Source organism: Trachurus trachurus (assembly GCF_905171665.1).
Source record: "Trachurus trachurus genome assembly, chromosome: 1".
In the NCBI taxonomy this organism is placed as follows: domain Eukaryota; kingdom Metazoa; phylum Chordata; class Actinopteri; order Carangiformes; family Carangidae; genus Trachurus; species Trachurus trachurus.
In genome coordinates this window covers 10340391-10442539 of record NC_139891.1, presented here as the reverse complement: position 1 = coordinate 10442539, position 102149 = coordinate 10340391, and the positions used below count along the sequence as shown (strand labels likewise).

The window sequence follows — 102149 nt, the reverse complement described above, 5'->3', positions numbered from 1 at the left end:
ATTTTTATTTAATTTTTCCTTTTAAGCCTTATTCATTTTTAATAATTGAAGGTGTGTTTTGAGTGACAGATACTCAAACACTCTGGATTAGCAGCGAGTTTCAGAGTGTGGCATTGCCAAGATAGCGACAGTGCAGCAGCTCACTCTGAGCTTCAAACCTGTTGGTGATGTTGAACTTAATTCACATAGTCCACACTTTAAAAAGACAACGTTCCTTCTTTTAGGGTCTTCTATGTCTTTGCTTTTGTCGAGTTTGGGGTTCATTGTCTGAAACATCATAGTTCCAATAAACTGGATCAGCCCAGATGCACCATAGTAGTGAGACTTCCTGCTGCAGCAAACTTGGTCAAATGTTTTATTGTGTTGGTTGCTATTTTCTCTCCTGAATAGACTGATTTACTTCGCCCTCTGTGGAGAACCTGAGGAATCCACCTGCTCACTTAATGTGTTATTGTGAGAGCACATCGAGAGGTAATTAGAGATTTCTATCCCCCAGTCCACACACAGTGCAATCAGTCAATATTGTGTTAGTGGAGACGCAGATTTGAATTATACTGACGAAAAACAACTAAAAGAAAAAAACACTCCAACTCCTCTACCATGGACGTTAGTATAAGAACATTATGTTTTGAAGCTTTCCATAATTAATGATTCCTTATTCTCTTCCTCGCCAAAGCGAATATTGATGCCTTGTGTGGTCGACACACTGCAGCTCCAAAATGGATCTGACCACATCATTCCTTCCTTTAGAATGCAATAACTTAGGCAACACTTAATTTTTCTCCCAAGGAAGACGAAGTATTGAAATATGCAAACTACATCCTACATAATGTAATCTTCACATTCTCTCTGGGTCATGCGGGTGATCCACAGTATTATGTCAGTGCTGACTGGACTTTTTATAGATTCATGAAAGAGCTTCTAGTATAATGAGGTCATTTTCAGTAAGCTACATTAGAGCTGTATTCATACATTGATTGCCCAGAAATAGTGGATCCAGCAGCTGAATATGATTCACTCACTACGTTCTCAATAAAAACCTCTTGATGGATACATGCTTTCTGTTTAACAATGACAAAGGATTAATATTGTGATGATGACGACAGGACTGTCTGATGTAACGCAACATTATCAACATTTAGATAAGATAAGAATTACTTTATTAATCCCCAAGGGGAAATTCATTTGTCTGTCAGCTCATCTACAGTACCAGCAGTATTAAAAAGCCTGATGGCTGTAGGTATAGATCTCCATCCTGCAGCAAAGAGAGAGGACTCGTCCATCACTGCTGTTTTATTGGTCCATCAAGGTGTTATGAACGACCTCGAACATCTTCAGTGTGCATCTCTGTCTCTCCACCACCTCCTCCAGTGTGTCCAACCTGGCTCCAATCACTGAGCCAGCTTTCTTAACTGATTTGTCCATTCTCCTTGTCTGATGCTGCCTCCCCAGCAGAACAACACACTCACCACCACAGACTGATAAAACATCTGCAGCATCTTACTGCAGATGTCAAAAGATCTGAGCTTCCTTAAAGCTTCCTTCCTGCAGAGTGTGTCTGTGTTTAGGGACTAGTCCAACTAATTATCCAGGTGCAGCCTACACCTGGATATTTACGTAAAGGGACAACAAGGAGTTTCTATTTGGTTATAAAAAAGTCTCACGTTAATGTGGATGAATCTACGTTACCCACACTTGTTAATGGCTCCATTTTCGATAACTATATAGTTCGTTTTGTCTCTATCATTATTTTGTTATTATTAGTGGTGGAAACGTTACTTTCGGTTTTGCAGACGCTGCCCAGTGGGTCATGGGAATAATGCCGCCGAGTTGCCGTTTATGGTCGGAACTACGACGGTATGTGATCGTCTTCGAACCTCTGACTTTAATTCTTGATGAATGAAAACATTCTTGACAAGACGTCCGTCTTGCGCCGGTCCAAGAATTTCACCGTGCGCATGAAAACACTTCGCTTTCCAAAACTCCTCGTTGTCCTTTTAAAGTGAGGCACCTCGATGTCCACTCCACAAGCACTGTAGGCCTATTCACAGGCTGGAGAGAGAGCTTGCCCATTAATGTCCAGAAACACAGTTCCCAAACCTAACAAACTGTGGCCTTCCTGTCAGGTAGTCTGTGATCCACAAAGGAAGGATCCGCTCCCGTCTCTGTGAGCTTGTCTTTGAGTATATTGGATTGAATAGTTGAATGTGCTTGAAAAAAAAAACCAAACAAAAAAAAAACGCATTCATTATTTCCACCGTTTCAAATCTGTCTGCAAAGGGGGTCAAAACTCATACTGGGTGACAGTCTCCCAATATCCAGGCAGTAGCTTATTATATATTTTATAGTGACCATGAGTTTTAGTGCAGCATCATTTGTTGTTGAAAAGATAAACAAGAAATCAACTTCAGTTTCAGTTTCATCAAAGCTCCTGCAGATAAATTTAACAAGTTTGGCAGCATGGAAAAATACTGTGTACAATATTTACAGAGCTCTCCAATACACATAATCCTGCACAATATGATGCCATGAAACATCAAAGGTAGATAGATAGATAGATAGATAGATAGATAGATAGATAGATAGATAGATAGATAGATAGATAGATAGATAGATAGATAGATAGATAGATAGAAAGAAAGAAAGAAAGAAAGAAAGAAAGAAAGAAAGAAAGAAAGAAAGAAAGAAAGAAAGAAAGGTTAAACTGTGTTGAAAAAAGGAAAAAATATAACTCAGGTCCGCTGATAAAATATAAAAGACATGAGGGGCAGTGGTCATTATGACTGTGTAATGAAGAGACAGTCAATAACTGAGCTTGAAATTCTTTTGACTGCACCTCTAGAGTTTACATTTTGAAGATTTCTGAATAATTGATAGATTTTACATTATGAATCAACTCACTCTATGATTCTGGGGCGGTGTTAGAAGAATTCAGCAGCAGTGCAGTGTTTGGTCCTAGAGGCATCAACAAAGTCTTCTGAACCCGAAGCCGTGATTCATTCCGACTGACTCCTTCATAGCAAAGACGTGATGAGGCTTATGGGTATTGTAGTTTTTAAAGCCACCAAAAGAAATGAAACAATACAAATCAGTAGTTTCCCGAACGACTTACTGCAACACGGCTCTTTAGTGTCATGGACACGATCAACTAATGCTGCCATCATAAGGGACATGGGTTCAAATGTGGCTCCGCCCACTTTGCTGCTCTCCTGTGACTGCTAATTGATTGGCACGCCTGGGTTGCCAATTATGAGAACATAATAGAGATGCTCAGTTATACTGTATGAGTGAATATTGTATGATGAATAGGAGACCTCCTATATATAGTGGATACAGCTGTAGCATGTAGTTGTCACCACACAAACATGTAGGTGGGGGAGAGAAAAAAAACTGAAATAGAAACAGGAGGAGGTCACGCAGCTGAGGAAAAGTCAACAGACACTTAAAGCAGTGGTTCCCGACCTTTTTTCCTTGAAGCCCCCTGCTTTTGTCAAAGACAAGCCAGAACGCCCCCCACCCCTACCCCCATCTACAACCCCTGTCTGCACAGACGCATCAAAAGAATAATGTGATAAAAAAATGTATTTACAAAAGTAAACTGTTAAAGGTGTACAGAAATGGCCGTTTGTCCTGTTTATCACGCCGAGTTGTCACGAGTTGCCGCACGAGTTTACCCGAGTAAGGAAAACGAATTTGATTGGTTGTTATCCAACGGGCGAGACTGAGCTTGGTGTGTGTGTGTCTCAGACATTTGATTGACGGATGATGGATTCAATATCAGTGGCTGATGAATCGTGAGCAGGCTGACGTATAATCCGTGCGCCTGCATTATCCAATGCGAGAAAAAAAAATACCACACTTTCATCCCAGATTAAATCAAAAATAGAATTTTGCACAAAGTTTGGGCCACATCGTCTGATAGATGAGTTATTACGCTAATGTCAGGACCCACAGTGGGCTCAAATTCAATTTTCTTTTCTGTACAGCTTTAAGGTGGAGCCCTGCCATGGGTGTGTAATTACACTCAGGAGCCCCATATACATTTTGAATCCATTCTGAATTATTAATCTATTTTGTTTTGTTTTATTTTATTTTCCTTTGTTGTGTCATAATTGTTCTCTTGTCCCTGAGGTTTTTGTTCCTATTGTCGGGGGGCCCAGACCCCAGGTTGGGAACCAATGACTTAAAGAACTATGGCACATGGACTCGACCCATTCCCATGGTGTTGACTTCTTGTGTAATCTTTAGTGCTGTAATGTTCAATTATAGCTGCAGAAAAACCTCATCATGTGATCATGTGACAGGAATAGATAAAGCCCCTTTCTGGGTCTCATAAATGTATATTCCTCATTACTTTTTAACCCATCTGCTCTGAAACACTTGCTTTTCAAACATCAGTAACATCCATTTTTAGCAGAGAAAATTCCCATGCAGCCTCTCTCCAGAAATAATCTCTTTCAGCTTTCCCCCTCTTTCTCCCTTCAAACTACGGAACAAAAACCACCCTTCACCTGTCACACCAGCACCCAGTTTAGTTCAGTCTATAAATACATTGAGATAAGACACCTACAAGGTGCTGTGAGCCTTCCTCACTATGCAGTTAAATGTGGATCGGAGGAGTATTGACGTCAGACTGACACGCACGCACACACATGCAAAGACGCACAAGTGAACACACACATATGGAGGTAGACCCCAGCACCACCCGGCACACTCAAACACACACACACACTCAAACACACACACACACGGACACTCAGGCAAACATGCGGCGACTCTTATTTCCAGTCCTGCTTCTGATGTCATTCTGTGGATTGGGACCGTCTCAGCAGCAGGACATGATGGGATGGCTTATAAGAGCTTAATGACTCCTTGAGGTACCACACTGCTAAATAATGGGTAGAGATAGAGAGAGAAAGACAGTGAGATAGAGAGAGAGAGCGAGAGATTGAACACACATCTTTACCCTTACTATACACCCACCTAGTCTTCTCCACATGTTTCTTCCTATCCCATGACTACACTTCTCACTCCATCTGGTAATTTACCACCTATCTACAGTATCTGATTGGCTGTTCAGACAGGTGGTCACTGCAAAAGTATCACATTCATTTGAAGCTGTGTGCTCACACCTTTATCAATGGAAAGAGTCTGTACAGACTGTAATTTAACTGGCAACAATATGAAGAGAATTTCTACAATATGGATGTTCCCAAGTTCAATAAAACCATCAGAGCTTCAGTATGTATGGAGAGCCAGATATGACTCATAACAAAAGAAAATGAAAGTGATGATGAGTGTTGTGCATTAACTCAGAACATCTCATTTAAAATCATGTAACATTTATGCAAACTGAGGAGAATAAAAAGGTGAGAACAAAAGAATAAAAATGAAGGAAAATATTATAATTGTATTCTGTTCACGCTATTGCAATATTTAATTAATTACCAGAATTTTAATTTTTTATGCATATTTAATCTCTTTAATTGCCAGTTTAATATTCATACCATTTGTCATTTCATTTGCAAAATGTTCTTTTATTTTATTTGCTTTATACCAGAATTATGTCCTTTTATTATCTCATTTATATATATACTGTATATATAAAATGAAAAACCATTGTTCAGTGCATACAAAATAGTTCATCAAAACATAACTAAAACCAGTTTAACAAACTACAGTGACCACATGTGTCATTATAGTGCCACACCAAAAGACACTGCCCCCTCCCATGATGCTGTTGGAACATGAGAGTGATGCAGTCCAGTTACAGTCTGAGTAAGCATTGGCACCTCCAGAAGGAACTGGTACCTCAAAGAAAGCCTCATTACAAACAACTAATATGGCAAAACTGAAAAAGAAAGCTGTACATTATATCAAACCACAATGTTTCTCTGTTAATAAAAAAGAAAGAAAGAAAGAAAGAAAGAAAGAAAGAAAGAAAGAAAGAAAGAAAGAAAGAAAGAAAGAAAGAAAGAAATTAAAAGAGTTGTTACCATGTAGCTGGCCACCACAGTGTATTTACCCATTAGCAAGTTTATCTTTTGTTTGGTCACGTCATATAGGCTATAGACTGCAGTCAGTATCCTCCTCCCATCAAAGTGCACTATAACTGCTTCTGAGCAAGCCTAATGAGTTTAGTCAGAGTAGCAGGCACCAAGCATATTATTCTCTGTATTGTTGATTGCTACAAGTGACAGAGTCCTTCCAGAAACTGAATGTGTCATTTGTACTAATTTTACTGTGATATGAACAATATAATCCTACATGGAGTCTCATTAATCATTGTAATTGGCAGTAATTTGGATGCTCCCATTGTTATGTGCAGGGATTATGATGTATAAGCTTGGAAACAGCCTGCACACGCATGTTGAGTAGGAGCAAACGGACAATTTTAGACTGATTGTCCAATCATGAGTAATAGTAACTCACTATATGTCAGAAGGAAAAAAAGGAGCATATTGGACCATATGGAGGAAAATCTTCTCTTTCCTCAAAGCTTTATGATTCTGTTGACGACTTCTGTCTTCTGTTTCCGTAATGCAGCCGCACAAATTAACCATGCACAAATACATTTGCACATATTTGCACTCGCACACATGTGCGAACACACACAAGCACATAAATACTTGGACCTGACAGTTGGTGTGCGTCACAGAGCGTTGATGCTTATTCAGTGCCTCTATGGAAAGTCTCAGACTGACTGATGAGTGATGTAAGATTGATATGTAACTCCTCTTCTTTCTGCTCAGACAAACAAGTGGGTGTGTGGAGCTTTCAGGAAGATAGATGGGGTAGAGAGGGAGAGGGAAAAAGTGGGAATAACACAATACTGATTGTGTTTTTTACTTTTTGACAGTCTATTCCACAGCAGGGGATGGAGAAATGTTAAAGGCAGGTGTTTAAATAGCGAGTGGCAGGTGATGATTTTTTTGGATAGTCTGCCTGTTTTGCTCTTGGTTAAATGTAAAATAAATAATAACATTTCTCTCTCTCTCTTTCTTTTTCTCTCTCCTCCCTCACCTCCAGGCTTTAACTTAATAAACCCCTTGTGTCTGTTTCCCTCTCTCAGTCTCTCTCTCTCTCTGCAGCCCAGGCCCTTTTCTCTACTCTGTTCGTATTACGCGTCCATCTGCGTCACGCATGAGGCATGTCTGAGGGTTAAAAATAATAGATGAAAGTAGAACAGACGGATGCAAGGAGAAAGGGAGAGGGGGGCTGATGACTAGGGGTGAAGCTGTGGAGGATAGAGGAAGCACGGAGGGGAGGAGTGGTCTCACAGGCAGCAGCCTGCAGGAGAAAAGTAATAAATCCATCCATTAATAGCTGTTTGCTCATGTTTCTCCGGTCCATTACCTGAAAATGTGGTGTTCTGAAGGTGTCACATGGCGATTGAATGCTTTCTGTCAGGTGCTCTGTGTGTCAGCAGTGGTCACAGATCCTAATGAAAGTCTGTGAATGCTGAGCGATCGGAGATAATGGCCAGCATCCACAATGAGTGGAAAAAATAGAAAGCGAGGAGTGTATCCAGGACAAGCCTGTGTATCTGCATTGCTGGGTTTCTATCTTTAGTGTGGCCAAGTGATGACAAGCTAGAAAGTTCATTCTGAGTCATTTCGCACAATCACATTTTTGGATCACAAGGAGCATATTTTGGGTTACATTTGGTTTGTATATGTATGTGAAGAATCAGTGCAATGATGGCTGGGACATTAAAATGAAAGTCCGGATCGACCAGGGTTATTTCAGTGTTTATTCTGAAAAACTGGCAGTCTGACAGTGATGTCTGTCCGGGCTTGTGGATGAGAAGGTTACACAGGTGTTGGTTTCCACTCTGACTGTCTCTCCTCATTCTTCACACATCTATTTCTGTTCCTTTTTGTATAACCAAGTGCCACACCATGAACGTCTTCCAGGAGCCCGAGAGCGTGTGTGCTGTTATCCCAGTTTGAACGGCAGCCATGTCTCTCTGTGATGGCCTGCTTTCAATCATGAAATATGTGCTGGTTCCAGATCTGCTGTGTGTTTCATTGAACACAAATTAGATTATGAAACACTTTCAAGCTAAATCTTAAAGGAATAGTTCACCAAAAAATGAAATTCAGTCATTAGTGACTCAGCCTCGTGCTGATGAATACTCTGGAGTAGTTTTTTTTTTTATCAAAGTGCACCTGGAGACCCGGGAGGCCGGTTCGTAGTCCAACAAAATCCTTATATGAGAGTCAATAGCAAAAACCTTGTAATATTCCTCCACACTGCTCGTCCACTGCAGTCCAAGTGTCCTAAAGGGATATAGTCTGACATTCACGCGCGTGAACGTCAGCGCACAATACAGGACCGTTGAGGCGGACGAGCGGTGTGGAGGAATATTACAAGGTTTTTGTGTAGTTTTATGGACCTTTTTGTGTCGGCCGCTATTGACTCTCATATAAGGATTTCGTTGGACTACGAACCGGCCTCCCGGGTCTCCAGATGCACTTTGAGAAATAAAAAACTACTCCTACTCAGCATGAGAGTGAGTCACTAATGACTGAATTTAATTTTTGGTGAACTATTCCTTTAAGTGATGATGGTGTTAAACTACATAAAAACATTTATGGATCTGTTATCTAAATTACATCATAAAGCAGGACCATCTTTGACACACTTTACTGTGTTGCACATTTAAACTTCAGAGGTGCACATTTCAGAAATGTCAATAAAATGTACACAAATCATTTGTCACCATGGAGGCACCATGCCCCCTCAGTCAGTTGGTCATCCAGCTTTGTGTAAAAGAAAGTTAATTTGAACAATTTAGACTTGACTTCAGCAAGGCTGTGGAAATCTGGTTTCTTGTTTCTCCACTACAGGCACAAACACCAGTTTCTCTGACAGCTGGGTTATGAATTCCTGTGTGTTTATATTTTTTGGCAGCCATGGAAATGTACAAGGTGTTGTGTTTTCAGATGACAGCTCTGTCAAGGACAAAAACCGAAGTACTTGGAAGTCGCTGCAGTGTCTCTGCAGCTTGTGGCAGTTACTCCAGTCATAGCTACTGTAGGTGTAGCAGTGAGAACATGACAACAGTTCATTCAGTTCAACAAGAGCATGAAACTGTTTATTTTCTGTGTTCAAAATGTGTAAACCTTTAAGGCTGGAAAGTCACAGTATCTGTCCGCAGGCTGCAGTTCTAGTTAAGCAACAATCGCAGGGTCTCAAAGTGCTTCATTACTCTGAGTGAGAGAAAGTGACCAAAGAGCAGGAAGAGAGAGAGAGAGAGAGAGAATATGGCTGTTGAAATAAAATGCATTTATAATTCAAACTAGATAATCGAAGCATTCACAATAATTACTCAAAATCAGCAGGAGCTGTGTAGAAACAGCTGTTTATAGCTTTCATCTGCTTACCCCCTTCCTTCTATCTCTCTATTGACAACATTGAAAAGCAGCAGGCGAGGAATCTGAACGACGTACTCCATCTGTCTCCTGCTCTCAGCTGCTGTTTAATCAGTGCACAGCATACAATGTACGCAAAAAAACAAAACATTCACAGCATCGCCATCTTTGCTGAACGTCATCACTCGTCACATAACAACCGTTGAGCTATTTAACGTTCCAGTGTTCACCACAACATCTGATATCGGCTAAAAATACAAGCTTGTTAGCATCTTCCAGGCTTGAATAACGTGATATATATCTCGGGTGTGCGTTGAGTTTACTGCTTTTCTATCTCACACATTAGCAAGGGTATCATATCAACATTCACGTTATTGTTAGCAGTTGCAGCTAACGCCGGCTAACGTAATTGTTTACCCACCCCGAGTGGTGATGTAAGGAAAGATGGCGACGCCGTGAATATGGTCAAATGGCCGCGTTTCCCAGATTTGATCGGCTCTTAAGAAGGGTTCGGCTAAGAAGGAGCGCTAAGATACGTGTTTCCCAGACGCGTTCTTAACTTAACTGCTTCTTAAGAAGCTCTTAACAGGAGCTGTCCACCACCGTGGCACTGAAACAAAATTAATCGATGTCAGGCAAATCGATTCTTATATCACCCACCACTTTATAAGCACATAAGTCATACACAGTGACAAGCGCAGCCCCTCCGACAAGCAATGAATACACCGAAAATGGGATTTCCATTTGCCAAACAGGGTTAGGGTTAACCCTAACCCTAACCCTGATGTGGCTGTAAAAAAAAAAAAAAAAACAAGTTGTGGGATGGGGCTGGCTGGTTTACGGCCAGTCAACTCTGAAAAGACAATGCATCAGCAACACTAAGTTGATCAAGGGTTGATTTTAGCACGGTGGATGTGTTTTTGATGTGCATGCAGATGTGGGATGTAGATGTGTAGATGTGAAAAATTATGATAAATGATAGTCATGATGATTAATTTTATTTGTGTGCCTGATGTGCAAAGCACATGTCATTCCTCATATCCTATTCTTGTTCTTATTTAAATTTTTTCTCTCTTTGTTTTTTATTTCGGCACATAACTAATATGTTTCAAACTTATACAATGCGTAATATCTTGCTTAGTGTGATCAAGATTTTTCCTCATCTGGTCTCGCTGACACCTCTGACCATCATGACAAGTCAATGAAACACCCCAAAATGGTTATGAAACTATCATTTGAAGGTAAAATAGTCACATTGTTTTGCTTCAAATTGTCAAATTGAAAGCAGAAATAAATCTGTTTACTCCCTGTCTTTCTGTTTTTATTGCCGATTCCCCCCTCCAAACAGAGGGTATTATGTAGGCTAGGGATTGTGAATACATAATATTGTAAATTCATCAGTCAGTCACATAGAATCGTGGATACAGCGCTAGACTGTGGCAGTAATGGGCTGTTGACACCTTATAATACGTGATAGTGAATCAGTGAGGAGCACTAAAAACATTTCATGTCCTGTTTATCCATTGAATTTTTCATCTTGATATCCCTGGTTCTGAGCCTTGTCACTGATGTCTACCGGACCTGCTCTTCACCCACTCTATTGTATTCTCAAGTCACTTATTGTGCTGGTGAAGGATTTTTAAAAAAAAATTCCCAGTCCAAGGTTTCCTTCCTTTTACAGGCCTGCTCTTGTAACCAAGTGTCTCTGCACTTGTTACCTCTACTTTGCAAACAAAATCATAGTGCAAACAATTTCCCCCCATTATTTCCCCCATTAACTACTGTATCTAATATTCAAATCATGCTGTTATTAAACCAGGTTAATTGACTTGCCTCCCCACTGTGGTGGTGTTTAACATGTGTTTTTGTTCTTGATGAGCAGCCAGCACAGAGGTGATTCAGTAGCATTGTTGCAGGAAAATCATGTTTAAAAGGCCGATTAGAATTACAGTAATTAAATGTGACAGAGTGAAAAACTCACAGCTTTGCAGAGAAGAGGAACAACCCCACCCCACGGGTCCAAAAAAGATCTTACACCTGCAGAGAAGTGTTAATAAGAAAATATATTTGTAGACTAGACACATACGCACTCACGAATGAAACATGCACTGATAACATATTTGGAGGGAATGATGACGTGAAAGATTCAAGAGTGTGAAGTGTGAGAGGTGAAGCTGAGAAAGAGAATACATTTGTGATCTTGGTCTAGTATTACAGTAACAGTGTGCAGAGCTAGGACGGTGCCAGTGAAGCTTGAGAGAGCTGGATCAAACATGAAAATGGACCAGGAGCATATCAAACACCGCAACACATCAGAGGAAAAACACAATTACTGTATGAGTCACTGTAGCGAACCTGACCTGGCAGATTATTTGGCCTCTGTGCAACATCCTGATCAAACAAGGGCTAAATGATCATCAGCTCCCTGGAGGTACTGTGTACAGGAAAAAGCTGTGTACTAGTGACATGCACATGTTAACTAGTAAGCAGATTTGTTGAACTAAGAAGAAGATGTCAACTAGTGTTAAGCCCGACATGTTGAAAAATGTCTCACTAGCTGTTGTTCACTAGTGCTTCACTAGTGCTGAGCAAGGCTCAGAGCAAATTTTTATAATGGCTTATAAGGTCAAGTATTATAATAGAGTTATAATGCTCTATAATCTGTTATGCTTATTGTTATAAAGTCTTATGATAATTTATGAGTGCCGCCCCCCTCCCCCAGTGCAAATTGTGTTCTTATGTTGTAAAGTGTGCTTACAGTATATGTGCCTATGTTGCTGAGGTTTTTTATATAGTCTGGGAGCTGCTTTTTTTCTCCTCCCCTCTCCTCTTGTTTCTCCCCTTTTTCCTCCCCCCTCTTATTGCCCAGTCATCCTGTTATGTCTGTCTTATTGTATATATTGTATGCTGTATATGTACAGACAGGTTGATTGCTGTATTTTCGCTGTACTATTTTTTATTTTATTTTATTTAAATTTTTCAAGGTAAAAGGGGTAGGGGTATATAAGCTTTGGCTTCAACCTACACCCTTTCGGTTATATAAGCTTGATATACCGAAATAAATAAATAAATAAATTCATTCATTCACTTCTGTATAGAGACAATAAAGACAGATTCTTCTTATAATGATAGTTATACACGTTTATAAGCCAATTATAACACATTATAACTATATTTATAATGCATTATTAGCGAGTTACTAACAATTATAATGTATTATAATACCTGACCTTATGAGTAATGATAAAATGCTTTATAGTGTGTTGAGATCATTGTTATAAAGCATTATGATAATTTATGTTTATAACTATAGTTATACAGTGCTATAACTGCATTATAACTCATTATAAGTATGGTTATAATGCGTTATAGAGATAGGCATCAAATGAAGTGTTACCTAATATTATATTTACTGGGTAATCAATATTCAGATGCAACTGAGAGTTCAAATTTCTCTAGTAAATCTTCAGATTTATCTTGCATAAATTATCGACTGATTATTATAACTATAAGAAATTATATCGTGCTATATTATAAGTCTATCTTATCTTATCTTATCGTATAATAAAGCATGATATAATTTCTTATAGTCTAAATAATCAGTCGATAAAACTCTCTCACACAAATCTGAAGATTCATTAGAAAAATTTGAACTCTCAGTTGCATCTAAATATTGATTACCCAGTATGAGGAATGTGAGGTTTCCTTCTTAATCACAGAACTAATCAACCAAAATAAAAAAGCCCTTTGGAAGGAAAAAACGATCACTCTGCTCTTCTGCTCCACTCTCTCACTTCCACATGTGCAAGAAGCATTACTAAAGTCAGGGTGTGCAGATTTATCAGTTTATGAGATGGGGCATTGACATTTTTCAGTGATGCATTGAAGAGGTTGCGACAAAGTTACGGTCATACTGGAGAATAAAGTTTACAGCTGCAAGTAAATGTCTGGGAATTGTATTACAGTATTATGCGTCTGTGAGTGAAAATTGGAACATTATACAAGTTCACTTTTTCCCCCTACGAGATCTCTTGTGTGTTTATTTATGTATAACTTCATGTGAATAACATGTGAATATGTAATGCAAGTAACTAAGACATTCAGATTTTTGTTCCACAAGTTTTCCCTACTGCTTAGAATGATCCACATCTTCTGGCATAACTGATTCTACTAGCAGATAGATAGATTGATAGATCGATCGATAGATTGATAGATCGATCGATCGATAGATAGATAGATAGATAGATAGATAGATAGATAGATAGATAGATAGATAGATAGATAGATAGATAGATAGATAGATAGATAGATAGATAGATAGATAGATAGATACTAGATGTGTGTTTCGGTTGTAGTAACAGGAAGCACTGAAGTGCACTGAGTGCAAGAGCGTATGAATGAGGGAGGGATGGAGGAGGAGGAGGAGAGTGGACAATATTGATCTGACCACATGCAAACATATATGGCTGAGTATTATACAATTGCTCTGCTGGAGTTAAAAGAGCAGGACAGGAAGCTGCATTGACCAAAGAAGGCTGAGTGCGACTGCTGAAAGGCCTGGTGAGAGGAAAGTATTGCTTCATGGCATGTTCAGGTTTATCAGGTTCATGATGACAACTCTTACCTATGTGCTGCACTGGCAACAGCGCCACAAGGAGGGTGGTTAGATGTGTGTGTCTGTCTGGGATTAGATTTATTAAATAAAATCACTTTGATTAAGACTGGTGAGAGATTTTCATATTGGTCAAATGTAAATAAACGTGTTAAGTTCAAAGTCTCTGTGACATTTTCTGTATCAAATTAAACCAAAATCAGCTTAGAAATATGTGTATTTTTCCTCATTAGAAACGTAAAAATACAGTCACAGTCATGCACAGTCACCCTGGACTGGTCACCAGTCAATTACAGAACTAACATATACAGACATATTGTATTGTGCTGAGTTGTGTTATGTCTTGATGTTTTTTGTGTAGGACCCCCTCGTAAACGAGTTGTCACAACTCAAGGGGCTTATCCTACTATAAATAAAGAACTTCAACACACACATTCAGACTCACATTCACACCTACGGGCAATTTAGAGTTGCCAATTAATCTAACCTGCATGTGTTTGGTCTGTGGGAGGAAGCCGGAGTGCTTGGAGAGAACCCACACATGCACGGGAAAAACATGCAACCTCCACACAAAAGGGCCCGGAGGGCTGGTGGGTTGGAACTCGGAACTCTCTGGTGACAGTGCTAACCACTGCACCACTGTGCCGCCTAAAGCCTAAACTTCAAGCAACCCTTATTTTCTCAAAGTTGACTAATTATCTCCTGACCCAGGGGCAGTAAATGATGGTAAAAAGTTGGACGATTCTAAGGCCCAGTGATTGACAGTGTGCCGTGAAAAATATTACTTCAATAGGTAATTTTATTCTAAATGATTACAGTAATAGGCTAACTATAGTAGGCCTACCTTCCCCCCAAATCCCTAGCGGCACCCTTATCCAGCCCTACATTAAAGGTATTCAGAAAAGAAAATTGATTTCGAGCCCACTATGGGTCTTAGTGTGTAAACACTCATCTATCAGACGATGTAATCCAAACTTTGTGCAAAATTCTATTTTCGAGTAAATCCGCGTTGAAAGTGGGGTAGTTTTTTTCCCGCATTGGATAATGCAGGCGCACAAATTATGCGTCACATTGCTCACGATTCATCAGCCAATGCTATTGGATCCGTCATCCGTCAATCAAACGTCTGAGAAGAAGAGCAAGGAGATTCGTCCACCACCACAAACTCTCTCCTCCGGATCCCTGCGGTCCATCACTTAGATTTGCTAGCTAAGTTAGCAAGATATAACGTAGCAAGCCTACTAGCTAACAGTTAGCTACGTTAGCTAAACACACTCGCACACACACACATACACACACCGAGCTCAGTCCTGCCCCAAATATTGAATATCCCGCCTGCTCAATAACAACAATAATTGTGCGGCAACTCGTGGAAGGAAGCGCGACAAACAGGACAAACTGCCATTTCTTAACACCTTTAAATACATTACTACACAAATGTTTCCCTGCAGTAGGTTACTCTTTTAAAACTAACAGACTAAACTTCTTGTGTAAAATTGGTCTAGTGGTCCTTTAACAGCAACAGAACACACACACAATGCACCAATATGAGCAATCAGAGCTCATGGATCAGTTTTGCCCCCCTATGCTCCAAAGCAGGTCAGTGTGACCCTGTGCAAATGCAATACAAACCTATGCAATACAGTAGGCTATAGCTTGTTCTAATAAAGACATGAGCATCAATTACATATTCTCCTAATTTTCTGAAATGAGTATAATTCCTGTAAAAAAAAGAAAAAGTTTTAAACTTCTGTTGAAGAGTTGCACACGTGTGTTATGAAAAAAACAAGAAAATTATGAAAAAAATGATGAGGATAATGGTGATGACGTTCTCCTAAACCGTCTGTCCATCATTCTAGACACTCAAAAAGTAGCTGCCTTATAAGTAGATGCCACTCCAGCGTCCATTGTGCTGCAGGCTGTGTGTGCCAGTGTGTGGAGAGAAAGCTGTAGTATATATGGTTAAACGGAAGTGGTGACGTCAAGGGACAGAACAAATGAAAGATACTGGCAAAAAAATAAAAAAGGGAGGGAGGGAGCATTGGCAGAGAGAGGAGCCATGTGAGTGAGGGGAGATGTGTGGAGAATGATGACACGAGCGTCTTTGTTGAAGTTGTTGCTGCCTCTATGAATCCATGTGTGTGAGACAGATAGGCAAAACCAGTGAGTGACAGTTTGCCACAAAAACAATCAGACGTGTTGAGTCACCTTTCACAAGCACATGTCCTGGTTTCTCTCTGTTGCTTGTTTAGATGCGTGACACCAACACTGGCTGTGCGCCGTGTTGTCTCGTCTGTGTCTCCAGGTCCCTGTGTCTGCATCAGCCTGTAGCTCAATGAACATCACACTGCTGCGACCGTTAGGGGGCATGTGTGCACATCCACATTGTGTCTCTCCTATGTGTCCCAATAGGAGTTCATTAAGAAAAAAGCCATCCTCCCTCATTCAGCATCCTCTTTAAGTCGATACCTCTTCTGGATGTTGATAAAGAAAACTAAATGAAGTGATTCCAAACTAAAGAGGCTGCAGTTCAATTGCAGTATACTCATCACAGGCCTGAGATGGTGTGTTGTTAAAGGGATAGTTCAACATTTTGGAAAATTGTCCCATTGCTATAATCCCTAGTCATAGCAGTAGGTTTGTTACCTTTAATTGTCGGTGCAAGCTATCTTAAGAACGGCGGAGCAGAGCCGCAAGCTGCTCAGCGCTACACTACAAACTCATCAAATCCACAGTCCAACAACTCCTCCTATGAGATAATAACAGAATGTTACGAGAAAGAGTTGTTTTCGAGGTAGATGCAGAGACTGCTTGCTGAAAAACTGCCCCCAACTGGAACGCGCATCAGCGGTTTTGCATGAATTTACCTCGAAAACAACTCTGTCTGGTAACACTCTGTTATTATCTCATAGCTTGGTTAATGTGCAGGTCACAACTTGTCCACCAGAGTGTTTTGGAGTTGTTGGATTGTGTATTTGATGAGTTTGATGAGGGAAACCAAGAAATCCCATGAGCCTCTGTAGTGTAGCTCTGAGCAGCTCGCGGCTCTGCTCCGCCGTTCTAAAAACAGCTTGCACTGACAATTAAAGGTAACAAACCTACAGTACTCCTAAAACTATAGGGATTATGGCAATGGAACAATTTGCCAAAATGTTGAACTATCCCTTTAACTTGGTGAAAGATACAATCTCTGTTGCAGTGTCCCATCACCCCTGACCCAACATCCTCCCTGCTCTGCTGTCAGTGTGACAGTGGTGACATCACATCTGCAAGAGGCTCATTTGGTGCAATCAGTTCATTTGTGACAGTCTCAGCAACACAACAAGCTGGTAGGTGTAGTGACGCACTCCTTAGCTGGTTACAAAGTGTTGCTCAAAGAGTGAATCAGGCGAGGTAGAGCGTGAGGGTACAGACGAAGACAGACAGACGGACAGACAGACACACAGGGATGCGCCGACAGATGTGCCTGGAGTGGGTCCGGGCCGGGGAAGCCTCGGTTAGGATCTATGTGGGGGTTACACAAACACGACGTAGGGACCAACACACTCATTGAGAAGACGGTGCCTACACAGTCCCGCAAACCTGCTGTGTGGGTGACTAAACACAACACTGACTGACTGACACGCCGCGCTGGCATGTAGACAATGTAGTGCCTCTGCAAACACACATGCACATTTAAACCCTGACAAACACACACATTTGCACAGCTGGCACTGTACTGTATGTGTGAAGGGGAAACCTGTGCGGTGCTTCGTCCCAGGTGGCCCGTGTGGGATCTAAAGCTCGTGTGCGTCGACATACCAGATAAGGACAAAGCAGGAGGTGTGAGGGAATAACAACACACACACCGTGTAACGGATCCCCTCAATTACTCATTTGTTTATCATTCCCGTGGCTCAGTTCGCCTTTACACGGTGTGTACACAAATGGTGTGTGTGTGTACTGTACTGTACACGTGTTGATGTGTGTGTGTGTGTGTGTGTGTGCGTGTGTGTGATGCATGCGTAAACCCTTCCATGTGACTACTTGGTGCCTCATAAGCTCATCTGTTGAGACGCCTGTGTGTTTCTATGAATGGATGCTCTTCTGTTGTCTGCCTCCTCGTAGCTCTCAGTCTCAGTCTCTCAGCAGAAGGCTCCATTAATAGTCAATGTCAGACATAAAAAATAAAAAAATCGTTCTCCAAGGTTGATTCTCACCTCGACTAACACTGATCTCACACCTGGAGCCTCACTAACATTACTCTGATGCTCATTTTCCTTTCAGTGTCTCTTTTGTGTAAACACTTTGCCACAAAACGTCAAGCATTATGTATATTTACACAGCTCTTTATGGCTCCTCATATACAGTAGCTCTTCATACACACACAACTGAAATGATTAGCTCTCCTTGATCAAACAATAATCACCAGTCATACATTAGAAAAAAAAAAAAAAAAAAGAAACCAAGAAGTGTGCTAGTTTGGAAAGCTGATGTCACCTTGAAATCATGTGTAAGTGCTTATTCTCAGAGCTCGTACTTTACAAGACTGCTGCTTAGTTGTTGTCATTTCATTTATTGGATCTACATTAGCACCATTACATTAGCATAGCTATTCTTCCTGGAGTCCAAACATTAAGTTGAAATTGTCTATTATATTCTTCCAAGTCCATCAAGGAAAAAGCAGAACAAAAACAACTAATACAGTCACAACACACCGATGCAATCATACAGTAGCCGCAGACATACGTATAACACAAAACACAATACACCACTTGTACAATACAATTCAGAATCAGTAAATATATACAGGTAATACTCAGAAAATTAGAATATCGTGAAAACGTTCATTCATTTAAGTAATTCAACTTAAAAGGTGAAATGAATATATTATTTAGACTCATAACAGGCATTGCAAGATATTTCAAGCTTTTATTTGTTAGAATTTTGATTATTATGGCTTACAGCTTATGAAAACCCCAAAATCAGAATCTCAAAAAATTTGAATATCGTGAAAAAGTTCAATGTTGTAGCTCAAATTGTCAGCCAACTAATCCAAAACACCTGCAAAGGGTTCCTGAGCCTTTAAAAGCTCTCTGTCTGGTTCAGTACAGTTCGCAATCATGGGGAAGTGAATGAACTTTTTCACGATATTCTAATTTTCTGAGTATTACCTGTACATACAAGGGGAAAGCAATATAGCAAAATATAATAACAATAATTATGTCGACTCCACTGATGTGAGAACAAACAATGCAAAAAATTTTGAGACTTATTTACAATAATATTCCTAAGGAAGTTCAACAAAATGTAAGAGCTATGATGGAAAAATATTAAGCTTTACAAGTGTTGTATAATCATGTTTGTAATTGAACTTCTTTTCACCTTGTGATATGTGGTACTTAGTTGATCCCTTTGATGATAGCAGTGTGAGATACAGCAGAAAGTCCACTCAGGACAGGTTAAAGGGATGTTGTGTTGTGTCCTGGTGGTGAGACTTTTTCTGTTGATCATTTTGATCCTAAAGTATAGAACTTCAAAAAAAATCTGGAAAGAACAACACAGTGTTCTTTCATCTTCCGTGGCTGCTATATGAACTTGTCCTTTACATAGCCACTGGATAATTAACGAGATGCAAGAAAGATGCATGAAACAGTGAAGTCATAATAACACTAATAACACAACAGCTTCAGTTGTTTATGTATTGACTCATCTTGAGCATGTACTTCTAGCTGCAGTTGTATTGAACTGCATGTAAAAAGTACTAATAATAATATCAGCATCAAAACGGCAGCGTCAACACGATCAAAAGTTAAGAAGTAAGAAGTATTGAGTACAGAGAGCAGAGGGCTCTGTTTTCTTGGTGACTAGAATTGGAAACTACACTTGGGTTGATCAAATTAAAAAGACAAATGACGTTTTTCTGACTCAGAGTGTATCTTGTCATAGTTAAGACCGTCTTTCTATCTTACAGCTGGTGGTCAAACCCAAGCAGAGACAGCTTGAGGCACAGACACACTGAAACAGACTTGAAATGGCATGCGTATTAAGGCATCTGTTGTCTGTTGCTGTCTCTCTGCCCCCTCCCCCCCATCTTATGAAGCTAATTAGCAACATTTGAAGTACTGCAATAAAAACAGAAATTTGGCACGAGTCCTGAAGGAAGGACACTTCCCCACTCCAATCCAAATGTAGTTGAAACTGATCCAAATGTAATTTGCTTCAGTTTCACTGATCCATGTCTTACATAGTCTTAGATAGGAATAGAAAATAAATCACAGTACTATGTGAGCACTGTAGCCTTGATTATTTAATATATGTCATGTCACATCTCCATCATCAGCAGAAGTGTGTCAGGAGCTATAATTATTATACAAACAGCCTGGCTGGAGCATGTCGTAGTTAACCTCCACAACAAATACTACTCAGCCTTGGTTGTTTTGAGTGACTCTCCTCTGGCACCGGCATTTTTTTCTGGTGGTTGAATCATAATTCGGGGGCATCCTCGTTTCCTAAGACAAAACCATCTAAGCCTTTCTCTGTATCTCTCTGTCTGGCTGCAACGCGCCGGAAGCAGACCATAACGGTCTCTAAGAGAACCAGCCAGGAAGGGAGCCGTGCGCTCTTCTCCTACCCATCCTCCGCTCCTCCACAGAACCCAGTCATCATTACCGGGCACTGTGCCTTGGCTCGCGCCCCTCCCTCTCCTCCCCCTCCCTTCACTGCTTCTACTTTCACTCTATTGCCCTCCCTCCCTGCTTTTCCTATGTGCGTCGAGAGTCTCCTCCTCTCACAGAGTCTGAGCGCACGTCTCCAACAAGCCTTTGCGCGCGTACAAGCTCTCCAAGAGAATCCCCTACGGTCGGCCCCTCCCCTTTCCGTTTCTTACCGCCCTCACTCATTCATGACCCCGTATCGGTGACGTAGGAGATTCCACGGTGCCTACTGCCGTAGGCAATAACGGGATGCTGGAGTATAAATGGGACACTGGTGGCCATCAACCGGCACACTCTCAGTCGCTCCGACTCGGGAACCAGGGCATCAGCGGAGATAGCAGGCTTAACTTCGTCCTATTAGGCTAACTCGCTTTGGGCTTTGGTTCAGGATGGAAACCTCTTCGATTTCTCGGAGCCGACGATGCTCTATCATGCGCAACTGCAAAAGTAAGTTTCTTCTCTTCTACAGTACTTTGGTTTTGGATGTCGCATGGAAACTACAGTACAGACATAGATCTGATTCTAATAGTCAAAAGAACTTGTGAAGCAGATTTTAAGTTTTTGTTGTATGTTGGAGAATACAAAATGGATACATGATTGGATGGATGATAGAAAATCAAGATGAGATTGTCAGAAAATTACTTAGGCTGCGTGATTTATTGCAGTCAAGCAGCATGGACTACTACTTGATATCTAGCTGAATGTGATTAGGACTTTTTGTTAACTCTTAAAAGATTTGGCCATGTTTAGACCGAGCGCTTTTGCAGTGATGCTGTGCGTAATGCTCGGTGCAAGTGTGGCGCTGAAGCACAAACTTTGTCTCAACTGTGAGAAGATAAGGCTGTACGATGACTATTCTACATGCATATTTAGTAAATGCAATATCTTCTCAAAAGTACCATGTATTACATGCAGTATAGAAGAAGCGACTCACGCTGCTGTTGTAAAGTGGAGGATGCTGATTTTGGCACCACGGACAGCTCCCGCTCACCGCTCTCTCTCTCTCTTTTTCTCTCTCTCTCCTCCAGGCGGTCTCTCCCTCTGGCTGGTGGTGTGGTTGGTCCTTGGCAAGCCAAGTCCGGCATCGGCGTGCCCGCACCTGTGCGTGTGCTACCCGACGCCCATGACTGTGAGCTGCCAGGCGCAGAACTTCACCGCCGTCCCGGTCGGAGTGCCCTATGAGTCGCAGCGTGTGTTTCTCCAGAACAACCGGATCACGGAGCTTAGAGTTGGCTCTTTTGGCTTCGGAACTCAGGTAAGAATGAACGTGTAAAACGGCATCTGTAGCGTAGAAGCAGTCTAAGCGGTACATTTCAGTTTTTAGGCATTTTCTGTACATTGAGGTCGAAAAAATACGCACAGGGGAGATTAATCAGCTTTGCATCTTTTGTCTTCTTACAACAGGTTCTGTGGCTGTTCTCCAACAACATCACGTGGATTGAGGGAGGGGCTTTCAGTGAGCTGAGGGACTTGGAGGAGTTGGACCTTGGGGACAACCCTAACCTTCACAGGCTGGAGGGAGGAGCCTTCCGCGGGCTAGAGAAACTCCAGAGCCTCCACATGCACCGCTGCCGGCTCACTGCACTGCCCCATGACATCTTCCACAAACTGTACAGCTTGCAGTTCCTCTATCTGCAGGTAGGGGCGCTGGAGAGACATGATAATCACTCTTGCAGCCACTCAACACGTGCATTCACACAGCATCACAAATGTCTAAAAGCAAATACTGCAGCTCTCTCAGTGTCTGTTCCTCTCATGCTAAACATTTTTTTCTTTTCTTCCTCAGGAGAATAATCTCCACTTTCTGCAGGATGACATCTTTTCTGACCTCATCAACCTGAGCCAGCTTTTCCTGCATGGCAACCGTATCCGCACGCTTTCAGAGAACGTGTTCCGTGGCTTGGTCAACCTCGACCGCCTTCTCCTCCATGACAACCGCGTCAGGCAGGTGAACCGCCGCGCCTTCCGCGACCTCGGCCGCCTGACCATGCTCTTCCTCTTCAACAACTCCCTGGCCGAGATACCCAGCCAGACCCTGAGGGACACCCAGGGCATCGAATTCCTCCGGCTCAACGCCAACCCCTGGGCCTGTGGCTGCGAGTCCCGCGCCCTGTGGGAGTGGTTCCGCGAGGCACGCGTCTCTTCGTCCGAGGTGATCTGCGCTTCCCCTTCCAACCGCCGTGGCCAGGACCTTCGCTTCCTTCGTGAGATGGACTTCGCCCTCTGCCCCCTGGCCGACCCCGGCTCCATCGCCGGCTCCACCACCACCACCTTCAGCACCAAGACCCGCTGGTGGTTCCACAAGAACAAGCCCCAGTCGTCCACAAAGGGCATCTTCGAGAAGGCCTCAGAGACCGTCAAGGCTGGTTTGTATGGGAAAGGCCCGTCCACGACCACCTCAGTGCTCAAATACGAGCTGGGGGAGGAAGAGCTGGCGCTGCCCAAACTTGACCCAGAAGAGTACTGGGCGAATTACGGCAACGAGGACTCAGGTGTCTCTGTGCGGTGCTTCGAGCTTGATTGTTCAAATGAATTCGACCTGAATCCAGCCTCTTCCTCTCCATCCAGCTCACCCTCTCTCTTCTCACTACTAGCCCTCTCTGTATTCACCCTCTGCCTCAACCTCCACCTACTATACGGCTGAATCAGACTCTTAGTACCACTCCCCATGTTCCTTTTGGCCTGTTTTAAAGGCTGTGAGGACCCCTGTTAGACTCTCTACACCCCCTTTGCCTGCATTGCTGTTAGCCTAATCCTCAAGGCTCAGCGTGGGAGATAGGGGGACGGTTAGATCCTGAATCTACCACCTACAGGGCTTAACTATTTTCAGGGCTGCTAAGAGTTCCTCAGCTATGCTCATATAAATCTACAATACTCTACAGGTGTGGCTTTCTGTGTCTCACCTGTATGATGTCACGATTCCCTGCAATCAGGGCTACGAGGGCTGAGTCCATCTCTAATATCAACGCAATTTGATAGCAGTTGTGAATGATGTTGTGAATTTCACCTCAACTTAGTTACCTGACTTGTGCTATTTAGAGCATCCAATTAACTGGCTGCTTGACTTATTACAATTACTGTTAGAATCAGTGCACAGTAATGACGATACTGTAACCACTTAAAGTGTCATGTAAATAGTTCTGTATTCTGTGATTGTTCGAACTGATTATCTGTGACTCCACCACCATCACTCTCATCTTTATCCAGGAAAACTGTGAAGGCTAGTGCCTCTACAGGACAGAGCACGACGCACAGCGAGGCTGAGTGTTTGCCAGGAGAGAGACAGGAGGACAATATACTGTGAAGATGGGAGGGAGTGAAAAGACAGGCAGAGAAAGAGAGAGAAATAGAGAGAGAGAGAGAGAGAGAGAGAAATAGAGAGAGAGAGTGAGAGAGATAGAAAACAATGCAGGGATGCCGAAGAAAAAGGAAGACTGACAAAGAAAATGACAGCACGAGGAGGGGAAGATAGATTTTTTTTAAGAAACAGGATTTGAAAGAGGAAGAGAAAAGGGTAGGAGAGGGGTAACACTGACGCAGCAATAAGAGAAGAATAGAGAGAGAACAGTGAGAAACTGTGAAAGACAGTGCTGGTCGTAGAAGCAGCAACCCGCAGGAGAAAAATAACAAATCCACTCATCAGTCATTGTTCCATCCATCATACCATTCACCACCTTCTTTGAATATGGTGTCGTTTGAGACAACCACAGGGAACGGATGCTTCTTGTCTGGAAGCCAGAGATTTTGGATGTTGGATGTCTTTTTGTGACATATTGATATAATGTGTAAAGATTGTTGACTTGGATGCAGATAAAGATCTAGATAAAAAGATATACTGAATATTTCCTGAATCATGTCTATCATGCTTTCCTTTCAGCCAAGTGTTTTACAGAGTGTGTTTTACAATAGTAAAATAGTCACTTTCTTTCTTAGAAGCAAAAGCAACAAACACAATGTGGGGCGAGTAAAGACAAAATGCCACGAAAAAGTAGCACATTGCCGGCAACTTAAAGCAAACTAGAAAGACCTGACCACATGGATTTGACGTCACAGCTAGAACCGCCGAGATTGGCTGTGGGTGCACGGGCGTTTTTTATGTACGTGGATAACGGAGGATGAATGGATTCACAAGCTGGCAACGCTACAAAAAGCAAATACGTCAGTAGGTTTGTTGCTCCATTGACTCATCGCTGGGCTATGCCAGATGGACAGACGAGGTGCAAATTGGCTGGTTTGTAAATACGCAATGAGAGCCATGGGAGAGTCTGGAACTATAGTGGGCACAGGATGATTTTTGGACTGACAGACTGACATGCCGACAGACTGACGGAGAGCCAGTAGAGAAGTGGGCTTCAAAGACAAGGCTTACAGGCTTTGTAAAAATGCTGAGGCTGCAAAAGCGAGAAGAAGAAATGGCCAGAGCAAACAGCGGAAGTAGCGTGAAAACAGGGAGATGGAGGAAGTTACCAAATATAGACATCCATTCTTCCTTCTCCAGCAGCGTTCATTAATCAACCCCTTTTCAAAACTAGTTTCCGCATTACCTCCTAGGTGAGCTGATGTATAGTAGTAAAAGCAGCGGCTGATTTTCTAAAGCTCTGAGCATCTCTCAAGGGCAGAGAGGAGAGGGTCTGCAGCTCCAACAGGGGGCAAGGCCAATATGTGGTGGGAGTGAATGAGTAGGAGGTGATTTTATACACACACACATACACCTACACCTAACCTTGCTTCAACAGAGCTGAGATTATAACAAGATTGCTTTTCTTTACCCAGTTGTCAGAGTGATTGAAATTGTCTTTTAGAGATTTTTTTTTTTTTTTCTTGTCAATGGAATTCCGGATGAAGAATTGTTCTGGGAAATATTCAGTGTCATCTTGCAGTTCAAGTCGTTTATTGAGTCTTGTTGAGGAGGTAGAACTGAGCCCGGGTGCTCTTCAGTGGCCATGACAGTGAGGTCACTGTCAGACGACCAAAGTGCCAGTTATGCCATTTACCCCTTGTTGAGTCTTTAAGTGTGCATGTCCTGTGTTTTGTATCTAAAACAGAGACAATAATTATATATGACAGATTGGATTTGTTTGTTATTTATTTTTACTGTAAAAGAAAAAAAAGATGGTCTTTGACAGATGCATCATAAAGAAAGAATAAATTCATACTTGTTTTACCGAAATGATTTCTTTCATATGAACGTTTCATTCTGTGTCTTGGCTCCTGTCCACCCAAAGCAATAGAGGCTCACATACACACCTACACACACATGCATGCGCACACACACACAAACACACACAGGCACAGTTGCCATTGTGTAAGTCCTCCAGGCTGTTGTCCAGCTTTCTCAGCTGTGAACTATTCAGCTGAGAAAGAAGCCGAAAGTAAAGACATGAAAACAAAACACGGACAGTTTTAACTTATCATTCACCACCATCTCTAACACCTGCATACACAACCTGCTCTTGCAATGTGCTGACAAACAGGAGACAACAAGAGCAATGGTCTAGTTATAGTGGATTGTAACTAAATAATAATGGTAATTAACACAGCAGTCTATCCCCTTTAGAAATAAGACCATTGTAAATAAAATAATTCAAACGCTAAAACAGGATCAGCTGCATTGTGGTGCTCAGCATGGAGATAATCCCCTAATGTTGTGGACATGTCCTTCCTATAAAGAGACATTTTAACAATGGCAACTAAAAGTAAAAAATATGTTCATGTTCTTTTATGCTAATCTCCTTCCCAGTCCAACACTCACTTGACTGTAAGTGAAAAATACTTTCTCTTGTTATTGCAAAACCAGGACACGATTTACAGGAAATGATACTGATGTGATTCCAGAAGTAACTATTACAAAATCTTGCCACATATATATACATACATATATAGTGGATGACATGGTCGTCATATTTATTCATCCAAGATATGTACTATCTTTCACCTCTCTCTCTCAATTCAATTCAATTCAATTCAAATTTGCTTTATTGGCATGACAGTTAAAAGAACTATGTTGCCAAAGCATTAGTAATCAATGACACAGTACAACTCATGAATATATACAACAATATACAAATAAATAAAAAATATACATAAAATGATTTACCCTATGCGTGTGTGAGAGCATGCATGTGTGTGCTTGGGCATCATTAGACTGTTGCAAGTTGTTATATACTATATAAAACATACACATATTGTTCTTAAGTGATGAGAGTAACAAATGATAATAATAATAAAAAAAAAAATGATAACAATATTAAGTGACATCAATAATGGTTCTGATAGTAACAAATGATAATAAAAAGCAACAACAATATTAAATGACATCAATAGTGGTTCTGATCAGCATTCGTGTACTTTTCTAGTATCGTGGCAGAATGTTACATATTGTGCAGCTAATTTAGCAAATTGTGGATCTTCTCCCAGAAATACTTTTAACAGATCGTCACCTGTTTTCCCTTGGTATGATGGATCTGCTGCAGTTATCTTTTGTATGAACACCTCTCTCTCACTTTGGTACAGAGGGCAGGAGAGGAGAAAATGGGCCTCAGTTTCTGTTTCTCCTGAAGAACAGTGTTTACATGTTCTTAGTTCTCTGGGCTTCCACTCTTTCTTATGCCGACCTTTTTCCACCTCTAGTTGATGGTCAGAGAGCCTGTACATTGCCAATGTGTGTTTTTGTTTGGGATTTTGTACACTTATTAGATATTGTGCTGGAGAGTATTCTCTATCCAGTGAGCGATAACATTCCAATTTGTTGATGGTTTTAATTTCATTTTTCCAATTGTTAATATAATTTATTTTGTTCTCTTTGTCGATTGATATTAGGTGAGTTTTGGAGAGATTTTGGAGGTCTTCGATTTTGAGGTGGTAGGTTTCTCTGGTGTTACTCAGGGGGTCTGTCTCTGGGCAGAGGCTGTTACAGAGAAAGGCTCTGTGGTTATAGGAGTCAGGATCAGCTTGTGCTAAGTGCACCTGAAACTTAATTGACCTTTTAATCATGTGTAGAGAGAGAGGGAAGTGTCCCAGCTCTGCTCTACATGCATGATTTGGACAGTTTCTATGGACCTTGAGGATTTCTTTGCAGAACTGAAGATTAAATTTCTCTGTGGGTGTTGTGTCCCACGAGGTGTGCCTCTGTGTCATTAGAGGGCCCCACACTTCACTTCCATACATAAGTATGGGTTTTATTATACTGTTAAATAATTTTAGCCAAATTGTAATTGGAGGATTGAATTTGTATAGTGAGCTTTTGATGCTATAGTAGGCTCTGCGTGCCTTATCTGTGAGGGAATTTATTGCTTTGTTAAAGCTACCGGATGCATTGATAATGATGCCGAGATAATTATATTCCATTGTATGCTGAAGTGTGGTCCCTCTTACCCTGAAAACGTGTTTGGATTCCTGCAGCCTGGCCTTTTTTTGGAATACCATGACTTTGGTTTTGTCAAGGTTGATATCTACAGCCCAGTTTTGACAGAACGTCTCCAGCAGAGAGAGGTTCTGCTGTAGACCATGTTCTGTTGGGGATAGTAGAACCAGGTCATCTGCATACATGAGGAATTTGATTTCTTTGCCTTGTAGATCTAATCCTGGGCTTGGGGACTGTTCAAGAAGAGTGGCCAATTTATTGATATAAATATTGAACAGAGTAGGAGACAGGTTGCATCCCTGATGCACTCCTTTTCCTTGTTTGAAGAACTCTGTTCTGTTGTTTCCAATTTTAACACAGCACTGGTTGTCAGAATATTTGGATTTGATTAGATCATATATTTTACCCCCAATTCCATATTGGAGAAGTTGTAAAAATAACCCGTTGTGCCAAATTGAGTCAAAAGCCTTTTTTAGATCTACAAAGCATGCAAATATCTTTCCTTTGTGTTTTCTGTGAACATGGTGTTGGATGAGTGTATGAAGAGTGTATATGTGGTCAGATGTTTGGTGTTTGGGTAAAAAGCCAATCTGGCTTTTAGACAGAATATTATGTTCAGTAAGATAAGTGATTAATCTAGAGTTAAGGATGCTACAGAAGAGTTTACTCAGGTTGCTGTTAACACAGATGCCTCGGTAGTTGTTGGGATTATACCTGTCTCCATTTTTAAATATAGGAGAAATGAGACCTTTATTCCAAACACTGGGGTAATATCCAGTGGCCAACACCAGGTTGAAGTGTTTTTGCATGGCAAGCTGGAGTTCTAAGTTACTGTGTTTCAGCATCTCTGAGTTAATGCTGTCTATACCGCAAGCTTTTCCATTTTTAAGGGTTTTGATTTTGTGCTGTATTTCTTTAATGGTGATGGGGTAGTCAAGGGCACATTGGTTGTCCTTCACTGTCCTTTCTAGTTCTTTCAGTTTGTCTACTGTTAAAATTTGGTTATGATTCAGACCGTGACACTCTGGATTTTTATAGAGGTCATCAAAGTAATCTTTCCAGATTTTGCCATTTTGAATTGGGTTGGTCTCTGTACGTGTGTTTCTGTTGATGTTTTTCCATAGTTTCCAAAAGGTGTTGTCATTTATGGCTTTTTCAATTTTGTTGAGTTCTCCCTCCATATAATGCATTTTTTTCACACTAAGGAGTTTTTTGTATTCTTTCAGGGCTTGAACATATTCAAGTCGTCCTGGTAGGTCATTTGGGTTCCTGTGTTTTCTGTTTGACAGTTTCCTCAGGTTTTGTCTGGATACAGCACATTCTTTATCAAACCAACGCTCTTTTTGTTTCATGCTGGATTTTTTAGTTTGTGAGATTTTTAATTTAGATTCTTTTGCCAAATGAATAAATATTGTGTTTAAGTGATGTGTGGCCAGATTTATGTTTTCTCTTTCGGGCTGATACTGGGTGTTGAGAAAAGTATCCAGCATGTTCTGAATTTGAGCAGAGTCTAGCGCAGCGGTATAGGCAGCAGTGCTCTCTTCTGTCCACTTGTATCTCCTTGGTAAAGGAAACAGCCTTGGCTCAGGATTTGGATTTACGGTGGTTGACAATGACTTTTTCAGAAATAAGGTTATCTGGCTATGGTCCGAAAAGGGCTGTAGTGGTGATACAGTGAATGCATTTATATATTGTGGTTCAACGTCAGTAATGGCATAATCTACCACACTGCTACCTAACACAGAGCATTGTGTGAGTCTGCCCAGAGAGTCTCCTCTGATTCTGCCATTAACAATGTACAGACCCAAACCTTTACACACTTGTAGTACCTGTTTGCCAGTTTTGTTAACCGTGTTATCATAGCTTTGTCTTTGTGTATTTATGCAGGTCTGGTACAAAGGGGGGTATTTGAAAATATGTTTGTTTCCTTCGTAGTTAATGAAGTCTGGCTCTCTACCAGTTCTGGCATTAAGATCACCACATATTAAGATTGATCCTAAACTTTGGTAGAAGGAAATTTCCTTCTGGAGTTCCTCAAAAACCTCCTCTGCATAATAGGGGGAGTTTGAGGGTGGGATATATATTGCGCATAGATAGACATCTCTGTTGTTTTCTAGAATATTTGAGTGAATTTTGATCCAAATGTGATTTGTACCTTTTTTAACTGGTGAGATGTAATCTTTATATTCCCCTTTGTACCATATGAGTAAACCACCTGAATCTCTACCATTCTTAATATGTTTGTGTTTTACAGAGGGTATAATAAGTTCTATATAAATCTCTCTCTCTCTCTCTCTCTCTCTCTCTCTCTCTCTCTCTCTCTCTCTCTCTCTCTCTCTCTCTCTCTCTCTCTCTCTCTCTCTCTCTCTCTCACTTCTACCATGCTTACTGATATGTTTGCAAATGGAAGAAGTAAGCATTGTAGGCTATCAACAACCTCCAAAACATAACCAAACTTGTGCATTGAATGGTGTCTGCCAGCCACTTTATGTTTCCGTCATGTATAACTTTCTGCCTCAGACTAACCATTGGAAATAGTGTGAAATGTGATAATCCCAGCATGGCTCGGAGGACCAATGGAGTTGATTTGGTTTTACCATAGATTTTTTTTTTTAATTAACATATCTAGCCATCATTCGTCCAACTTGATGGTTAGCGTTATCTCCAGAACACCCAACTGAAGTTCCAAATGAAGTGGCAGCACAATTGTACACATTTCTTTCGCAGCACCAATCAACAAATAGATCACTACTGAAACCAGCTGTTGGAGATCTAAAATGAAATCTCTGCAGGTTTCATACGTCTAACTTTGTTTTTCATGTTTGAAAATTAAAAACTACATCAACATGTTGAGCTTAAAGGTCCCATGCTGGATAAAGTGACATTTCAATGTTTTTTTTTTTTTTTTTTTTTTTTTTTTACAGTGATGATAAAGCAGCTTTAGGTTCTATATTCATGTGAAAGTCTAAAGGCAGATGTTTGTATTGCTCCATATAGTATAAAGGTAGTTTTTTCATTCACAAATGTAAAAAAAAAAGAAAAAAAAGAAGCAAAAAAGCAAAAAAAAATTCAAATAGAAAGGAAGAGAATGGTAAAACCAAATCAACTCCATTGGTCCTCCGAGCCATGCTGGGATTATCACATTTCACATTGCCTATTTCCAATGGTTAGTCTGAGGCAGAAAGTTATACATGACTGAAACATAAACTGGCTGGCAGACACCATTCAATACACAAGTTTGGTTATGTTTTCAAGGTTGTTGAGCCTACAATGCTTACTTCTTCTATTTGCAAACATATCATTAAGCATGGTAGAAGTGAGAGAGAGAGAGAGAGAGAGAGAGAGAGAGAGAGAGAGAGAGAGAGAGAGAGAGAGAGAGAGAGAGGAAAGATAGTACATATCTTGGATGAATAAATATGATGACTATGTCATCCACTATATACCTATTTTTGATTAGCAAACTGCACAAAAACTGCAAAAAAAAGCCTTTTATTTCCATTATTACATTATCAGCACCAGTTACTACCAGCATTATTGGCAAAAAATTTATTACGTTATTGGCTCAAAAGTTTTATTACATTATTGGCACGTTATTACATTATTGGCTTTATTACATTTAAACTGGCCAAAATTATTACGTTATTGGCTGTTATTACGTTTTTGGTTGCTACAAGGTGGATGTGTTGTATTTCACACATGATATATGATATATAAAAACACCACATGGACAGGTTAACAAGGTTAAAACATTCTTTCATTAACAGCTCAGCAGCTGCTCTGCAACTGTGTTGTCCAGTTGCTCAGTTCAATTGGCCATGTAAATAATGAGTTCATTAAGGTTTGTTGATAAAAAAAAGCTTTTGACTGACCTATAGAGATATTGGGTGATCAAAATCTTTTGGCGGATATACAGTATATTTATAGATTTCTAATTTTGCTTATGCACTTTCAGTTGGAGAGACATAACTCTTCAATAAAAATATTTTTTTTTTTGCAGCATCTTTAAATTCCATTCCAACAATATGTTTAGAACAGACTTCATTCGGTGCAAACAGAACACAAAGCGAACACTGAGCTGTTGATACAAAAGTCACACTCACACAAACACACACACATAGAGATCACACTCTGGCATGGAGCTCACTCAGTGGAATCACAGCTTGTAATGCCTATATAAGGATGAAACAAGCGCATCAGACAGCTCATTCTTCACATTCCCATTGGTCTTCAAGCATTTGTGTGGCAGAAAAATTCCATGACGCACCTTCTTTGCAGAGCACATTGAACCGTGTGGGTTCGATTGGACAAAATCCATGTCATTCAACTATCAGACACAATAAGAAGCACTGCGAGTGAGGTGGGGAGGTGGGGCGTGAACGTGTCTGTGGAAGCTCTGTGCAGTAGATGAATATTAATGACTCCCAGTTTATTCATGAGAAGAGAGGGGGCAAAGCAGAGATGGGGAGGAGGCTGGTTGGTGCGCACTTCTTCAAGTGCGTCACTAGTTGGTTACAACTTGTCTCCACCTGCTGCATCCCTACCCCCCCTCATCTTTCTCTATCTCTCACTCACACAAACGCACACATATTGACAAACATGCAAACATTTTCTCACTTTCTCATGCCCAGACGCAATTTGCATGTTGTTCACCTTTTTGTGTCTTCAGGCGTTGAGTTAGTGTAAACTTCTCAGACTGCTACGTAACATCTCTGTCACAGGTCTATTGTGCTCCTGCTTTCACACATCCCTTGTCTTCCTCCCTCCCTCCGCCCTCCTCTGTCTCTTCACTTGCGTTCCAACATGTTAACCCCCAACAAGAGTCGGCAAGACCCTCAGATTCATGGATTTTCTTTCAGTCATTCAAAATGTGTCACCTCTAATTCTCCCATTCATCTGTTCAGTCAGTAGCTCCCCCTCAATTTTCACCCACGTTGTCATGGCTTGTCTCTGGTTTCCTGTTTGTCCTGTTTTATTGTGAAATTCCATGTGTCTTGTCTTCCTGTGCTGATCACCTGTGTCGATTACCCCACCTGTGTCTGCTTTCTCCCTCGTGTGTTGAACCAGTGTTTTCCCATTGTCTCTTGCCTCTGGGGTTAGTATTCTTTCTTGGTGTTTTCCTGCATGTCCCTGCTTCTTTGTTCAAGTTCCTTTTTCAACAAATCGTTTGATCGATAACCCTGACATATGTTTTCGCTTTTAATGACTTAATTAGTTGTAATTACAGTTTCAGTTTTTTCCATCCATTTTCTTCTTCAAAAAAACCTTTTGTGCACATGTTTTCATCTATGCGACTTTGTCTCCTTAGCACTGGGATTTGAAATATTTTTCCATATCAAAGACAGTGAGCAGCTGTGACCAGACAAAACAAAGACCTTTGATCTGGTGTGCAGCCATTAGTTTGATATTCATAAAACATATACCAGACTGACACTATGCTTATAGAACAGAGAGCAGCCTGCTTTGAAATGTAAGGTTATGCAAATTAATGGATACATATGAGAACATATACACAAGAGGTGCCTGTGTTAAAAGCAACATCTATAATGCCTTAAAAATGTCACTCTTTCTCTTTGTGAATGTCAATGCCTGTGTGGTGATGTGATGTTACATGCAAGTTCAAGAGAGACAATACAGACTTGAACCTCTGTGCAAATCGATAGCTGTTCTATTTGTGCGTGCGCAACAAAGAGTCTCGAAAAGGTGAAAAGCCAATGACGCCAATATGGAGTGGAATAGAGCTCGCTGTGCTCAGAATGAGATGGAAATGAGAATTTGTGTGAAAGAGAGGGAGAGGGGAAGAACAGAAGAGGTGTGATGTTTGAGTCATGTACTTGGATCTCTTCGCAGCCGAGAACATTTGGAAGGCTTAAGTGTTCACACACACGTGCGAACGCACCCTCGCTGGCAGAGTTTGCCTTTGCTAGTACGCCTTGAGAGAGGCCCACTGGAAGACAGACGTTTCTTATCGCATCACACAAGCAGAATTCACGCACATGCCTGCCTACACACAAACACACACACACACACACAAACACACACAGCCATACAAATGACACAGCCATACAAATGAAAAGATAAATTCTTACACGCAACTTGCTGCAATTCTCAACTGGGTGGTAAATATTCATGTTTTTTGAAAAACATGAACATTTGCATTTCAGTGTATTTTAGTTTTTCTAAATTGATGAATGTGTCATTAACTGTCTGATTCTGTTTCCCCCTGCAAATATATCTGAACTAAATCACCCCGTCACAGAAATACTGTACAGAAAGATGAGTGTAATGCACAGACATATCAAAACAAGCACACGACAAACAGATGGACACATACAGATGTCTCTGATGGATTCTGACATAATCAAAGTGTTGATAAAGAAAGAATAAGAGGAGGAGGACGAGGAAGAACATTGGCTACTGAGGAGTGTGAAAGACTGGCAAGAAAAACAAAGGAGATAACAGAAAAACCCCAGCTGTTATTACAGGCCAAGACATGACACAACAAAGGACTCTGCTGCTTGTTTCCCATTAGAAACCACTGGCCCTTCTTGTTTCCACCATTCTCTTAATTGTGTGTTTATTGTACTACTATACTGTAACTATGGCAACAATAGTCCTCTAACCTTGAGGAAGGAACTATTATAACCTAAAATACATTTTTGTTTATACACAATGACAGTTACATTGTCATGTTCCTTGTGGTTATCTTTTTTTCTTTTGTTATCAGATGTGGCTATAGAGCCTACATAAATTGCAGACGTTTGATTTGCACAAGTATAAAAAAGATGTTTAATAAAAAATTGATGTATAGCCTCAGTGATGTCACCCACAGGTTATGGAATAACTCCTAGCTAAATGTACAAAGAGGTGGGATGAATATGCAACCAGTGTGACTTCATATGCTACAGGGGGAGCATACATCAGTCCGACTGCCCAAAAGTCCGACGGCTCATTTCTCCGACTACCCATTCTACAGTGTTAAGATTAGGTTTTAGGGTTAGGTTGAGGGTTAGGGCTACTTAGGTCGGAGAAATGGGAGGTCGGACTAATGGACGCAAAAATAAAGAAATTTATGGCCGGAGAAATGGGTAGTCGGACAGACATCATGCGCCCATGCTACAGTTAGCAACATTAGCACAGCTTGGCATCTAGCTCTTTGAGTCTTCGAATACTTCCATGAGTACACTGTCATGTACTGTAGTATACTACTTACTTCTGTAGTGTGCAAATTTTGACAGTGTTGTCTCAAATCGAATACTGTCACTGTGCACTGTGCAATGATCGAAATGGTTGCAAACATCTTCTCAGAGGCAGGTCCAGAGTATTTTCTGGTGGGGGGCACAGGGGGTATAGTGAATCTGGGGGGTCCGCCCAAAAGTAAGAAAAATGAAGGCTGCCACTGATCACTCTCTTCAATATTCATGTTACACACTGTTTACAGTATGTCTTCATCTTGCTTTTATTGGTAGCATTAATGCCTATGATGCCTATGACCTTTTCATTTTCCGCTGTCAGTGTCAACATTAAGATCGACTCAATAATCGACTCAACAAAAAGCAGAATAAGCAACATAATAAATTCTCACAATGACAGCAATATCTTTGCTTTCTCAGTAGTTAGAGGTCAGCTCTGCACAATTATGTTATATTATGTATAATTAACATCTCAGTGTTTTGTGTAACAGTCAATGTATACAGAATACCAGAACAAGCATTACTCCAATGGTGAAACTGAGAACAATCTTCTTTATTTACTAGACAGAACACTGGGATGTCTGCTGTACAGAGTTGATTAAGAGCGCTAATCAGAAGTTAGTGCTTATAGCTCTGTACAGTGAACATAGGAGTGGTTTATAGCTTTTCACAGTGATTGACATAGGTAAAACAATACATTGTGATGAAGTGTTGATAATGATAACATGCATGCTCAGCCATGAATAGGCATCTTAACACAATCAAAAACTATAGGCTTTAACAATACTCTGAATTTAAATTTGCAACAAAAGCAATGAGAGCAAAGTACTCAGTGTTATTTCAGCACCACGGAGGGCATGGAGGGGTTACACTCTACTTCTGAAACCCCGCCGTTCCAAAAATAGACTTCCATTCTTCGTAATGGCGGGGGTTCCCATTTTTTCTAAAGACCCTACTATTCCGAAAAGGCTTTTGGGGAAGGAGGGGATAAGGATAAGGAAGCCGAAGGGTTCTGTGGATGGTTTGTGGGCGGTTTTCAAAGGTAAACATATATTTTTATTGATATTTTCTGCAGTAGGCTATTATTAATTAGGAGCGATGAGTCCCATTGCTGTGTGGCATGATATGCGCATGGCCGTAGAACCGGTTCAGGGGCTCAGTGTGTGACCACACCATGGACAGAGCTGTACGTTTGTGGCTATTGTCTGAATACACGCACATATGTGCGATTCAGGTGAAACCTAGGTGAATAATTATTGTTTATACTGTCTTTTACTTTTTGGCGATCAGTTGGGGCCCATTTCAATTGAAAAGTTGAAACAGGTAAGGCCACCTATATGATGTCACTCAAAGTGGCCATGCCCTCTGTTTTGAATAACTTTAAGCCTATGTGAAATTTAAATGGGTTTGTTATGAACTCAGCCTTTATAGTGGTCATGGAGAGGGTTTAAGCAATGGACAACAAATATTTTTTGTATCAGACAGTAAACATGTTTATTTCTGCATTTGGGATTGAACTACTTTTGAAGAAAGCCTCAAGTGGCCAATTGAAGATTTGCAGTTTGTGGTGCTCATCTTCAGCCCCAGAGCTTGTCACTTATAAATAACATTTCATAGCTGCTGAAAAGTTGATTTTGAAATCCTGTCACTATACTTCCAATATTCTGACAAAATACACAACCTTTGAGTCAAAGTACATAGGAAAAACATCCTTGAGGCGTGGGTTGATGAGATTTGAGTGACAGTGACCTGACAACGCAATCAAACAACCAAAGGTCTGTTTTTAGATTTTGAGTCAGATTTGGTAAATCCTTCCTGAGGCACGAATATTTGTGACATTATTTACTACCAACTAAGCTCTCTCCCACTTCAAACCAGTGAAGTCTTCTTAAGTCTTATTTTGTCAGAAAAAAATATGTGTTCATGGAAGACATCATTGCTCAAAGATGATAAAAGATACTTTTGGGCTGGCTAGGGCACATCAGTATTGACCACAACACCTAGTTTCAATATGTCAATAGAAAAGGAAAACTGTTTGCTTGTCATATCATATACATATAAATTACAATAATTCACCATTTCCCCCATAAGTGTTTATACATTGGTTTGGAATTGAACTCTGTTTATATTCTATTTTATGATCTGGAGGAAGCCGTGGTTTGTCCCAAAGTAAATTCTTTAGGTTTATGTTATTAACTGCCAGAGGCCAAAAACCTCAGAGAAAATATTTCTGGAAAGTAGGGGGTGGGCATGTCTGATCTCTCTATCTCATATAATCATGATACAGCACCAATAAATTAGTCCTCCCACTCCTCTGTGTCCTGGTTTCCCTCTGTGCCTCACTGATTAAAACGGTCACACTAACTACAGCACAAGCTTTCACCAGAACCTCTCCATGAAGCTGGCCCTCTCCAGATCACTGCCTCCTTCCTTCAACTTCCTGTCCACGTTTTTCAGACTCACATGGAGTCTCTTCAGCTGCTTTCTTCTTATCACAGCTCTTTCTTTTATCCCACAGCACAGAGTGAAAACTTTGTGTTCATCCCAACATCTTCCCACCTCTTTGTTTCTCTCTTTCTCTCCAACTCCTCCTCCTTTCTTCTCCTCCTCCTCCACCTCCCTCTGCTCTGTTTTGTTTGTGATGACTGTCCATATTACTGAGGTGTCATTACTTTCATTTTTCCATTGCACAGTTCTTCATGTCTCTTCACTCCCTTCACACACACGCATGGGTTTATTAAACGCATGAATAGGAGATTACAAACCCCTTTCCTAAGTGTTTATACAGTCATAAACAACCAAAACTACCTAGATAACAACCTAAATATATTTATTTATTTATATTTACTTATGCTTAGACCAATAGGATACTCTTAGTCTACTTTATTTACATATATACACTAAAGTACAGTGTGTATATATGTATATACTTATATGTAAATACACACACACACGCACACACACAGTGTTCTGAAGTGCTTTGTCTCTGAGCACAGTCAGTACACTCACATACTGTATAGTAGTGACTCACTGCAGCAGTGTGTGGCTTCCGGCAGGGTAATGTCCAAAATCAAGTACTGCCATTGTGCACTCACTGAAAATGACACTCCTACTACTGTATGAGACTGTGATCACTTTTGCCTGCCAAAATATCTGCTGGATACTTTTCTCTTGACTTGAGAATCAACATTTTACTTTATAGTTGTGTGCCCTGTGTCACACAACAACAAGACAATTAATTACAGTACAGTGGTTACAGATGATGCACCTTTTATCCTTGATTGTCTATTTTGAGTGCATTAACCAGGCACTTGACATGCACTGCATGTTGCTACACACATAACCTTTATTTAAACTCGGAAATACATATTGAGGAGCAACCTCATTTACGATATAGCTGAGACAAAACACAAAACATTTGAGGACAAGACACAACACAAAACGTTTGAAACATACAAGCATATCTGAAATACTAAAAAGTAAAAGTGACAAAGATAAATTGAAAACAGAGAAGTCTAGTTAAAAACAGGAGCAGTTGGAGGTAAAATAAGATGCAGTTATGGATTTACATTTTCCTAATGATAAAAGTGTGGTAAGTGTCAGATAGTTTTGCAGTTTGAGTGTGTTTTGAGTGTTCCAGGTTGCAGGTGCACAGTAAGAAAAACTGGACTTTCCAAATTTAGTGTGAACAGAGGGAACCTGCAGTGTGAGCCAGTCCTTTGAACGTGTATGATAGAGACTTGCATTAAAAGATACTAAATAGTTAATATAGGACGGTAAGAGGCCAGTGAGAGCTTTAAAAATAAATAAAATCCAGTGTCTATCAGGCCTGTTAGATAGCGAGGGCCATTCAACTTTAGAATACAGGTCACAATGATGAGTGTTGTAGCTGTCTCCTGTAATAAAGGGCTGAATGATAAACGGTATCAAGTGGATGTAGAGTTGTAGCTGATGCATGCCTGTATAAAATGTATCCATAATCTAAAACTTTGGCTGTGGGGCATACTGTAGGCAACATCTTTTTTTTTTTTTTTTCCAACACTCATGTTACTCGGTAAGAATGGACACACATGTGGTCGAGTGGAGCACATCCCATGTTGGCAATGCCCAATGCAGAGATTGCCGGATCCAATTGTGCTGATCTGTACTACGTCCGCACAACCTGAGGCTCAATCGTCAGCCACAGTTTCTTGGGCACCTCATCAAACCAATCAGGGATCTGGCCAGACCCTGACAAGGTGGAGGCTATACGACGGCTGTCACTCCCAGGAGATGTGCAGGAGTTGAGAAGGATACTGAGAATAGTGAATTCTTGGAAGATACATCCCCAACCCTTCAATGGTAGAACAGCCACTGATAAGAATGCATGGACATGGAGACACGCATAGCAATATGACCTTTTGACATATTGTACCATATGGCTGTTAGCTGGTCAGTGATGAAACACTTAGTTGGACAGAGGTTGGGTGTCTCATTCCTGAGTCACATTAATTCAACTGTTTAAATACTTGAAGATGTTTGTCCTAGTGCCCTGAGAGCTACACCTTTCATTGGTGTGAATACCCTTCAAGGTTAAAATGTATTTTTCAACTCCTTTGATTTTATTTAGTTCATATTGGAGTAAAAAATCATACAAACATATTACTTTGTATTTCTCTGTGGTTGCACTGTAGACATTTTGAGGACTGACTAATGCTCACCAGGAGGAACAGCAACAAAAACCACTTTTCCAGAGGCATGGCATAGGGATATAGAAATGACAGACCAGCACAGAGACCTTCACACTATTGCCCACTCAGCCGAAACTGAACAGCCTGGCCTCTCGGGGTTTCGACTCAGTGCAGCACTAACTGGTAACAAACATAACAAGGACAGTTGTTGCCCTGCAGTGTAAGTGAGAGAACTGCTGCTCATCTGAAGAAACAGTGTTCCTGGCTCTGATCCAGTTCTCTCTTCTCCTTTCCAGTGAGAGCAGAGGAATTAGCATAAATGACTGAAGTCCTAAATGGCTGGGATTCACTGCCTTCTGAGTCGCCTGGGGATATGGCTTTGTTTATAATTTTGGTTTGTTGATCAGACAGACACTTGAAAAGCAGCTTTTTTTTCACTGCATTTCTTATTTCTATACTGCTTGAGTTGTATTGTTTCACCTAAACATCATTCACATCATCAACATCAGCCACGTTAGAACAGCCGCGACAGGATGCTGCACTTATTTTTGAGATTTTACAAATTGTTCCAAAACAGTTTTTTTTTTTAAAATGTGGGTTGCTTAGTCAAATTTTTGTTTGTATGGTGTATTTACATTCTCTGTGGGAAGGTTTTAGGGATGGCAGTACACAATTTCCACAGCTCAAATTTTACTGCATAAAGAAAATGTATCTCCTGTAAAGGCTTTAGCTGTGGGTGCCTTTTGAGTTTTCTTAGTCACAAGCTAAATTAAGTTGAAAAAAAGAAAAGAAAACAGACTAACACCCAAACCACTGCATTTCTAGGATAAACAAGTGTCTAAATGTGTCAGGGGGAAACACTAGATAAGAATGATCAAAGTGTGGTAAATCAGTCGGAGGTTTGAATGACATCGTGGGCTGACAGGAAACCTCCCTGGCTCAGAGAAATCTTCACCCAGTCTGACCTTGGAATCAAGAGGCACAGATGATGAAAAGCATTAAAATGTGTTCTTTGAAAAGGATCAAAAGATGATGCAATGACTAACTGACAGGAATCCAGCTGCTATCACTTTGCTCAGTTTATGTTTAGATTGAGATATTCCAGTCCTATGAAACAGTCAATCAGGGGAGGTGCTTCAATGACCTCATTTATTGATAGGAGAGTCGTGTGTCCAGCGGTAAAATATTTTATGTGGCTTTAAGGGAACCTTTAAAAATGTAAAGATTGTCAGCACTTTCGTGGCAGGTAACCTAGTCAATTTGTTTTTGTCCGAAATTGCCACACGTTTAAAAATAATTTCGATCTCATGTTGTATCGATCATGTTTCACTGACTCTGAAACTTTCGTCTGTCATTAAAGGGATAGTTCAACATTTTGGCAAATTGGCCCATTGCCATAATCACCATAGTAGTAGGTTTGTTACCTTTATTTGTCGGTGCAAGCTGTTTTTATAATGGCAGAGCAGAGCGGCGAGCTGCTCAGAGCTAGGCTACGGAGGCTAATGGGATTTCTTGGTTCCCCTCATCAAACTCATCAAATACACAATCCAACAACTCTAAAATGCTCTGGTGGACAAGTTGTGACCTGCACATTCACCACGCTAATGGAACATAAGACGGAGCCATTTTAGAGGTAAATGCATGCAAAACAGCTGATGCAGGTTGCCTTAAGGGACAGTTTTTCAGCAAGCAGTCTCTGTATTTACCTCTGAAACAACTCCGTCTCATAACGTTTCGTTATTATCTCACAGCGTGGTGAATGTGCAGGTCACAACTTGTCCACCAGAGCGTTTTGGAGTTGTTGGATTGTGTGTTTGATGAGTTTGATGAGGGAAACCAAGAAATCCCATTAGCCTCCGTAGCGTAGCTCTGAGCATCTTGCAGCTCTGCTCGTCCGTTCTAAAAATAGCTTGCACCAACAATTAAAGGTAACAAACCTACTGCTAAGACTATAGGGATTATGGTAATGGGCCAATTTGCCACAATGTTGAACTATCCCTTTAATGTTTTCAGAACAGGTTGGAGGATCTTCTGCGTTTTCTGCATCCGTGCAAAGCTTTTCTGACCACTCACATAAGTGGTTCAAGGTTTAGATCCCCACTGAGCTGTGTGTGTGTGTGTGTGTGTGTGTGTGTGTGTGTGTGCGATCAAACTGGACCACTGACATCCTAAAATAAACACAGGTCCCCTTGCGCTTGACGTCCCCTCAGGATTGAATGTACACAATATTTTCTTTTGCTGATTTTATTTTTCAATAAGTGAGAGGACCACAAAGTCATCCTCACTGTGTGACGACTTTTGTCCCCCTTCCCGAAGTTTGGAGCAGAAAATAAAAATGCATGGTAATAAAACACATCGGACTCGGCGTGTAAGATTCCTGTGTGTAACTATTTTCATCCAGTAACAGATTTGAAAAACGCATATGAAAATAACAGACTAGGTGTGCAAGACCTTCAGTGTATAAACACGATCAACACAACATGAGGTTGAATTTATTTTTACAGTAAACGTGCGGCAAAAACAGACTTGGTGTGCCAAGGCCTTAAAAGTCAAAGTCAAGGTTCCCCTAAAACAAACTAAACATTCTAAACCATGTAGGCTATTCTATGTGGGTCAGGTTTTTAGTGCTATGTAACTGTTGTACCCATTGAACTTCTTTTTTACGGATTGTTTTCCTTATGCCCATAGCAGTACAGCACAGAACAGGAGGGTTAGATAAATGAGAGTCTGATAGATGCTAATCATACAGGAAAGCGGGTGGTAGTGAGTGGGAGGCAGCGTGTGCTCATAGTATGTATATTGAAGACGGGAATGAAAGATGTGTGGGTGCATTCTTTGTGGTATGAGTGAAAATTTTAAAAATGGTTGTCCTTATTAATGAATTCTGGTTTGACATAATCGAGAGAGCTACAGTAGCTTCAAATGTATTCATTCTTTGGTTGTCATGTTGTCAAATTATTAATTGGCTTTACCTTTGAAGGAAATACCTTCCTAAGATGTGCTTTTCTAATTCAACTGCTGTTACTTTTTTTTTTTTTTTGCATTTAATTATTCATGAAGCTAATGTCAGACTGAAGAAACGAGGGCCATGTTTTCTTCAGATCACACTGACATACAGTACTTCCAGGGAAATGATGTATGAAAAGTGCTCCTCTTATCAAAGGAGACCTGCTTTTTCTTGTTTTAGCCTTTCATTCATGCCTTCCTCCACTTCAACATACTGTCTGTGTGTCAGTATCATTTCACATGCATCACAATAGGCGTCATCACAGTTAAATATAGAATCCAACTGGTCCCACCCTCATGTCACATTTGGCATGCTTGCTCTTCTCAGATATACACTGATTCTTTTTGATCTCCCCAGACCCCTCGAGAATTCTTGGACTAGAAGTGAGTCACTCTTTGCCAGTTTCCCTGCCTCCCCCAAACCCTTTTCCTTCTGCCATCATCGCCCTGGTCTATTTTCACTCTTTGGAAGTTATGATATAATGACTGCATTACATTAGCTACATCCTTTTGTAGTAGTAGTGGCTAAACTGTATCTTTTGTGGCTAAATCTTAAGCCTTGAGCCAACATTGAAACAGTTGGTGTTTGTACAGTACATCCTCTTTCCTGTGCACTTTCAAAGCCTGCCGCTGTCATCTGCCTGTGTAATCTGAAGTTTAGAGGTGGATTAAGAGTTTTCTTGGACCATATGTGTTTGGTTTCAGATAAGATAGTGACACGATTCTTATCAAACACGCAGTCTGAGAAATAAAAAGAGCCACGTCTTGAGTATTTACGTAATGCAGGAATGAGGCAGAAATAGAAAACAAACAAGACAAGGCCAATTACTCTACTAAGCAGCCAGTTGTCAGTTTGGTGATATTGATTGACCAATCAACAGCTATTTTAAGGGATAGTTCAGATTCTTTGATGGTGGTCTGTAGTTGTATAGTCAGTGTAGATTCCACTCAACACCTCCCAGTTAGGAGAGTTGACCACAAGAGAGGCAGAGCTATATGATGCTGTGCACATGAGAAAAAACACATTCTCTCTCTCACTCTCTCTCTCACACATGCACACGCACACGCGCACGCGCACGCGCACGCGCACACGCACACGCACACGCACATGCACACGCACACGCACACGCACACACACACACACACTTAAAACAGTCCAATATCTGCTTGACTGTTTGCTTCATATTTCTGTGTACAATTGCGCCTACATACCTACAGGGTGTACTATTTTACACCACAGCTGCAGGTCAGCTCTTAGGATGGGGGGAATAACAGGACCCAAATGCAGTCAGCACAGTTACAGGGTTTGGTGGCACAAAATGATTTATTTTACTCACGGGGAAACACAGGAACACAGAGAGCAAACAACGCAGACAATCGGACACAAAGGGAGACACTGAGGCTAAATACACAAGGGAAGACACAGGTGGTGCAATCAGCACAGGTTCAGACACATTACGTAATCACGAGCAGGGCGCACACAGGAAAACAGGAACTTCAAAATAACACAGGAAATAACTACATACAGTAAAGGAACACACAGAGGACATAACACCAAGACATGACACAGGGACACAACGGGGACGCAGATCCTGACAAGAGTGAGTGAGTTGGTAGTAACCAGGCTCCTCAGCATTGGCATTTAATTTCTTATACTGTATCCCAAAGAAATTTAAATCAAACGCAACTGGACTTGGTTATTTGTCTAGGAAGACGTTTCACCTCTCATCCAAGGTCCTCATCCAGGTATGGGCGTTCACAAGAGTTTAACGCCCCCACAAGAGGTTAAATACCTGGGTCTCCACACCAGATAGTTGGACCAGTCCCAGCCTGGTCAGATGCCTACTGTACTGTACATGAACTGATGAAGCCTTCTTGCAAATAGTGTTCAAAAACTGAACAAGTGGGAGAATCCTTGCACTTCAGATTTGGGACAAAATGCAGACCGGTGCGTCTCAGGGAGCAACATTTAGAGGAAGGAAGCTGGAGCAGCTTTTAATAAGCTTTAAAGGTGTACAGAAAAGAAAATTGAATTTGAGCCCACTCTGGGTCATAAAAAAAATGTGATAACTCATCTATCAGACGATTCATCAGCCACTGATATAGGATCCGTAATCCGTCATTCAAACGTCTGAGACACACACACACACGGAGCTCGGGCTCGCCCCAAGCTTTGAATATCCCGCCCGCTCGATAACGACCAATCAAATTCGTTTTCCTCACTCGGGTAAACTCGTGTTGCAGCTCGTGACAACTCGGCGCGACAAACAGGACAAACGGGCATTTCTGTACACCTTTAAAAGCTTTAACCTGACTGTGTACTCCAGCTTCCTTCCTCTAAATGGTGTTTAAAACTGGTTTTGAGTAAGCTATATAACAAGTCCTTCATACAGGGCCGGCTTTTTAAAGGTACTTGCAGATGTACCATTTAGAACAATTGTTTAAATGACTTGAATTGAGTAGTTGGTACCTTTCTGATCAATTTATTTCTTTTGTGGTTGATCTTGATACCTCTATTTAAGTTATTTTGTTAATTAGTTTGAGAGATTTTTCTTTATGTAAATTGGGTAATTGTTTGGACAGGGGTTTTGCTTTCTTCTCTTGTTTGTTATAATTTCTATTTGGGCAGTTATTTGAACATTATTAACAATGATAGGCTATACCTAGCTAAATGAGTATACAATGTCTTGAGTGTTCAAAAGGAAATACATTTCTAGCATGAAGGTTGGGCCCTTTTTAAACAAACTAACAAAAACTACAATGTTTATCTTTCCACACTTGCTTTATCTCTTTACACGGAAACCCGTGCGTTGACTGATAAGAGGATGTGTCTCTTGTGTAAGGCATCATTTAGAAAAAAAAACTGAAACTCACAGACACAGACACAAGTGTAGGCCTGCACACAGCACGAGCAACATACACATTGCTGACACCGTTGCTGGTTGTGGCTGCAACAAGCAATTACTTGTCCGACATGGAGCAAGAGGCACCAAAAAAGAAGGACAATGGAGTTCAAACTATAGTTGTTCGTGAGTTCATGCCAGTGGACGAGGCAGAAGTTCAGAGGATCTTTTATGAAGGGATGATGGAGATGGTACCAGACACTGCCTTCAGAGGCCTGAAATATCACCGTGAGAGTCTTTTGCTCTACACTGCTATGACAGGTATTTACATAAATTACATGTGTCTGCTCTGCAGCTTGGTCACAGTAGCCTATGGACTGTAAGGTGGAAACATGTTGATCAGCAGTAAGAGTTGGAAAGGACCAAGAAGATGAAGATTTTCTCTAAAAACCTTTTTTGTTTGAAAAGATAGCTAATTTCTTAACTCATTATAGAAAGCACCGTGGATTATTGTGTCTTTCCTTTGTATGTAAACTGTTAATGTACTACTGTATGCATAATTTGGTCGTTTTCACACCTGACCAAAAGGACAGGGGTCATGGGCAGCTTAAAGTTGAAACATAGTATCACTTTCGGTTCTGCTTTCACACTGCCATTTCTGAAGCGCACCAAACTTTCTGAATAACGTCACACAGTTCATGGATTGGACAGATTTGCAGGGAAAATTCCCCCCTCCTGTCCCGCAAAACGAAACAGCAAACATGGATCACCATTTCAAATTAGCTGTTATATATAGGCTACACGCCACCGCATGTGGTTAGTTGGCCTTCGTAGAACCACAGTTACTGTACAGTACCTTCATAATTGTTCCTCTTCTTTCTTTTTTTTCCTTTTTTTTCTTTTTTACTTATCAAATAATCGTGACTCAGCAAGCTGTTTAATATGACCATCAGGTTAGGCAGCCAGGCAGAGAGCATTACAATGAGAACATGAAAGGGAAATGGAACCAGAGGAAAATACGATTGATGACGGACTACAAGGTGTTTGTGTTAACGTTACAGACACACTGTGTGTTGAGACACTTTCTACATTTGGTCCTGTGTTTGGTCCGGTGAGCGTTCACACTGCATACAAACCGCACCAGGGTTCACGTACCCACATATTCAGGCGGACCAGGGTTCACTTGTTTGGTCCGCTTAAGAGTTCGGGTGAACTTTCACACCTGCCCAAACGAAGCAGACTATCCCAGGAAACGAACCCTGGTCCGTTTAAAGAGGACCAAACAGATCTGGTGTGAAAGCGACCTTAATCACATTTGATATTGTCTTTGTTCTGTTGTATTGTTTTCTTGTGCTTTGCTTTAACTATGTAGCCATGGAGAAGGTTACAGTAAAAGTGCCAAAAATGTAGATTTTGTCACTCTCACACATCTGTCCATATCTTACCTCCAACAGCTCTGTGTTTTATCATCACCATGTGCTGGTGGGTGATAGGACTCCTCCCAGCAATTGTGCTGTGTGGGCGCTACTACTACAGTCAGCGTGTGATCCATGGTTACCTGGAACAAGCCATGAGAGGAGACATGGGTGACATTGAAAGGTTTTACATGAAATCACCAGGTAGGCTACTGTAGCTATTGTTTATTTAGTTACTTCGTCCACATTTGAAAGCACAGTTCAGACTGGCAAACTATTAGGCTAATATAATGTATGAATCTATACAGTATAGATTCATATATTATATTAGCCTAATATTTTATTATATAGATTTTTAAGATTCAAGAGCATTGTCGTTAAACAGTCAGTGCACATACTATTTATATTGTTATTTATTCTGATACGTGTCTATGTCACTATATGTTTCCTGTGTTTTATGTTTTTACTTTTATGTGATCCTATGAGGTGCAACACAATTTGCCCTTTGGGACATGAAATAAATTGAACCTTGAACCTTGAACTCAAAGGGAATTAAATAGATTAAAAGTAAAACAGCAGAATAAACACAAACACTATAAATACAATATTCATATATTCAAATATTAAATATAAAATATAAAAAGTACATGCTTGTGTAACCATCTGAAAAATGCCCACACGTTTCGGCACAAAAGCCTTCCTCAGGGTGTAACCTTCAGCACACTGATAACTCTTTGGATGATTGGAATCACCTGGGTAGGTAGGAGGGCAATGGAAACATGGGAAATAACATATCATGATGGCTCCACCAATCGATGATAAAAATGTCCCAACATGATGAAAATTGGGAAATGTATGTAATGTAATTGCTGCTTAAGTTGACCATCCTATTAGGAAAACTTGTTTGTGATAAGACATACAAGAGAAGCAGACCACACACCTGTAAGTAAAAAGGTTAAAAAGGACATTGTACATATATTTTTTAAACTGAGTGACAAAAGAGCTGAATTAAGTTATGTTCTTGTATCCTAATGCTGAGTTCTTACCCTTCACACCAGGCTCCTGTCTGTGGGTGGCAGTGCTGGAAGGCAAAGTGGTGGGTGTCGTAGCAGCAGTCGGACAGCAAAATTCAGGAGGCGATCTGGAGATGCAGCGGGTGTCTGTTGACCAGCGCTACAGACGGTGTGGCGTCGGAGTAGCACTGGGACGGAAAGTTCTGGAGTTTGCCGTCGCTCACAGATACCCCTCTGTTGTGCTGGGAACCACAGCATACACACCCGCTGCCCATCAGCTCTACCAGCATCTGGGTTTCCGCTGTGTGGGCGTCACCAATGGGTATGTCACACCGGGTGCAAGATGGTCTTTGCTGGAGAGAATATTCTACAGAGTCCGCCATCACCACTACCAGCTGGATATAAAGAATAGCAAGATCACCTCAAATGGACAACACTGACACCATGCCAGATAGGCCCACTGATAATCTGTAGCTACCTGTGTCCTAATTTGAGGGCACAGGTACAAGGGAGGTTTTCTGGTAACACTTTACTTGAAGGTCTGATCATAAGAGTGACATAATGCTTATGACATGTTCTTGACTGTGTCACTCTTATAATCAGACCTTCAAGTAAAGTGTTACCGGTTTTCTACAGGTAGAAAACTAGATAGCTAAAAACTAGAATAACTACATTCAATCAATCATCCAAGAGTTGGATCGTTGATTATTATTAATTTGGGTGAGGGTGCTATGAGATGACAAAAGAAAAACAATACAGCTGTGGAAAAAAAATAAGAGACCATTTCAAAATGATGAGTTTCTCTGGTTTTACTACTTATGTGTTTGAGTAAAATTAATTTTTTTTGTTTTTTCCTATTAACTACTGACAACATTTATTCCAAAATCAAAATACAAATATTGTCAATTAGAACATTTATTAGCAGATATTGATAACTAGTCAAAATAACCAAAAAATGTTGAGTCTTTTCAGACCTTGAATGACGCAAAAAGAAAACATTCAACACAAATATTTAAACTTGGGAAGAGTTTATAAATCAGGTTTGGTGGGATAATGTCAATGTTTAATCCCAGCACTGTTTATAATCTTCCTATAAAATCAGGTTCAGGTGATCATCTAATCAATGTCTCATTGAAGGGATATTCCTGTTTAACCTATGGTCTAACGTACCGTGAGACCGAGTAGAACCCCCCCCCCCCCCCCCCCGAGATCAAGTTTGCCGACCGCAAATTCCTCTAGTTGTAGCAAATTCAGCACCATACTGCTGTCTTTGCAGTCAGTAGAATGAGTTGTGTTGGTGTGGAATGAATACCATACAGTGGGTACTAGTTTTAAATGGACGTTTCACTCGCGGAAAGCGTGATTCCATAATGGCCATGTTGAGCCTCCTTCGCAGTACAGGCCGGCTGGCTGACGGTGTCGCCTGTCTCATTATCACTGGCTGTTTGTGTTGTCTGTCAAAACATGGATGAATGAAACCTATTGACTTTCTGTCGGCTGCGTCTTGTAGCCTATTTCTATCGAGGAAAAGTTATTTCATGATATCCTACGTATGTTTTATCACCCAGCCCGAAAGTGACATAGGCTATTGCTCGTTCATTCATGAGAAATCATCCAGCAACACTCTCAATCAAACAAGGTGGGGAATGAGAAATCTGCAGCACTACTGTACAGTAGTTCACTAATTTTTAAAACACACTGGCAGCAGCGCCCACCGAGTCAATTAACTGCTGTGTGGAAAACCATGCTGTGGTCCGTAATCGTGGTGCAGACGGGTGTGTTTGGAGCTGACGAGACGATCGAAAAAAGGTAGTGAGACGTATAGCTGCCGTCGTTACATTTGTCTCATTGAAAAACTATACTGTATTATTATTATATTGCATTCCCCATTCGTGTTCACTGCTCCGTGCTGCTGTCTTATGGAGGTGCTCCTGCTCACAGTTGCCACCTGGTGGTTGTTTGGGCATTGCAGCTTCTGGTGAAAACACAACTTCAACCTCAACTTCAACTTTTATTCATTTTATCCCCCGGGGGGGCAATTGGTTTTGCAGTAGACAAGCAAGGGGCATGGGGATAACACAACCCCTGAGACAAAACACATACATATCCAATTACACAAACCACAGTTCCATCAACACAGGGATGGTGATCCGCAATGCACAATCCACAAGTCAACAATAGAAAGATGCATGTCAGTAGTACAGACATATATCTATATAAATATTAAGTGTAACAACACTGCATGTAAAAATAAAAATAAAAAACAAGGTGCAAAAACACTGAATGCATGTAGAATGGGTCTCAACAATTACTCCTCCACCAAAAATCCACGTGAGTCTCCCGTGACTCACGTGAGAATCTCACGTGAAACCGTCCAAATGAAACTAGTACCCACTGTACATGAAGGGATGCTTTTTAAGTAACATTTGTAAAAGTGGTCTCTACATTTTTTTCCGCAGCTGTGTAATATAGTATATCGTTGGTTAATTCATATAGTCTCTCCTGTTTTAGAAAAAATAACACAAATGTATAAATGACAAATACAACAATACACATAGTGTATTTTTTAATGCATGTGTGTTATTGTGCTTGTACTTGTCCTTTTGTTATGGCTGGGTATATTTTTCTTTTTGGTTTGAGTTCTTGAACTCAGTGAGACTACCTTACAAACACAGGCAGTGTATTGTTAGGCTATGTAACTGTAATAGTATTAAGATGGGGGACCAAGACAATCAGTCAATGATACAGTATTCTATCTCAGCTTCAAAAATGCCTGATACCACATGTCTTTAGTAGTGTCTCTCAGTGGAATTGGCCTGACTCCTAAATGGCCACATTCTAACTGATTGTGAAAAATACAGCTGCATGTATGAGATAATAGAGGGAGTAACAGTGTAGCAGCTCTGTCTGGAGGGCTCACTTCCTCTTACTTTGTCTTCAGTTTGACTTACTCAGGGATAAGACATGTTGACTCAGCAGCAGTGCTGAGGAAACACACCTTTCTCGTGTTGTTCTAGAGCCCATATTTCATCAGAATATCATACACAAATTTATGTGAAACAATGATCCACCATGAACACAGGGCTTTTGCTATTAATGCCCCACACTTTGGAACAACCTGTGGCATTCAGGTCAGCTGGTGGTGCACCTATTTTATTTTGCTTTTATTTTGTCAGGCTTTTATCTTGTAATTTTTGGGGGTTTTCAATAGACCAGATATTACTTTTACTTTTATTTATCAGTGGATGAGTCATCATTTGTCACTGTTTTCTCCTTGTTTTATATATGTTATTGTTATTTTTTTTAAATGTATTTCTTTTATCTGTACAGCTCTTTGAAAGTTTGTTCAGGTGCTATATAAATAAAGTTTGTTATTATTATCATTATTATTATTATTATTGTGGTCAATGTGTCATTGTGTATGTTTAAGTAAGCCTTATTATGACTCTGACAGGTGCTTATCATCTACAGTATGTTCATGGACTAATTTTTCAAAACAGTTTAAACATTATTTAAACTGTAAATTCAACAGTTTAATGATACATGATGATACATCAAAACATGTTTGCAAAAGGTAGCAAGTCACCCAAACCATTTTATTTATGATTCTAAACCTACTTTCTGTGTCAGTTGATTGGACTGTCTCACCAAAATGAAAAGTTGTTTTGGAATCATTTATGCTGTTCCACCATGATAGTCACAAATTACAGTGTAGACATTGGCAAAGTTTATTTTGGAGGCATTTAAGCAGCGTAAAGATGTGTTGTATGTTTGAAGTTTTTCTGTCCTGGCAATTGTTTTTGCTCTGTGTGTGTATGTATGTGTGGAAGTGGGCATGCGTGTGTGTATGTGTGCGCATGTGTGGATATGTACTGTATAAAAATATGTAGATGTGTGAGCATGTATTCCTTATCCTCCTGTGTGTGCCGGTGTTTGTTTTGAGTTTGGTGTGTCTTGTAAGCCCATGAGGGCTGGGCACCTATGGTGCAAGACACCGCGTCTAATAAAAACTACTACTACTACTACAGTACTGTATGATTATGATTAACACAGAATTACATCCTTGTGAAAGAGTAAAATCAAAAAGCATCCCGTACCAGCAAACTTCTGAGTTTACTAAAATAAATAACAAATATGGTATGCTACTGTATGAACCTTTAATGAAACAGCCTCTTATTGTCTATTGGAGCATTTTTTTTATTTTTATTTTTTTACCCAAAGTGTGTGCAGCTTCCACCACACAGCCTCTCCACCTCAGCCAGCATTCATCTATTTGACTGCACCTTTTTTCTAAATAAACCTTTTCCACTACCCACTGTCTCAGTCTACTTCACCGTATAAACTGTAAGTTGATACCTACATGAGTTCCTATTGGACTTGTTTTTCAACATCACATCTGACATTTTCCCTTTCGCTTCCTCCTTGCATGTTGGACCAGTCGTCTTCACTGGTCTTCTGTGATCATGTTTCATGTTTCAAAATGATAGTGATTGTACTGTGGGAAAAGTGGAAGAGGTGCTGTGTCACAGCACATTCACAGTGGGGAGACAGGATATCAACAAAAACTCCAGAAATAATACCATCATATAAAGGTTATGAATTAATTTACATTTGATCAAGTGAAATAAGGGCGAAAATCAGCAGGTGATCAAATAAATATTTTCCACAAATGGATGGAGAATGTAATAAATTCTACTGAGAACAACAGATGAACCGTTCAAATATATGGGCTGAATGTTTTAAAATAAAATGTTGAATCAAAGCCAAAAAGAAAAACTGCAAGATCAAAATGGAGGCTAAGGCCCAATTCCGATTCTATTTTTCATCCCTACCCCTACCCCTAGCCCTTAACCCTTGCCCTTGAAACGGAGCTACAAGGAGTAGGGTTGAAAGTCAACCCCTACGAATTGGGACACCACTTCAACAATCACATACGTCATCAGTCGTCTCTGCTGGTTTTCACATAAGCAGACGTGACGAGCTTTTGCCACAAATCCTCTATTCAGAACCACGTTAACTTAAAGCAGAAGTAAGCAATCCGGTCGTTTTGGCTAATGCTGCGTTCCAGGCCGGCTTTTGAAACCGTAAATTACAGCTTCAAGTCACAACTTACGACTTTGTAGCGTTCCAGGCAACCAACTCGTGTTTTTCCGACCTGTTTTACCGGTGAAAGTCACTATAACGGCCACTCATAACTTCCGACCCGTGAACTCGTACCAGATCGAACTGGTAGGCTACAACTTCACAGGTCGGAAAAACACGAGTTACGGGCTGCCTTGAACGCACCATAACAGTCCTCGTCCCTACGTCACCACATTCACGGCGTCCCTTGGCTGCACACACAGCCCTGCATGCCGTTCTCTCTCCTCATTGGATAAAAACTGTAGGATACGAGAAAAGTTTTCTCCTCGGCTCAGAGCAGAGCAGAGTGACTGACAGACCCGTGTTTTGGTCCAAACACTCTATGTAAGTGATTGCTGTCGGAAGATATAACTATTTAAGACTTATATTAACACAAATATATCACTTACTTCTGCTTTAATAAAATTAAATAAAATTTAATGAAGAATGATCGGTTCATTGTAAAACATTTATTTATTGATGTAAATGTGGTGATTTCTGTATGTAGGCTACAGATCCCCCATGCAGCTGCTCCTGTGTCCAAAACACATGAAGCTTCACTTTTAATTCAAACAAATTAATGCGACAATTGTTACATTTCATTAATGAGACCAGCATTTATCTCCTAAAAAGAATGTAAGTACGCGGCGGTAAACCTTTAAAACCCTGCGGGTAAGTTAATTAGCGGTCGTCTTTTCTACCGGGACAAGGTCGGGAGGTTGGCCGGCTGACGAGCTCTCCGGACGGGGTGGTGTCTCCGTGACGAGCCGTTGATCTGCTCCACAGGTGGAGCTTCACTTCTCCCAAAAACATCGGAGCAAACGTCTAAACAGCCTTATTTGGATAAACCGACCGCACATTGGGATCTAAACAGCTACTTTCTCGCATGAAAAAATATTAAAACTTAACAAAATGATGTAATAACAGCGCTACAGTGAGAAATAAAACAGCTGCCGGTTGCCGCAAGATGCATTCTGGGAAACTTGCCATAGCCCTCGGTCCGTAGTGTGCCCCTGAAAAATCTCCGTTTCGAGGGCGAGATAGCCCTACCCCTTCCCCCTAACCCTCGTCTGAACCAGAATTGGGACACCCCTACCACTTCACGTGAACGCGCAAAACGAAGGGTTAGGGCCAAGGGCTAGGGCTAAGGGGAGAATCGGAATTCGGCCTAAGTCTATGGACCAGGGGGCGCCGAGTGGCACAGTGGGTTAAGCAGGCGCCCCATGTGTTGAGGCTAGTCCTTGTGCAGGCGGCGTGTCATTCCCCCTCTCTCTGCCTCCCCATTTCCTGTCTCTCTCGACTGTACTGTCAAATAAAGGCATGAAAAAAAAGTCATGCCTACTGAGTACACATGGGTCACAAGTTGATGGGTGTTGCTGTGCTGTTGCTGTGATGATGATCTCATCATAAGATAGCCTCAGTATGGGTTTACACTGTTACAGAGTACAGTAAAAACTTTACCGCTTGATGAAGTTTCTAACAATATAGAAGATGATTGAATGCATTGTGCCATATTGTATCTGTTGTAAGCAGTAACACATGGACTGTGGAATGATAGGGGCCCGTGCACCTGACCTGAGAATAGCTGGGTCATCTGGTTGGTTAGACTTCATCAGATCCCACACAAGCAGCAGACTCTGCCCATTCACTGGAGAAGAAGCACTAGAAGAGTAATGGCACTACAGAATGAGCCGGAATTATGTGACAGAGTAGTGGAGTCCAAACCGGTCCTTTATAGTGAACTTGATTGAGTGAGATTGAAAACAGGTCAGTAATAGGTCATCTCTGTCTCCTGACCCCACTGCAGTTCAAGGAGAAAACAGGGGGAGAAAGCAAAAAATGGACAAACAAACACAACAACCCTGACCCTAACACTCTGTTGCTGTGTGAGGGGACAAAATGGAAGTTGTGTAGGATATGTGGCTACTTTTGGTTGATTTTTGTTGTTGTTCAAGGAGTAGTAAGGGGAATACAATATGCCCCACAAACACAAGAATAGCTTATGTGTACCCTGTAATATCGTTTCCAGGAACACTCTGTGATATTACATAGATAATAAAACAAGTGCATCTGTCTAATTTAAAACAGAAACACAACAATTCACATGAATGGAGGTCACATCCTGTCATTGTTATAAGGTAATAATATGTAGGCCAGAACGACAGTAGTAAGGGGGCCAGACGTACTGGTTGGCCAATGCAGCACCCACATTCCTGTATTGTGTTAACTGGACATTGTCTCTCAGGATGCATTGTGTCAAATAGAAAATGCTGATTGTCTGTCATAGATGTCATATTCAAACAGTAACCTGACAAAGGATGAGCTGTGTCGCTGACAAGGTATGGACCCTAGATTTAGAGCTCTTGCCTGATTGTTCCAGTTGCTATTTGTGTTGTTGCTATCCAGGACTGTGCACTTAAAAGTGAGATTTTCAAATGCAGTGGCTTCTGATCACAGTAAAATTATAAACAGTAAGCATTCTCAGTACATCTATTTTGGAGCAGAATTTGAGCAATTGAGCTGACTCTATGATTTCTTAAGAATATGTTGCTGTGAAAACTGCAAGTTCAGCATTTTTATGTTTTGTGAAATCTGTTCTTCCTCATACATGTTGTGAAACCGGCAATTAGTTGCTGTTGCCCCATCCCCATGTAAGACAAAATATAGCTACCGTTGCTTGTCGGGTTCTCACAAATAATAGTTAGAGAAATTTAGCAAGATGCTCTGACAATCTGTGAAAAAATGTATTACCAATAGCTTTCTTTACCGATGTGTTAGGTGGCTAGTTAAAATTCTGGAGAGCCAATCAAAGTTAAGGTGCCCAGAGGGCTCGGGTGAAAAAAAAAGAAAAAAAAAAAGAAAATTCTAATTTAAGCTTGTGAGATGTCTAACTAGGGGTTTTAAGGGGTGCTGAATCCATCTCAACCATTAGTTTTGAGTAAAAATGTTTCACTGACCATAAAATATTGGCATATTTGAGTTATAGTGTATGGCAAAGGCTAGATAGATTCCATTCTAAAAATAAATAATTTTATTTAATTAAAAAAAACCTCATTTATTTTTTTAGAATGGAATCTATTTAGAATAGGCTAGAATCCGTTCAACACTGACATTTACTATACCCTTTGCCATACACTATAACTCAAATATAACAATATCAGGGAAACATTTTTACTTAAGTTGATATTGTGTGGGAAATTAAGTTATCTGTTAAGAACCGATAATTTAGCAGCTGGCTATTGATTAAGAAAGAAGGAAGGAAGACTCCGCCTCCTGATCATCGCCCAATTTCTGTCCCTCTTTCCAAGTGTCAAGAAAACCACATGAGGGTTTACTGTTGGTGCAGCATTTCATGAAGAGCAAGTGTGATGCCTCTGCAGGGTGCAGTGACTGCATGTTGTTAAGATTTACTTTTTGCACAATTTTCAACTCTTTGACTGAGTTGTAATCTGTACAAGCACAGGTAAGGTTTTACTTTGATTATATCTTACATTCCTGAGATTTAGTTGGCATTATACACTGCTGCACAACAAAAATGCTAAACCTAGGAGAACAAGAAAAAAAAAATGTTTCAAAAGTAACATGAGTTCTAGACCCATTGGGATAGGAACTGACTAGAGGCCACAAAAAGAAGACAAAATGAATAAGGACACCATTTAACTGAATAATGCTGAATAGCTGAACTGAACAGCTGTTTTTTCTTTTTCTTTTCTTTGTCTTTTTTTTGCAGATGCAAAGATGACTGTGGAGTATCATGCCTCTACGGTGACAAACATGGACATTGAGGACAGTAAGATTGGATATAAGCAGCTTTTACTGGATGGCAAGCCCTTGTCTTCAGGTAATAAAAAGCACTGAAATTTAAATATGAATGGATTAGACAATGGCATTCAGTGTCAAATGCTGAGTCGTGAGATTAAATCTTTTGGTTTAGTTTCACCGCTTGTGGAAATGTAATAGTTTTTCTAGCAGCATTAATAATTCTCATCTCAGTCATACCTGACTACATCCCACATTCTTACAGTATTATACCTTAAAGTCAAATTAATTGAATTTGTTTGGCTTCTTGTGTGCAGCAGGATAAGCTTTAAACACAACACTGTTTTTTTTCTCTCTTTTTTTTTTTACATTAATAAAAACACACACACACAAAAACAAACAAACAGAAAATGGATGGAAGGAAGATACCATGGCAAAACAAGTTTAAGATTGACCGGGCATTTGGGCAGGGCCGAGTCAATAGAGACTCACAATCGCAAGTCAAGAAAAGCAACTACTTCATTGGTGCTAATCAATGAGCCATATGATATTTATTTCTAAAATAAAAAATAAACTTGTTAACACTTGAATGAATATTCTGTGGGTGTGAAAATCAGTTGTAAACACAGTCCCTCAGAACACAAGATCAAAATTAAGTCTCTCTTTCTGTTTTGCTTGCTGTCTCCTAGTTTACATGTTGAGAAACAGCCCGTACAAGGTTGCCACTATTTGCCTTGGGATCCTGTGTGTTTTCCTGTTGGCTGCTACCATAGGTCAGAGTGTCCACTGTGAGTCGACCTCTTCTTTCTATCAAATATTCACATCATAGAAAGCTGTAACATGCCGTGGTAAAATTATGATTGACAACATATTATTTTTTTCTCTCCTCTCTGGCAGACCAAAACGTAGAGCAAGGCCAACAGAACAACCTAAAAGCCCTGACTAAAGAGAAGGACAACCTACAGGAGAACCTGGGGACAGTGCAGAGACTGAAACAGAATCTTGAAGCCAGTCGTGATCAGTTAGAGAAAAATAACGAATTCTTATCTAAAAGGAAAGAGCAAATACGGATAAATAACAATTTACTGACTGCAGAAACAGACAAATTGAAACTTAGCCAGAGTGAGCTACAGGCAACTAATGCTGCTTTGAGCAAAGAGTTAGAGGAGCTTAAAGCCACTAAACAACGGCTGGATACTAATAACGATGCCTTGGTTAGAGGCCGAGACTCGCTACAAAAACAATATGACTCGGTGTTTCAACGCAGAAAAGAGTTACAGTCCAACTACGACTCAGTGATCAGGGAGAGGGACAATTTACAGAACAAATTCAATAATGTAACCAGATCAAAAGAGCAGCTGCAGGTGAAATTCAATGACATGATCAGGAATGTAGAGCATTTACAGGACAAATACAATTTCTCGAACAGTGAGAAAGACAAGCTGGAGACCAGTCACCAAAACCTGACGATACAAAAAGACGCTCTGCAGGAGAATTTAAACGTACTTAAAGAAGCAGCAGACGATTTGCGTGCCAGCTACGCATCCTTGACTCAGGACAAAAAAGGACTTGAAAACAGCTGCAAAAACGTGACTGTGGAGAGAGACCTGCTGAGGGCGAGAGTCGACAACCTGACTGTCGAGCGAGATCTTTTACAAGGACAAACTCAGGAACTGAACGCAACACTCACAAGTAAGTAGCCTAAGTACAAAGGACCAGGGGCTGGTTTCCCAAAGCCTTCATAACGCTACATCATTCTTGACCTTTACTTTTGACGTAAAGGTTGAAACATCGCTCATACAGTAAGAGAGCTCCATACCAACCATACTAATGTCAATGGGAAGATATTCTTAGCAAAGAATGCTTCAAGAAACATGTGAAAATGCTGAGATGGAGAACTAGTTAAGATTAAGAGTGACATAGCATAGGCCCGAGGCATACAACCCCCCTCCTCCTCCTCCACCCTCTCTCCCTGTTGTTACTTCTTCTTTTTTTTCTCCTTTTTAAAATGTTTTTATTTAAACTTTTTTTTTTATTCATCTCATTCTACTTACCAACCTTATCATCTTTGTCTTTGCTTATAATAGTGTTTTTGCGTATTCTGTAATTTTGTCTACTTATTTCTATGATTTGTTTTTCTATTCAAGACCACTAGTCATACTTCCAAGCACACACGCACGCACGCACGCGCACGCACGCACGCACGCACACACACACACACACACACACACACACACACACACACACACACACACACACACACACACACACACACACACACACACACACACACACAAAACCACAAAACATTGTTGTTTACACCTTGTTTTGTCTGTCCTGTATTGTCACTGTAAAAATTAAAAAATTAAAAAAAAGAAAGAAAGAAAAAAAGAACGACATAGCATTACGAAGGCTTTGGGAAAACAGCCCCAGATTATTTTGCTAATTGTGCCCTGACCTGGAAACAGCTCAAAGCTTCGACAAACTAATCCAAACCCCTCTTTCTACAGAAAACCACCAAGTATCACCCCCACAATGCACAACACACTTTCTGTCTAGTTGTTAATCAATAAATACTCCTGCATACTGTCTACACGTGCGATAGGTAATTGATTTGTTAAGAGAACTACGTTTTTGTCCTCAGACCTGATTACCTGAGGACCAAAACATTGTTTTCTTAACAAATCAATTACTACCTATCACAAGTGTAGACAGTGTGCAGGAGTATTGTCTGTTTCACTTTGTCAGCCGTTGGTCTTCTCCTATGCACCTGTCCATTTTTGAAAAGGTGTTTGTATGTTTTGCTTGCTTGTTAACCAATGAATATCTGACATTTGCAGGAAAGAAGTGTCCCACTGGATGGCAGAAGTTTCAGTACAAGTGCTACTTCACCTCAGTCAGCAAAAAAACCTGGCGCCTGGGCAGAGACTACTGTCTAAACAAAGGAGCAGACCTGGCCATCATGAAAACCCAAAGTGAAATGGTGCGTTTATGATCTGCGTGTAGCATCGTCCATCAAGAGTGTGCACTAAAAGATCACCTTACAGACTTACAGCCATTTTACTATATTAAACCTCCAGTAATTGATTTTTTTTTCAAACCAACTATGTAACAAGGGGTGTGTAAAGGGAAAGGGGTTCCAGGTAGTTGTGAATCCATCAATATGATAACCAAAGCTGTTAAGTGATTGTTTTCATTTTGTTGCCCACAACTTTATTGTTTTGTTCACTTTCATTAAGTGAAAATAACTCAGTTGCTCAGGTAAGATGCAGCAGGCAAACAAAAAAAAAAACCCTGACCCAGTGCATATAGAACATGGTACAGTTACAGGTATATAACAAACCCCTATTTTGGACAAGTAGGGGTTATTTCCACTTTTGAATCTAACAGTAAAAACAAGCTGCGTATATCAAAGTTAGACTATTGTAACCTATATCTGAAGCTACATTAATTTCTTTTGGTTACTTGATGGCAGTGGAATTAGCTGTAAATTTCTCTGGTTCCTCGGCTGCTAAAATGCTCCACTGTGTTGATCCTTTTGTTGTTACAGTAATTCACAGGATCAAATTGTCATTTGTTAATATAAAAGGATAGTGTAGGTATAGGGATGTGCCTATTCAATTATATACACACATACAGTATACCTCATCTAAAATGTAATGTGTGTTGTACTTTATGCTTCTTTGCTCATAGGCTTTCATCAATGGGTTGTATGGAAGTGAAAAAGAAGTCTGGATTGGACTGACTGATGAAAAAGCAGAAAACCAGTGGACATGGGTGGATGGGACACCAATGACCACAGCGTAAGGAACTAAACTCACATCCATTTATAACATTTAAAATCTTGGTGATGTGTATTTCATGTACCCCCCCCAAAAAGAGCAGTATTCATCATTATTATGGATGACTCTACTTGTCCTACAGGTTCTGGGCTAAAGGCCAACCCAACAGCCACGAAGGGAAGAACCAGGACTGTGTTGAGTTCTGGCACCGTGCATCAGGGATTGGCGACTGGAATGATGAGAACTGTAATATAGAACAATACTTTATCTGTCAGATGTAGTTTTCTTGTGCGTGGGGGGATCCTAGCTTTACTAATTAATGATCACCATGTAAAAAACAAGTAGGCAAATAAGTGAGTCTGTAAATTTAGCAGATGATTTCCTGGTTTCTTGGAACCAGCTTGGTTCAAGGGTTGAAGGAGACTGACATTTCAATTTGTATCTGTACACACTGTAAGGACAGTTCTGTGTAGTAATGCTACTGTATGTAATAAGTAATGTGTGTCTGTGATGGTTAGACGTCAACTAAATAAATTTCATCGAAAAAAAACAGAGGAATGATATATAATTTACAGATTAGCCCTGCTACAATTGTAGATAACGCTATCATATGCTGCTTCAGTGACTGAAATTTCTACTGCTACACCAGCACATGCTGAGTGATTTGCACTGATTCAAGGTTAATGGCCTCAATAAACATTTTATTACTACTGTATTAGTAAACAGAATTGGATTGGTGCTTCTTCTTTTCTTTCTTTTTTTACACAGGACAAAATTTGTTGCAGATGATTAAATTAACATTTTAACTTATACAATATCCAAAATAAAGTAAACTCCATCAACATTATGAATGGAGATTCATGTAGAGATGCAGTGCACTGCATACTCTATGTGGGTTGCTATGTGAAGCATTTGGCCTTATCAGTCATGAGAGAAAAGATAGCACATGCAAGTGAACATCAAATCAAATCAAATCAAATCAAATCAAATCAACTTTATTTATATGGCACTTTTCATACAATGTAACACAAAGTGCCTCACAGAGGATAAAAACAAAACAAAACGAAACAATTAAAAAAAACCTGAACTCTGAACTGACGTACATTCTTAGATTGGCAGTGGATCCAATGACTATGTAGTTCTTCACTTATAGCCTCTTTTTTAGCTCATTGTTTAGGTTTTCACATCAGCTTTGTTTCAGTAGTTCAGCACTTTTCTGTCTGAAAAGGGATACACTACTGGCGTGGCACGGCACCAACAGGGCCAAATGGCAGAACCCTCATAAGATCGTCTCTGGCTCCAAAAATGCCACTTTAATCCATTAGAGTTGCTACAGCTTTAAGCAATTATATAACTATTCATCAATTAGTCTAAATCCAAATACATGGTAATGTTATAGCAAGGAGCAATGCCAGCAATGAAACCAGTGAAAGCACTGAAGACATGAGCTGTTCACTACACAAAAAATGTTTTGCATTTCACATTTTCCATAAAATCAGATAATCCTGAGAAATGCTGCTCTGCATTCCACCATTACATCATGGTGCCACAATGTCAGACTGACCTACATTGCACTCAAAAGAATAACCAATCTACAAACCTGAAGCTCCATCATTTAGAGTCAGAGACAGAGCCAGAGATCCTACTCATTCCATGTCCAGACCGCCTTCGCATGTGTTGAAGTGTGTTCTCATTTCTCCCTCTCCACAGTAAATGCTCACTTCATCTTCATCCCCAGATCACTTTTGGATACACTTGATCAAATATTCCGCCTAATGTACACTTAAAACACAATTTAAAGAGCATTAATCTATATATTTTGTGACTGTGGGGTTGTCATTAAAGGTGTACAGAAAAGAAAATTGAATTTGAGCCCACTTTGGGTCATAAAATTAATGTGATAACTCATCTTTCAGACGTTGTAGGCCAAACTTTGTGCAAAATTCTATTTTTGAGTAAATCCGGGATGAAAGTGTGTATTTTTTTTTTCGCATTGGATAATGCAGGCGCACGGATTATACGTCAGCCTGTACACGATTCACCAGCCACTGATATTGGATCCGTAATCCGTCATTCAAACGTCTGAGACACGCACACACACACGGAGCTCGGGCTCGCCCCAGGCTTTGAATATCCCGCCCGCTCGATAACGACCAATCAAATTCGTTTTCCTCACTCGGGTAAACTCGTGTTGCAGCTCGTGACAACTCGGCGCGACAAACAGGACAAACGGCCATTTCTGCACACCTTTAAGGTTCAGTAGAAGTGAGATTTTATTTTGTATGTATCTAATATGAAAGTCAATATCAATAACTATGGCAAATGTTTTCTACACAAAAACCTGAGAAGAAGTAGAAATGTGTTAAGGTGCTATAGCTGTCTCTAGGCAATTGAATCAAGTCAACTGGACTTTTTGCCTTGAATCTTTGTGACCTCATCATAGTTGTGGCAGAGCGATGTGCAAGATGGACACACACACACCCTTCTACTTTCCTCTATTCTATCATATCTAGATCTACCAATCTCACTAACAAACCCCCTTTTCCTTCCCACATGTGGAGTACCACAAACGGTGCACGCTTGGGATGTCTGATTTTAATTTATGAACACATCTGAACTTATCTCTTGTCTACCTGCATTCAACTAATATATATACGTATATGTGTGTTGTCTGTGTGTTCAGTCAAATTGAGATAAAGCACTTGATAAACGTATAGCCATCTCCATCTTTTTTGGTCATGACAGGTGGTTCATATGGTTTTGATATTTTCTTCCCTTTAAGGCAAGGCAAGTCATCATTATTTATATAATGCATTTCATACCAAAGCAACTCAATTGTGCTTTACATAAAGACAAAACATTTAAAAACAACAGCATAAAACAGCATAAAAACAGGGGCGGTGCGTGGCGCAGTGGTTAAAGCGGCCGCCCCATGTAGAGGCTACAGTCCTCAACGCAGACATCCTTTTCAAATGAAAAAAAAAGTGTATGTACAGAAAAAACGGTTGATAAAAATATAACTCAAAACGTGAATTGACTTAGTGAAATGAGCCCAGATTTTGAATGTATGTATTGGTTATTTCCAGGTAAATATCAGGCTCGGTAGGAGGAGCCATAACTTTAAAAGGGGTTCCTTTGGCCCAGCTGAGGTCATTAGTTTACATCAGGTTTGGGGGGGGGAAGCGCGTTACAGTGGGTAATTTGTTATGGAAATCAGCAGGCAAAATGCACAGGCTTATAATGGATTTCTTTATAGAGTCACAGGTGCAGTATTAATACAAGGAATCTGTTTTCTATCTTCTTCTTTGTTTATCTGACCTTCTACACTCCAGTCCAGTTGATGGTGGTAAAACGCGGAGAAGAAGAAGCTGAGCTAGATGGAGTTTGGCTGCAAAGGAGGAACCATGTGTCAGTGTAAAAATTTGTAAAATAATATGTTATTGTTTTGAATCAAGAAGATTTCCCTGATTTATTAGCTTTATTCCTTCAGCCTTTCTCAATCATGTGGATTTGGCTCCTCAGTGCTTGAACCCTATCTGCTCTGTTATTATTTCTGGCAATTATTGTAAGCTTCAGAACCAGGCCTAGTTTGTCCAAATTTTAGACAGGGGGATTATTTCATCTATTTCTAAAATGCATGTTAGTATCCGTTGAACTTCGCAAACTTGTGGAAATGCATCCCAGTCTTAAAAAATAAAATAAAATGGGGAAATAAATTGAAATGACCATTTACATCACACACTCAATATTTGTCATTGGCAGAAGCTTTTATCCAAAGCAGCCTGTATAAGTGGAGGACATCAGGGCAGTAGGAACCTGATCCAGTGGTTGCAAGAGACTGTTACTGTTAGTCACCGTCCAGTGGCTCAGCAGGTAACGTTAGAGCCGGTTGACAGTTTCTCCACTACCCCACCCACTCAAACAGGTAGGTGGTGTGTTCTCAGTTTGTCTGCAGCGCTGCGTCTCCCACACAGCGCTGCAGCTCTGTGTACATTCACACCATTCCTCAGAGAGGTAAGACAAATCTCAGCCTCTGTCAATACATCCTTTGTGTTGATACACAGAATTTTTTATTTTTTATTTCTCTCTTCAAACCAATGTAGTCATCACCACACAATGGGTCTCATTCATGAACGCTGCAGGAATCATTTGATCGTAAGCACGCTGCATGTGTGTAAGATCATGAATGCCAACCCGCAAACAGCAATTAGCATTGATCCCTGCCCATGAATAGCCATATAAGGAGACCCTGACCACCATATAAGGAGGTAGGTGCATCCTGTGATCATGACGCAAACAAGGAAAGAGGGAGAGAGAGAGAAAAAAAGAGAAATCGGGGATCGAAGTCATTCTGGGTGAAGTGGAGTCCAGGAAAAATCTTTAATTCCAAAGGCGTGGAGGGAGGTAACACACAAGTGTAACAGGTGTTCTCAGTTTAAAGAACCATTGAACTGAAGAAGTAAAACCAAATTAATTCGATATGAAACAAGGAAAAAACACATAAACACAAAAACTCCAACAGCCACAGGAGAAGGCTCTTCTTCACAGCCTCAGCTGTCTGCTGCAGAGGAGCATCACTTCATCAACACATGAATGAAGTTGTACAGGCAGATTTTATTCTTACAGATGCACCAGCCGTCTCTCACAGCTCCATCCAGACACTGGTGCCAACTGCGCTATTGCCCAGGATGAAGTGTGCGTCCACCGAGCCTGTGTACAAAACAACAACACACCTTTGCATCGCATATCAGCTGCACATTTATGAAATGAAAGTTTTTCTGGTTAATATCATATATCAAGTTATCATCAGATGGAGCCTTGATGCATGCATTCGTACCTCATCGATCCCTAAAACCTGTCCCCCATCGTTTTTCATGTTTAAATTACGTGTACCAAAGGCATCAGCTTAGAGCAATACAAATTTAAATTGTAATTTCCAAAACTGACAAGTAATATTTATGTGTATTCTTACATTTAGACAAGTGCTACACACAGTCAGGAGCAGGTGTAGATTTTGTGAGTAGCTACAAAAAGATCGGCGCTACTAAAAGATTGATGAATGCCGTAAATTTCCGGCTGCACACAGTTTATACACAAATTCGTGCTGCGCATGTTTCATGGATGAGACCCAATGTGATGTTCTCCGCACATCACCCAGTATTTTGTTGTACTGCACCTACTGTACATGAACCAAAATAGCAGAGTCACTTGGAGACGCCCACAGTCCCTGTGCTCAAGACTGATCTTTGAACCTTTTGCAGTTTAATTGGAGTTTGTTCAGGTGTATTATTTTTCTGTTTTGTTGAAGACGTGCAAAACAACATTTTGTTGACTAACTTACAGATTCTATGTGAATGAGTTGTAGATGTTTTTTAGGCTCATCTTCATGTTCTGCAACTGCTGTTTGTGAGAGATTTGTGAGAGATCAGTTAGTTAAGCAATAACAAGTCAGGTTGTACAGTTCTCACATACAGTAGGTGTGTCATTCTCATTTGGGCACACACACATTTTGTGACAAGCTTTCTTAAAGGGGAATTGCTGTTTTTTACGATCTGGACCTTATTTCTAGCATAAAATATGATCATTTACTCACCCAGATGACTTTGGAGTCATTACAAGTCGTTCCGAGGAAATTAGTTCCAGCCAAGAGCCGCGTATATCCATATAATGCGAGTCTACAGGGCAGCGGAATGCAGCCTCTAAATAACACATTATCTGCCGCAAAACTCGTTCATTTCACCAATATTTTGTTACGATACGCTATTCCCCTCTGAGTCCGGGGTTAGCTGTTATCAACATCCGGGGTCTGTAGGTTGATGATATCATCTCTGAGCGCCGTGCAGCGCGGCTTGTTTACCTGAAAGTTGCTACTGCTAATACTATGGTTTGTTTCTGTGTGTTTCCGACTGAGCAACTGGAAGAAGTTCAGCTTCCACAGGCTTCCTCTCCGCAACCTGGTCTCACTAAAGCTCCGGCTAGTTGTGCTAAAGTGGAATGATTATTATCAGAATGAGCCAGGCAGCGGTCAGAGATGACATCATCCAGGTCAGAGGTTAGTAGGTCAACCTACAGACCCCGGATGTTGATAACATCCGGGGTCAGAGGGGAATCAGAGGGGAATAGCACTAGCGTATCATAACAAAATAGTGGTGAAATGAACGAGTTTGGCGGCAGATAATGTGTTATTTAGAGGCTGCATTCCAGTGCCCTAGACTCACATTATATGGATATACGCGGCTGGATTTAATTTCTTAATTTTCAATTTACTACTTGTAATGACACCAAAGTTATCTGGGTGAGTAATTGATCGTATTGTATGCTAAAAATAAAGTCCAGATTGTAAAAAACGGCAATTCCCCTTTAAGGACACAGTTCAACTGTATGGAAGTCATTATACGTGTTGGGGAAAGGTCAGTCAATCCACATTTATTGCCTTTATATAATATCGTCTTCTTCCTTTCATGCTACTCCCTGCTCTGTACAGTAACATGCTCAGTTGTGATTGAACTCTCCCAGTATTCATGGACAAGGCGACTCTTTCAGGTAGGCTCTTTTTTACTCTTACCCATTGGACATTTAGAATGGTGACTTTATATGATACTTTATATCAGTTGAGGTATATTACCGCTATTAAAACGAAGCAACCTCTATATTGACAAGAGAAGAAGGGAATATATTACTTAAATCTGACTTTTTCGGGTCTGTCAGGTGGGAGCTTATAACTGGTTTAGCACAGACAAATTAATTTATTTATTCATTTATTTATCCATTAAACGAACCAGCAAACCATTTTTAATATTTAATCTCTGTGGCAAAGTTTTATATAAATTGGAGGAGATTGTTAAAGTAGGTTTTAAACAGACAAGGATCTGGACAGCTATACAGTATATGATTTTATCAACTCCCTGTTAGATGACTGTTAGTTATGGGTTGGCCTTCCATATTTTACCACCTACTTTCAGTCCCCCATTTATTCCAGATGAGCTTTTTCTATACACTCTCTCTTTCCTCCTTAAACCCTGTCCATCAGTCATTTTGAATGTCTTTTAGCTACATTTTAATCTCAATTATTCTGTCTCTTCTCACTTCTCTTGCATTGATTTAGTTTATTTCCTTGTACTATTTCCTTCTTCTTCTTTATTTTCTAATTTATTTTGATTTTATTTTGATTATTATGTTTTCAGCAAGTATAGACAGGCATCAATACAGGGTGATAAACATTTTTAGGAAAAATCCTTTTATTGGCTGTAAATAATAAGTCTTGAGTTTAGACACATGATACTTCTACAACTTATTGAACTTGAGATTTGATATCTGGCTTGTACAGGCAGGTTGGCCATAGTCCACTGGCTGTACTATCCAAAGGTCAAGATGCGGAGTAACTCACCTGTCAGTCAAAAACTGCTGACTTTTTTTCATGCCAAGTATGTCATTACACTCTATCCTGGTAAAGCAGGTTAGACTCAATTAAATCAGCTTAATCTTGCTTCTGAGACCTGCATTGCATGTAATTTGCACATTCAAATCCACTGACAGATCAGCAGCGTAATTTCACTCTTCTCAGATTTGTCAGGGGTCATTGACAAAGCCTGCATCTAAATCCAAGACAAAAGAATATCAGAAATGTCTGCTCACACAAAGGACAAAGGACGAAGGTAGGGAGACTTTTCACACAATACACATAAAAATATAATCCTATACTGTTGATTTAAAGTTGTCACTATAATGACTTCAACTATGTTTACACGTGGCTGACTTTTTTCATAAACTGACATTTCACCCTACCTGTTTACATGTTCACATCAATCAGGAATAAATGTATTGGTAGTAACATGTTCTCTGAAATGTGAAATGAATGAATTACAGATTGAAGAAACCACAGTCAACATACAGTGACTGTTTGAGTGTGAAGTCTGAACAGTCCATCGAACCACCTCTTGTCTTCAAAAACAATCCGTAAGTTGACATTGGACACACTGTCATTTGTAAACTCAAAACTGTTTATAAAGTATAGATTTTAATGAAATGCCTTGGCTTACTGAACAATGGTTGAAATGAATAATTTTACATTTTACATACATTGATTGCAATTTCATGACCTTTTACTAAATAAGAGGCTACCATACAGCCAGTAATCATAGCTCAGTAGAGACTTGATTTCTATCAACCAATTTCAAAATGATTCAAGTGAAATGTACATGTTTTTTTTTTTTTAGCTTTTTTTTTTAAAGACGATTTAAAGGTCTTGCTACATCGAGTCAGTCTAGAGAGATAAATATGGTAAGATGTTCCCTAAATTGTATAATGTATTATTTTCAGATCGGAGACACCACAGTCAATATACAGTGACCGTTTGAGTGTGAAGTCTGGACAGTCCATCGAACCACCTCTTGGGCCCTAGTTTGCTGGCGCAGCGCAGGTGGCGCAAGGTAGCGCAGCCGGTCTAATGCAAGTTTCGACCAGCGCAGCCGAGCGCAAAGTCAGATTGGAAGATTGGCAGATCGTGCTGCGCTGAGATAGGCGTGGCGGCGCAGCAGGGGGAGGCGTCACAGATTCAGCTTGGTGCAGTGGAAGTTTCGTCCGAAAATGTCCCGCCGAGGTTGCGCTGAAAGCTCGCCACCTCCAACCAGGTCTAGTCTCAGCGCAGCGCGGAGCGCAGCAGGTGCAGTGGAAGTTTGGCTGACTGACCTGCAGTGCACACACGTCACCAAGACCTCACAGGCAGATCTCCACAGTTCCAGACACATTTCAATGCAATAAATATCCACAATAACCACTATTTAATGCAACTAACGGAATCAACACGTGAATTTATATCTATATAGATTGTCCCGTCACATCTTACGTCAGATCAAAGCAGAGATCAAAGGCTGTCGGCGCGTAATGGAAACTCCACCTGAATTAACACAGCAGGGACGAACTGGCACTGAAAAGCAGCTGTGGATGTCCCAAGCAGGACTGAGGGTGGATGACTGCATGTCGCTGCCGTGTTGAGATACCACTCTGCCCTTGTGATGATCGCTGTATTTATTTATTTACTTATTAATTCATAAGCACGTGCGACCGCATCACGCGGCCGTAATGAAAAACAAAACACAAATCATCATCTCTCTTAGTCCAGCACAACAGCCTCGGTATCAGATAGTCAGTATATAGCCTACTACAGTACTCAGCATCTCTATCACAGAAAAAAAAAGAGAAAAAAAGAGACGGACAGAGAGAGAGAGAGAGAGAGAGAGAGGGAGAGAGAGAGAGCGCGTCCTTGCTGATTTCATCCACATGGTGTGTGTTTATGTTGTGATTAGTGTAGCCTACACCTCTGATCTTATACACAGGGTTTGAATAAATGTGAGTTTCTTTATTAGTTTATTAGTTGTTGTTTCTTAGATTGCGTAGGGGTTCTCAGTGTATCAGATCAATCCTGGTTAAGTATATTAGTAAACTCATTATTGGTCACTCTGAGCTCGGACCTCGGGGAGAGGTTCGGCCTCTGGCGTCGCTGTCTCCTCCGTCCATGTCAAAGTATAAAATGACAAACTTGCAGCGCGCATCACCCGCCGCGCAGTTAAAGGTGAGGAGAGGAGCTCCTTTGATTGGTGAAGATCTGACTCGGCTGTGTCAAACCCACTCCACGCCTTTCTCTCCTCCTTCTGTCTCCCTCCCGCCCTCTCTCCTCCCTCTTCGCCGTTTGCGCCGGTGGGAGGGACGAGGGGAGGGGTTGCGCCGGTCTAAGTCTGACTGCGCGGCCCACGAATCTTGCGAAATGGACCTGGGCCACACCCCGTTGACGTGGCGAAGCTGCGCTGATCACAGACTTCACCTGGTCGACGAAACTAGGGCCCCTTGTCTTCAAAAACAATCTGTAAGTTGACATTTACATTGGACACACTGTCATCTGTAAACTCTGTCAAAGTTACTCAAAACTGTTTATAAAGTATACATTTTAATGAAATGCCTTGACTTACTGAGCAATGGTGGAAAGGAATACCTTTACATTTTGCAGAGAATTAATTACAACATTAATTGCAATTTCATGACTTTTTGATAAATAAAAGGCTACCATCCACAGCCAGTTACCATAGCTCAGTACAGACTCGATTTCTATCAACCTAATGAATCAAGACGATTTAATGGTCTTGCTACATTGAGTCAGTCTGGAGAGATAAATATGGTAAGATGTTCCCTAAATTGTATAATAATTGTATTATTTTCAGATCGAAGACACCACAGTCAACGTACAGTGGAAGTTTGAGTGTGAAGTCTGAACAGTCCATCGAACCACCTCTTGTCTTCAAAAACAATCCGTAAGTTGACACTTATATTGGACACACTGTCATCTGTAAACTCTGTCAAAGTTACTTAAAACTGTTTATAAAGTATACATTTTAATGAAATGCCTTTGTTTACTAATTAAATGACAACATTTATTGCAATTTCATGACTTTTTGCTAAATAAGAGGCATCTGTGTTGACATATGTGTGTGTCGCCACCAGTGGTGACCAGTAGAGGATGCACTTCCTGTGTGGGTTACCCGAACGTGTTCGAGAAGTAAATAAAGTATGAGCAGTTAGCTCATGAGTATAAGACAAAGTCTCATCATTTCAAAGATGAACAAAACACCATCCACAGCCAGTTATTATAGCTCAGTACAGACTCGATTTCTATCAACCTATTTCAAAAATGATTCAAGTGATATTTACATGGTTTTTATTTTAGCTTCTTTTTTTTTGCCACATGGAGTCAGTCTGGAGAGATAAATATGATAAGATGTTCCCTATTATTTTCAGATCGAAGACACGACAGTCAACATACAGTGGAAGTTTGAGTGTGAAGTCTGAACAGTCCATCGAACCACCTATCCTTTTCAAAAACAAACCGTAAGTCACCTTTAATATGGAACACACTAAGAAACTCTGTCAAAGTTTCTTAATTTTCTTGTCATTATTTACTGTTGATAGAGTATAGGTATTAATGCAGTGCTTTTAGCCTGCTGGAGATGATAGATACATTTCTTGCTACAGTACATGGAGAAAATTAGGTAAATTCTTTAAATTGTAAAAAATAATTAATTTCAGATCGAAGACACCACAGTCAACATACAGTGACCGTTTGAGTGTGAAGTCTGAACAGTCCATTGAACCACCTCTTGTCTTCAAAAACAATCCGTAAGTTGACATTAAAGGGATATTTCAACATTTTGGCAAATTTGCCTATTGCCATAATCCCTATAGTTTTAGGAGTAGGTTCATTACCTTTAATTGTCAGCGCAAGCTGTTTTACATCGGCAGGGCAGAGGTGCGAGCTGCTCAGCTAATGCAACCAAGTCTCACGTTTTCCTCATCAAACTAAATACACAGTCCAACAACTCGAATACACTCTCATGGACAAGTTGTGACCTGCACATTCACCACGCTATGAAATAATCATGATTTTGTAACATTACGACACATGAAGTAAAAAAAAAAAGGGAACTACTGTAATTAACCTTTTGAAGTCACATCTGGGATGTAGTTCTGGTTACGCATTTGCCCCAAAAACAACAACTTCATCTTGTAAAGTTCAATTATATATATAATGTGTGTGGTGATGTAGGTTTTGGAGTTGTTGAATTGTGTATTTGATGAGTTTGATTAAGGAAAGGCGGAAAATGCCACGTACCATGCAGAGCTCATGTCTCTGCTCCGCCGATCTAAAAACAGCTTGCACCTACAATTAAAGGTAATTAACCTACTCCTAAAACTATAGGGATTATGGCAATAGATGAATTTGCCAAAATGTTGAAATATCCCTTTAATATTGGACAACTGTCAAAGTTACTCAAAACTGTTTATAAAGTATACATTTTAATGTAATGCTTTATTGTACTGACCAATGGTTGAAGTGAATAATTTTATATTTTGCATAGAATTTAATGACAACATTAATTGCAATTTCATGTCTTTTTGCTAAATAGGAGACTATCCACAGCCATAGCTCTCTACAAAGACTGGATTTCTATCAGCATTTTTCAATATGATTCAATTAGTATTTGATTTAATTAAATGATTTAAAGGTCTTGCTACATGGAGGAAGTCAGGATAATCAAATATGGTGAGATGCAATTCCCTGAATTGTATAATGTGTTATTTTCAGATTGAAGACACCACAGTCAACATACAGTGGATGTTTGAGTGTGAAGTCTGAACAGTCCATAGAACAACCTATCCTTTTCAAAAACAATCCGTAAGTCAACATTAATATGGGACACACTGTCATGTGTAAACTCTGTCGAAGTTCCCAAGTTGTATTTAATATTTTCCAATTGGTTTAAAAAGTCACAATACAGTATGTGTCGGAATGTTTAAATCAATTAGAAGGAAATATTTTATCGCTAAGCCTTAAAATAGCAATTTATATTACACACAAGTGATATATTTCTGTTCATACATCTGTTCATTTGATTGTACATTTTATTCAGCTTAAAATCAGAGTTGCCTTTGAGATCTGCATTCTAGAGCTGTGCATTCAGTGAGACTATCACACAATAGCGAATAATTTTACACTTTTCACACGTGTCAGGTTGAATGTGAATAATCCTCTTTCTAAATTCCATGATGAAAGAATATGTCTGCTCAAAAGACAAGGGCCTTCCATCAAAGTTACTCAAAATTAAATTGATTTACTTTTGCTTAAAGCAGAAGTAAGCGATCCGGTCGTTTTGGCTAACTTCCTGTCAGCTGATGGAGTTAGCAGTCCCCGCCCTCGTCCCTACGTCACCACATTCACGTGTATCCCTTGGCTGCACACACAGAGAGGACCGCCCCTTTATGCCGTTCTCTCTCCTCATTGGATAAAGGTTGTAGGATACAAGGAAAGTTTTCACCTCGGCTTACAGCAGAGCAGAGTGACTGACAGATCCGTGTTTCAGACCAAACACTCTACTGTATATAAGTGATTGCTGTCTGAAGATAAAAACTATTTAAGACTTATATTAACACAAACATTCCGCTTACTTCTGCTTTAACTGAGAGAACTGAATGCAATTTCATACCTGTATGCCATTATCAACAGATATAGATCATTTTAGTTTAGTACAAAGACTGGAAACAGATGGAAACAACCTTGCTCTGAAGAAAACAAAACACATCTACGCCATCTACAGTACCAGTGACTGTACAGCTCATACATTCACAGGTACAATGTTGATGCTGTCATTCTTTCAGATCAGTGAGACCCAAATGCGACTATCCTGAATATGGGACAGATGCATCTTCAGTGGACAGCTCTGCTCATTCTGGCAACCTAAAGTAAGACAGAGTTTTGTTTTGATGGACCTGTTTGTGGGGTTTAGACATGGGGTTGCTGATTGCAACTAACTCAATACCTCTCTCCCCACCCCTTCCTGTCCAAGTGCATGTAATGATATACTGTATGGTGGATGCCAGGTTATTAAGAAACACGGAAGGCTCTCTCTAGAGCCACTGTTTGGTTTGGCCACTCTGGGCTCTATGGATATGATATTCAGGAGATTAATCACAGTACTCACAGGTCCTTTAGTACCATTATATCTATCCCTGCAGATTTCATTTCTTATTATTGTTGGACAGTGTTTCTCAATATGCATACAATGTATGTACTACAATTTACACACAGCATTTTTGCATCTGTGGCCTGATTATCTGAAACAAGGCCATCATTTTCAGAGACAGACACATTCTTTTTTTCTTCCAGAACATTAGCATGGGGAGTGCCCCACAGTTGGGGTGGACATTGGTCTTGCCCCAAGGACCCACCTAGGTAATGTTTCTTGGCATTGTTCAAATGTCTGGTATGCTGCAAATCTGTCTAAGTAACTAGAACATCTGAAAATATATCTTGTTTGTGTGTGATGAATTTTAAGGTCTAACCTACAACTTCCTCCGACTGCTGTTTATCCAGTGCTCAACACTGATCACAGAGGCCCTGTTGATCTCATGCAGAGCAAGTAAAAATCACACTTTCATCCAACTGTAATATTTGTCACCTCACTTTGTTGATCATACAGTATGTAGGACGAACAGGATAATAATCTGAATATATAATCTATTCAATCTAAACCTCACTAACTTTGGTGATATTTTTGAGTGCTTAACGATAGATCAGATTGAAGCCATTATTGAAAGTTTCATATTACAAGAAGGGCTGATATGACAATAGTGTTTGTTCTCTGTAACATAATATAATAATATATAATATAATATTTTAGGTCTAAAAGAATGAATCTGAAGATTTCCGGTTTAATTGCTCCTACTGTATTATGCAGTAGTTCTGTCTGTCCCTGCATCACCACGGCAGCGTAAGCCAGCCAATCTTCCCTATTTAGGCTGTTTGCATCCCTTAAAGCTGCACATTTTTCCCACAGACAGCATCAGATGGCTATTCAGACATACACTGAGGGGTTTGTTTACTTCAAGCAAGCGGACATGCTTGTAAACGGAGCTGTAATAGAAGATCTCGCAGAGTCTGACTAGAACTCACGAGGTCTCGCGTAAGAGTCAAGTTGACAGCTACAGTAACTATGTCTACAGATCGTCTGAAGCTCTCCCGTTTGTTTTATCAACAAAGGAATATCAACTCAGAGCCACAATGTTTTCGTAGCAGTAAGAAAAAAATCCTCAGAATCCTTCTGTATACCTAAAATATTAGGAAACTATAGCCCCAGGTTGAATTTGCCCGGAATTGTCCTTTAAGTGTTCTAACAGTCAGTACAATCTCATTTATCAGATTTCTTTTTTTTTTTTTTCCAAATATACTTTGAGATCTCATGATACAATATATGACTTTCAGTGTAAATGTGAAGAGTCTGAGATCCAGTTTTGAGTCACAGAGAACTGGTCACGGTCGGGGTTTGCCTCCACATCCTACGTAAGAAAAAAATCATTTTACATTTCTAAAAATACATTAAATTCTCAGCTCATGGTGACATTACAGTAACGTCTTTAAGTGTGTAATTGTAATTTGATATTGTTGACATGACTGGCATAAATAATATCTCAATATGTCTACTGTCTTCTTTTTCTCACAGTCGAGAATATCAAGAGGCGGCACATACCACTTTCTCATCTGACACGCCTGATTACGCATCGACTACTTACACTAGACGCCCGTTTGATGAGGAGACAGTTTTAAGTGATATCATGTAAGACATTTTTAATCCCCTAAAATAACACAGTTATTACTTCATGAGTTGGGGAGGTGCCTCAAACACTCATCAGCGGCTGAGCTGCCATGACTTGTAAACACCAAAAAACAGTACAGACCCTGTCATATGTTTCATCACACCCTCCCTGTCTTCTATCTGCCATCATCCATGTTTCAAGTTTACCAATTTCTAAACACTAATAAACCAAATGAATTTCTATTCATTTTAATGATATTTGACCAACTTCAACAAACTGATAATCAAATTTTTTTTCCCTCCATCAAACCCTGCACCATACCCTTCTATATCTGAATTGTTTGGTAGCATTTGTTACACCTGCAAGGTTAAGAGGCGGAAGGCTTTAGAGAGCAAGGATGAGAGCTATTTCGGGGCACTTACATGATACATTCCCATTAATACTTTTATTTATCGCAGCATTTTATTTCTATATTTGAAAACAGAGAACATGATTTCACCTGTGACGTCTGTCATGAGGCCACAGCTGTGAAGATCTGCCTGACCTGCAACACCTCCTACTGTGAACCTCACGGCCGGCATCACTACACAGTGGTCACTCAGCGCAGACACATAGTCAAAGATGTGTGTGCTGAAATCCAGAGGAAACGCTGTCTGCACCACCACCTCCCTCCAGATTTCTACTGCAGGACTGATCAGATGCAGATTTGTAACATTTGTACCAAAGGGAATCACAGAGGACATGACATCATCTCGCTAAGGGCCCGGTGGGCTGAGAATCAGGTGAAAACCTGAAAATGTATTAATATATAAATGATGGCAAAATGTTTATCGTCATTAACACTGTTCTTTTACAGATACCTGCTGATGGAGACCCTGATCATACTGATACAGGTGAGTCACCCTGCAGATATTTTTGATAAAGGAAATATACTGTAAAAGAGTATAGTAGCTGAAATTCGCCATAACAAAACAGACCAATAAGGTGAGGTTTGTCTATGACATCATGTATATTTATGACAGGATGACTGTCCATAATAAGCATTTTCTCAGCTATTGCTGGGCAGAGGACACACTAATATTTAACAGTATCAATCAATCTTATGCCTTATGTTTGTGTGTGTCTGCGTGTGTTTTCCAGAGGGTAGAGTGTGTATAAGTATAGAATTGGATATGATGAAAAAAAATCTGAATATGATCCTGGAATGACTTAATAACTCTTTTGTTTGCCAGTGGTGCCCTCTCCTGGTAAGATTGAGTTCCTGTCAGTGAAGCCAAACTCTCTAGTCCTGAGCTGGGGTCGTCCAAAAGGCCTGGAAGGGACTACAAGCTTCCAAGTGAGGTGGAAGAGCTCCTTGATGGAGGCTGAACAATGCCTGCCTGTTAAAAATACTCAGAAGGTTGAAATAAACAACCTTCAACTTGGACAAAAGTATTTCTTCAGGGTGGTCACTGAAGATTTGGAGGGCAACTTAAGTGAATGGGTCACGGCATCTGTTTTCACAGGTAATATCAGAGATGCTGTGACATCTCACTTTTCTTTCACTACACTCTATTTACATTCTACTGCATGAATTAAGTTACATTCTATTACAAATACCTTCTGTCTTGCAGCGGTGCCTCCACCACAAAACTTAGAAAAAGCACACTCAGAGGCCACGGCTCTGTCCTTGAAATGGACCAAAGCAGACAACATGGAGGGAATTCCACATCAGTTCCTCATAACTGTTGAAAGTCCAGGGAAAGAGGCGTTTGTGTCATACACTGAGGACTGCTACAAGATGTTCTCAGATTTAAAGCCAGACACAAAGCACAAAATATATGTCTCATCTGTGTTAAATGGTCGGCCCAGTGAACCAGTCTCCATCAACATACACACAGGTGAGAATTTACTGGCCTGATTTCAAGATAAATACATAACTTGTCTGTAATATACCCTAAGACAATGCTATGATGCAGGTATTAGGCAAATATAAGGCCTGAATTATGCTAGAAAACTAGTTTATAGTTTATACTGGACAAACATAGGTATTGGGAGAGAGGGAAACCAGCTGTTATATTTACATTTTAAGACAGCCACTTGCATAAAGGTTAAAGCTACAGTTGGCAACAGTTATTAAGTCATATTTGCTGGAACTGTCACTATATTCTAATAGCCATACATGAAAATAATTTAGGAAAAATCATCCAACTCCTCTGGCTCCACCAACGGCCTTTAATCGTATTCGCAAAAATCTAATGCTCATATTCATTTCATCTAAGGTGCAATTCCAGCCACGACTGAAAGAACTGACAGAGAGAGAGACTAACAGAATGACTGACAAACCTTTTGTCTTCCAAAATCACCTAATTTTGTCTAGTAATCCTGATGAGTGAGTTGATCTAGCATTGATACCCTGATTAAGAGTAAAATGTTAGTTCCAGCACATTCACTGGTCTCTTGTTGATGTTTCAGAGCCATGTCTCAGGGACGTCCTGTCAAAAATCGGACTTGAAGACGAGTACGACAGCAAGCTCACACTTAGCACTGTCCTCGGGATTAATCAAACCGATACATCAGAGAGCAAACTTGAAACTGCGAAGTCACTCTGTGAGGCTTTTTTGAAGAGACTCATGATGTTGAACCCAAACGCTAGAAGTGTAAAAAGTGGATGCGATGTGGATGCAGAGAAGAGCAATGGCATCAACCCCCTGGACCTGACAACTGCATTGTTTCTCTGTTCGGACAGCTTTCTTCAGCAGAATATAGCATTGAAAATGGCACTCTGTCAGTTTGCCGTCCCTCTCTTGCTCCCCAACAGTGAAACAAGGGAAATCACAATGATGCTGTGGTCCTTGCGCGACATTGTGCAAACCTTCAGACCCTCTATGCATGCACTCAGAAAGTTAAATTGCGAAGAAAGAATTGTGGACTCTGATATTCCTCTAGTTTCATTTGTCAGGCTGGGGAGCACAGGCTTCTCCAAGTCTCTGATGTTGAACAAGCTGCTTAGCAACACTCAGCCACACCACGACACATTTTTTCATCGTGACATGGTTTACGGTGATGTACCAAGGAGGATTTCAGGCGGGCTAGTTGAAATCAGCTGGTATCTCCCATGTGGGAACAGGAGCATTGACAAATTCACAGATCCACTAGCTGTTGCCAACCTCAGAGGAGACATCAGGGCTTTTGAAAAGCAGTTTTCCTTCCTCTGTCAGACATCTGCAGCTATTTACATCTTCTGTGATGAAACAGAAACGGCTTACCTCAAGTGTCTGGAGGGAAAAGACGTGAAAGCAAGTGTCATTTTGATTAGCAGTGTACTGAGGAACACCTTTACACTCAAAATGTTGACTAAGGGATCACATCTGAAGACAACCATTGTTAGCGGGAAGAAAAAGACTGATACAGAGCTGGTAAAAGCTCTGCATGAATCAATTACCAAGATGCTGAAGAAATACCAAAACATTGTGTCAGTGGCAAATCAGGCCGACAGAGCTCGCTGCTGTGGTATCCTGGTTGATGAAGATAGTGATGAATGCCGGAGTGCCAGGAGGGATGTGGACAAGATCACCAAACGCATTACCAATGCCTCTGAATTCAAAGACAAACAACTGCCCTTCCAGGGGCACATCTGGAAAGTGCTTTCATGGCTGGAGACAGAGCACTGGAGAATGCGGAAAGTTGGCCATAACACTGAAGCTTACCACGAGTCTTTGAGAACAAAAGAAGAAGACCTTGAACGGAAGCAGCAAAGATTTGAGATGACAGCAGCAATGTTAAAGTTCCTTGATGGGATAGTCCCCTCCGAAGTGCAGCGCTACTATTTTCTCAAATGGCTGGAAATGGATCTGGATGATCTGACCCGGAGCCAGGTGTCATCTCTGCGGGATCGTTACAAAGAGCTCCTCCAGAAATCTCCTGAAGATGCCGAGAAAATTGCAGAAGTTGACAAGCAAATTTCTACTTGTTCATTACAGCTGGATCACTTTTCCCGAGAGTGCGGGCAGTTGTACAAGTGTGCAAATAGCCTGCCAGAGTACAGCCATCGGAGAAAAACTTTGGAACAACTGCCTGCACTGTACGCTCAGATGTTGATGGATGGTTTCCCTCTTGAGCTTGTTGATGGAGACGCAACAAATATACCAATGAAATGGATCACTGATGTGCTTGCTCAGCTTCACCAAATCTTTCAATGCAACATCAAACTCAAGGTCATTACAATCATTGGTTCTGAAAACTCAGGAAAATCGACTCTACTCAACGCCATGTTTGGAGTCAGGTTTGCCATCGGCAAAGCAACATGCACCAGGGGGGCGTACATCAGCATGATCAATGTCAACGAAGACACAAGACAGGAACTGGGTTGTGACTGCATCATGATCATTGACACAGAGGGACTGAAACCACTTCAGATGATTGAAGACGATCACAGCCATGAGTGTGACAAGGAAGTAGCAAGCCTCTGTGTGGCGCTCAGTGACGCCACAATCGTCTCTGTCTCTGGGGACAGAACCCAAGAGGAAGACATCTTAGAGATGGTGCTTCATTCTTTCACAAAGTTAAAGGATCCAGGGAAGAAGCCACTGTGTCATTTGGTACATGCTAACATGTCTGACATGTCTGGTGGAAAGAGGAAGTCAAAAGAACTGCTGGAGAAGCTTCATAAACTGATCAGGAAGGATGCTGGGCTGAAGAAGGCCAACATCTCCAAGGTCTCAGATGTGATGGAGTTTGACCACGGCACTTGCAGCTGGTGTCTTCCTCCACTCAGGCTCGGGGCTCCACCGATGGCACCCTTCAATGTTCACTACAGTGAGACTGTTGATGCTTTGAAAACGCGACTGCTACGGGATCTCGCACAGCGCAAAGAGGGAGGTAATTTGATGGATTTTATTGAGAGGGTAAAAAAATTCTGGAAGGCTGTGTAAGAGCTGATGTGGACACCAGAAAGGAGAATCAGAATATCTTTGTTGTGCAGGTTTTAATTTCATCAACAAAATAGAATCTATTTGATATGAAACAATAGACATGAAGAATGAAATCTGGTCAAGAAAAACAGTTTATTGTCACTATTTTTTTTTTTACCTTCATTTATTTACAATGCATTTTTGAATGTGACCTGTAGAATAATGTACAAATATAAATTAAATGTAAGTATTGTGTATATGCACTTTGCACTACAGTCTGTCAATTTATTCATGATATGGGGAACATAAGTAAACTGTGTGTACAGATATGTGGCAGGCTCCATAAATCAGCCTCTGCTGTCATCAAATCTCAGTTAAAGAGTGACAATTTGGTTGAGTTATTATAAAATAATAAATAACAATCATAGTTGAATTCCATCAGAACAGATCTAGATAATGCTGAAAGTAACTGATACATTTTTGAATTCTGAATTTATGCATTAGTTTGTACAATAAAAACACGCTTATAATCTCATGTATTTCCTCTATTATTCGCAAAACACTCCACCACAGTACCTATACTACAGTAATATCACATAGTCACAGTTACAACAGTTAAATCCAAGCCTGAATTGATGGTTTTAGATGTGGTATTATTGAAACAAAATACTAAAGTCATTTTATATACATTTTACTTCAGATTCAAGTCATGTAGTGTCGTACTGTAAACTGCATATTTAAAGGGTCGGTTCACCCATATTACAGAAAAATAGAATTTAAAAAATCTGATTATTTGGGTTTTATTTGACCAGTTTTTTAAAAAACATATATTTTATGCTATACTATGACTACAACAAACCAAATCCCACTTTCTTTGTTTGAGGCAGATATCTCATACGGAGCAAATAAACCCTAAGTTAGAGTTTAGCTGATGGTTAAGTAAGTGGAGGTATGTCAGAAAATCATCCTTTCTAATATGTGTGAACTGACACACAGACACACATACTGTATATGTATAGTATATACTGTACTGTATTGCTGATATACAAGACTCAGTTTATATCTACAGTATTCAAATTTAATAGACTACAATATTGGTTAAACCCTCTCCTTGCTGAGTTGCAGTCTATGATCTCTCATTACATGTTAAACACAAAGTACATTCATACAGTGGTAACACATTGAAGGGATTGTCTTATTTGAGAAAAGATTGAGGTAACTGAAAAAAAAATACAGACACCAAGAAGTCTTTGTACATCAAACAGAACAGTAACAGTGCAGCCTGGTCCATGGTGAGTTTAGTGCAGCAGAGTGAGGTTTGGTGAGTCAGCGAGACATCATTCGTACAAACTCTGCCAAGAAACAATAAAAGAAGAAAATTATTCTTTATTTATGTGTTATGTGACTTTTTAATTTCTTTCTGCATTCCTAGGAATATTTTACTTCATTACCTACTCAAAGCCATTTCTGGTGGTTTGTTGTTCTGCTCTCAGTTTCTTAAGTATTTATAACAACTCACACAACTCACCTTCAAAGTCCACCTGTCCGTCTCCATTGAGGTCTACATCTCGCAGGATCTCGTCGATCTCTCTGTGGTTGAGCTGCTCCCCCATCAGCTTCTTCATGGCTTCTCTGAGCTCCCCGAGACTGATCTGTCCATCACCATCTGAGTCAAACTGGGAAACAAAGTGGATGAGGTAAAATTGGAGAAAATTTGAATATTTAGAGGATACCAGAGCCAAAAAACAACTACTGTACAATACTATACCAAACCTCTCTGAAGGCATCCCTCAGCTCCTTGACTCCAATCATGTCTGCGGTCTCCGCAAGCATCTTGGGCCCCATCAATTCTACAAAATCTTCAAAGTCTACTCTGCCACCACCTGCAGGGCAATAATAAATTAATATTCAAGAACACGTGACATTTCTGTAACTATTGCCACACAACACTCAACACTTGGCACCAGGTAAATACTACCAGGGTGGACATGGCGCTAGCATGGAGCATGTCCTCAACAGCCAACAGGCCACATATTCACTAAAAGCTTATTTAAACCATTGTTTTTCACATTCAAATAAATATTCTGAGTTTATGTGTTTAAAACCATTTACTTTGTAATTTGTTTTCCTTGTATTCATGGTCAGATGCAGTTTTATGAAGCTGGTGGAGGAAGAGGCAACCAGACATGGTGGGCCTTATTTCAACAACTCTCCTTCTCTCTCTATCTCTGGCTGCGTGCCAAAAGTGGTTTGAGTTGCCCTCCCTCACTTGCCCTCAGGGGAATCCCCATCGCCATCACAAGTGCTGTTCCACTTTCTGAAAAGCTCAAATGAACTTGGTGAGATCGACCCTTGGAGGGCTGAGGGATCGAGGCACCATCGATGGTCACTCCAGAGCTGTATATCACCCACAATGCATTGCAATGGTGCAAGAAAAATACATCCATGGTGTGGCAGTGTCGGTAATGAACCTCAACCATCGGTTGTTTGCTTTCTACTCAAGAATAAATGAATTAATGGAAGGGTCCATTAAATATTCAATTAGACTACTTAAGCAGTGGCAACATGTCAGAGCAAACAAGTTTAAGTAGAAATATATAACAACTTATTTGTCACAAAAACACGTACGCCTAAAGAGCCTTTTTATCTGATGTTTCATAATCATATCTACTCAGTTGGTGCCTGTGTTGATGTGTAGCCTAGTTTATCCTTCCACTTGTGTTCGGGTCCTGTTTTCAGGCTTTTAAATGCATAAAAGTACCACATAAATGTGTTTATTGTATCAAGGCTAGAACAAAATCAAACAAAACCTTTTTTCACAAAATTCTGAAGTGCTTTGGTTAAAATTATGACATTTGTGTTGTTAGGGTCGGTTTTGACCCAGTTAGGGTTAGGGGGTTGAAAGAATCATCAGTGCAAAACCAACCTTTTCATGCATAAGGAAGCCTAACAACGTAACCAAGAGATGAGAAACAAATGGAATGATTAATAATTGTTTTTAGTGTGTTTTACAGCAGGTCAAAACTGACCCAAAGACAAGAGATGGTAGCAGAAAACTGAAGCTGAAAGACGAAGGTTAACAACGCATTTTGCTTGGGATTGTTCTATGGGTTGCAGGGTCAGAGGAGGCACAGCTCATCATCAGTGAAAGACAGAGAGACACAGACAGAGAAAAGGAGTATGATTAGAGTATCTATTATTGGATTTTCACCATTAATCAGCCAGGCCTTTTTGTTTGTTGTTTTTTTTTTGTTTTTTTTGCAGCTGCATCAACACAGTCACATCATTACATGGTGGACGTTCTGGCCCTGTGGCTGGTCCATCACTGTCTGCAGGTACTTTTTTATTATAAGAGGCAGTATGGTGCTACACCTACAACGTGTGGTCGACCCATGATTGTCTGGGCTGTTAATGAATGGACTTACAGATCTGCTGGCTGAGTTCAATCAGTTCCATCTCTGTCGGCATGTATCCCATAGTCCTCATACACTCCCCAAGGTCCTTGCAGCTGATGAACCCGTCTTTGTCTTTGTCAAATTCCTTGAAGGCCTCACGCAGCTCTGCAGGGAGAAGAATGAATGAATGAATGAATGAATGAATGAATGAAAGAGACAAAGAGAGAGAGTTACAGCTGTTTAAGTCTATAATGATAAGAATGGAACAGATTAAAAAAGAAGTGACCTTAGGAAACCTGATTTCTGCTGTAGACACTAGCTCAAGGCTGCTTTAGCCTGACTGTGCCGTCAGGGGTTAAGATGGCTCTGGTTGTGTTCCTTTCTGTTTTAAACTCTTCATTGTGAGGCATCTAATATTAGAGTCGTGCTACATCAGTGTGTCTGGGTATTCTTTTATGTGTATCTTTAATCAAAGCTGGTCCTTCACAACCTGGTAACACCAAATTGACATTCCTTAATGGCTTATAAATGTATCTATAAAATAGAGACTTATAACCTTTATTGTATAATGAGTTGCCTTATTTGAAATTCTCTTGCTTCACATTTCTGACATTCAAGCAGTGGGACCATTCAGGAGAGTGTCAAAAAGTCGAGCCACACACAGTACACAAAACACAGTTTTCAGATTTTCACTCAAACAGACGATGGGAGCAACAAAGGAGTGAGGACTCAGATTTAGCTTTTCGTATCTCTGTACCTTCCATTTCCTCTGGTCGTAGATCTCTGTCCTGCCGCGGTGAAGAGAAAAGACAGAACATACATACAGAAGAATGGACAGCCAGTCAGACAGATTCCACACACACATACACACACACACCCCCAGTCTGACAGTGTGTCCTACAGTATGTGCACACAGCCACAATGACAAAAATTTTTTGAAAACCTTTCAGTGTTTCATCTTTTAGTGGGCTCCTTCTTTCCTTTTTTTATGACGTGTTTGTTCCATGTTCATTCGTCTGAGCAGAGATTCTCTTACAGGATTATTCGGTTTTTGATCTGACTGACCCTAATAACCTTTTAGTAGATCTGCTTCACAATCTCATGTCCAATCTCATTCTGCTCCTGCTGGTGGAGAAGCTTTGAATGTCTGCCAAGCATATGCTCCGCAACAAGCATTCAATATGTATTACAGAAACAAAACAAAACAAAAAACTTTACACACACAATGACGGAACATAAAGTCTGCTTTTAGCCTCTGTCACCCATCTGTACACACTCTAACACACAAAGCTGATGAGATGGTTTGAATGTTGATACATTTCTAAAAACCAAAGCAAGCTACCACAGTTTAACATGTACAGAGTAAGCCGGTGAAAGCTAAAATCTAGATGCACAAAAGGGACTTTAAACAGTAACACATTATGCCACACACACACACACACACACACACACACACACAGACAAAAAAAACAGTTTTTAGTTGATGCAGAGCTGGTTTCACAGTGCTGGCACTGACAAAAGGTGACGCTGGGATAAGTTTGTTCACGGCATGTTCTGCGAGGCTGTGACATCAGCAGCAGAAATAATACAGACCTGGATTAGAGAGCGCAGGGGAGAGAACAGTGGCGGGGAGATTACAGTGGCAAATTGTATTACAAATCACAGAGGCTCATCGGTTTTTCATTTCCCTATCTGCTGCTGATTTTTTTTCATCTGCATCTGTGCCGCTGTCCAGCCGGTGCCTTGATTAAACCAACATTAACACACCTGCACAAGCTCAACGTACATCACACACACGTTAAGATTTTTTGCTGCACTAACCTTGACTAGCTACGCTAACAATTTGAGAAAATTGTTTACAGTAAGGCTCAGAGACCAACTCAGCCACAGAGTCAATGACATGTTCATCTTGTTATGCCAAACTGACTTCATTACCAAACTACTGGTGGTAACATCAGAGAATGTCCAACACAGTCACAACTGAGCAAAGGGAAACCAAAGGATCTATCTATGCCACCAACACTAAGGGGAAAAAGGCAAATGTAATACGTATGTCTGCTGCGTAGCCAAAGCATTCCTTCAATGTCTTATATTCTGTTTGCAATTTTAAGGATGAAGGGGATCAATTCAGGCTCTATGCATCATTATGCTAAATGCTCCATGCTGTTTCCCAGATATGTTTATAATGTTCACCACCTCACTTTACTGAATTAGCATGCTAATATGTGCTCGTGGGATGGGGATGAAGTTGCAGGTGATAAACCTGAGGGGATCCTGAATGTGTGTATCAAATTTTATAGGGTCCATCCATCTGATGACTCTAGAGACACAGACCAGCACATGGAAATTATCACTGTCAACTCTTATGGTGGGCTGCCAAACGAAAAGTCACAACAAGCAGTTCTGCTTCCACAGTTTCTAGATTTGCCAGTGAAAATGTTTCCTCAAGTCCAGAGACTTGTTGTCTTGAAGTGGTTGTAGCATCAGTAATAAACACAAACTATATTATCCACATGCCACAGTGTTAGCGTAACATTACTTTTCTTAACTTGCCTCGAGCTTAGATGATATAATCTACCTAAGAATCATTAAGGGTAATGAATATATAAATATTACCATGTTTGTTTGAGCTGTACAAAAATCAATGTGTAACTTATGTGCAAACCTATTTCAGAGACTCAGCACCATGACCCGCATGAGAACCATGACCCCTGTGAAGCCAGACTAGCTGTTTCCCTGTGTCTTATCTTTGAGCTAAATTAGCTAACTTGCCTCTGGCTGGGAAAAAAAAGTATTTCTCTAGTGCAGCTTTTCAAGGTTTTATGTGAAAATATAATCAGAACAAAAATATTGCCCATGGCCCAAGACCAGAAGACCCACAGGAATTATATTTAACAAAGGTCATTTACAGAATGCAGTAGATGAATTTAGTGCTTATGTAAAGGATCAATATATCATAAATTAATTCTACGCAGTAGCTCTTGTATCTATTCACTGTTGCTATATTTCTCCTCTGGACTCATCTCAAGGTCTTTAAAAGGCTCAGGAACCTATATCTCAGTAAAGCAAGGTGACCACACCACCAGCTTAATGGCTCTTTTCAATTAGGGCTACTGGCTGCACTGTCAGGAAATGACTTTGTTATCGATCTGTGACATTTCAATCATTTCTGCATAAGGCATTCGTCTGAAATAAGAGGTGCACATGATATTTGCACCTGAATTTATGGTCTATAATACAGTCCGGATAAATTGTGGGGCCAGTTACTCTGCCATTACAGTATAATCTGTTTTATTAGCAATTCTCATGATTCCTATGGGACATAGAGTACGTCTTGTTACATTTTTTCTTTACTTATTTATTTAAAGGTCTCTAAAGCCAAAATGCAGCATTTGTCCTATACAATTATTCATTGTTCATGTGTGGTATATAGGATTGATGGGGTGGGGGATGGTGGAGGTGATTAAATGTCTTTGGATGGATGATAATGATAATTCTGTACTGTGTTTGTGCCTGTATGATTTTGCGTGTGTGTGTGTGTGAGAGTGTGTGCCATACATACAAGCTGACTTTGTGCGAAGCCCTGTCTGAGGAAGATACAAGCAGGCCCCACTATGTTGTGAATCACGTTGCAGTTGTTAACCAAAGCGCACAGGGGCTCCTCATATTCCCGCTCACTGCCTCCTTCATCATCTTCCTCTGTGTCCGCCTCACCTGCGCCACCCAGTTCCCCCAGCATGGCGGCAGCCAATGGGGCGCTGTTTCGTTCTACAGGTGATACTTCCTTAGAGGACGGGAAGCAGCCAGTGTGGGGAAGAGACACACATACAACTTTAATTCCACTGACTGCAGTGAAACTGGGAAATTTACATCTTAGTTTCTCACTGTTATGGCAGTAAAAAAGAAATTAAAAATAATTAAATAAATAATGACTCCGTTTAGATGCAACCACAAGGCATCAATATCATAATCAGTTCAAAGCCTGTTACTAATCTTTTAACCTCGGCTAAAAGCAGGTGAATTAATCCTTACCTTGTTCCTTTTACTGTTCTTTTTAGAAGCCTTGTTGATGTTTCCCATCACCCTGCCTCTCTGGCTTCCCCGCTCCCTTTCCTCCCAGTTTGTCACCACACTTGTTTCTCCCCCTCTCTTGTCAAATGTCATATGAAAGTCCAAAATCCATGCTACATCCCATGCATCCTATGGGCCCTTCACACTCAGTGAGACAGAGGCAAATGACTCCGCTGGCACCACTACTACTGAAAGCGACTCCTCTCAGTGCACGTGCTATAATCCAAGATCCTATTGGTCCAGTGAGAGACAAGGTAGGCATATGATGCCGTATTAAATTCTAAACTCCTATAGGTTGTGGGAGTCTGTCACGATGAGCTTTGAGATATGTAGTGTGATATTAGGGAACAGCAACAGGGTACTGGAGGTTGTCAGGGTGGGGTGGGACAGCCGGGTCATATCAGGGCTGAAACAACCTGCTGCTGCCAGACTGTGTCTCTGATTGCATGACTGGACCATTTTCTCTCTCTCTCTCTCTCTCTCTCTTTGGCGGTCTCTCTCATTCTCTCTCTCTGACACACACACACAAACACACATTTTTCTATTTATCTGTCAGCCGCTGTCAGCCGCACTTGCCAGGAGTGATCCCTTGAATTTGGACCAACTTAATCTAATCCAACCCACCCACCTACCCCTCTCTGCCACTCAAACATTGTGCTTATGGCCTTCAAATGACTATTCTGGCAGAACTCTAGGTGTGTGTGTGTGTGTGAGTGAAAGAAAGAGAGGGAAAGAGAAGGGGGGTGGGGATGGTAGAATTATGGATGGAGAGTTGGCCGCCTGTTTAATCCCCGGCATTTCAGATTAGAGGGAAAGAGTTATGTTGACAGGCCATGGGAGAAGGGGCTTGAAGTGGGAGGAGAGGAAGAACATTTGTATTAGTCAGGCACTATTAATGTACAAAAGAGGGAAATGCAAAATAACAGAAATGGAAAGAAAGCGGTATGATGCAGTGAATACTGTAAAGGCCAAGACAGAGGGAGGGAGGCACGGCAAATTACAGTTAAAATGACAAGAAATTATAGAAATGATCAGAAAGACTGGGTTTTTAAAATAATGAACACATTAATTCAAATTCCAGTACTGTGTCACATCCACTTGATGATCCTTATTCAACAGTTCAATTATACTCTTTGAAACTATTGTCTTGTTCTGCTATAATCCTGGTATAAATTGTCTTCAATTTTAATGCAATATATTTTGTGTTTTATACATTATAGATATATCATCATATATATATATATATATATATATATATATATATATATATATATATATATATATATATATATATATATATATATATATATATATATATGTATATATATATATATATATATATATATATATATATATATATATGTATATATATATATATATGTATATATATATATATATACATCTGTGATCATGTTTAACAAACAAGCAAAAGCAAGATGCCTAGGAAGACACTCCTGTAATGAGGGCCAAATACAGTATGAGGATTTATGATGATTGGAGAGCATTTTACATTATACATTCATACACCCATACTATGTGTATGTATATATATATATATATATATATATATATATATATATATATATATATATATATATATATATATATATATATATATATATATATATATATATATATATATATTGTCTTCAATTTTAATGCAATATATTTTGTGTTTTATACATTATAGATATATCATATATATATATATATATATATATATATATATATATATATATATATATGATGATATATCTATAATGTATAAAACACAAAATATATTGCATTAAAATTGAAGACAATATATATATATATATATATATATATATATATATATATATATATATACATACACATAGTATGGGTGTATGAATGTATAATGTAAAATGCTCTCCAATCATCATAAATCCTCATACTGTATTTGGCCCTCATTACAGGAGTGTCTTCCTAGGCATCTTGCTTTTGCTTGTTTGTTAAACATGATCACAGATGTTAATAGGTACAAGTTTAGAATAACTCTTCTATTTCTACAATGTTTGCTCTACTTTACTGTTTGCTGTAATGAAACAATGCATTTTGCACCATGAGTAGAAACCGGGGGATGGTAGATCAATTGAGGGATTAAGCCTGGTTAGACATAAATGATCATTTCAGATGACGGACCATTGTAATGGGGACAAACTGTGATCTCAGGACTCTCTCTTGTCAGACTACTTATATAATTATATTCCTTCATAAAGGACTTGAAGAGCCTTTCTCTTCTTTGCAGTGGGATTTAAGCCATTGATTTGAGAGAGATTTGCATGTATTAGCAACTGTGTGATGTTATTTAAAATGTAAAATTCTATCACTAGATAGATGTCAGTAGGGAGATATTGCATTCATAACAGAATAATATTATAATAATGTAACTAATGGTGCAAACACTAGGAGAGGATAAGAAGAGGCACCTACATGAGAACAAATTACAATATAACAGACTCTGCTGGCTTTGACCTTTCTGCCCATGCACCCATCAATGTCCCACTTCATGGGCAGCATCTTAGGGGCACAAGTTGGCAGTTGCATTTCAATGACTCATTTGTATGGAGTCTGGATCAACCTACCCCTAGAATCACTATTGCACTAATAAACTTACTAAAAGTTGTATTGGAGCAAATAATGTTTCAGCTCAGTCTGCCAGTTAATGCTGTGAAGGCCGGTTTTTAATTGAAGAAAAAAAAAGTTGTGTGTTGTCAAGATTGCTACGTGACAATAGCAGCAATTTGTGACACTACACCCACACCCTTTAAGCGATGTGGCGTCTGAACTGGGACACAGCTGTGTCAAAAATGAATCCTAAAATAGGCCTGTAAGGCTTTACACTTGCCTCAAAGCATTTTTGAATGGGTTTTTGGTGAGAAAGCTGATGTTGGATTATTTAAAATCTTTTATGTCTCGCTAGTCCACCTTTACAGCTTTATTACTGCCAACAACTTTCTCAGAAGAAAGGCTTCTGTGTAAAAAAGTGTATTGCGTGTGTAGTTCAATAGTAGTTTAACATTAGCTTTTGGCCTCTGGTGATTGTATTTAGACCTCAAAACTCACACGTGCTGTTCATTTGTGAAGATTATCAGGCTGAACAAAACATTAAAATATCAAAAAATGTTTTTTGCAATAATATAAAAGCTTCTGGAAAAATCCAATTGACTTTATGCTGATGCTAAATTCTTTGGCCTGGAAAGTAGGTCATTTGATTGGAGAACTGGCCTCTCTTTGTAGTCAATACAGTTATACTAATTAAGATCCATGCTATTAAGTTCACGGGGAGACTTAAAATGTACAACAATAAAATTATATTGGAGGAGACAGCTCAGCTCAGTCCAACGTGATGCAATCTGGACTCGGCCCCACTCAAACCCACAGATTGTATCAGTTTGATTTATACAAGTCTCTTGCCAAAGCTGTCTCAGTATGGCCTCACATTTCAAACCACTGCTTTTCAGACCAGATCACAGACCTGAACTCTGCTGACACCTCCTGTGCTGCTTTCCAGGACACATCATGAATGGAATGAGTAACAGAGTTCAGAGCCACTACACAGTCCATCAGTCAGATGGTATGGGTAGGAAAAAAAAATGCCTCAGCCAAGAACAAGGTTCTAGGTGTGCACAGGCTATATCACCAGCAGGGGGGGAGAAAAGCTCAGTTTCATGCTATAAAATAGAACATGCACTAAGCTGTAAAACTCAAGTCCAACCACCAGGTGTCACCATAATGCTGTTTTTTTTTTTTACAAGAATACCAGCCCATGTTTGAATTTCAGGATTTGAAGTGTGAGATGAAGCAAATGTAACAGCAATAAATTAATGGGAGGGAGGGTTAGAAGCACCCATGGCCCAATCACAGATGGTTTTGTGTGTGGGATACCAACCCCATAGACATGACTCTCCACCTAACCCTGCAGTCTGACCCCTCAGTGGATGAAAGATAAAGTTCCATGGAGATTCTATTAAGTAGAGAGGATAGAGAGTGATGAGATGACTTGCGACAAAGGATTTGTATCCACAGTGTCTCAGTTATATAATAGCATGTGCCTTAGCCCACTGATCCAGCTGGACACCCACCAGATTAGCAAATGGAAGCTTCGTCCCTGTAATGGGCTTTTTCCCTCCTTAGCTTTCTATCATATATTTCACGAACATGCACAGAGTGCTTCCGATTAACTGGAGCAGTGGTTTTAAGTGGTGATATCTTGCAAAATGCAAAGAGTGATAGCCTATGGCATATGCACACAGAAAGCGAAAGCAAAACTGTTTTCCTGTTTTTGTCTGGCTCTGGGAAAAAAGAAAAAACTCTGACACCCTGCCTCAATCAACAGCCTGTTAAGAGCACAAAGCTTTTCAGCTATAAAACCTAAAACACAGCATTTGGGTGAGAATTCATGCGCCATCCCTAGACAACAACAGATGCCTGAAAGACAAGGATAGAAGATAGGCCCATGTAAAATCCAGAGCCGGGGCAGTAAACAACATGATGGACACATTCCAAAAGGCAGGATTTTAGCGTGCCATGCTACACCAACAGCTTTGGTTAGGTCACTTCAAACATTTTGGCTGAGATGGGATGGGCCCATGTGTATTTGCATACTTATGCATGCACACTGACATACAAACACAAATTTATCTCAGAGGCTATAAATCAGTTAATATGAGGAAAATAGGATAATCTATGATTGAAACAATGCACATTGTCATCTGGAGAATCAGAATGAGAGCAGTTTTAGAGTCTTCATCATAATGTCATAGTACAGCAGTTACAGCTGTAGTGTCAGTGTCTATAGAATAGCATAATCCCAATCCATTAATAAGACTCTTAATGTGCAATATACAGTATGTACTGTAGCCTGACGTCACACAGAAACATAAAGTGCTCAACCCTCTGACCTTGGACATGAGTGGAGCTCTCTAGAAATAGAATATCTGCAAGATGTCTTGAGTCTGAGTTTTAGGGAAGTGGATCGTGTTGAGGTGAATCAGCTGAGTTAAGTGTGGGTTCACCACAGATGAAGGCTGAAATCACTTTTTATGTTCATATGATGTATGAACATATATAAGAACTGTTGTCAGCCTGGATAAGCCTGCTGGTATGGTGATAGTAAGAGTTCAAATTAACCATGGCTGTCTGGATTGTCCCACATTCCCTGCTGTCATTCTCACCCACTTTCCCAAAGGGAGGATAATGCCTGTTGCACCTGTCCAGATTTTGTTTATGCATTTTCATGTGGCCTAAAAGTCAGATCTGAGTTTCCCCTGAGGTCCTGGTGGTTATATGGATTAGAGATACTCCGTAATAAGTAGGTTGAAGGGGTAAAACGTCAGAAAGGTTGGAACTGTGTGTTCTTTATCTCTATCCATGAGTATAGAACACAACTGTTGCTGCTCCCTGATGTAATGGAACAGTCGAGTGGACAATCTGTCTGCTAAAGCTGCTCTTGTCTTTACAGCATTGTTCTCATTGCTTCCTATGCATTTTCTACAAATACCTAGATTTAACAGTAAAAAGATTTTGCTCCAGTGAAATTCCAATTTTTATGTTTACTAAGAGCGATTCTTACTTTTGTGGGTTCAGAGGACTTTGCTTTTCGCTTCTGTATGAAAATGTATTTATAATATGTGACAAAAGTTAAGGTAATCACTGACTGGTTGAGAGACAATGACTGATTTTGATTTTTATAGTCAGCAGCGTGACATGATATCAGCTCTGTGGAGGAACCACACAGTTTTGTGCAAAATACTGATGTGCAAAAGCAGGTTGATCAATTTTAAAACCACAAAGATCACCCAACCCTAACCCCGGGGTGTTTAATGATCTGTATTATACTGTAAAGGATGCTCCATTTGATGGACTGTTTTTCCAGATTAAACTCATGCAGGCTGTGCCACAATCTTAAAATTTCCATGTGACATGCATGAATATCAAGACATGATGATTTATCATATGTTCATGAATCTATTACTTTTGTGCTGATTATTTTAGATATACAAGGAGAAAATGATTGTGAAAAAACAAGTTTGCCTTTATAGACATAAGTTTTCCCACAGCCGTTGACTGGCACATTCTTCATTGCCCAAAACATTTCCCACACTGTGAAATACTAACAGCCAAAATTGTGTGGACAAGCATAATAACTTAGTCATCTACAAAATTGTTCTTTGATCTCTTTAACAGGTTAGAGACTGTGATATCGAGCAGACAGCTTGGCAGCCGCTGTCTGTTACACCAGCCAGTTCAAACACGTCAAAGAGCAGAGAGCGGCAGCCAAACCATTAGACACTGGCTCCCACAACACAAAGAGTGTTGAAGGATCCTCTCGCCCAGGATAATCTGACAGGGCAAGAAGGTAGCTCCCAGCAGATAAGGTCACGTCCTAGATTTTCTTTCCTCAAGTCTTATTTTGTCAGGGTTAAAGATACATTTTAATAACATTTCTGCAGGACCAGACAACATTTCGTTGTTCTCTCCTTTAATTACCTGTCGATTCTTCACTCAGCTGTCAGATGAAAGCTTAATGGCCAGTTTCACAGACAAGGCTTAAGCCTTGAGACAGACTAGAAGACTCATTTCAGCTTGCTTAACTCAAATGGACTTGCACAGACATATCTTAAAATAAGCAAAGGTTTAACCTGTTCTACATTAAACCAAGCTAATTGAAAGAAGGATACTAGCTAGTCTAGGACTACATTGAAGCCTAAATTAATCCTTCTAAATTAAAGCCAACATGTCATACGTAGGCTAGCCAGATGAATCCTTGTTCTATCAAATGTCCATCAACTCCTGATGTTGAGGAGAACAGAAACCATAAGAACTGGATTTCTATCAATGTTCAGGGTGTATGCACTCAGCTTTCAAACATTGTGACCTGTTGGAAAGGTGCAACTCACGATTTGATTTGCCAAATTTTTCATGCCACAATTGCATGTTCCTTACGAATGTGGCACCATTTAAAAGGGAAATAAACAGGCTTTCCAACTGTATAAGATTTTTCAGCAAGAAGCATTGTTACAACAAGGGAAGAATCTACCTAACATTGATTTTCTTACTTTATGGGCTAAGTACCCGTAAAACATAAAAAATATGAATATAAGAAATATCAGATACTGACACTAACATAAATTGTTTTAATACTCACTGAAGTTTTTGGCAACCCATGTGTTCTCATTTAGAGAGATTACACTAAAGCACATCAAAAATGATAAAAATTAGAATCACAGACAGAGGAGGAGAAAACAGTAACAGGATCCATCCAATTTCATCCAACAAACATGAGAGTCCTGTAAACCTCAGCCAATAACAAAGAAATACTTAGTATATTTAATAATATTTAGTTTGCTGACATAGTAGCAGCTAACCTCTGTCTACAAATTGTTTTCTGACTGTTTTCTATGTGACAGTAAGAGATAAAGCTGAGTAATTAAACACTGTGTGGATTACAGGTCACAGTGCAGCACATGGAAACTGGTAAATCTGTCACTTAGCCATTTGTTTACAGTTAAAGCAGAAGTGAGTGATATATTTGTGTTAATATAAGTCTTAAATAGTTATATCTTCCGACAGCAATCACTTACATAGAGTGTTTGGACTGAAACACGGGTCTCTCAGTCCCTCTGCTCTGCTCTGAGCCGAAGAGAAAACATTTATCGTATCCTACAGTTTTTATCCAATGAGGAGAGAGAACGGCATGCAGGGCTGTGTGTGCAGCCAAGGAACGCCGTGAATGTGGTGACGTAGCGACGAGGACTGTTATGGTGCGTTCAAGGAAACTCGTATTTTTCCGACCGTGAAGTGGTACCAGTTCGATCTGGTACGAGTTCACCGGTCGGAAGTTACGAGTGGCCGTTATAGTGACTTTCACCGGTAAAACAGGTCGGAAAAACACGAGTGGGTTGCCTGGAACGCTACAAAGTCGTAAGTTGTGACTTGAAGCTGTAATTTACGATTTCAAAAGCCTGCCTGGAACGCAGCATTAGCGAAAACGACCGGATCACTCACTTCTGCTTTAAATGTTTTTTATCTGACTTAAAAATGTATGTTGTATGTAACTATTTGAATTTGACTAAAAAGCAATCGGCGCTCCATCTAACTGATTTGAGTCTTGTTCTTTCACTCATTCAAGCTCTAATCTCCCTGTACGTTTATTTCTTGATGACATCCAGTCATCCACCACTCAGATTCTCATCATTTACTCCATCTGTTGCTGAGCATATAGATGACTCATCTAGTCAATGACAACGGGAGGATAAAGAAAGAGAGACGATGGGGAGAAACACAACAAGGCCTTCTTTTCTTTTCAGCAGACGTTCAGTGATGGATTGTGAACAGATTTAGAGTTTTGAAAAATGTGACAGCAAATAGCTGTACAGTGTACACTCAACCTTGCTTCCCTTGGTTGCTATTTCCATCCGCTTATACTTTCTGACCTGTATGATGCAGCTCATATTGAAAGCTCAAATTCTCAGTGATTTTGAAAACAAGAGGGTTTAATTTCTAAAATGATAACTTTTGCTGACAGATGTTGCAACATGTAGCTGGATACTATGGACACTAATAAAGGTGGCTCCTTCTGTTGGCTGAAATGTCTGTTAGTCAGCAGGATTGAGCAATAAGTTCTGAATTCCACCAGTTTTGGAGGAGGGATGGGACAGGGGCAAGAATGAACACATTAAACTTTGGGCTCTGGTGTGTTTGGCCTTGACTGAGATCCGAACTCCACCCTCATTTTTTGAATGAGAATCTGGTAAGTGAGGAAATCCTACATCCTCGCTCATCAGGGTCAGCACTCCTATGAGGGGTCAAAACTGAATATTGCTGTAACACATTCATGCATAACGTAACAATGTGAGTCTGAGAATGTATGTTTATCTGAGAATGTATATAGGTGTGCATTGTCTGTGATCAATGTGATTGCAATGACCTGGAAAACAATACTAGTAAAGCATCAGGCTCTATTTATCTAAACTTTATGGCCCAGCAGCAGTGTCTAAAGAGAGCTTTCTCAAAAGACCCTGATCATTCTTCACTATGGCTGTGAAATACCCAAATAAATCAACAGTTACATTGTCTCCCTTTAAAAAGTCTCAGGAAAGAAGAAGCAGAATGTATTGTTTGATGAGGTTACTGGACCGTAACAGTTCCTGAAAGGGGACCGCTTTCACAGATACCACTGCCAGGAAGGTTAACCTTCAACACATGACAACAACTTTTGTTGTCATGTGCCTAAATGGAAGTGATGCACTGAGAAAGTGTTTTCCAAAATAAGAACATAAAAAATAGGTTCATCCTTCTGGATATGAAGACCCTACTGTGCCTATCATGAAGACAAATTTCTACCCAAATTTGAAACAAACTCATAAATTAAAAATTGGGAGTGTTACAGTAGAGCAAGGCTGTCTAGAATTAGAGTGGAAGGAAGATAAAATAAAAACGTGCCACAGTCTTCAACAAACAAGGCTGAAATAATTGAAATATCAGAGTCGTTCTTCTTTGCAGATATGAAGGTTTTGAAATAGGAGTCTCTCTTTTTGAAGGAGGTGTTTGTTGTCCTCCGTCTACATTCTGCTCTTCTACTCTCCCCTTTTACCTGAGATGAGGAATTTCAGTGGGGCCTTGACCTGGCCTTCATGAATGCAATACAATCTAAAACAAATGTACATAAAATGTTGCACTGACCAACATTTAAAATAATGATAATAATAATAATAATAATAATAATAATAATAATAATAATAATAATAATAATAATAATAATAATAATAATAATAATAATAATTAAAAAAATATAAATTCATCTCTAATTGAAAGAAACATTGAGAAACATGTCTACACACATTTTCTACAGCTGCATGCAGATACATGATTAGCATGTATCGTAACATGTTGCACACATGATGGGGATGATCCTCTTCTTCTAATAACTTTACATCCAAATTCACAGATGCGTGTCCACTATGCGTATCCCATCTGTTCCTCCTTGCTCCGATTTGCATTTTGATCACACTCAACATGTTCACACAGACGAGTAAGCTTACATGTCCTATGGAAGGTCATAGGTCAGGGTCTGAATCAGTCTGAGAGCCTGATGATCTGGACAGTGATTATTTTGTACTGGCATTTGACTCTCATTTAGAATGAACTTTCTGCTTTTTCTCACTTGTCCACTGTCTTTTTCTGTTTTGTTCAGCGTAACTCTACAGTCTTCCTCTGGCCTGTATTTCGCCTCTATCAGGTAATTGCCTATTTTCTTATTCCTAGAAATATGATTACGTGCTCATCTCCTCACTCCTCACATGCTCTTGAAATGAAATGAAAAAATAATCCCCCCCTTCTGTTTCTTTTCTACATCAGAGGAATAGTATGAGGGCACCATGGCAACCTGCTCATTCATTACTGGTTTCATATACAATTCGAAGTTTAATGTGCTGCATCTAGAAAACAATGTTGTTATACGTGAGGGTGTCATATTCTTACATTTGCGTATGTAGCTGGTTTCTAATGAGGACAGAAGAAAAACAGAGGGTGAAGGTGGACAGGTCACCATCCCATCACAGGGTCGAGACATGGAGTCAAAAACCTCACGCACTCTCTGGCAGTTTAGAGATGTTAATCAACCCAGTGTGCACAATTTTGGAATAGCCGCAGGCACAGGGGGAACATGCAAACTCCACCCAGAGAGGCCCCAGAACCCTCTTGCTGTGGGGTGACAGTGCTAAACACAGCATCACTGTGCTGCCTTGACACGTTTTACAGTTACAGTAAAAGAAAAAAATGAATGCTATTCTCTTGTTTACAGATGGGCCAGGTAGACACTTTCAAATGCAAAAACACATGCCAGCGATAAGGCAGAATCCAGTTATTTTTCCGCCTCACTGCTTCTATGGCCTATAGCTGCAGTTTATTTAATCAAGAATAAAAGGCACTGCCTGGTTCACAGCTCCTGTCACCTGCCTCAGTGCTTTCCCTCTCTGATGCACACAACTCAAGTACTAGAGATAATCCTGAAACAAACACTCTCGTGTGATAATCAAATTACTGTGTGCAACCTAAACAAATAAACAACCCGGGCAAAATGCACATTTACTCTCACAGGTCCATAGTGTTCATGCTTGTTGTCTAACAAACATGTTTAGAGTATTTGTCATGCAAAACCTCATTGTTTACATCAGAGTTTGCGAGCTTTAAGTCTTTTCTTAGATGAACTCATGGCTGTTTAAACTCAATGCAGCGGAGAGATGCTCTCAGACAGAGACTGGTCTGATAGACTACGTACTAATGCCACATAGACAAAGAGACAAAAGAAGCACAGTATAGAGTAATGCAGTATCCTATACCTGCCCGAAGACGGAGTCAACAATTGGCCGCAGCTTTCTCCTGTCTCCCTCTTGCAGCCAGAGGTCCTCAGGGTCACCCACAGGGGAGCACAGACTAAGGGTCTTGGCCTTTGGCTTTGGAGGCCTCTTCATACTAGCTGAACTCCATCGCCTTAATGACTCAATCTTCTTCTTGATGGAACCCTGGAGAATACAGAATGATTTTAAGTCACTGCAAAATAAGGACAGATGATGATGCATGTAGTCGATTTTATTAAATTAAGTCATTGCAGGAATCAAAATTCCTTGAAACAAAGGCATTAAAAAAAAAAAAGCTAAGGGGGAAGAAGCTGCTGCAGCAAAGGTACAGTAAGACTAAAAGCACAGACACACACACTGTAGGTCAAGTAACATCCACACACCTACCATTTATTATTTAACATAATAATAAAATGTACCAGCTCAAATAAGTTTGGTAGAAACTGGCAAAGTTCACTGCCTCAAAAAAACAACAACAACAACAACAACAACAACAACAAAAAGGTAATTGATGGAAATCTTGATGGGATGCATTTTGACCGGCTTAGTGGTTACCACTAACATGGTCATGTTTAAGTAAATAAAAATGACACAATAAGTTGTTGTGTAAATAGGTCTACATCAGCCTGACCACATGAAGCATGTTACTACAGAATATCATGACATGAGCATTTCTGAATTGAACAGTGGCAGGGTTCTGAGTGCATCCACTGACCTTCTTCATTAACTTCCCCTCTGTCACCTCCACGGACGATACACCTTTCACATCAGTCATCTTTGCAGCCCAACTTGCATACACGTCCTCTCTCTCTGTGTGTGTGTCTCTCACTCTCTCTCCTGTCACGTTCCTGTCCACTCCTCCTCTTTATCTGCCTCTAGGGCATCTGACACTGGTTGATAATCTGAGGCATATCTCCTACTGTTGTCGCTCCTCCTTCTCTCATCTAACTCTCTCTACCTCTGTCATCCCTCCTCCCGCGCCTACATCCATCATTCACTTTTTTCATCTGCCAGCTTATAACCACCTCCTCTCTTGGTTTCTCTCATGTAGATATCACTGTCACGCTCTGTTGTTTTTATCTCTTAGTTTAATTGATACGATTTAACATGTTTGTGTTTTCCCAGGGTGTCTCATGGAAAACATATTTTTAATGTATAAATAATAAAGCTGAGTATAAAACAATGTGTCACTGACACTTGTGCACACACAGTTTTCACTCTGACACTATTTTCTGCCCATGTACATGATATTAATCCTGTATTTATTTCCCCCGTGCTCTCTCTCTCTCTCTCTCAAACACTCTCTTTCTGATCTCGTCTGTTCCAATGCTGATGTAGGCTTGTCCTCAATCCTCTGCACTTTATAGTGCTTCCCATTGTTTATTACATTCACCATATGGCCCTGTGCAGCGCTTACACAAACACACACATAGCACACTTCCTGCGCAGTACGATGGCCATTGCTCTATGATATTTCTGCTCTGGGCCAAGGACACTCTTCTGAGATGTTACTTTGAACTGTTAACTCTGTGAAAGACTAATTAAGAGGACAAAGAAAAGTCTGTAAATATAAAGAGGGATAAATAAAATAATTTAAAGACTGCTTTTCTTTTTTTCTACTGCTTTTGCTGTTATCTTGTAACTGACAGGCTTTCCTGCCCAGGCTTAGTGATCAATTCCTGCACATGGAGGTGTTGGCAACAGGGTGTTCCCTCATTACGTCTGATTTAAACCACCACCAAAGAGTCTAGGGTTGTATTCAAAACTGCATACTATACTGCTAGTACGTACTGATGTGGCCAAAATGCAGTATGCAGTATGCAAACAAAAGCAAAATCTACAGTATGCAAAAAATTCCCGGATGTCGTACTGATTCGGAAAATATCTCCAGTATGCATCTGACCAGTCTACATTGCGTATCCCACAATGCAATGCGCCCCCCTGATGTGTCATAAAGCTTAAAATCAAACTTAATGCAGACTGATCAGTTCATTGTAAAACATTTATTTATTGATGTAAATGTGGTGATACAGAGCCCTGAGGCGCTGCTCTTTTGTCCAATACACACAGGAAGCTTCACTTTTCATTCAAACAAACTAATGCGACTGCCACAATTGTTAGATTTCATCAATGAGACCAACATTTATCTCCTAAAACTAGTTTAACCAGCCAGTGGTAAACCTCTAAAAACCTGCAGGTAAGTTAATTAGCGATCGTTCTCTCTCCCCCCGGGATGACGACTAAGGTTGGTCGGCCGACCAGGTCTGCAGAACGGCTGCTGCCGCTGTGATGTTGCGGTCGTTGCGGAGCTTCACTTCTCCGAAAAACATCAGAGCAAACTTCTAAACAGCTGTCATTTGGATAAACTGGTCGTATATTTGGGATCTAAACAGTTACTTTCTTGCATGAAAAAATAATCAAAC

The 102149-nt window shown here is 40.2% G+C and overlaps 5 protein-coding genes across 6 annotated transcripts; 4 read left to right on the top strand and 1 right to left on the bottom strand.

The window, feature by feature from the left end:
• Positions 1–20933: 20933 nt before the first annotated feature.
• On the top strand, positions 20934–23328 carry rtn4rl2a (reticulon 4 receptor-like 2 a; the record flags this gene model as incomplete). The annotated part of the gene is given in 5 exon segments (XM_083983644.1): positions 20934–21027; positions 21030–21131; positions 21713–21939; positions 22089–22322; positions 22471–23328. Coding segments are annotated over 5 exon segments (1515 nt in total).
• A 22559-nt stretch (positions 23329–45887) lies between these two features.
• Positions 45888–48624, top strand: LOC310993983 (N-acetylaspartate synthetase-like; the record flags this gene model as incomplete). Its single annotated transcript, XM_083982473.1, has 3 exons — positions 45888–46077; positions 47211–47375; positions 48230–48624. The coding sequence occupies 3 exons, from the start codon at positions 45888–45890 to the stop codon at positions 48622–48624; spliced, it is 750 nt and encodes a 249-aa protein (XP_083838599.1).
• Positions 48625–56629: 8005 nt separating this feature from the next.
• On the top strand, positions 56630–61474 carry LOC310984138 (uncharacterized protein). The gene is made up of 7 exons (XM_083969271.1): positions 56630–56768; positions 57036–57146; positions 57754–57852; positions 57962–58756; positions 59905–60047; positions 60758–60867; positions 60989–61474. Exons 2-7 carry the CDS (start codon positions 57044–57046, stop codon positions 61125–61127), a joined length of 1389 nt encoding a protein of 462 aa, XP_083825397.1. The 5' UTR covers positions 56630–56768; positions 57036–57043; the 3' UTR covers positions 61128–61474.
• Positions 61475–76807: 15333 nt separating this feature from the next.
• LOC310993973 (up-regulator of cell proliferation-like) lies at positions 76808–80897 on the top strand (the record flags this gene model as incomplete). The annotated part of the gene is made up of 5 exons (XM_083982463.1): positions 76808–76877; positions 77125–77127; positions 77217–77489; positions 77598–77864; positions 78439–80897. 5 exons carry the CDS (start codon positions 76808–76810, stop codon positions 80895–80897), a joined length of 3072 nt encoding a protein of 1023 aa, XP_083838589.1.
• A 1305-nt stretch (positions 80898–82202) lies between these two features.
• Positions 82203–100501, bottom strand: cabp2a (calcium binding protein 2a; the record flags this gene model as incomplete). 2 transcript variants are annotated; one of them, XM_083971722.1, is made up of 8 exons in its annotated part: positions 82203–82228; positions 82405–82552; positions 82650–82759; positions 84302–84436; positions 85029–85059; positions 87834–88055; positions 99709–99891; positions 100442–100501. In XM_083971722.1, 8 exons carry the CDS (start codon positions 100499–100501, stop codon positions 82203–82205), a joined length of 915 nt encoding a protein of 304 aa, XP_083827848.1. The 2 variants fall into 2 exon arrangements, with proteins under 2 accessions (XP_083827848.1, XP_083827849.1); XM_083971723.1 differs by lacking the exons at positions 99709–99891; positions 100442–100501 and adding an exon at positions 88304–88351.
• Positions 100502–102149: the final 1648 nt, after the last annotated feature.

Coding starts and splice junctions, on each gene's coding strand:
- LOC310984138 (XM_083969271.1), top strand. CDS start 57,044: ATGACTGTGGAGTATCATGCCTCTACGGTGACAAACATGGACATTGAG. Junction 60,048..60,757: donor TGAAAACCCAAAGTGAAATG/GTGCGTTTATGA, acceptor CTTTGCTCATAG/GCTTTCATCAATGGGTTGTA. Junction 60,868..60,988: donor GGGACACCAATGACCACAGC/GTAAGGAACTAA, acceptor CTTGTCCTACAG/GTTCTGGGCTAAAGGCCAAC.